At 47.4% G+C, this 111,361-nt stretch overlaps 5 protein-coding genes and 1 long non-coding RNA gene across 15 annotated transcripts; 3 read left to right on the forward strand and 3 right to left on the reverse strand.

Moving 5' to 3' along the window:
* The first annotated feature begins 348 nt into the window (after positions 1 to 348).
* Positions 349 to 4,081, forward strand: FDXACB1 (ferredoxin-fold anticodon binding domain containing 1). The gene is made up of 5 exons (XM_068994857.1): positions 349 to 729; positions 1,244 to 1,400; positions 1,540 to 1,743; positions 2,143 to 2,301; positions 2,611 to 4,081. The coding sequence occupies exons 1-5, from the start codon at positions 471 to 473 to the stop codon at positions 3,767 to 3,769; spliced, it is 1,938 nt and encodes a 645-aa protein (XP_068850958.1). The 5' UTR covers positions 349 to 470; the 3' UTR covers positions 3,770 to 4,081.
* A 1,040-nt stretch (positions 4,082 to 5,121) lies between these two features.
* ALG9 (ALG9 alpha-1,2-mannosyltransferase) lies at positions 5,122 to 24,168 on the forward strand. The gene is given in 16 exon segments (XM_068994652.1): positions 5,122 to 5,171; positions 5,173 to 5,304; positions 5,637 to 5,775; positions 6,017 to 6,151; positions 6,383 to 6,453; positions 7,279 to 7,367; positions 7,799 to 7,934; positions 8,242 to 8,329; positions 8,443 to 8,548; positions 12,136 to 12,258; positions 13,736 to 13,890; positions 15,482 to 15,611; positions 16,268 to 16,415; positions 16,707 to 16,836; positions 19,312 to 19,442; positions 23,252 to 24,168. Coding segments are annotated over 16 exon segments (1,884 nt in total). The 3' UTR covers positions 23,373 to 24,168.
* A 5,402-nt stretch (positions 24,169 to 29,570) lies between these two features.
* On the reverse strand, positions 29,571 to 33,687 carry LOC138098399 (uncharacterized). The gene is made up of 3 exons (XR_011146615.1): positions 33,216 to 33,687; positions 31,782 to 32,011; positions 29,571 to 30,808 (listed from the first exon to the last, which is right to left on the reverse strand). It is a non-coding gene; the product is annotated as an uncharacterized lncRNA (long non-coding RNA).
* Positions 33,688 to 37,685: 3,998 nt separating this feature from the next.
* Positions 37,686 to 67,173, reverse strand: SIK2 (salt inducible kinase 2). Of its 4 annotated transcripts, none has more exons than XR_011146614.1 (16): positions 66,952 to 67,173; positions 61,310 to 61,426; positions 60,468 to 60,531; positions 57,407 to 57,568; positions 50,819 to 50,943; positions 48,892 to 49,015; positions 48,406 to 48,626; positions 47,467 to 47,619; positions 46,561 to 46,746; positions 44,234 to 44,462; positions 43,287 to 43,571; positions 42,915 to 43,078; positions 42,330 to 42,446; positions 41,633 to 41,724; positions 39,854 to 41,176; positions 37,686 to 39,758 (listed from the first exon to the last, which is right to left on the reverse strand). XR_011146614.1 is itself a non-coding variant. In XM_068994922.1 (16 exons), the coding sequence occupies exons 3-16, from the start codon at positions 61,349 to 61,351 to the stop codon at positions 40,591 to 40,593; spliced, it is 2,550 nt and encodes an 849-aa protein (XP_068851023.1). In that variant the 5' UTR covers positions 61,352 to 61,426; positions 62,979 to 63,138; positions 66,952 to 67,026; the 3' UTR covers positions 37,686 to 40,590. The 4 variants fall into 4 exon arrangements, 3 of the variants coding, with proteins under 3 accessions (XP_068851023.1, XP_068851022.1, XP_068851021.1); XM_068994922.1 differs by adding an exon at positions 62,979 to 63,138 and having other exon boundaries at positions 37,686 to 41,176; positions 66,952 to 67,026; XM_068994921.1 differs by having other exon boundaries at positions 37,686 to 41,176; positions 46,561 to 46,725.
* Positions 67,174 to 70,167: 2,994 nt separating this feature from the next.
* On the reverse strand, positions 70,168 to 77,159 carry LAYN (layilin). Of its 6 annotated transcripts, XM_068994880.1 has the most exons (9): positions 76,906 to 76,964; positions 76,292 to 76,315; positions 75,667 to 75,904; positions 74,664 to 74,961; positions 72,972 to 73,129; positions 72,614 to 72,652; positions 72,205 to 72,288; positions 71,791 to 71,893; positions 70,168 to 71,123 (listed from the first exon to the last, which is right to left on the reverse strand). In XM_068994880.1, the coding sequence occupies exons 3-9, from the start codon at positions 75,851 to 75,853 to the stop codon at positions 70,778 to 70,780; spliced, it is 1,215 nt and encodes a 404-aa protein (XP_068850981.1). In that variant the 5' UTR covers positions 75,854 to 75,904; positions 76,292 to 76,315; positions 76,906 to 76,964; the 3' UTR covers positions 70,168 to 70,777. The 6 variants fall into 6 exon arrangements, with proteins under 6 accessions (XP_068850981.1, XP_068850980.1, XP_068850982.1 ...); XM_068994879.1 differs by lacking the exon at positions 76,292 to 76,315 and having other exon boundaries at positions 76,906 to 77,159; XM_068994881.1 differs by lacking the exon at positions 75,667 to 75,904 and having other exon boundaries at positions 76,906 to 77,159.
* Positions 77,160 to 86,872: 9,713 nt separating this feature from the next.
* BTG4 (BTG anti-proliferation factor 4) lies at positions 86,873 to 89,642 on the forward strand. 2 transcript variants are annotated; one of them, XM_068994710.1, is made up of 5 exons: positions 86,873 to 87,016; positions 87,344 to 87,548; positions 88,083 to 88,220; positions 88,379 to 88,574; positions 89,062 to 89,642. In XM_068994710.1, the coding sequence occupies exons 2-5, from the start codon at positions 87,376 to 87,378 to the stop codon at positions 89,245 to 89,247; spliced, it is 693 nt and encodes a 230-aa protein (XP_068850811.1). In that variant the 5' UTR covers positions 86,873 to 87,016; positions 87,344 to 87,375; the 3' UTR covers positions 89,248 to 89,642. The 2 variants fall into 2 exon arrangements, with proteins under 2 accessions (XP_068850811.1, XP_068850810.1); XM_068994709.1 differs by having other exon boundaries at positions 87,347 to 87,548.
* The last annotated feature ends 21,719 nt before the right edge of the window (positions 89,643 to 111,361 follow it).

Here is a 111,361-nt window from a genome sequence, read left to right on the forward strand (position 1 = left end):
AGGAAAGATGGAGAGGGACTATTTACAAAGGCCTGGGTGACAGGCCAAGGGGGGATGACAGAGAGCAGGGTTAGATTGGATAATAATAAGAAACTTTACCCTGTGAGGGTGGTGAGGCTCGGGCACAGGCTGCCCAGAGAAGCTGCGAAGTGGCTGGAAGTGTTTGAAGATGGGGCTTGGAGGAACCTGGGGTAGTGAAAGGTGTCCCTGCACAAGGAGATGAGCTTTAAGGTCCCTTCTAACCCAAACCATTCCGCGATTCTGTGATCCTACGATCCCTCGGCTTTTTAACAACTGCTTTTTTTTTTTTTTTTTTTCCCTTCTTGTTTTCCTCCCGCAACACCCATTTCCTGCCGCACGCCGGCCGGGAGAGCTCCCCCGGTCCCCGCTCCCGAACCGCTCCCACTCCCGGGGATGCCGCAGCTCCTCCTTCTCCGGGACACCGCCCGGCTGCCGAGGAGTCCCCGGGGATGCCCGCGGGGGCCCGACGCCACCAGCAGTGGCCACTGACCGCGCCGCACGTCATGAGCGAGCGCCGGGGGCTGCGAGCCGGGGCCATGGGGCCGCCGCTCCGCCGCGTCCTGCTGCTCGGAGAGGGCAACTTCTCCTTCGCCGCGGCCCTGTGCGGGGCTCGGGGCACGCACGTCGTGGCCACTTGCTACGAGAGCGAGGAGGAGGCGGCCGGGCGCGGCGGAGCGGCGCGGAGCATCCGCCGGCTGCGGGACAGCGGTGCGTGCGCGCCGGGGACAACCGGGGACAGCCGGGCTGGGAATGGGCATGGGCATGGGCATGGGCACGGGCATGGGCACGGGCATGGGCACGGGCATGGGCATGGGCATGGAGCGGGGGCTGCTGCTGAGCCATTCGCTGGCACCCTCCTGGCACCCAGAGTGGCATCGCTGCCCCGCGGGACCCCCCTGCCGTGTCCCTTGGGAGCCCCCCGTCACTCCAGGGAGGGACTGGAACGGCCCAGCTGGCTAAAGGAAACACCTCAAAATGCGATCGGGATGAAATAGTACGGAAATAGTACTGAAACGACTGTTTTCAACTGTCTGCGGGAGTTTCTGCTGCCTTGAAGGAGGGCAAAGGGCAAAGGGAACCCCACAGGGCTTCCTGGTGTTCCCCGTGCTCGAGGCAGCTCTCACCTACCTAAAAATGCCCTGGAGGACTCGAATTCCCACCTTTCTTTAAAATTTGCCTCCTTGTTAATCATCAGAGCCTTGTTTTGTGTTTGCTGTTGCAGGAGCCGAGGTTGTGTTCTCTGTGGACTGCACCAAGCTGAAGGAGTACTTTTTACCAGGAAAACGGGAATTTGATCGTATCTATTTCAACTTCCCTCACTGTGGGAGGAAGGCTGGGGTGGTGAAGAACAGGGAGCTCCTTGCCCGCTTTTTCCATAGGCGAGTAAACCAGAAATAATTCTGTGTTAATTAACTGCCGTGGCACAGCTGTCCAGCTGCATTCCAGGTGTTTTTCCGGCACTGGGGGATCTGTGGGTGTGCTAACAGGACTTTTCTTGTTGCCTGGCTTCCCTTCCAGCTGCGCAGAAGTGCTGGCAGAGCAGGGAGAGGTCCACGTGGCCCTCTGCAATGGCCAGGGTGGCACTCCTGCGGACCAGCCCAGGAGGGAGTGGCACAACAGCTGGCAAATCGTGGCTGTGGCAGCGGGAGCTGGGTTTATCTTGAGCGACGTTCACCCTTTCAAAGCAGAGACTATCCACGGATACAAATGCACAGGTTACAGGTAACCATCACATGGCAAAACTGAAATTCTGATGTTTGTGCTCTTAAAGCCAGCACTAGAATATTCTTTCAATGTCTTGTTGGCTGGAGAGGAACTCCTTTTCATTTTCCTTAAAATTTTCCTTAAAATAGCTGCAGTTCTTGTTCATCTCTAAGCAGAATAGGCAAGATTAAAATGCAAGCTTCCTGCCAAAGCACCCTCTAAAAATAAGACTATCTGAGGATTTTAAAGGTCAAAAGCATCTGTTTCAGAACATGTATCAATCTCAGCCTAAAGACAGGAGGACTGTGGGGGTTGCTGCTGGCAGGGACCTCTGGCCATCATCTGGTCTTGCCTACTTGTGGCACATTAAATGTCAGAAATTATCAGCGACTTTGCTCTGGTTTTGTCTATTTTCAGGAGTCAGGATAAATCCTTCTGTGTAGAGGGTGCTTTGAACCACATTCTCACACGGAGCACACCACCCCTGTGTTTAACACCCATGAGCTGCAAGACACAACTGGGAAGCCAAAAAGTTTCTTTTCAAGTGCCACAAGTCCTCGCTGATAAAATTAATAGGTGAGTTTCATAATTAGTTTCTGATTGGCAGTAGCAGCTCTCTTGCTCTCAGTGGGAATGACCAGCAGAGGAGTCACATAAAGGCACGTGGTGACTGCTGAGTCCTTTTTTGCAGTTAATTCCTGATTGTAACCTGCAGACAAACGTCACTGCCCTGAAAACGTGCATCACCTTTGGTGAAAGACTTGGCTTGGTCAGGTAGTTCCTGGCTTAAGAATGTTTTGGGTGAATTGCTGGGCTCTATAATTATGGCCACAGGAAGGAAATCTGTGTAGTGGTGTCTGTAATTTGCACTTTTATTTTTCGCAGGGGTTTCCTCAAAGTGAATTCAAGTCATCCAGTAAGGACAATAAAGGAGAAGCTCAGTGCAGGGCTCAGCCAGGCTTTACCACTGCAGAACATCAGCTCCTGCCTTCCTCTGCTCCACCAGGGTCACCTCCAGGGTGTTTGCCACTCCAACATCTTCTGGATCGCTCTGAGCCCAGGGGAGGCTCCAAGCACTGAGGAAACATCTCAGGGACTGGAAAACGCAGTTTGGTTTTCCCATTTTGGCCAGGACACAGATAGGAATGTCCAAGAAGGATGCCCCATTCCAAAGCAGTTTTATCTTAGGCCTTCCCTCCTGCCTCATGCTCAGGCAATAATACAAAAAGGAGCCTTTTCCCCAGGGACACTTCATGTTCTTTCTGGGCCAGTTTTCAGGCAGTGTCGGATCACTCCCCGCTCCATGCCTGTTTTCCATGAGATGCTCGTTGTGCTTGCAGTTAGGAGGGGCACAGAGAACAGCTGTATCCAGATGTTGGTGGATAACATTAAAACCACCACGAGTTCTCTTCACCAGGCCGTTTCTGGCGTCAAACCCAGCATCAGCCTGCAGGAAGCAACAAGTTTTGGAACTGAGGTAAATGACTTTGCTGCTTTTGAATGTCAGCTGGGTGAAATTCAGCACTTCATCTGCATGGGGACAGACCCAGACCCCTCAGGCTCCTGCGTGGGGGTTATCAGGACAGCTCCTGATGAATTAAAAAGCAGTGAGCTGGTTGTTGTCTCGGTCTCGCTGAACCTGGACCTCCTGGCCATGCTGCTCTGTGGAATATCCGACTGGAGAATGCTCTGGACAGCGGACAGGCGCTTTCTGCAGCAGTTTCCTGAGGGAGAGTTGAGGCTTTTCAAGAGTTTTTCCCTCTATCCACCTTCCTACGTGCACGATGTCAGCTTCTGGGTTCCTGACGGGGAGGAGTTTGATGAAGTGGCTTTTCACACCCTTGCCAGGAGGGTGTCAGGTGAAATGGTCATTTCCATCCAGTTAAGGGACAGTTTCCAGCAGCCAGGGACAGGACGGAGGAGCCTGTGCTACAGGGTGACTTTCCAGTCCTGTGACAGGGCCCTGGGCTGCCGGGAGGCAGCGGAGATGCAGCTGCGTTTTCGGGAGGAAATGCAGCAACACCTGGGTGTGACCCTGAGGTAGAACATCTCCCATGGTTTCCAGGGGCTCTGGCAGCTCCTGTGCCGGTTTCTGACCTGGAGAATGTCACCTGCATCTCGTTGGAACTAACACTGTGTTATTATTGCAGTGCCTCCCACAAAGGCAGGGTGGACTTTGAGCACCTGCACGCGTTTAAATGTGGGATTCCTGTTAATGAGGACCAAGCGCTTTCCTGTTCTCTGTGTGTGTGTAATGAAACCTCGTTTTATAAAGTGGAGCCTTTCTTTTCTGGGGTCCTGTTAGACTGGGTTTGATCTCTTTACTAATACAAATTCCTGCTGCTGCCCACCCTGAGCCTCCTCTGGCCCAGCCTGAGGCCGTTCCCTCTCCTCCTGTCCCTGTTCCCTGGGAGCAGAGCCCGACCCCCCCCGGCTGCCCCCTCCTGTCAGGGACTTGTGCAGAGCCACAAGGTCCCCCCTGAGCCTCCTTTGCTCCAGGCTGAGCCCCTTTCCCAGCTCCCTCAGCCGCTCCTGGGGCTCCAGCCCCTTCCCCAGCTCCGTTCCCTGCCCTGGACACGCTCCAGCACCTCCATGTCCTTCCTGTGCTGCCCTTTCCCCGTCTCCTGAGCACAGGGGTACCAAATAAAGAACATTCTCCACCGGTGCGTTCCCCATTTCCTCACTTTTTCTGCCAAACGCTGCCAGGGTAGGGGCAGGGCGGGGATGGAGCCTGGCTCGGACATGGGCGCGCAGGACAGGGACCGGGTGGGTGATGGACCCGGCTCTGCGGGGCAGCGCTCTCCCTGTGGCTGTCCCTCTGTCGGTCCCTGTCCCTCTGTCAGTCCCTGTCCCCGTGTCTTTCCCTGTCCCTCTGTCAGTCCCTGTCCCTGTGTCTGTCCCTGTCCCTCTGTCGGTCCCCGTGTCTGTCCCTGTCCCTCTGTCAGTCCCTGTCCCCGTGTCTTTCCCTGTCCCTGTGTCTGTCCCTGTCGCTGTCCCCGTGTCTGTCCCTATCCCTCTGTCGGTCCCTGTCCCCTTGTCTTTCCCTGTCCCCGTGTCTGTCCCTGTCCCCGTGTCTTTCCCTGTCCCTGTGTCTGTCCCTGTGTCAGTCCCTGTCCCCGTGTCTTTCCCTGTCCCTCTGTCTGTCCCTCTGTCTGTCCCTGTCCCTGTGTCAGTCCCTGTCCCCGTGTCTTTCCCTGTCCCTCTGTCTGTCCCTGTCCCTGTGTCAGTCCCTGTCCCCGTGTCTTTCCCTGTCCCTGTCCCTCTGTCGGTCCCCGTGTCTGTCCCTGTCCCTGTCCCCGTGTCTTTCCCTGTCCCTGTCCCTCTGTCTGTCCCCGTGTCTGTCCCTGTCCCAGTCGCGCTCCCGCCGCCGCCCGGCGCGCGCTGCCCTCACCCGTGATGGCGGCGGCGGCTTCGGCCGCGCTCCCGCAGCCGCTCCCTGCCGGCCGCGGCTGCCGCGGGCCCCGCGCTGCCCGTACCCGGCATGGCCGCCAAGGGGGCCCGGCAGCGGCCGCGGGCGGGCGGAGGGGACGCGGCGGGGCGGCGGCCCGAGCCCGCGGGCGGCGAGGAGGCGCGGAACGAGTGGGTGCCGCCGGGCACGGAGCGGGCACGGAGCGGGGCCGCGGCTGAGGGGCCGAGGGGCCGCGGGGCCGCCGGGGCCGGTGTTTACACGGGCGGTCCGTGCGGTGGGGACGGTGCTGGAGCTCGGCGCTGTTTTGGGGGCTGGTGTGGGGCGGGGGGCCAGCCCTGAGCCGGGCTGATGGTGCTTCCATGTGAGGGGGCTGGCGTCCCCCCACTGCCCAAATGCCACACTCAGCCCTGTGCTCGCTGTCACCTTGGTAGCCTTGATCTCGTTGCTGACGCTTCCTGCTGCGTTTTTGTAATTTTTTTTTTTTTCCCCCCTTTTGGATTAGATCATCTGGAAGCAAAGCCGGGCAAGTTTGGGCCCCTGAAGGATCAACAGCTTTCAAGTGTCTCATCTCGGCCAGGTTCTGTGCAGCTCTGCTGAGCAACATCTCGGACTGTGATGAGACCTTTAACTACTGGGAGCCGGTGAGTCCCTTCTTGCCCTTGGGATTGGGAATTTGTACTTGGCCTGTGCAAATACCCATTTATTTAGGACCTTGTGCTCTCCGTTTCAGTCTGTAGTTGGCTTGTGCAAATGCAGATTTATTTAGAACCTTGTGCTGATCCCTCTGTTTCAATGAGAGTTTTTTTTGCTCTGGAATTCAGGGTGGAAAACCGTCTGCTCTGTGTGCTGCATGTTAATTTATTTATTTGCTCTCTGTTGTAGACGCACTACCTCATTTATGGGAAGGGGTTTCAGACATGGGAATACTCTCCAGCCTATGCCATCCGCTCCTATGCTTACCTGTGGCTCCATGCCTTGCCAGCCTGGTTCCATGCCAGGGTTCTGCAAACCAACAAGGTAAATCAGATGTGTGGAAGCTGCTTTTGTGAGGAAAAAATGTGCTTTGAGAGTGTGTGAGGCAGCTCTTCTGTTTGTTGTTGGAACTGACTTCATGTTTATAAAATGCTGTCTTGTTGACAAACATTGACCTCCCTGTAAGGATTTCCAAGGGTTTGTGGGTTTCCCCTGATGCTTTACAAGCCCATTTTGTGTCCTGTGCCTCATTCCAACTCCGGCTGTGTCTCCTAGGTTCTCATCTTCTATTTCCTGCGATGCTTCCTGGCCTTCCTGAGCTGCGTTTGTGAACTCTACTTCTACAAGTGAGTGCCAGTCTGTCTGCAGGGGATGTCTGGGAGCAGTGTGAGTGACGTACGCAGTTACTGCCACAGGAAATAGGCTTTGAAGCTCGTGTGTAGATGAGAAAATATGTGTTCTCGTGATAACTTAATGAGATGTTGGTCAGAATGCCACAATTAGGACAAAATTGTACTCCCAGATCTGCCACCCACACCTCTACTCCAGCATTTTGTTGACTCCGCTCGTTTTCTCACTGCTGGCAGCAAGCAGGGTGGGAGTGTTGTAGATTGAGGAGAGTCTGGTGCTGTGTTTGCTTATCACAGTGAATTTGACTGGAACACATTGATTGTTGCTGTCTGTAATCTCTCTGCCAATGCTGTTTACAGCCACTAAAAGCAGTAGCCCTAACATGCAATTATCTTGTCTAAACTGGATTTTTATTTTTACCTGCTGCCTCTTGATTCCTGGTTTTCAAACCACTACCTTGCATGACTTTTCTGTTGCCAGTAGTCTGGGTTGGAGGAGGTGAGCAGTGGCTTTTTTGCATGATGGGGTTTTGTGAGGGGTGAGACTCATAAACAGATTGATGTGTGCAGCAGTGCAGCCACCAGTTCCTGAGGCTGGCACAAGCACAAGTGGGAGAAGCCAAGTCCCATCCAGAGTTTTGCACTGGTGTAACTCAGGATCTGAAATCCCAGGCCAGAGGCAGCAGCTGAGCGTTGGGAATCCCCCACCTCAGAGCTCTCAGGCTGCTCCATGGATTATTTGTGGTCCTGCATGCCTTGGGTGCTGCTCTGTTTTTGCCCTGAGGCTATTTTGTGGCACCTGTTTCTCTGCTGCTTCCCCAGGGCTGTGTGCAAGAAGTTTGGGCTGCACGTGAGCAGGCTGATGTTGGCCTTCCTAGTGCTCAGCACGGGGATGTTCTGTGCTTCTGCAGGTGAGTTGGCTTGACAGTGGCACTAACAGTGACCAAAGATGGCTCCAGAGAGAAGAAAATCCACAGCTCTAACACATCTCTGGAGTGCTCTTTGTTGTGTTCAGCTGGGGGTGTCTTTCATGACAGAATAAGCGTTGATTCAGATTTTGTTCTCTGTGTTGCAGTTTCCAGGCCTGTTTCTGTTGCTGCCTCTTGTTTTTTTTCTATTGCTGGGCCTTTCAAACGGGCTCTTGGCCTGCCTTCCTTGGACATCTTGGGTTCTAAGGAAGGAGGCTGATATTTTGGCAATGCCATTTGCCTTTGTGTCCTGTCCCCTCTGGCTGGTTGTACCTGTTTTCCCAGCCACTGTAAGACTTCTGTAAAACACTTGCTGCTGGTGTTGGGTAGAGTGTGGGGAAGCTGTGCTAACCCTCTCTCCACTTGCCCTACAGCTTTCCTCCCCAGCAGTTTCTGCATGTACACCACGGTGGTTGCCATGACAGGCTGGTACATGGACAAGACCTCAGTGGCAGTGCTGGGGGTGGCTGCTGGAGCCCTGCTGGGCTGGCCCTTCAGTGCAGCTCTGGGGTAAGGAGGGGTTTCTTGCCCTTTGTTACGTGGGTTTCACCTGGCTGGGGAGAATGGAGGGGTGGAGGAGAAAAGCAGCAGGGACTGAGCTGCCAGCCTAGCCCAGGATCATTGCTACAGGCTTCTTGGCTCTTGAAGAGCTCAGGTTGGGAAGATTTCCTGGCACTAATATGAGTAAAACCTGAGCTGGATGACTGGACTGTGGAGTAGAAGCAGAGGCCAGTGACGTGGTGGTTCTTTCTCTTACTTTGAAGGGGTGGCAGTGGGGTTCTCAAAGCCTCCAGCTGACAGCTGGTCTCTCTTTCAGGCTTCCTATTGCCTTTGACTTGTTGATCCTGAAGAAGAGGTGGAAAAGTTTCCTGAACTGGTGTGTGGTGTCCTTGATCCTGTTTTTGGTGAGTGCCTGCAGCAACACGAGGAGGGAATGGACTGCAGTAGAAGGGATGAGTTCCTTTAGGAAAATCAGCTGGAGCTGCTGGCACTTCAACCAACAGCTGCTTTCTTCCAGGTGCCCTTGGTGGTGGTGGACAGCTATTACTATGGGAAGCTGGTGGTGGCACCTCTCAACATCGTTCTGTACAATGTCTTCACCCCCCACGGCCCTGATCTCTACGGTGAGTTTGGGATAACAGGGCGGGGAGGGAGCCCGAGCGTGTCCGGCTGCCGTGGCCCGTGATTGGCAGTGCTTTTTCTGACGTGCCCTGAAGCCAAAGCAGCCTGCCAGCTCCAAAGGCTGCAGCTGCTGCCTCTGGACACGGGATGTCTCTGTCGAGCTGGGAATGCACTGCCCAGGTTCTCCACGCTGCGAGTTGTGCTGCTTTGGTTCACTTTCCGCTTCTGTAAGGCTGCCAGGAGATGTCTCAGTGTCTGTGCACAAGCGGCCCGTGTGTGTTTGTCAGCTTGAATCTTGTTCCTGGCTGTTGTTCCTCACAGTCAGGCTGCAGAACCTTGGGAAAGAGGATTGGTGCAGAATCCGTGCTTCTCTCTGTTCATATCCTGCACTTCTAGAGCTGAACAGCAGGAGAATATTACATTTCTAGCAGGGCTTCAGAAGGGCTGGCAGAGACCACAGGATCCCTGCAGCATCTCTGTGCTCTGTTTGAGCCCAGAGGAGCTGTTCCAGGAGGGACTCAGCAGTGCTGAGCAGCAGCAAGGCTTTCTCTGGCTTTCTCTGGCTTTCTCTGGCTTTCTCTGGCTGCTGCCGTTGTTGCTTCAGTTGAGGGGCTGTTTTGGGTGGTGCTGAGTGGTGATTTGTCACTTGTGCTGTGGCACAGCAGGACAGCAGCTGCTCTGCCATGGCTCGTGGCCTCTGCAGGAAGGCTCTAAAGTGTGGAGCTGTGAGTTTTCTATAAGTAAGCTCCAGGCTCTGATAGGTTTTGGCAGGGGCTTGTGCCTGACCTTTTCCACACTGGTGCACGAGTTGTTTCCAGAAGCCTCCAGGGACCAATCTGTCCTGAAGAGTTTTATTCACAGTGACATTCATACACCGTCCTTGGGCTAGTAAAACAGCCTGCCTGGAACTGCTCTTTAATGCAGTGTGGCCAGGACAGCGCTGTGTGTTTAGAGAGCTTCAAAACACTGGGGAGAAATAACACTACCAGAGGAGATGAAAGGCTGGCCAATCCCTCTTGGCTCTGGAAGCTGGGATTTCCCAACGTTCACATGATGGGAGCAGAGTCACCAACCCAGATCATCCTCCAGTGTAAGCACCACAGTATTTTGGAGACAAGGTCCAATTTATTTTTTTTTTCTTCTGACTTCAGCAATACACTCCTTCTACATAAATATTGTCTGTGCAATTAATATTTCCCTGGAGTGATTAGGTTTCTACAGCCAAGGGAGAAGAGCTGCTAAGTGTATATATCCCTGATTTTGAGGCTTTGGGATTCTAAGAAGTCATAATTTGTGACCAAGGTTTTGTCCCACTTTGGGCAGCTTTATGCAGCTTGGGTGGAACGTGCTGGAGCTGTTCATGTGGCGCTTTGCTCTGTGGAGTCCTGGTTCTTGAGCAGAGTGAGAATAAATGAAATGCAGCGAGCAGACTGTTCATTGTAGCAGCTCTGAATCAGACTTGCTCAGAACGAGGGCTGTGACTCATGACCAAGTGATTGCAGCTCAGTTACTGCTTGCCAGCTGCAGTTCCTGTGCTCAGGCTTCAGCCCAGGGTGGGGCTCCTTATCTTAAACCTCTTCTACAACTCCTCTGCTCTGGCCTGAGCTGCCCTCACCATTCCTGTGGACAGGGTGCAGCGTGGGTGAATTTGATTCACTCCTGAGTCTGAGTTCTAGAATTGCTCCCAGGGCCATTCACAGACTCAGAGCTCAAAGCATTTTCTCGCTCTGTGTCTGACAGTGCTTCCAGCTGGTTTTCCTCATGGAACCACCGTGCCAGGAGCTGCCTGGGTGTTCTTTTCCCACTGCTTTCACCAGTCTGTCTCATCTATCCCACACCTGCCAGCTCTAGGATGTGGGGTCCTTGCAGGAAGCTCCATCTCCTCCCCTGGTCTGTGTGGAAGCATATTCCCATTAATCCTGAGCATGGAGAGTTCTCCAGTGTCCCTCCCTGCTTCAAAGACGATGTTCTGGGCCAGGACTTCTTGCATGCAGTGGGGTCATTCCTTTTTGATGCTGCAGTTCTGTCTTGGTTCACCTTGAGCCTTGTGGATAACAGGAATAAAAAGCCTTTTGCCCTGGGAGGCTTTGAGCCTGAGTGCCTCTGAATGGGTGACCCAGCCTGGTGCTTTTTGCCTGCTGTGCACTGTTCTCTTCTCTTTTTTTCCCACTTTTTATTTTTTTTTATCCTCTCACAGAGAAGAAAATCCCTCATTGGAGAAGGAGGGGAGGCTCCAGTGCTTATTTTTTATGGGCAATTCAGTCACACTGCGAAAAGATGTAAGCGAGCAGCCTTTTTTTGGTTAAAGCTGTGCTTCAGAGCAGCTGATCTGTCTATTGGCAGCATTAGCTGGGCTGTATTTGGATTGTGGAGGAGTTGTTTCATAAAGCGTCCTTCACTCCTGACCCCCAGCTGCCAAATCAGAGACAAGAGCAGAGAGTGGTGAATTCAGGGTGAATTTCCTTTGCTTTCCATAGCAGCCAGAACGGTGACAGGATGGTCCCTGGAATTATCTCTTAAAGATTTAGGACTTCTTTTTATAATTGCTGTTTGCTTGCAGTGCGAGTAACTCAGGGTTTCCTCTGTGAACCCGAGTTGCTTGGCCAAGCAGTGACTCCAGTGCCATGTTTGTGACATTCCCAGGGCAACTTCTCCCCTTGTTGAGCTGCAGAGGTTTCAGGTTTTCCTTGCTGCTTTTCAGTTGTCTGATTAATTTCAACACGGACCCAATTTAAGTGGCTCTGATTGCAGGAAATTGCTGTGGCATGTGACACATGTCACAACAGTGCCGTGATTAAAGCCCCCGCGTGTCATTTACTGGCTGATTGAGCTAATCACACGGAGAGAGTGGGAAATGTGTGGAGAGGAACTGGCATTCCTTATTGTTAAGGGCTTTAAGCATCCTGAATTAAGAGTCTAAATAAATGACAGTTGGACTGGAGTTTCTTTCAGTTTACATTCTCCAGAGCTTGCAGCCAGTTCCCAAGTGTGGAGGCAGAGCTGCCTGGCTCCTGTTTGTGTCAGAACAGGCTGAATTTGGGACATTGAAATAGTGCTGAGCCTAAGGAGGGACCAAAACCAGCATTTAGTAGCAGAGTCTTTGTTGGGGTGAAGTGGGAATGCAAACCACTTTCCTTCTTAATCCTTTTTGCTACATCTTCTGTTCCTGCCAACCCAGAGTGAACGTCCTCACTCCAGAATTACTTGACATTGTGTGGTTTTGTGTTACTCCTCTGCAGTTAGAAAGGAAGAATGAAGCTGGGGTCAAGTTTCTCAGTTTTGCAAGTTTCCACCTCTGCTTCCTTGCTGGGCTTTCTGAATGCAGGGCTGAGCTCTGTGTCACAGAATTCTGCTGGCTGTGGGAGCGGCCTGGGATTCATGAACAGCAGATGTGATACTATTTTGCACTCCCAATGGAAAAATAAGGAGAAAAATAATTTCTGAGAAGGAAGACAATGAAGTTTCTTGGGCAGGAGTGAGTGTGAGATACTCTGGTGGACTATGTCAGGCAAAGAAGGTCCAAAGCTGCTGTGCCATCCGTTCATGCTTGTGTTTCAAACCTCTCTTTGCCTTTTTTCTCACCCTTTAGGTACAGAACCCTGGTCCTTCTATTTCATCAATGGCTTTCTGAATTTCAACGTGGTGTTTGTCCTGGCCCTGCTTGTGCTGCCTCTGACTTGTCTGATGGAGTGTCTGCTGCAGAAATTCCGTGGTGAGTGCAGGGCAGCTGGCAGAGCCAGACTCAGGAGAGTTTGCCTGCCAAAGAGCAGCTTTTCTTTATTGGAAGTGAAACTGGGAGCAGTGAAAACTTTTGGAACACCAGGAAAGTTGCTAGAGCTCATTAGAGTTCAGGATTGTTCCTTGCCTCCACCTCAAGAGGAAAAATGTGTTAGCAAAAGCAGGCCTGACAAGGTGTGTGGTTCCTAACCTTCATTCTGACATTTTATGCATCAGGAATGGGCCAGGCAATGATCCTAAAGGGGAAAGAAGCTGTCCCTGGTGTTGTTCCCATCTTGTCTGCAGCTGGACATGGGTAGGAACCTTTTGGGATTGAAGCTGGACTGTCCCATGCACTGTGGGTTTTTCAGCTGCCAGGCTCCCCGTGCCCTGGGAAATGTCCCTTTGGGGGTGGATATAGTGAGAGTTAAAACAAAGGAGGAACCAGAATATTCCCTACTCCACACTGGGCCTTTTCTTGAATAAAATGACATCAGTTTAAACACGTGACACTTGGTAAGTGACTCCAGAGGGGAAGTGTAAATTCTTCTCTGCTGCTTTCCTACGGAAAATTCATCAAGTGTCAGCAGCAGCCTCCAGATTCATCAGCCCCGTCAGTGCTTTGCTCTCTCTCTGTTTTTTTTTTTTACTGAATACAACAAACAGTAACACAATCGTCGATGAAAATGTACGTTAAGGGGTGTTTGCTTATATCTGTTCCTTGGCTGTGAGTGCCAACCTCTCAGAAAGCAGTAAAAGCTCAGTAGGAGCTCCTGTAAATGCAAGATTTCCTGCTGTTCGCCTGGTGTTCTTGTGCTTAACAGCAGGAGCAATTCTGCCAAGTGCTTTGTTCTTATTGTCTGTGAAATGCCGTTGGCTTAATTGCTTAACTCTGCTGTTGGGAGTAGTAAGGGGGTAGGAAAGGGACTGAAAATCGTCAGGCAGTGCAGAACCCTCCTCAGTGTGACTGAAATTCAGGGTAATTGTTGTTATTTTTGAATCTGTTATTTCCTCTGTTAAGCAGAAGGCACCTGGGAGACCTCTCCTGCCGTTATTTTTGTAATGAGGCAATGAAGGCTGGGGACACTTCAGGCACTAAACAACCATTTGGAAGGGGAAGGGGAGATCCTGAGGAGGCCCTTTCTGATCTTTGTGTGTACAATGCCCAGCAGGAAACCCAATACCTCTGTCTGCCTGTTCAGACCTGGCAGTTCTTGATGAGTTTTGTGTCTTGCTTGGATCCAGTAACACTTATTTTCTGCTTTTGGTCTTCCCAAGGCTGTGGGAATTGTCAGGATTGTAGGAATCTGCAAAAATCCTCTGAGGAAGATGCCCTGCTGGCTGTTTGGGTGTGTTACCTGGATTTTAGCAACGGGGGTGCTCAGAACAGGGTGGGCTTTGGGTGTGAGATAGGATTGTGCAAGAGAAGCAATTCTTGCATTACTCCTTTGCTGAGTTTTTGTTTCTTCCAGTTCAGAATCTGGGCCGTCCCTACTGGCTGACCCTGGCTCCCATGTACCTCTGGATCCTGATTTTCTTCAGCCAGCCCCACAAAGAAGAGAGGTTCCTCTTCCCCATCTATCCCCTCATCTGTCTCTCTGGTGCTGTGGCTCTCTCTGCTCTTCAGGTAAATGTTAGTGGTTTTTAATGGATAGCTGAGAATATTTCCCAGCCATTATTTCATGATGACTTTGAGTCGTTCTCCAATCCCAAGTGGGAGTTCCTAGAGCTGTGATGTTGTAGTGCCAACACCACACAAAATCCAAGAGGTTCCAAGAGGGTTCAGTAACCTGCTGATGGAATTGTGCCTCCTTGGCTGTCCAGCTCTAGGGGCAGGAGTGTAGGAAATGCATTTTGTGTTGTGTTTTAGTAGGAATCCCTCACTGGGTTGAAGAAAGGAAAAGGGATCTCGTTTAAATGTTGGGAAATTGCGTTGAACATTTGGAAGAGCCAGAAACTGGATGTTTAGTAAACATCACTTGAAACACTTCACAGAGCAAAGCACTAATACAGATTGATATAAACCTTCCCAAAGCTCAGAGTTATTCATCTCCTGCTGTTAAAAAGGCTCAGGAATGCAGCCAGGAGTCCCTGCTGGAGCCTGTTCCAGCTGTTTGGCCTCATCCTGCTGGTCCTTCTCTGTCCTGCTGTGCAGCACTGCTGGAATTCCTGCCCACCCCTCAAATCACTCACCCTTCCCTTGCTCAGATCTCACTCTGGATCTCCACTTATTCCCCAGATGAGTTCCAGTCCTTGCATCCCCACAGCATCCAGCTCTGTGATGTCACCAGTTTTATGGCTCTGACAGAGAATTCCTCTGTGCTCTCAGAACATCACAGGGCAATGTTTATTTATTTTTAGTTTTGCCAAATACGGCTTTAGGAAATTTTCATGTACATTTCCTGCATATTTCACCACTGTTCAATGACGTTTTGCCCAGTATGGAGCATCCAGCTGAGAATCTGGAACTGATTGCCCACCAGCAGGACAAGCTTGTCACTCTTCCCCTCCAAACCACGTGGATTTGGCTGTTATGAGAAAAATGCAAACAGGACAAGAGAAAGAGAAACCAGCTGAGGGTAGGAAGTGAATAAGCACTCCTGCAGAACAGGAGGAAGGGACCAAGCCAAGGACTGGATGTGTTTGCTCCTGGGTATTCCCAGAAAGGCTTTTAAAGTAGAAAAACCTAAAGAGCTTTTCTTTTATTAATTTTTCTTTTATCAATTTTCCTTTTATCAGTTTCAGAGTGACTTAAAGCTGGATGCAGAATGTGCTCTGTGTTCTTTTATCCACTTCAAAGCTGTGGTTTGAGCAGGGTAAACAACCATAGGTCACTCTGGAAATCTGGGTCATGGAGCTTAGACAGGAATTCAGTCCAGCATGGAAACTCAGGTGTGTCTGTGCAGGGAACTCCTGCAGAAGTGTCCCTGGTTCACCTGGGAACAGCCAAGCTGGAGCCCTTGAGAGAGCACTTTAGGTCCAGAGGCTTTCCTAGGGAAAAGAGCTGAAAACTTCTTGAAATACCCCAAATTATCCCTTAAATATGACTGAACCCTATGAGTCCCTGTGCATTTTTATGGCTCTGAATTAAAAAAGCCCAGAGATCTGGTGGGAGATGCACTGTTGTAAAGTCTTGATGAAAAATAAGAATTTTGCTGAGCAGACCAGAGTTGGAATAACTTTATATTGTCTCTTTTTTTTTTTTACTCTTCCCTGAGAAATGTTACCACTTCATCTTCCAGCGCTACCGCCTGGAACACTACACAGTGTCCTCCAACTGGCTGGCCCTGGGGACTGTCTTCCTCTTTGGCCTTTTGTCACTGTCACGCTCTGTTGCCTTATTCAGAGGTTGGTATTTCAGATTTGCTCTCTGCTCTCCTGGCCTTTGGGCTCAAGGGCTGCAAAAGTTGTGCTGCTTTGCCTGTAGAAATCAGGAACCTCGAGAAGTTTGGATGTCACTGCTGCAGGGGAAGGAATTAGTTCTGATGGTCGCCGTTAATTAATTATTAATGATACATTCATCCATATATGTGTGAGTGGATCACCAGAATGACATCACTTAAAAATCCTCTGCTCTTCACCTGCCACCAGCACAACTCCACTGATCTAAAACCTGACTGGTATTAAAGCAGATATTTCAACTTGCAGATAGATAATCCCACTTGGAAAAGCATTTTCCCGTGTCAAACTTGAATTAGGTGCACGAGTCCTTAGTGGAGATGGTTTGGACATTTCTGGAATCAGAGCCTTCCCACCTCACCAGTATTTTTTGGGGTTTTGGTGGCCATTGACAGCCAGGACAGGGGAATGAGAATTAAATTGGTAGGGCACAAGCACTGCTAGAGGAGAGGGAGTTTTGGAATCCGGCCACTCTTTAGCATAGACCAGTTCATTTATTCAGCTGAGTTATCAGTTAAAAATGTATGTACGAAACAATTTTTTGAAAGCTTTCATTAAATGCCCCTCTTACTTTAACCTTATTTATGACTTTCTGCCTTCCACAGGCTACCACGGGCCCCTGGACCTGTACCCAGAGTTCCACAGGATTGCCACTGACCCCAGCATTCACACGGTGCCCGAGGGGAGACCAGTCAATGTCTGTGTGGGCAAGGAGTGGCACAGGTTCCCCAGCAGCTTCCTGCTGCCAGACAAGTGAGTGCTGCAATGGAAAAGGTGCAGGTTGGTGAGAGGGATAACGAGGGACATCATAGTGAGGGGGGTGATAATGCATGTGGGTAACCCTCAGGACCTTGGATCTCTGTGTCACAAACAGTGGTAAAGTACCCAAACCAAAGGATTCTGAGGGGGCTTTGTCAGCACATTGGCCACAAGCTCCTGGGAATCTGTGGTGTGCCTGCTTCTTTAGCTGCCCACCCTTGGAATGATGTCCTTGGTTCTGCTTTTGGTGCTCTCCACACAAAATGCTTTCCCTGTTCTCTGCAGTTGGCAGCTCCAGTTCATCCTGTCGGAGTTCCGGGGCCAGCTGCCCAAACCCTTTGCCAGGGGACCCATGGCCACACGGATCATTCCCACGGACATGAATGACCAGAACAAGGAGGAGCCATCTCGATATGTGAGGATTTATTGCCGGTTCCTTTCCCTTCCCTCGCTGTGTAATTTAAATTAATGTAATGCCTCTGAGTGGATCTCCCCATTTCTGTTTCCTGGGGAGTTCCAAACCAAAGATGGTCCCTCTGCAGCACTTGGAAATCTCCCCATTCTTGTGAGTGGTTTCTGTTTGCCTTCCATCTGCCAATTTTAAGACATAATGATAATAAAAGAAGCAGCAGAAGTAATAACTCCTAATTACTGCAGTTTTGGGTTTAGTGTGGTGTGTTAATGTGATCACAGGAATGAGTAGTTCGAAGTCCCCCACAGAAAATATTTGTCACTGAGCAGGAATTGAAATTTCCCTCTTCTATTTGTTTTTAAATATAAAACTATTCATCATATTTGCAACTGAGGAGGAGGAACTTAATTTGGAACTTAATTGCATTAGTGATTTCAGTGGGAATCTGCTAAAATAACATATATTGGTATTATTGATTTATTTCCTGGTTGGACTAAACTAAACCAGTGCACAAATAGGAATATTTTAGAATGATTGCTAGCTAGCATGTTTAAAATTACTAACAGGTTAAGTCTTGGCAACCTTCTGGGTTAAAACTCTTATTTTGAGGCTCATTATGTGGTTACTGGAAAGGGGATGGAGGCGTGTTCCCACCTGAGAGGAGCTGTCTGCTGCAGTGCATTTAATTTATGAAATCTTTAACTGGGGCTTATTTTTAGCACAGACAGCTGGCTGCTGCACAGCCTGTGACTAATGGAGCAAAACACACTTTTGTTTCATGCTTGTTCCTTAATGTCACCCTACAACTTTGTTATTTCTCGTGCAAGCTTAAGGGCCTAGGACTTCAGAAATCAGAAATTAAACGGGGTTAAAACTCTTACTTATGACCTGCTAATTACACCAAGAGATTAAGATCTTTCCCCAAATTTAGTGAGTACAAGCACACTCAGATTTAAAAAAAAGATAGAAGAATAATTAGCAAGAACTGGACAGGACTGTGAGAGTGAATAAATCCAAATAGCACGAGGCTCTTGGTCAGTTAAAGGGGAGAAAACAAAGGGTTCAGAAGGATTATCTGAGCCAGGGATAAAAGCAATTAATGGCTACAGATCTCACTGTTTCAGGTGTGAGTATCTATTACTGCTCTGCTTGGAAATGGAAGAGTGAACCTCAGTGTTTCTGTTGCTATGAGACACTGGGGAAAGAGTGATTTGATCTTGTTTTGCAATCTCTCCTTCCTTAATCACATTGAGCAGCACTTACCTTGCACTTGCCCGGCTGGGGAGGTGCATTTGTCTCTGAAACTGCTAAGAAAGAGATAAGGAGTGTTATTTCTTACCGAGATACATCCAAGCAGGACCAGCAGATTAGGCCTAAAAGCTGTTAACAACAGCTGACTTCAGACAAAGGGGTTTTCGAGCACTTTATTTTCACTTCTTACACCATCCAGACCCCATGGCAGCAGCAGATGTGCCTTTAGCTCCAGCTCTGTGCCGTTCCCACTCCTGTCAGTCAGGATGGGATCCAATTTAGCTCTCCTCCACTTGGCAGAGCAGTTGCATCAAATAAAGAAAGAGTGGGAGGAGGAAAAGGAAAGGGGAACAGAAGAGGAGAGGATGTAATTTAGAAATCCCTCGCAGCTTTGTTCACTAAGACTCATTCCTTTCTTTCGTTTCAAGGTCTGTGCATTCCCTGAGTCTTGTGTAAATCCCCAGCTCAGTGCAGAGGTGCCGTGTTGGCCCTCTGAGCAGGAGGAATATCATGCTTGGCTTCACTGTAACTTGTGAAAATACAAGGGAAGCCTGTCTTGCACCTGGAATTTGAAGTCCCAGCTCTTTTAGGGCAGCATTTAGGATGAGACAAGTGAGATCCTTGAGGCAGCAACTTGTCTTTCTCTGAATGATTCTACATCACTTCCAGAAAAACTTGGTTAGTGGTTTGGGAGTCCTTCTGCTAATGAGCCAGAACCTCTCCCAGGGCCTGGAATGTTCCTCTCACACAGAGGAAGAAGTGGATTCAGCATCCTCAGCTGTGTTTCCTGTGGTGTAATTTCATTTGCCACTCAGTTGTGATGCCACGGAGCCATCTGCTATCCACCTAATTAAATTGTTTTCAGCCTAAATTGTTACATGAAACCCCAAAGATGCTTCAGAAAAGGGATCTCAAGCATGGCCAAGGAAGTTGGCAATAAAATGTTGTGGGAGAGAGCACTGAACCTCCCTGAAGGAAGAGTTTGAGGGGGTAAGGCAGGATAAGACAAAGGATTCCCAGCACAAAGGGGGAGGTTTCATAACGTGAGTCTCCTGGTGGATTGCCCCACAAAGGCTTTGCTTGAAAACATTCAAATTCTGTTACCTGTGTCCTGCAGGAAGCATTTCACCTGTTGCTAGAAATGTAACCCTCTTTTCATGGCTGTCAATGAACACAGACAACCAGAGCTGCAGGAAATGAACCACAGGAATGTCTGTCTTCCTGCAGATTGACATTTCCAAGTGCCACTACCTGGTGGACTTGGACACAGCAACGGAGAGCCCACGGGAACCCAGGTACTCCTCCAACAAAGAAGAGTGGGTGACCATTGCCTACAAGCCATTCCTTGATGCTTCCAGGTAGGATTTGCACTTTGGAGAGGGAGGGATGAGGGCTGGCAGTCTGTGATTTCTGTTTGCCAAAGTGGACAGGGAGGAGAGATCCGTTGGCAAATCCAATTTCCAGCAGAGTGGAACCTTTGTCAAACTCCTGCTTGTAAAATTTATGAGCTGAGTTGCTTTAGAGGGTGAAACCCTGTGAGGAGGGTGGTGAGATGGAGTACTGTTATAAAGAAATAAACAATTTCTTTATAAAGCCTCCTGCTGAAGCAATGTTTTTTGGGTTTGAGGTGGATGTTGCCTCCTCCCAGGAGACTTTTCACTCTTTCTTGTCCCAGCCAAATTCAAGACAGGTATAAATCAGTCTCAGAGGGGATGAGCTCTTCAAAATTTTATGAAAGCTGGCAAGCAGAGAGAGGAGGCAGTCAGCAGGGCCACACCTCTACTGGGCACCAGAAAATCCATGGAAGAGATCACTGCTGGAATCTATTCTGCAGTAGTTGTGCTGCTCACTGAACAACTTGCTGGTGTGTCTGTGAGAAGCAGAGGTGGGATTTGTTCTCCTCCAGGCTGACAGGGGAGGGGATCAGGGTTATCAAACTGGGAATGTTGTTCATACATGCCTGCAGGTAGAGGAACTCTCTGCTGTACGAGGATCTTACTTAGTCCTTTAGAGCTCTGGCCGTGAAGGTGTCACACCAGGACAGAGGGGCTGGCTGGAAAAACCTCTGTAAAATCCAACCCAGAGTTCAGTGCCCTCCTGTTTTCCATGAGAGACCTTGTGACTTCCTGGTACTTGGGCCCTCCAGGGAGTGGGGCTGGGACAAGCAGTGGGAAGGAGTGAAAATGTTCGAGAGCTCCCAGGAGAGCTCTGGTGTTCCCAGCTTGCTGACACAAACAACTTCTCTTGGCAAGGTCTCCCCATGAACTGTATTTTCCAAGAGAACCTGCTGCTACATTTGGGCAGCACTTTGGGAAGTTTGGCCAATGAGTTTTATTAATGAGGCTGTTGAAGCATCAGAGGCACTCCTTGTGCAGAGGATTTGCCCTTAAATGTGCATTTCTGCTTTAAAGCCACATTTGTGTGTTCCTGGCTGGCATCTCAAACCCAGCACCTGCTTCCAGTGCCTTGGAAATGCCCCTTGCTCCCTCTGAAGTGTAAAACCACTATGAAAATACAGCTTTTTGGGGTTTTATCATAGCTAGTGAGGAACAGAAGTGTCACTTGGGAGCTGAGTGAAGAGTTCAGGTTTGCAGCTCAGTGGTTGCAGAGCAAGGGGTAAAAAAACCCAAACCCTATCAAGCACCTCCCCAGCTCAGCCCAAAGTGCAGCTCTTGTTGTGTGGAAATAAATGAAATAAATGAAATAAATGACCCCAGCAGCCCAGCTCAGTCCTGCTGCACTGGAGGCTTCTGGGGCTCGCTGCGAGTCTCCCATTGACGTCAGCAAGTGCAAATGTAAATCTCAGCTGGCTCTGATAAATGCTGCTGCTAATTGAATTAGAGAGCACTCCGAGCCACCAGCTAATTATGCTCCTCAGGAAGCTGCTTTGCCAAGGTCCATTTAATTCTATATTGGCTGAGCGCTCCGAATCTGGCACACAAAAGGGGAAATATATCACAGCTCCCCTCTGAGGAGCACATATTTTCCAGCTCTTTAGGCTGAGCCGTCTGCTTGCTCCACACACTTGGGTTTTCCATCAAAAAAAAAAAAATTCTTAGTGCAAAATTAATGATTGGGTCACCTTGTTCGAGCATAGCATTACCCTGGTTTGATGAGAGCCTGTCTCATTCCCTTTAATGGTGTTTTCCTCTAGCTGTTTTCCCTGGTTTTATTTTAAAAGTAGCTGAATTACTTCTGAAACGTGTGTGTTGGTACAGAATTTAACCCCTAGAGGAGGTGCAAATGTTAAAGGGTTTTCAGAGAGCTTTGATGCTGAGCTTCTTGTGGCTGGGAGGCGCTGGGACCTGCCCCTGTGGCACTGGGACCTGCCCCTGTGGCACTGGGACCTGCCCCTGTGGCAGAGGTTCAGCTCCCTCCTGCCATTCCCTGCTCTTCTCCCTCCTCCTGCCTCTCTCTGAACGCTGCTGGCACCAAACTCAGGTTACCCAATGCAGTTTGGGAGGAATCTCTCACACCGCAGGTATCCACATGCTGCCGTTCCATGGAAGTCTGTGAATTTGGGAAGGGGGACTGGAACATCTTCACTTGGGATTTCCTTCCATCCCACAGCAGCCTCCTCTGGCACTGCTGGAACAGAATTGAGTTGCTCTTCCTGAAATTCAGGCAGAAGAGGCTCAGCTCCAAGGGTCGCTGTGGTTCCAGCTCTGGTAACGGAGCATCTCTGCAGAGATGCATCTCTGGCTCCTGTCACGTCTCTGCCTTAGCTGGGAGCTGCTCTGTCCTGCAGCAGTGCCTCCTTCAGAACCCAGAAAACCTGGAAAAACAGACCCTGCTCACCCAGCTTGGAGTGATCATGGCCCTGCTCCTGCAGCCTGGGAGCTGAGTGCTGATTAAGGCTCCACACACTCAAGTCTCTGGGGGACAAATTTAGCAGCAAATGCAAATAGAACATTAAATATATTCCTGTCATCTGTCACCCAGCCCCTTCCCTGTGCCATCTGCTGTCTGAGGTGGCTGAGCCCAACACAGAGAGGTGACAGGAGGTGAAGGTTCCCCGTCCCTGAGCAGGGAGGGGACCGTGAGGATGCAGGAGCTGCCTGATCCCAGCTGAGCCCAGCCAGGCTGTGCAGGAGCCCCAGGAGCCCCTGGGGAGATGCAGCTCCAGTGGCAGTTCCTGCCATTGTTTTCCAGCTATATTTTGAAAGATCTCCAGTGCTGCCTTACAACAAGCAAATGAAACACAACTCATCTTTCTGCTGAAAAAAATACTGGAATGGGATGTCCAGAACAGCAGAGCTGGGGGTTGAAGTGACCAGCAAGTGTGAGCCATCCCTGACCACTCAACAATCCAAACTGGAGTGCTGCTGCTGCTTTTCTGAGCTCTGTGTGCCTGGGGTTACACTTGTGGCTGGCAAACGTTGGTATTTCCCATCCAGTTGACCTTAAAGACATAAAGAGAGAAGCTGCAGTGCTGAGGAAGCAAAACTCTGCCTCAGCCCCAATTTCAGTGAGTTGCTCAAATTTTTGAAGCTTCACAAAGCTCGGAGCTGCTGCTGAAGGACGTTTTATTTGTCCACTTCACGCTGAAACCTGGACTTTATCATTAGTGAGAGAATACATCCATTCAGCATGCTCTCAGCCAGCACAGCTCCAGCAATTAGCAACCCAATCAGAGGTGCTAATTTCACCCAGCCATCATTAAGCCCTCTGTGCTCCACTGGTCCAGTTTTTGAAAGGCTGTGAAATGCCAGCTCCCAGCACTGGCAGGGCATGGAGTGAGTGTGGGCTGCAGAGCTGCCCAGCCCTCTGTAATTCAGTATTTCCACAGATCAGCTCAAGAGCTGAACTTCAAAACGCCAGTGCCCATCAAAGCTGCTTTTTGCTCCTCAGAGGGGCGTGGGGAAAAGGCAGCCAGAAAGATGGGATGGAAAGGAGATTCCAGGAGGGAAATGCAGCCTTTCACCTTCCCAGTGCCCTGAGGGACAGTGCTGTGGTATCCAAGGTCCCCTGGGTACCGATATTTGGGATTTTAAATTTCTTCCAATAACTACAGCACCTTCCTGCCCTCTGTCCCCCTCAATCCTGCAGGGAATGGATGGTGGGCATGAGGCTGCTGCTCTTAGTGACAGAAACCAGCTCTGGTCGCGCCAACAAGGAGAGAATTGGGCACTTAAAAGCGATTTGCTTTTCCTTTCTGGTTTTTCAGGTCCTCGCGGCTGCTGCGGGCGTTCTACATCCCCCTGCTGTCGGAGCAGTACACGTGGTACGCCAACTACACCATCCTGAAACCCCGCAGGAAGCAAGCCAGGAAAAAAATGGGAGGCTAGGAACACACCTGGGCCAGCAAAAAAAAAAAAAACCCCAAAGCATCTGCTGGCACTCTTGGACAGCTCCCTGTGTGAAGGATGGTGCTGGGAGGATTCCCCGATGAGCTCTGGCAGCCTCTGCTCCTCTGTCAGGGCTCTGCTCTGCCTCAAGCCATTGGAAAATCCAGCAGCCACCTATGGATGCATTATTCCTGCTGCTCCCTGTGTCGTTCTCTCTTACACCAGAGAAGAGAAAAATGGAAAATAAAAAGGGGTGGCACCGCCAGGCTGCAAATCTGGGAAAATCCAGCTCAAATTCTCTGTGTCTCTCCCCCACCCACCCCCCCACTGTCCTCACCTGCTCAAGCAGTGCTTTTTTTCACCCAGGGAGTTTTTTTTCAGGTAACAAAGCTTCGGAATTTTCCTTTTCCAAGGGGAAAAGAGGAAAAACACCTGACTGACAATGAACTGGAATGCACTGAATCTCAAGGAATGAAGCATCGTGCACCACAGAGGAACAGCCTAAAGCTGCTCTGTCCAGGAGAAATTTCCAAGGATAAACCTGTGCTTTTGGGAACAAAAAACCCAAACTGAGACAATTATGTGTTTAATGGGATCAGAGTGTTTGTGTTATCTGTGAAGCCAAGTGTTTGTTTGCTATTTATAATGATTTTTTCAAGATCCTTTGAACTCTAGATGTCAGCATCTTAAAAATTCTGGAATCATCCAGAGAGGAGAAGGATAAATCCTTTTTTTTTTTTTTTTTTGCAGTTCTGTTTCCCAGAATAGCCAAGATGTGTTACGTGGGTCCAACATGCCTCAGAGCAGTGCTGTGCTTATTCCATCTCCATTTTCAAACGTGCAGCATCACCAGCTGGATGGAAGGAGCTCTTCTTGCTCCCACCCCTGGGATTCTGTGGGGATGGGATGGAGCAGAGGAGGAGTTCTGCCCCCACTCCATGGTGTGACTGTGGTTGGGCTGGTGTGAGCAGGGGGATCAGGGAGCAGATTTGGGATCCAGAAAAGCTCTGGGGATCCATGTGTTGGTCCAGGTGCTGGATGCAGGGCTCAGCAGGGTGGGAAGGCTGTGATCCCACCTGATCCTGCTGGGACAGAGCAGGAGGAGCTGCATGAGCAGCAAGGCTGGGCTGTGTTATAGGATCAACTTCACAGACACAGGGAGAGGTTCTGAATCCCTGCATGGCACGAAGGAGGAGGTTTTTAATGTTTGTGCTACAAACAGTGCCCAGCCTGGAGTCTGGATGGTCACACCATGGAGAATCCCACTGCACCCCACTCCCTGGAGCAGCAGCTGGAAGCTGAGGCACTAAATTCAGGTTTAGAGTGGTGTTTCAGTTGTGCCATCCTTGGGGAAGTGGATTTCATCCCATGCAAGTCTCCCCCTCCCTGAGTGTCAGCTGTGGAGCTCTGAGGTGTCCCAGGAATGTGGCTGGGATGAGCTGTTCTGGGAGGGCAGAGCTGCCACCAGGGTTTTGTGTCCGTGTCCATCATCTCCCCTCTCCCTCCAGCCAGCTCTGCCCTCGCTGAAGTTTACCCAGGGCTCTCCAGTGCCAGTGAATCCAGACCAGAACTCCTGCCCTGCTTGTTGCCCCTTCCCTTGCTGCCCCCGACCTGAACTCAAATATCAATACCATCAAGCAGTGATGGCAGCAGCTCTTGTGGTCCCGTGTCCCAGCCCACCACCACGTGTTTGGTGTGAACACAGCGCAGTAAACACCCCTTGGAAACCACTGTGGCTGCTCCACCTCTCTTTCCAGCTGGATTCCTGTTCTGGAGTGATGGTTGGGAACTGATAAGTTCACAAAAATGGGGAATTAGCAATGTTTTCCAGAGCAAACACAGGTGCAGTGTTGTCCCTCACTGTCCTGCAATCCATGAATTCTGCTGGGGAGGTGGATTACTGGGTGAGTGTTAAACATGACAGATAAAACAGGCTTCAACCTCCTTTTCACAGAAAGGGTGAAGCTTCCCTGATGTCTGATAGTCCTTGTGGCATTGGTGTAACCCTTGTCCAGCCCAGAGTGAGCAAAGAGGAGTTCTGTGTTGAAATGAGCTGGTTGGAAAGGCTCTGAGGGTGGGGAGCTGATCCCTGAAATTACCCAGCCTCAGAACACCCTGTGCAGGTGCTGCCCAGCCCAGCCCTGTTCTCTCTCTTGCACAAAGACGAGGCTGTTTTGACCTTTCCTGTTTTCTGTCCTCCCCTCGGAGCTGCCTGGGGAAGCTCCAACACTTTGAGTCAGCAAGAAACAGCTCCAGGGCCTCTGGATGTGGGGTTGGTGATGGATTCACACTGCCAGGTCTGGTTTGGGACCTGCCCAGTGGTCCAGGCATGGCAGAGTTGTGGTTTCACCTTGATTTTGGGGACAGGTGGCTTTTCCACACCCCTGGCATCCTCTCCAGCAGCTGCAGCCCTTCCCTGCCTCTCCCAGAGCATTGTCCCAGGGGCTCCTGGTGCTCCACGTGCTGCAGCTGTGAGAATCCAAAGGGTCAAAGCAAGGAGTGCAATTCCCAGGCTCTTTGGCTCCTCACCTTCCCAGCTTCCCGGGAATCTGCTCCCGGGACAGGAGCTTTCCAGCAGCTCTGTGCAGTTCTGGCTGGATCACGCCATAAACAAGCCCAAACCCTATTATTAGACCCTGGAAACTGCTGCCTTAGAGACAGGTTTGCTTATAAATATCCATCATTTTCTCCCTGGCTCTTCAAAGCTGGCAAGGAGAAGGGATCTCTGCTTGCCCAGAACCTGCCTGCCCTTGCTCTTGGAGCTTCTCCCCACCTGAGCTCATCCTTCCAGCCCCCCAGGTTCCAGCTGTGGGGATGAGACATCCACCCCAAGTGGGTGGCGAATCCCAGCTGTTTCTGTGATTCTTCAGCTCTCCTTGCTCCCTGCCCAGCCTCTGCAGGCTGCTGGTCGGTGGCGGCAGGGTTTTGATCCCTTGTCCCTCCTTTTCAGCCTCAAGGGTCCCTGGTGGGGACCTTGCCGGGTTTAACCCCGCTCCTGGCCGGGAAGGGCTGCTCCAGCTCTTCCTCGGGCTCCCGGGAGAGGGCATCGTGCTCCAGGAGAACCGGGAAGAGCCCGGTGCTGAGGGCTGAAATCCTGGGCATGGGGTGGGGAATCGGGGCTTTTGCTGCAGGTAAAACTTCGGATTTCAGGGTGGAAGCTGCAGCCTCCTCTGTGCTGCCCTGAAGGAGCTGGTGCTGAATTTTTCTCCTCCCCACTGCCACAGTGACCTGTCCCTGTTGCTGTGACAGCACTGGGGGTTCAGTTTTAGGTGTTTTGGGTGTTTTGTGGCAGCCAGACCTGAGTGAGGAGGCTGCAGCAGCTCCCCCATGGCTGGAGAGGGGGAACATCCCTCCCTTTGTGTCCCTGGGGAGTCTCCACCGCTGCGATGGACCAACACTTCCCTGCCTAATTGGGATAATTCCTGGATCTCATTTTCTGCAGAGAGCTGACACTTATTGACAGATAATCCATGTCTGTATGGAAAACTTGTGATTAATTGCTTCCTCTCAGTTGGGCTCCCTGGCCTCTGTCTCTCTCTTTGTTTGCTGACAAACATTTCATCTCCCTGGCAGTCCAAAAGAAAAAGTTGTGGGAGCTGCTGGGGAATCCAGGGCTGTGCTTGTCCTTCCCAGCAATGGCAGGCCTGGAGAGGGGAATCATTGAGAAGGATTAGGTGTGATCCTTATTCACCTTTTTGGGCCCAAATAGGTGAGAGGGAACAGTAATTTATGAGAAAAATGGGTGGTCTGACTTCTCCATGCTGTGAAAATCAGGAGAACGAGGCAGAACAAACCATAGGAGCTTTTTATTTTCCTTTTTTACTTCACAAAAACTCGCTGGGATTTTGGCTGCAGCGTGTATCCCATGGTTTTCAGGCAGGGAGGTATTTTAAATGTTAAATACAGGGGAAGAAAAGATTTCTGGGAGCTCACCAACAGTGTCAGGGTTAATGGGGCTGCCTCTGAAATGTCACCTGGGCTCTGACGTGCCTCTGGTGCATGAATGATTTACAGGAACAGCAGCACTGAGCTGGGCCTGTCAGATGATCCAGAGCTGTGTTCCCACCCCCAAAATCTGCTTTTCCCCTCAGCTGTCTGGCAGTCCCCACGCAGGGCCCTGCAGTTACACCAGGAAAGGGCTGTGCATGGGAAGGGGGGTGGATTTGGGCATTTTTTGCACCTCTGTGTGACCAGGGACAGGCTGGAGCTGTGTCAGGGGAGGTTTAGGTTGGATATCAGGACAACCAGAGGGTGCTGGGCACAGGGAGTGGTCCCGGCCCCGAGGCTGCCAGAGCTCCAGGAGCGTTTGGACACGGCTCCCAGGGATGCCCAGGGTGGAATTTTGGGGTGTCTGGACAGGGCCAGGAGCTGGATTTGATGGTCCTTGTGTGTCCCTTCCGTTCAGGATATTCTATGGATCTATTATTTTTGCTGGTGAGTTCACAGATGCGTTCCTGTGGACTCTGCCCCTCCCAGAGGGCTGATGAAAACTGTTGATGTGTTTTTGTGCTGGGTTCTTCACGCCCTAAATAGCTCTGGCCAGTTCTGCCTCAGCTGACTGAAGTGCTGATGGTGCTTGGACAGCAAATTCTGCTGAGGGAAACTGGTGCAGGCAAAAGCTGATTCGTGCAACCTCTTGAGAGGACTCCTTGATAAAAGAGGGCAGGGAGGGTCCAGCATCTCCCCGGGAGGAGCTGGGCTTGGTTTCCTGCTCTGCTGGAGCACTCCGTGTTCCTGGTGCTCCGTTCTGACTCCAGGGGTGTGGAGAACCCATTCCCTGCCATGGGAATTCCCTGGATGTTTTCAGCTCCCCTCTGGGATCCCTTTGGCCGTGAACAGAGCCATTGTGCAGATCAATCACCCAGTGCCACCTTCCAGAAATATTTGCTGAGAGACTTCTTTGTGTTTTGTGTTCTGCTGGCTTGGGAGGGCTCCTCCTCTGCGCCAGAGCTGCCCTCACCAAAAAGGAGGATGAGCTGGCTTTTCCCCTTAACCAGTCAATATTTACTCTCCCAGGCAAGCTGTTAAAATGCTGCTGCTCTCTTGTTTTTGGTGTTTGTTTCTCCTGCCTTGCTGGAATCTTGCCCCAGAGTCTCCCACACTGGCAGCTTTTGTTTGTGCAGCAGGGACACGTGGGTGTTCCTAAAGACGGGGTTGGGGGAGCCTTCCAGGGACTGCCAGGTCATGTTTGCATCTTCTCCTCTGCCTGTGGGGTGTGTTCCAGCCCATCTGCCCCAAGGAAGTCTGGGGCTGGGGAAGGGAAAGCCATGGCATCATTTGTCCGATCCCAAGGTGAAATCTCGAGAGGAAGCCACATTTGTTCAAACCCAAAATGGAATCCTGCTTCCACGAAAATCCAGGAGGAAAGGTGACAAGGTTGGTCTCCAGCAGCAGGTTTTTTAGGAGTCCTGATAAACAAACTTTGCAGAGCCCCATCAAAAAGGCTTTTTGGTGTGTTCACCCCTCGTGTGTAACATCAGCTGGAGCTTTGTCACTGCAAGTCCTTAGTCTCTTCATTTTTAATTATTGAAACACTTAATTTCCCTATTTCTTCAATTCCAATGATCCCCAAGAATATTTTTTCCCAGCGAGGAATGACATTTGCTGCCCTGCCTTTCAGTGCAGCGTTGCCTTTCTGCTTCACTAACGAGAGGCTTGAAGATCCTCCCTGGCAAAGATCCTCCCTGGCAAACTGTTGGATTTGTTAAAGTTGTTTGGCTCCAGCAGGAAACTTTTCTCCTGCACTGGTAGGGGAAGGCAGCCTGGTCCTTAATTGCCTTCTGCAGCTTGGCCAAGTGAAATCCATCTCTGTGCCCTCGGAGCTGAAGCCAAAAAAAATATCCCCAATGGTCCCTTGTGCTGTGTAACTCCTCTCTGGGTGAGCCTGCTTCCAAGGGCCCGTCTCTCCCGGGATTTATAACCTCTGGAGGAGGAAGATTTCAAGCTCTTGTGTGCAGGAGGGCTCCACATTAGTTTTGAAGGATGCTTTGCACCAGTTTATCCTCGTTTAGGTCTGCCTCAGAAAGGAGAAATCATTGGGAAAAAAAGGTGTTTGTTTTACCTTTTGGCACCAGCTGGATTCATCTCTCCTGTTGGGAATTATTTGCCCAATTCATCAGTTTTAGTCTGGTTGGTTTCTGCTCTGCCCTTTGCACTTTTAACTATTTTGAGGGGTTTATTTAAAATCCCAGTTCTGTAATTTCTTACCCCTCACTGGTGGAGTCAGAAGTACGAGGCACACAGGGTAGGGAGTGGGGGAGAATAAATCCAGGAAGCCTTGACAAGAGTCCTGGAATCTGTGTGGAAAACCATGGAGCCTTTTCAGTTGCTGTTTGTACCCCTGCAGGGGAGGGAGGGGAGTAAAGCCCCAAAGCCAGGGGGTTGTGGTTCTGCCTCTTCAGTGGGAATGGTTCCCTAAACCTCTCAGGTCAAAGCCCAGGCTGGACTGAGTTTGAATAACGTGATGAGGACCTTTCAAACTCAAAGAGGGAAAATTCCGATTGGATATTGGAAATAAATTCCTCTGTGTGAGGGTGGGGAGGCCCTGGAATGGATTTCCCAGAGAAGCTGTGGCTGCCCCATTCCTGGAAGTGTCCAAGGCCAGGCTAGAGCCACTGGAAGGTGTCCCTGCCCAAGGTGGGGGGTGGAATGGGATGGGATTTAAGGTCCCTTCCCCGCCCCAAACCATTCCAGGATGCCAGGAGCACTGGGGCAGAGTGAAAACAGGGCACTGCTGGTGCAGCTGTGCAGCACACAGCTCTCCTCTTGCACAACTCCCGGGGCTCTGTCCCAGAGAATTTGTGTGCCCCAGCCCCTCTGGGAGCTGTTTGGCAAGGAGGGAAATCAGCTTCCAGTCCCTGCTTCCCTCCAGCTCCCCTGGGCACGGGAGTTGGGATGGAGGGAAAAGGATCTTCCAGCCCATACAATGTTGGATAATCCCTCCAGAAACGCTGTGGCCCAGCTTTTCTGAAGGCAAACTTTGGGCTCTTTCCATCCCTTTGACCCATGGTCATTTTCAAAGCTTAAGCGGAATTTTTCAGGTGGTTCCAGCTTGACTTGGTGTGTGATTAATGAGCAATTATGAGCAGATATAAATAATAGTGGATTTAAGCGTGTATGGATACTATAATTAAAAGCTCTATTACAATATTTATTAATATTTAATTATAGATGTCAAAGGTTGCTCTGTAATTCTGTAGCACTTGACTGATCTTCCTGGGGAGGGAGCAGCTCCTCTGTGTAATTCCAGCAGTGTTTAGGGGATAAAACCCTGCTGTGGGTCTCCACGTGGGATCTGAGCAGCTGGAGCTGTCACCTTGCTGGAAGGGCCTGCTTTTCATGGTGCTTTCCTTCTGTAGGGACACTTGGTGTCTTCCCAGAAGATTTGTCCCATAGCAGGGCAGAACAGAGCTTGGCTGAAGCCTCATCCTCACAATCTGGTGAGAAAAATCAGGTTTTTCCCAGTTGTATTTTAACCCCGCTGGCTGTGAAGGGTTTGGATTTTTTAAAAATTTTTTTTGGTTATAAAATAAGGACTTCTACATCCTGTTTAAAGGAAAAAAAAAAAAAAAAAAAACACTTCATGGAGGGTTTGTGCCCTGCAGACTCGGCTGTGCTGTGTCCAGCATCACCCCTGACACAGCAAATCCTCCAGCAAACCTTTGGCCTCGCCCGCCTTGTGACCGAAACCCAGGGGAGAGGGCACCACTGGCACCAAACTCAGCAGCTGGTCCTGGCTCCAGAGCCCGGGTGCTGCAGCTCAGAGGCTCGGGGCTGTCAGCTGCCTCTGCTCTTAGGAAATGTTTTGGCTGTTTCTGTGTCGATACAGCCCAAAATAACCCCTCACACGCTGCCTTCAGCTCCAAAACCACTGTGTGTTCCGTGAAACCCATCCTGCCCCAGATCCCTGGTGGGTTTGGGAAGGCCTTTGCACAGGATCAGTCCCTGGGAGGGAAATATCCTGACTCTTTTTTTTCCTATTTTCTGGACCAGGCATCGCTCGGAGGGATTGTCCCCAAAAACCTGGGGCAGGTGGTGATAAAAAAGAGCTTTTAAGTGTCACTTTGTTCCCAGAGCTCTCCCTTGTGCTTAGGTCACCCCAGCCCCATCCCATCCCCGGGTTTTCTGCCCCCAAACCACAATCTGGACATTTAATCTGCTGCAGGTGTGGAGGAGCCAAAGGTGGGCAGGGGGATGGAGCAGCCCCGGGCGTGGCTGCTGGGGACAAACGGCTCCAAATGACCCAAATTGGCATCACCTGCGTGCGCTGAGGGCTCCGAGGGTGCCCCGGGGCCCGGCTGGGTTTGCTGCTCCCGTGGAGGCGAGGCTGCAGGAGCTTTAGGATTGTCAGGTGGAGGTGTGTTCCTTTTTGTGTTCCTTTTTGTGTTCCCTTTTGTGTTCCTTTCTTACCTTGATTTCAGAGGGGAGGGTCGCTCCTAGTGGGTCCTTTTGGTTACCAGCCGAAATGTGTGGCTGTTTCCCTTTCCCCCTTTATTTCTGACTCTTTCTGAGCTTCTTCAGGAGGTCTCTGGGTCTGGAAAGGTTCCCCCCATGCTCCAGTGACCCAGCCGGGAGCAATGCAGAGCTGCCTTCCCCTGCGGGTCTCTCCAGCCTTGTTTTTAGGCAATTTACAATTAATTCTTTTGGAGAGAAAAAAAAAAAAAAAAAAAAAACAATTAAAATTGCCATTGTGGCTTCTAAGAACTGTTGATTGAAAAATCAGCCCTTTTAAAGGCTGGTATTCTGGGACAAATCCCCCAGGGAAAGGGAAAAATGTGACTGTGTCGTGCCAGGGCTCCAGGCAACGTGTTCCAAATAAACCAGAAATGCCGGGGTTTTGCTTCCACTTTGCTCTTCTTACTCAGCCTCCAGTTCTGAGTCAGGGGTGAGGCAGGGATGAGCTGCTAATGAATCCTTGTTTTCCTGCTGGTGCTCCGTGTGTTTATCTTGATTAAATCGTGGCATCCGAGCAGGTCAGGATGGAATTACTGGGGCAGCTTGGAGCTCAAGGAGCTCAGGGAGCAGAGGGACTTTCCTGATGGGGATTTTGGAAAGCCTTCCCTCAAAATTCTTGTTGTTTTAACTGATGAAACGAAGCGAATCACTCAGAGTATTTGCTTTTCAAGTCCGTCTTGCCCCATGGAATATTAAATGCCCCAGTTCTTATCATTATTGTCAATATTTGGGATGAATTTGGTCAAAGAACTGAGAAATGGCTGATCTTTGCAGAGCTCTGGCCTTTCTTCAAAAATGTGATTATTGAAAATAAACATTAATAAAAAGGTGGAATGTTTGGGGGCCACAGGAATGTCTTTGGAGCCAGAGGTGAAGGGTTAAACTGGGAAGGGTAAAGTTTGAAGCCCCGTGTTCCCAGAAGGAGGTCAGAGTTTCGCTTGTTTTTAACGGGAGCTTGGCACGGTTGGGATCGGTCTCTGTTGGCCGAGGGTGATTTGGGGCTGGAAGTGCAGAATTGCGGTGGCTGTGGTGTGAGGCAGTGAGGGGGAGAGGTCTGCGGCCCCTTTTTGTGGGGTTTGGAGGGGGACATGCCCCTCTCAGTGGCTGCTGGGCTCTCGGCTGCCTGGTTTGCGCCTCAGGCTTTAGGCAATTCCTGCTGGAGTAGCGCTGTTGGATTTTGAGGGGTTCGTGTGCGTTCTTGTGGTTATGTGGGAGTTTTTTGGGGGGTTCTTTTTTTTTTTTTTTTTGACCTTACTGCACCCGGAGCTGGCGGATGGCGGGGGAAATTTGGCAGCTGCTGCCTTTTCCAGCAGGAAAAGTTCTGTGCTTTGCTGCCGGGGAAGGGTTAAAGCCCTCCAGAGCCTCCCCTGGCTCTCCGTGCTGAATTACCTGAAACTTGTGACGAGCGGGATGGCCCAGACAGATGTGTTGGCATGGCAACAGCTCCAAGGAAACGCTGCTGGGAAAGGGGAGCCGCAGCCCTGCCCGTGCCCCGGCTCCTGCTGGCAGCCCCTGATTAGTGGGAATAATTAATTCATCATCCCCCCGGCAGCCCCTCGGTGCAGCTGCGTGACGCGAGCAGCGCTAACGAGGCTCGGCTGCTAATTTGCTGTGTTAATAATGATGTTCTCCTGCTTCTTGGCTCGCAGGGAGGGGTTAAAGCCACGTTTCATGTGGGGTTGTCACCCAGACAGGGCTGGGAGCCTCGGGGAAAGGGCATCCTGAGCTCTGCCCCTGGATTCAGCCCCTGCTCCGAGGGCAGCGCACCAGTCTGATGGGGAAGCTGTGAACTGGGGGATGCTGGGCTCTCGTTTTGCAGCTTCAGGAATTTTTCTGAGTGGAGGATTGCGCCTTTATAGGTGTTTAGAGTCACTCACCTGCCGTTTTCTGGGCGCTGTGCAGGCCCTGGGGTTGCTGCGGGACTGGTGCAAACCAGGCTGGGAGTTCTGGTTTGCTGAAGGAGAGGACTCGGCTCCTGCAGGGTCCTTTGCCATAACAAGGAGCTCTCTGGTGAAGTTTAGCCCCCTGATTCCTCAGATCAGGAGCTTCTCTGAGTGCCCAAGATGTAAATTGTTAATTGTGAACAGAACAGCCTGCCCTGGAATAGGGGAAGGAACAGGAAAATGTTGCCTTTGCTCCCTTCTGAGAGGTTTTGCTCTCTGAGATCGGGTATGGCAGCACCTGAGCGGAGGAACGATGCCTTCCAAGACAGAGAGAAGCTCAAGCTGTTTATTTTTGTATATATATATATATATATATATATATAATATATCCTAATTTTGGGGGGGCTGGTGGCCCTGGCGAACACTGCCTTGCTCTGATGAAGCATTTTCCACGGAAACAGCCACCTGAGCCTCCCAGGCTGCTCCCCAGGCTCTGTGCAAAGGCAGACCCAGGTGATTCAGGGTACAATTTCCCCCACTGACGTCAGCCCTGCTCCCTCCCAGCTCTCTGCTCCCCAGCAGGGAGTTCTGAACTCCCAAAATGTGCCTAACCTTGGCAGGGCGCTCTCAGCTCGGTAAATGGCCATTTGTGGGTATTTTGGGAACACGCCTCCCATCAGCTCCCCGTGTGCGAGTGGTTTTGCTGCTGCTCTGCAAACCAACCCCACATGGATCCTTATCAAAACACTGTCGCCTTTATTTGCTGATAAGTCGCTCCAGCAGGGGCTGTTACATAAAACCACATTATGGCATTTCCCTGGCAGGAAATCACCAGGTTTAGGGACCTTTTTGAGCAGAGAGATCTCTCCTGAAAGCCCCATATTTAAACTCTTTCCCAACAGAGTGGCAGCTCTGGGGAAAATGGAGCCTTCCTGGGAGGGATGTTGGATGGGAAACCCTGGGGAAACGGGCTGATAGAACTTCAACTCCTTCTCCTTTGTAAGAGTTGTGGGGTTTCTAATAGCAGGCAGAGTTTTGCCGTGGTTATTAAATTATTGGTGCTGGGTGGAGTTCTCTGCTGCTGGAGCTGCAGGTATGATTTTTCATCAGGGGCCATTTCTTTTAAATTAGAGGATGTTGTTTCCTCGGTTTCAGTTTCTACTCAATCTTGTGGTTTTACACTCAGATTAACCTTGAATTTCTTCGTTTGCCTGCGTGTCCGTGCTTTCCTACAATTTACTTTTTGTTCTGCTGGTTTTTAACCACTCAGAATCAGGCTAACCCATCCAAAATCAGATGAATATCAGGTTTAGTCTGCACAGAGCCTGTTCCTTTAGCCTTGCAGAACTCAGTGGCACTGAGTTATTCTCTGTACCTTGAGGTGCAAGCAACGGAATCCTCAAAGCACCGGGGGCAGAAGCATTTCCCTTATTTCTCCCTTCATTTCCCTGATTCTTATCCCTTTGAGGGCTTGCCTCAAATTCACAGCTGATTTCCTGTGAGAGTCCCCCAATTAGGAGTTTCTTTTCATCCTATTTCAAACGAGCTCTCTGCCATCTGACCTCCCCTCCAGTGCAATATTCCCATCAGAAAACCACCTGAATCAGCAAAACCCTCTCGTGTCTGAACTTGCAATTTTTCCCCCACAGTGACCTGCTTGGCCGTGTTCCCATCAGGGTCAGGGTTGCAGAATTTTTGCCTCATTTTTCAGTCTTGCACTTTGTCCAGCAGTGGAGGGAGAAAGGGAGGAGAGGAGAATTAATTCCTGCTGTAATTTTATACTCAGTCTGACAGATTCCTCAATTTCAGGTACAGGGTGATTAATTGCAAAATCCACCCACAATTATATTTCTTTTATAAGCAGCTCCATTCTTACTTGGAAATAGCAACAGTTAGGATGAGACTGGTTGCTTTGTTTTTATTAAATATCCTAAAATGAAATATCCCCCATATGTTTCCCCTTTTTTTTTGTTGCCCCACAGTTACACCCAGAAACTTTCCACTCATATTTGGTGTTCTTCAGGTAACTTCAGAAAACAGTGTTGCAACAAGGCAAGGTCTTAGAAGAGGGGGGGAAATGTGATTTCAATTTAAAATAAATGTGATTTTGCTTGTACTCTCATGCCCACAAGCACCAAGGGGTGTGATCCAGTCAGGATTCCTCACAGAGAGGGAGGACAGGACTCTGAAACACACATGGACTGCTGAGAGAGGGATAATTCAGCAGCAGAGAAAGCCTCTGAACTCCCTCATGGCCTGAGAGTGCTTTGCATCTGGGGCTGTCTCCTCCTAGAGCTCCCCTTTCCCACTTCCCAGTGGGCCTTTCCCTCCACTTTTCCTTCAACTCATCTTGCCCCATCCCCTTTCCTTTGCCCTGCACCAAAAGGACTCGGGGATGAAGCTTTTCCAGGCTAATCCTGCCTGTGTTCGGGACACGGGGCCAGGAGGTGACCAAGGGCTGAAGCCCACGCCCACAGGGCTGATGTGCCCCGAATTCAGAGTTTCAAGGTTTCCCTTGGATTTTCCAATCCTGCTCAGCAGCGAAGCTGTGTGCAGGGAATTCAGACATGGTTTTAAGGCTTCCCTTGGATTTTCCAATCCTGCTCAGCAGCAGAGCTGTGTGCAGGGAATTCAGGCACTTTTGAGACTCCTCTTGGATTTTCCAAGCCTGCTCAGCAGCAGAGCTGTGTGTATTGAATTCAGACATGGTTTTAAGGCTTCCCTTGGATTTTCCAAACCAGCTCAGCATCAGGGCTGCGTGCACTGATTTCAGCCCCGGTTTTAAAGCTGCTGTCGGATTTTCCAGGGCTGCTGTTCCCTCTGCTGTCACCCCGGTGTGACCTGTGCTGGTGCCAGGGACTGACAGCAGCCCCGTCAGCCAGGGCTCAGTGCAGGGAAATGCTGGGCTCTGCTGCTCTGTGAGGATTTACAGGCTCTGAGCGGGCTGAGAGCAGGGCTGAGCCCAGCCAGGGGGAGGGAGGCTCTCTCCTGTCTCACTGGGATAAGGATGGCTGAGCCTGTGCGTTTTGGGGGTGGCAGGGGAAGGAGGGAGTGTCCTCCAGCCAGCTTGGAAGGTTAGCTGAGGTCTCCTGAACGTGTGACATCCTCTGCTCGGCTGTGCCCGTGAGCAGTGACACACTGGGAGGGTGGGAGGGGGTTTGTGGTGCTTTCCCTGTCCCTGTGTCCTGGCTGTGGGGACAGAGGACTGACAGTGTGCAGCTCCATCACCCTGTGGCCCTGCTGACGTCCTGGCACTTCGCCCTCTGTGCCAGGATCGCTGCCCTGGGTTCTGTGGGGAGTTTAGGACCAGCAGAGCATCAGCAGCAGTGGGAAGCAGCCACAGCAGGGGTGTCAAGGCCCAGCACCGCTGGCACCTGGCCCTGTGCAGAGGCTGGAGGCTCCCTGGGGACACGGGAGGTGAGCAGGCAGGTGCTCAGAGCTGTCACACACCTTCTGCTTAAAGCGTTTTGTGCCCCTGTGTGTCACAAAAACCCCTCAGGGGCGGCTGCTTGGGGCTGAATCACCACCTAAAAGCAGTTTTGGGGCAAGGGACCAGGTGAATCCACTGGTTGTCCACTAACTTTTGCACTTTTATCTCCAAGCATCGCACTTTGATGTCAGCAAGAACATTGAGGGTCACAGGAATGTCACTAGAGATGTTTAAAAAAAGAGCTGCTGAGGTTTTTTCCACTGGTTTTTGGTCTCATCTTAAGTAATTTTGAATGAGCCTTCTGTTAATGAAAGTGGAAAGTGCTGTGACAATCCTGTGGCACCAAGTTTTCCAGTCTCCAAATTTGTATTTGGCAAAAGTCAGTGGTACCAACAACCCCAAGTGTGTCAGAGCCGTGGGAAGCAAACCTCAGTCTAGAAAATGCAGTGTTTGCAGCAGACAGGAATTTTCTTGGTGCCTCAGAGGGAGAATAACCTGACCCTAATGAAGACAAGAGTGGCAGGTGCTGCTTTAGCTCACTAGAAATTTAAAAAATGAAATGCACGTATTCTTTATTTTGTATTAATACACTGTAACTGCTTTACAGAGTCCAGCAGATCAGTTGCATGTAAATACTACAGATGAACTTGCCAAACTGGAGCTCACAAAACTAGTGCATTTATCCCAAAGCAGAGACTAAACCCTCTAAATCCTTAAAAAAATACATTAAAGAACATACCACACACACACATATTGCACTTTTCTCCGTATGAAATTTGTACCCCATATACATCACACCAAAGTCTCTTCAAAGGAGGCTGTAGTACAAGATAATAAAGCTAATAATTACTCTAACAGTAGTGTACACAGTTCTCTAATGTTAGAACAGAACAGATTGGAACAAAAAAGCCACTTCAAAGGAGTAGGAAGTGGTGCCCAATGGATCCTCTCTGTATGAGAAGGCTTCAGAAGCCTTTTAGTCCTAATTGGCTTAAAGGAAATTACATGAAATGTTAAATATGCTTTTGGCTGAGGGGAAAGAGTCAGGCTAAACTACATTAAAAAATACTGCAGCTTCCCCCTGCCCAGCACTGCAAAGCTCTAAGGAGCTCAGACTGGTTGGCACATCCTGATAAATGAATTGCAGAACTCCAGAACGGAATTATTTTTCTCTTTCGAATCCTGAAACGTGCAGGATCCTGGAGCTGGATGGGGAAGGAAGTGGTTATGGTTCTGGCAGTCACCCAGCTCCTGGAGCAGGACTGGGGCTGTCCCCAGAGTGCTGGGTGTCCTGGAGCAGCTCTCACTGCACAGATACTCCCAGTCCAGAACACGTGGGTTATGCTGCGGGGTAGGGAAGGAGGAGTGAAAGGACAGGACTCTGTCTCCTCTTTGTTCCTGCTCTGTTCTGCTGCAGTTTTTGTCAGGCTGTCTCCCCTCCCTCTGTCAGTCCCTGCAGGTGTCACTGGGTTGGTGTGTTCCACTGTGCCACGGATTTCCTTCTGAAGGGAAACCACACAACAAAAACCTTTTCTTTCAGCTGTTGAAAGCAGAGCTGTCTGGCCATCTTTATCCTGTGATCCCTGTTCCTTAAACTCTCCTTGGCTGCTGCTGCCTTGAGAATCCCTGTGATAGCAGAAGTAGAAGCTGAGCAATTTGGACTGAGCCAGACCTGGGCCAGTGTCAGAGCAGGCTCCAGAGAACAGGAGCTGTGTCTACCTGAGCACACAGGGACCAGGTGCCTTCTGTCCCCTGTTAAACCCTTCCCCCTTCACACACAGTGGCCAAACTCCTCCTATTCCATGTTTTGATGTGGTCTTATTGCTGTAAATGCTGATTATCCACCTCCCTGCACCCTCGGGATTTGCAGTATCAAAGACCAAACCTTCCAGCAAACTCTGGCGTGATCAGCACAGTTCCTCTCGCTCTTTGTGCTTTAATGAAGCTGCAATTGTGCTTAATGTTTGCTCAGAAAGGGCTGGCCTGGCCACTGGCCACTGGCCTGGCCTGTCCCACCATCCTTCAAGGTTAGAGACAAACCCCAAACTGGAGATCTCAGCTTCCTGCAGCTCCCTGAGCCATCCCCCTCCTGTGACTTGGATTTCATGACTGGAAAGTTCTGGAGACACAACTCCTGATGGAGCTGGAGCATCCCTTGAAATGGTTGACACATCAACAGTTTGATGCTAAAATATTGCTGTAATACTTTCAGTGTCCTATATACACGAGCCACTCAAACACTGAGAGAGTTAAACATGTCCCACATGGTGGGACGTGTGCTCTGAAGGGACTTTGGCCACAGCAAGGACATAAATAGGGTATTGTCTACTTTCTTCAGAAAAAAGCATAGAGGCTGATAAAGAACTGAAAAAGGCACAGCACTATCACTTCACAGGGGTGTTTTTTTTTCTTTTTATAAGCTCATTGTTTTTTTTTTTATCCTTAAAGTTCTAAAACCCTAAATAATTGTCCAAATATACAAAGCTCAATAAACCACCAGCAACACATACTGCAAATTCAAAACACAGTTTTGTTTGCTTGTTTGTTTCTTTTTAAAATGCAACCCAGGGACAGGTGGATCCTTTCCAGCGAGCAGAACTTCTCCAGGACAGAGCCCTCCTGCAAAAGGGGGTGATTTTAAAAGCCACCCAGGAGGATTTTATTATTTTTAATATCATTTCCTGCAGCTCTTGCTCTCCCATGGTTCTCCTTACCTTCTGTGTCTGTTGGCTCATCCTTGATCCTCCAGAATTCCGATCCCCACCCAGAGGTCTCTCCAAACAGTCCCAGGTTTCTTTTGACAAAGTCCAGCTGTCCCTTGCTCCAGATTCCTTCAGCAGACAGTGAAGAGCTCCTTGGCAGGCTTGGGAAATCCTGTTTGGGTGCCAGCAGGAGGAAGTGGAGGCTGCCTGAGATGCTCAGGGCTGGCCATGGAGTAGTTCCTGACCAGGAGCTCAATGGAAGTGCAACTTCCCTCGAATTCGACCTCGTGCTCCTGTTCTCCAGAGGATTTCAGTTGCCCTCAGCGCAGACCCAAATCTACCCTGAATTTCAATGAAAACTATTGCTTTTATTGCCAAGAAGTATGATAAGTGTGCACTCACTCTCCTCTCTTCAAGTGGATGTTGGATGAATGCTGACAAACTCCCCAGATTTTTTTAGAAGGGGCTATTTCCTTCCTCTGAAATTCACCTTTTTTGCCTCCTTTCATGCAGACTTTGTGGGATGGAGCTGCACTCCCTGTTCTCCAGCCCCTGCCACTGGGACCAAACACCTCCTGCTTATTTTTTCTTTTTTTTTTTTTTTTTTTTTTCCTTCCAGCCAGGTGGATTTTTAGTTCCCCTGTCCATTCAAGGGTCGAAGAACTACCATGAATTCCGGGGGTAGGAACGAAAAGAACAACCAGAAATTCACATGCTTCTCCCTTTGTCCTCGCACTCGGCCCTGGCTGCTAATTCACCAGGACGTAGCCGCCGTGCTGGGGATCCACAGCCTCCATCATCTCACAGTCGAAGAGTCCGGGCAGTTCTGAGAGGGCCAGGGGGTCGTAGCTGGGCTGAGCCTCCGCGGAGGCCGAGCTGCTCTGGCTCTCGGGCCCTGCCCCGCTGCTCTGGGGGAGGTGGCACTGCTCAGGTGAGGGGACAGCAGGCACCTCACAAGTCTGATAGGGGAACTGGAGGGGCTGTGCTGGCTGGGGCTGCCCCGGGGGCGAGAGCCGTGAGGGGCTGGGGGGCAGCGGCTCCAGCTGCACCTTCGGGTACTGCCTGAGGAAGGGCTCGAAGTGCATCTGCCCCGAGGAGGGCTCCAGCACGGGGCTCAGGGGCTGCTGCAGGCTGAACTGGGCTGGCTGCTGCTGCTGCTGCTGCTGCTGCTGGGGCTGGGGCTGGGGCTGGGGCTGCTGCTGGGGCTGCGGCTCCTCCGGGCAGGGTAGGGGCAGCGGGCTGGCCCGGGGGTACGAGCTCTCGGCTATCTGCATCTGGTTAAAGTAGGCCTGCAGCTGGGACTGCTTCTGCAGGAACAGCCTCTTCTGGTGCAGCCTGCATGCAGGACAGAAAAACAGTCATTTCTGGCCATTTGGACTCTAAAAGGGTCACTCACACCGCTCCCAGTACACTGGGAAATCCCTGGGCAATCCTGCTCATTAACTGGTGCAGCACATCAAAGTTATCACCTTCCAGTGTCATCACAGATCTCCTTTGATAACCTTTTTTATCAATTTTTTTAAGCTAACCTCATGCACTGTTTAATTCAGTTTGTTAAGAATGAGATACATTTTGTTTGTATTTTAAAGCCTCATGTTCGCTGCTCTGGGGAATTTGGGAGCTGAAGATCAGGCAGAGAAATTTGTAAACACGTGGCAGGACTTGTTCTTGCTTTTAAAAGAAGTTTTGAAGTGAAGCTTTCCTTTTTCAGATCATTTCTTAATGGATAAAGAGAATTCCAGTTCTTTACTCTTGAGAGTAATTTTTCTGCATAGTTTGGAAGATTCTCACCTGTGCTCCTGGAGCTGCTGTTCCAGACTCCGGGGCAGTTCTTTGCAGTAGAGCTGGCAAGTGTTCTGAGCTTTTGAGAGCAGACTGGGCTTCTGCAAGGAAAGCAGAGCTGGTTTAAATGGTTTTTGATTTAATGCATTAGTCCAGAAAGCAAGAGAAAGATTTTCTACCCCTGTAACTGCTCTGCTGTCCACAAACCCACTCTCCAAACCCATAAAAACTGCTGCCCACTGGCTTCTAACCCTTAGAAAATACTTTTGCAGGAGAGATTGTACCATAAAAAAATCCATGGAAAGCTTTCTTCCCAAGTGGAAGAAGCTGCAAGCTGGAAAAGTGGGGGGAAAAAAAGTTTTCTATAAACTAAAGCTGTGGGAAAATGGGTTTGAAATAAAGGGGGTGTGGAAGAGGAAGACCCAGGGGGTTAAGAAGTGGCTGCTCAGATGCTGATGCAAACCTTTATGGGGTGTTACAGCAATAGTCTGTATCCAGCAGCAATTATTAAACACTGCCAGAGGAGGGAACAGCAAGAATGCACTTTTTGCATCATCAGGGCCAGTGCCTGACACCAGAAAAACATGGTGCAACTCCCAGTTGAGCTGTCCTCTGCTCCTTTATCCTCTGAGTGCTTTTCCCGGGCCCCAGGATCCCAAAGCTGCTGTGCTGTGCTGTTCAGGGCAGGGAGGCAGGGCAGGGGTACCTGCAGCCTGTGTTTCAGGTACTGCGTCTCCAGGCTCGGCCTTCGGGATAACAACGGGGGGTGGGCACCATTGGGGAAAGCAGGTGGAGCTTCCTGCTGCTGCTGAGAGCCTTCCTCCTGCAGAGGGAAGAGGAACAAGCTGCATGTCCACAAGAGGCTTTCTTACCCCTTTCTTTAAGGATTTTCCCTGCCAGAGGTTCTGTGGTTGCTGTGTTCCTGTTCTGCTTGAAACAACTCACTGGGAGCTATTTAACATTTCACTCTGCAAATCTGGCTGTTATCCCTTCTTGCAGTTATACCAGGCCACCTCCACCAAGGAGAGCAAAGGTGTTATTGGCCTCTGCTAAATCCAAAACATCCTTCAGATTGAAAGCAATAACTTTGTTGGGTTTGGAAGGATGACAGAGCCACTCACTGACAGCACGAGGATGGGCAAAGGCTGCAAATTCTCCAGTCTGGGGAAGGCAGAAAGGAGAATAGGGAATTTAATCAGTCAATTAGCTCTTCTCAGACCTCCACACCACCTCATCCTCTCCTGATCTGCCCCGAAGTATTAAGGTGGAGCTTGATTTCTGCTTTAAGTACCTGTGCAGGGCTGTTAATGAGGTCCTGCAGCTGGGTGGCAGCTGATGTCAGGGAAGGTTCTTCCTCTGATCCCATCTGTTCGTACAGCAGCTGGACTTTGTTCAGCTCCAGGATTCCTTTGGTTCGTGCCAGGTTCTGGAGGTGCTGCCTAAATGCTACAATTCCTGGAGAGGAGTGGAGCAAAAACCCCTCGTCAGAAAAAAAAATCAGTTTTCTGGCTGGCGCGGGCAGTGTGAGATAAGCTGGGTGATAACCGAGCCACAGCGGGGCTGCTGTGCAGGGAGGGCATTTCCTGCTGTGTCTGGGGATTCTGGGGATCATGATTATTAAAACAGGTAATGAACACAGCAATTATCCATGCAGAGGGGTTACCTTGGGTGAGGGAGGTGTCGGAGGCTCTGCGTCCCTCGCGGAAGCTGACGGGGGAGCGGTTGTGGGCCTCTCGTTTTTGGGAGCTCAGGGCCTGCATGGCCGGGTTGGCAGGCCTGAGCCCGATGAAAGGGGGGGTCACCCGGGGGGCCTGGTGGCTGTTCAGCACCATTTCCTTCAAGGAAGGGGTCTCTCCCAGGAATTTGAGATCCCTCTGGATGGATCCCATGTCGTACTCGGAGTCGATGCTGCCCAGGGAGGAGTTCTCATCCAATGAATAGACTTTGCCTGTGACAAAAAAAACCCAAAAGCCAGGATAAAAGGGAAGTGCAGTGGGAATCAGTGCCACTGACTCGAGCTACTCCTGCCAACAGTGGCCATCTCAGAGTGAACAGCCAAAAAAATCAAGTTTGATAAAGGAATTGTCAAGTAAAACTTGCAGTACAATAATGGGGATCTGCTACTGGTTTTTGCAGGATTTTGCAGCAATCAGACACTTTCCAGGTGTTCACTGGCTTGTCTGGAAAGTGTTTAGGGTTTTTTTAGCTCACAGATAATCCTGACAAAACTGTAGCCTGAAAGGTTTAGGCACCTCACTGCTTTTGGAGCCCAGAGGGTTTTATTTCCCCACCGTTCTCCACCAGCTCATCTTTAGGGGGTGAATGATTTGGGGACATTTAGTTGAAAAAGCAGCCAGTTTGCCAGATCTCCCAGTTGCTGCTGGGGTTGTACATGAGTTTAGCCAGCTGAACATTTGCTGCTTTGATTTTACACTGTCTCTACAGCAGCTTTTTGGGGTGTTTTGTGTTTTTTTTCCCTTTGGCTTTTCCAGCAAATACAAACTGTCTCGAACCCATCACTGTAAAACCTCCTGTTTTCCATCACTAGCTAATTAGAGTGAGTGCTGAGGGAGAAAATGAGCTGTGAGATGTCCTTGCTGAGCTCTGTACCTGTGCCTGGCACCATCACCAGCTGGTTGGTGACCTCTGCCAGGGTGTGACGCCGCTTCCCCCCTCGAGCTGCCTGCAGGGCAGCAAAGGCCTGGGCTGGGTCCTCCTCTGCCTCTCCTTCTGTCTCTATTCCTTCATCAATTGAGGTTTCCATCATGCTGGAGGGCAGGGATTGGCATCCTTTCCTCATCACCACGGGGGGCACGGGGTCCAGCAGGCAGCCGTTCACCTGGGAGGCACAGGGACAGGGGACAGCTTTGTTTTGGGCCCAGCTTTGTTCTGTGCCCAAAGAATCACCCCCAAAAGCAGGAAATCCCTGGTCTGAAGGCATTTGAGATCTTTACTGAGTTTAAGGCTTGTTTGTCATGTACAATTCTTAATATCCCCCTTGCATTCCCTTAACATTCAATTCCCTAAACCTAAATATTCTTATTCCCACAGTTCTGTGTTCTCCAAGGCTCCAAGGTTTTGTTTTGATTTTTTTTTTGAGTTATTAAAAACTTTGCCAGCTTAGTCACAAGTATAAAATATTTCTGGAATGTCCAATACTGCTGTTCCCCCCTTCCCATACCTGCTGTGCTCATTTATCATGCTCAGATAAACACCACAAAAAAACCCCCAGCCTTGTATTTCAGCCTTGCAGGGCTGTGCTCAGGAGTAACTCCATAAATGCACCCTTTTCCCAGCACAAGTCCACTTGATTGATGTTGTTCCCCTGCAAACATAGGTTGCCTGGAGAAGCTGTGGAATCTCCCTCCTTGGATTTACCCAGCTTGATAAAGCCCTGAGCAGCCTCCCACAGCTTTAAGTCAGACCTTTCGAGGCAACCTAAAACTGCTCCTAGGATTTTCATTCTGGTTTTATTCTCCAGCCCAGTTTGCCATGGATCCTCCTGCACCATAACTGATTCTTTGCCATATAAAATTATTTATTTTAGGCAAAAAAAAACCCCTAAATATTCCCATGTCCTGCAGCTTTTGGAGGCTCTGTAGTGTAATTACTGTCCTGCTGCACGAATAGGACCACACTGGGTAAAATATGGATGAAACAACACAATCCTTCAGCACAAAACCTGGCACTGCTGCAGCTGATTCTGTGTAAAGCCGTTTTATGTGAGCCATTCCTGAATTTTCCTCCAAGTTCTTTGGTATTTTGAAAAGAAAGGGTGTGGAAAAGAGGCTTCACTGCATTGACAGCAGCTCTTAACAAACGGTCCTGAGGCAGACTAGAAGGTAGGAAAGTATTTAAAGCAGCATTGAGAAACAGCTATAAATAGTTTAAACACCAGGCAAATGATGATTCCTGCACGGGGAAACTCTGGGTCTGCTGCCTCTGTTTTGATTTCGTGGATTTTACCTCTAAATTGAATTTCTTGCACATCTTCCTTTCCATTTGTGACTTTTCCACTCAAATGCCTCACCCTGATCTGGCAGAAAAGGAGAACCAATCCCACATTGGCTCCTTGCAGCTCCTTCAGAGCCTGGAAGTCTTTAGTGGACATGTCCTACAAAAATTAAGGCCCTGAATATTCCCAAGTGAGCTCAGACTTGACACCTCACTGCTGTCACCAGCTGTTGACCTACCCTGGCCAAACTGCACCTATAAAGCAAAAGGGGGATGCAAAATAAAGCTTGAAATGTTAATTTTTAAGTGCCTTTGAACTGCTTTGTGCTTTGCAGCTGCCAGAGACCACACAAGGAGCTGGTGCTGAGAACCAGGGCCACACTCTTGGTGTTGGGAACAAACCAGGGAGCAATAAACCCTTCACACTGGCAGGCAGGAAATCAAACCCCAGCTGGCAGCAGGCAGGATAAATATGCTGAAATTCAAGTTATAACGTGGTGCAATGTGAGAGAGAGAACAACAGAAGTTTTATGAGAGTAACATACTTCTAAATGTAATTATTTTAGGCTATTTCCCCTTCTAATTGCTGACTCCAGATCAGGCTGGAGCTCCCTTTGGACACTTCAGCTGCATCCATGACCCCTCTTGTGTAAGAAGGAGGAGTCTTCAGGGCTCTTGAAAATAAGTTTGAGAAGAACAAGGACAAGAAACCCACTTTTCTGGGGGTCTTGTCCCTTTCCAAAAGCAGGGTGGTGAGAATGGAATGTAAGCAAAGAACAGGAGGCAGAGGAACGATGAAAAAAGACCCAGTTGTGGAGAGTTACAGGGAAAAAGAATGTGGAATACCTACAACTCTTGATGCTTAAATACTTGAATTTCAGGAAGCAGTGCTGTGCTTTTAAAAGACAAATGGATTTTTTAGCTGTAGTGACTTCTGGAAAAAAAAAACCCCAACAAATAATAGTGTGATTAAAAAGCTGTACCTTTGGTGTCTCAACCCTTTCCTCCTCCATAAATGCTGCCTCTCCCTGGCAGCTGGAAGGAGGGAAGGAAAAGGCTTCTGCTCCTGAGGCTGAGGGGAGACCTGGAGACTGCAGCAGCCTTGGATTTTGGGAATGCAGGTTCACCGAGGGGACCACAGCTTGTGCCTGAAAAACAGAATTTAACAACTCCAAAACTGGAGTGATTTTAGGTAGGGAGCAACATCCAAAGTCACAAATGGAACAATGTGTAGCCCCCCACTGCCAGAGCAGAAGTGCAAGATTTATTTCTTGGTTCAGGATGAGTAACATTCTTAGCCTTTAAACTATTAAAAAAACAACATTACCAGCCCCAAAACACACAGGCAAACCCCAAATGTCATTAAACTCAGTAGTTACTGAAGCTGACTTATCCCCAGCAGCACAGACAGAGTTTACAGCTTTTTGATGCTCTAAAATTCCTTTTTCTATTCAGTGCAAACCCCCTGAATGTTACCAGGGGGCTCAGGACTGGTTTCAATGACTTTTTTAGGAAATTAGGAAAACAGGGCTATTTAAAGGTTTTTAACCTTTATTTCTGGGAGATCTTTAACCTTTATTTCTGGATCCACAGCACTGGCCCAAAGGGAACAATCAGCCTCAATCCAGGAGCTGTGGGTGCCACCAGGTGTGAAAACAAAACTATCCTTGGGACAACTGCGAGGTTGTACCTGAGGGAGAAGTGGCAGCTTCAGCTGGGAGAAGAGCTGAGGTTAAAACCAGAGCTCCCCACCAGAGCCAAACCCACTCTTTGCATTTTGTGCTTCAGGATGAAACTACACCAGACAGCGAGGGACTGCAGGTGGAATGGAGAGATTTTGGGAGGAGGAGGAGGCCGAGCAAGGCCGGGAGGGCAGCAGGGAGCCTCACCTTGGCCACGGTCTGCTCGGCGATGGTGCTGGGCCGGCGCTGCCGCGCGTCCACGCGCTGCTCCACGGGAAAGCTGCTCCGGTGCGACTTCAGCCTCTCCACCAGCAGGTAATAGATGGCAGCAAAGTGGTTGTAGCTCTTGTTCTGCAGGGACTGAGAAAGAGAAGCACAGCAAGTGTTGGCAGCAGCCAGGTGGGTGTTGGTTTTTTGTGTTCTGCCACCAAAATGAGGGAATATTGGGGGGGGGGGGGGGGTTTAGGAGGAGGTGGGGAAGGTAAACGCTGTTCTGGGCTGAGAAGGGTTCAAAGCAGAGTGGCAGGGACAGGAGAACATCAATCCTAGAACTGCAGCGAGCTCCCAGATAGATGGGACACTCATAGATACCATTCTGAACCTGCAGAAGGCACTGAGCTCCCATCCTAAAGGCAATTATCCTGTTAATTCCACAGGGAATCCTGGCATTTATGTCTGCCAAGAATGGCTTAGGATAGGGCAGACACATCAGCTGCTCTCTGCTTTCATGCTCCTGGCTTGAATTTTCTTTGACCACCCTCTTAAAAACTCAAAATGAATTTACTTTCTAATTTGCCCTCATCTCTCTCCAGCTGCCAAGTTAATGATTTATCCAACCCCACTCAGGAGTGTGTTTCACCCCCATTTGGGTGTGTTTTACCCCCATTTGAGGTGTTTTACCCCCATCTGAGTGTTTCACCCCCATTTGAGGTGTTTGACCCCCATCTGAGTGTGTTTCACCCCCATTTGGGTGTGTTTTACCCCCATCTGAGTGTGTTTCACCCCCATTTGGGTGTGTTTTACCCCCATTTGGGTGTATTTCACCTCCATTTGAGGTGTTTCACCCCCATTTGAGTGTATTTCACCTCCATTTGAGGTGTTTCACCCCCATTTGAGGTGTTTTACCCCCATTTGAGGTGTTTTTACCTCCACAGTTTTCTGCTGGTCTATGCCCAGGCTGTGCATCAGCCTCAGGACCTGCTCGTTGTACTCGCCGAGGGAGGGCTCGTTCTCCTCTCCTGGTGGGTAGAGGATTGGCCTCTGGGCAGGAACCTCCACCAGCATCCACTTGTGCTCCTTGATCTGAGCAATGGTCAAACGTTTGGATGGGTCCAGGACCAACATTCTTCTGATCAGGTGCTCACACTCTGGTGGGAGGAAAAAAAAATAAAAAATAAGAGAATTATAAACTTGCCCAGTGCTACCTGAGACCCACCAGCCCAGAACTGCCTCACTGCAGCTAAAAATCCCTCAAAACAAGATTAAAAATCACATATAGAAGGAGAAAAGCCTAAATTCTTCAAATACAAGGCATGGCCAACAGTGCTGTTCCCCCTGCACACCTCCTGCCCCCCAGATTATCCCAGATTTTACTCAAACCACACCAAGAGAGTAAAACCACAGCACTGTTACCTTCTGACATGAAATAAGGGATCCTGAACCTCCCCTCCAGGACTCGCTGCCTCAGGATGGGCAGGGTGGGTCCATCAAAGGGCAACGCTCCACACACCAGGACATAGAGCACCACCCCCATGCTCTGTGGGGAGAAAAAGGGAATTTTCAGTTCCGTTCCCAAGCTCCCAGCAGTGTCTCTAGAGGGTGGCAAGCCAAGCCCTGCCACAGAAATAACTCTGTTCTGCAGAAAAAGGGAATTTAGATGAAAAGGAGGCAGCTGCACACGGGTAACCGAGTGGTACCTGAGAAGTGAACCCCAACTTCAGCTGAGAATTCAGGGTATTTTTATAAATCTTAGCGTTGCCCAAACAAAAGCAAACCTCAAGCAGCAGCCACTCAAAGTGAAAAACTGGAATATTTTATATTTAAAGCCTGTGGGGAAGAGTTTCTGTGACCAGCCAGCTTGAGGGGATCATTTAACGTGAGCAAAAGGGGACAAAATGGGCAAGAGCTCTGCTCCAATTGCTTATCCCTGGAAGGATGGAAGTCAATTGGCACTGGAATATTCTTGTCAAAAAAGTAACAGTGCCACAGCACATGAGAGAACCACATCAGCCTGGCACAGCACTGGGTTTCCAAAGGGGAAAAAAAGCAGGTGTTGACCTCAAAAATTCATAAAAACACAAGAGACTTTACAATTAAATACACATTTTTAAAAGAAACCCCTGCCAAAAACAGAACTGCAGATTGCTGCAAGCTCAGCACCTTCACAGAACCCTTAACTCAGAAGTGAAGACGATTTTATTTTAAATATGAACACCTTCTCTGTGGGCAGACAGATCCTGTTAATGATTTAGGACCTTATATATTTAAGGAATATTTACCAAAGTTCAGGGATTCCCTTCTGACGTCCACAGAGTCACCTGGCTGACGTCTGCTCTGTGTTTATCAGTCCCCAAAGGTCCAGGAAGGCTGGAGCCTCTTTAAAGCCAGTATTTATTGTGTGCTTATGTACACACAATCAGCCCACGGCAGAATAAATGTGTGTAAAAGCACGGTTTTTATTTGTTTTATTATAAACTTCACCAAGTTGTTATTTGGGAAGGCAATTTGGATGAATTTAAATTAACTGAGCAGCCCCATGGTGGCTTTCCATGATCTGCCCTGGCTAAAAAGTCAGTGCCTGGGTGATGCTGTGTGCAGTGTTCTCCAGGCTGCCAAATCATCCTGTCCCTGGTTGCTTTAAGATGTGAATCAAAAAGTTAACATAAAATCAGAAAATTAAAGTAAACCCCCCCAAACCCCAATAAAGGCAAAGCAGGAATGAAAAGCAGGCTCTGAAGGGTGCACAGAATTTCTGCAGTTCCTTTTAGTCCCTTTCCCACTACATCAGAGCAGGGAGTGCCCTCTCTCCCCTCCTCAATTGGAATAATACACACGGAGACACCAACTCCACCTCATGCAGCTGCTCCTGGAGGGTTTTGGGGCCCAAATGAGCTCATTTCCAGCTCCAAGATCAAAGCAGAGCAGTCCCCTCTCTCCTGGATATCTGGGCTTCAGAACCCCTTTAACCTCGTCAAGGTTCAATTCCCACTTAGCCCAGAAAACACTAAAAGGCACTGAAAAAAAGCCAATTTCACTCATCCAGCCAGGGAGCTTCTGGAGGAGTTTTTTCCCCTCTGACATCCACCTGCAGTGCACATTTAGCAGCCACCTGGACAGGCAACCCCAATTCCATTCAGAGTTAAGCAGCATTTTAGGACACTCAAGAAATAAACCTGAAGAGGAACAACTTGTCTGCAGCTTAAAAAGAAAATCCAATATTCCAGACCAGCAGCTTAAGAAAAATCGAAGATTCCGAATCTGCAGCTCAAGAACAACCAAAGATTCATCCCAGCTTCCCAAAAGTTGACTGGAATGCAGTTAAAAGCAAGGAAAATGGTACCCAAATGTCCAGCTGGGGTCCCTCGTACTGCTGGCCTTCAAAGACTTCTGGGGCTGCGTAGGGGGGGCTCCCACACCACGTTGTCAGAGGCTCCCCGCTCTTATAGAAATTCCCAAAGCCAAAATCTGTGGGAAAAAAAATCAATGGAAAAGTCACTCCAAGCTTCCACTGCACCACAAAGAATAATTACATGCATTGCCTAAGCCTGAAAGCCCACTTTGATTCCATCCCAAATCCTTTTGTGGGGACTCCCACTGAAAATATTGGGATGCTGGATGCCCTCTCTTGCCATTTTCCTATTGTGGAATTATTAAAACACAGCAAAACCTTCACAACCTGGAGGAGTTTTGAGTAAACTTGTACCAGTTTATAAACAGCCATCACTAAAATTCAACAAACTGACAGTCACAGCAGATAAATGAGATTGTTGACTTGCCAAGAGATCATCTGAGATTTCAGGTGCTCTCTAGCCTTGAATACACAATAAATTTTGACAAGCTTTGGAGCTGGGAGGAAGGAGCTGTGCCAAGAGCAACAGGCATGGGAAAACGAGGGGACTTTTGCTGGGAAGGCCACTGCTACTGGGATTGTCTGCAGCCCTTGGAATTACCAGTCCATAAATAAAAAACCCATGCTTTTAAATACTTCTTTTTATGGTTTAATACATGACCAGCTGTGGTCTGATATTAATCAGAATTTTTATAACCCAGTGGTGAAAAGCAAAAGCAGCGTGCTTGGAGTGAGCCAGAGCCTGGTGCTGCTGTGACAAACAGGACTCAGGCTGTTGATTCAGCTCCCAATGCCTCCCAGGGATGCTGTGAATGCTGATCAGCAGATAGCAAAGCTGATAAGCGCCCTGGTTATCACAGGCTCTGCTGAACCACCGGTTGTGTCGCCTGTGCTGCTCAGAGGAGCCAGAAAACCATGAGAGAACCCTCAGAATCAAAGCAACGAAGAGAGATTCAACAAAGACTCCAAAAAAAGTCACCCTGGAGTTGGTTTAGAGCAGCAGCCTGGGACTGAAGCCGCCTGCTGCCACCGAGCTCAGTGGGAAAGGAGTGGGGGTTGCTTTCCTAGCAGGAGCTCCAGCAGCCCTTTAATGGAATTCTACCTGCAAGACCACTCAGAAATGAAGCAGTTTTGGGAACACCAGGAGTGCAGAGGGTTTTGGAGCAGAGAACGAACATATTTTGCTATAAGAAAACATCTTACACTCCCCTAATTCCCTGATACGTGTGGAACCCTCAATCTCCGAGAGCCCTGTTTGGGATCAGGGTCAGCAAACCCGATACCCAGCCCCGCAGGGTGAACTTTTGGGACCTGGCCACCATCAAAGGGACCCCGCTGGCTGTGAGCAGCCAGGCTGGGTGCCAGGGCTCCGGGTGAAGGTCAGGTGCCACCAGAGCCCAGAGTGTCACAGCAGAGCCCTGACGGGCAGGGATGGTTACGCCACGGGGACGTCACCGAGCCCCAGGGCTGCCAAGGCCAAGGCCGGCTCAGATTCCAAACTTATCCAGGAGCCACGGGACAGAACATCCCTGCTGCCCTTCCTCCCTCATCCTCCTGCAGCTCTGAAACAGCTTCAGCTGTTTAGTAACACAGGGGGGACAACAAAATCCACCCCAGAACTCTGTAACCCCCCCACCACTCTGTGTCACCTTCTTCCCCTTTTTTCTTTTTTTTCCTATCACAGCCAGACTGCTGTTGTGAATTTTTAAATTATTATTATTATTATTATTACTATTATTATTATTCTCTTTAAGAAGACTTTTCTTCACACAGAATTGGCTTGGCAACCGTGACAATGCTTCAGGAGACACGGAGCGATCCCTCCTCTCCAGAAGCATTTTGCCACTCCGTGTAGGTGTCGTTCAATCTGATTTCTCCCCTCATTTATCTCGGATTTGTCAGGTTTTCAACATCCTCGTAGTGCTGCAGATAAACATCAGGTTTTTATCTCTGAATTGCAGCTCTTACTCGGGTGCCACCCTCATAAATCTTCCTATCAGATTCACAAGTACAAGAACATTTATTTGTAAGCACAGCTAAAGAAAGCGTGACCTGCTTGGGAACACAAAGATTTCCAAATCCTAAAAAAGTGAAATTCTCTGCCCCTCCAGACCGGGATTTCAAGTTACCTCTTTGGTGATTTCTTCAAAAAGAAACATGAAGAAATCTGAGCAGCAAAAGGAACAGAGCCAATATAAAAGAAGCCTCAGGTTTATGTTATCATTACCTTCACAGGATTCATCTCACAACGCATAATGGTTTTATTTATGGTCACCAAAAGGACCTCAAGAGCAAGGACATCCTGGAGCTGATCCTGGCCTCTGCTCCCTCTCTGAGCTAGAGAACTGCAGAACTTGCAGTGCTTAACTGGGTGGAAGAGCAGCTCTTGGCTGGCATCTGATGGTCTTGTGACAGCACAGACGATTGAGCTTTATTAGGGAAATTCATGAATGAAAGGGCTGTGAATTGCTACCAGAAGGAGCAGCCAAGGAGGCACAGACACAGCAAGTGGGAATTCCTCACCAGTCCCTGTGCCTGGGGTACCAGCATTTACACCTGGAAAATGACTTCCCCATTCTGCCTTTGACCTGCACTTCTAAAACTCCAATTTCTTCCTTTTTTAATGACTGATGAAACACGAGAACCCTTCAGCTCTGGATTTCAGCAGGCATTGACAACACAAAACGCTGCCAGATACCTCCTGACTGGCACTGGGCTTTTTCATGTAATACAGGAATTAAAACCAGTGTTCTGTATGTCAGTAACTGGCTCTCACCTTTAAAAATCCAGTTCTGTTCTGTTTTGGATAAAATCATTCCCTGGCTGGGGAGATCAGCATTATTTGTTGGGGTACACAACTTCTTGTGGTCACCCCTTTTTGTTTCCATTATGCTCCCCACACAAATGGCTGTTGTAAACAATTTCTAAGCACTCCAGCATGGATAACATCCATGAAAACCCTTTCAAAGAAAAAATTCAGGATTTAGACATGATCCTGGATGCTTGGCCCATGGGGCTTCCTCAATTTTTAACTACTGCACTGTCAGTTGAGTTGTCCCACTCTTTGGAGTGGCCAGGATTCAGTTAAGCACAAAACAATCATGAGCCTCTCATTCTCTCTCTTCCCCCTTCCACCTTGTTCCTACTTTGCCATTGCTGATGTGCCACAGCCATTCTGGATCCAAAGTGGTCATTTTTAACCCAAAAACATCTCGTTCCAGAGGAAACATCACTGATGTTCAAGGGAAAAATGTGCCAGCTCTCTAAAAAAAACAAACCAAACAACAAACATATGCCAGCCACAGAATTCTAAAAGGACTGAAATTGGGCTCATTACCAGAGGACTGAGATTATATAATGGAGTGATCTTCTTAACATTTGCCTGAATCTGCACGTTTAAAAAAAAAAGAAAGAAACAAAAAAAGCGCCATCATTTGCAGCATTGTGTTCAGTTGAATAAACTCGGTGTTTGTGCAATCTGCAAATATTGGCTCTCCACAGTTGTGGTATTTGGTTTCTCAATCTCATTACCCCCTTTAGAATAATCTCGAATGTCGAAGGTGTCATTTTTTTGCAGGGCAATGGAATCTGTTTTCCCGGTAAAAATGGAAACAGGCTGAGATTTCAGCCCCGTTTGCAATCTGAGAAACGGGAGCTCCCTGCCAGAGCCGCTGCAACTTCTGCTGAGCATCCAGCAGGACGGCAGAGCCTCTCATTGGTACCTCCAGAACCCTTCAAGAAGGAGCTCCAGAGCTATAATTAATCCATTCTCCTAAAATTACCAGCAGAACTCAATCTTGCCTGGCTTGCAGAGAGCCACAGGGAGCTTTTGTCAGAGGAGAAATGTGAGCCTGGGAGATAATGGGGAGAGAGGTGCTGATAAAGGCAAGGTATGAGCGTGGCAGCAGCAAACCTGACCCACTTCAGGGGCTGAATGCTGAGCAGCCACTCCTGACGTCAATGCATATTTCCCTGTCCACAGCAGCACTCCAGCCTTCTTCAAAATAACAGTCTCTGCCTACCTGGGCTGCTGCAAACACGGCACTGCCAGGATTTCCAGACTGGGGCTGGAAGTTCTCAGCGAGGAGCTGGGCCCCGATCCCAAGCTGGGTTTGGGTTTCACTGCGCGGATTTCTCGCTGCAGGGGCAGCCAGCAAAGGTTGTGTTCAGTGAGAGCTGAAATGCCCTCGAGTGATGCCCTCAAAAAGCAGCAAATCTAAAGGGGACACGACCAATCCAGCTGCTTAAGTTTGGGAAGAACCAGGAAGGTTTGCCGTGCTGAGCACAAATTCCATGTCAAACCTGGCGTGGCATTCCTCACCTTCCCCCTTCTGAATGGACATTTTATCTCATTAATATCTTCAGTTTTGCTACTTAGACTAAAACTGGAGGGCTTTGCTCCCAGCCACCTCACACCTTCTCGAAAATAAACCTATCAAAGCTCTCACCTCAAATTCTTTACTCATCCTGTTTCTTGTCCAATTACTGAGAGCGAAAAGATCCTTTGAATTCTACCTGTCCCCTTCCTTTTAGAGCAATATTAACACAAAACTATTGGATTTCAGTCCAGCCTCAAGCATCAAAGGTGGCAATCCTATGAACTCACAGATTTAGGAACATTTTTGAATGTTAGTTTATCCTCCTGGTGGCTGAAACACAGAGGTAACTTTGTGCACGTTTCAGTATTTGACTAAAAACTGTTGTATTCTTGAAGAGTAAAAGCTTCAATAAAACCTTGGAAGCAGCAGACTGAACCAAGAGGCCCACTGGAAGTTAAGAAAAGCTTTATTAAAATAATTCATTGGTTACTGTGCTGCTTTTTTCAATTCTTCCATTAATTGAAATCAGGAAAATCCCAGCTATCAGAGCTGGGATCCTGGCTGCCCTCTGTCCTTCCCCAGCCTGATAAATGAGCCATGACAAAGATGAACGACTGGAAGAGGCTGTTCCCAGGGATCTGCACAGCACCAGATAACTCCAAAAATCCCAGATAAACACTGTGGAATTCGTCATCCCTCTCCTTTCCAGAGAAAAATACAACAACTGACTCAGCACAAATCCCTACAAAGTTTCCAGCAGCCTGAACCTTCCTCCAGCTCCTTTATCAGCCAGGCTGGACACGGGGAGTTGCTATCAACCTGATAAAGCCTGACAGAGATCCACGGAAGAAGCAGCTAATGGGCTCATTAGCATCCAGCCCACCTGTAATTAACTTTCTGCAATGGAGAAGTGGAGCAGGAGAGCAGCGAGGCAGGGCAGAGGCAGCAGCAGCCGATGGAATCTCCTCACTCCCATTATCCACACATTTACAGAGTCCCTGGAGAGCTCCAGCACTGAAATTCCGGGTGACAGAACAGCTCCAGCCTTGCTGTGGTTAATGGCTCTCCTGAGATGCCTCTGAGGGAGGGGTTTGTGACCCTCTGCCACTGCTTCCCTGCAGGGCTCAGGACATCCAGGGCAGGAAAACCTCTGGATGCAGGAGCTGAGACCCCTGAGGAGCCCTGGAAAACCCTGCCAGGCTGAAGAGCACAAGCTGCAGAGCTGCACGCTGATGTGGAGAGGGATCAGAGGGCAAAAGTGGGCAGGTGAAAAGGAGGAGAAGGCAGGAAAGAAAGCACAGATGAACAATGGCACAGAAATTCCCTTCTTTCAGCTCAATTCCTCAGAGCAAGGGGGTGGCTGGCAACCCTCAGACTGTATTTAGGATTTATTCAGTATTTACCAAAGCCAGAAACTGGCCTGGTGAATAAATTCTCTGTCAGCCACAATTCTCCAGGTGCTCTGATTGCCAGGAGCTGCTGGAGGTGAATCCCAGTACGAAATCAGAAATGAGAACAGAAAACCACCCCACGAATGGCGGTGCTGATGAACCCACCTGGTGAAAGCTCCACAAGGCACCAAAACCCTTTCCCCATTCCAGAAATGCCAAGAGGGAAATGAAAGGGTAAAATAATCCAGCAATGATCAGAAATGTTTTATCACTTTGCTTCTTGCAGCCTGAGGAAGGTAAATTCCTTCTCCTTCCAGCACTCCCCCTTCCCACTCCCCTATTATTGAAGTTCAACAGTCCCCCAAATCAAGATATTCTCTATTTTTCCCATTTCCAGCCTCTCTGGGCTAAAGTCAGCATGGAAGGATCCGTGGAATTGTAATGAAAACGATTTCTATTGCTAGCAACATCTGCTGTGTCTAAATTTATAATTAAAGTGAAATCATGCATGCAAAAAGGAAAAAAAAAAATCAATAAGCTTCCATTTTGAGGTTTGTTTTTTTTTTTAACGTTGAAAGAAGTTATTTGATTAACTCTGTTTTAACCTGAACATCTGGCAGCATTAAAGACATGACATGACACCCACCAAAAAAATGTCAATAACTCTAATTTTTTTTTTTTCTGGAAGTTAACACTGGAAATATTTCAGCTGCACGGACTTTGACATCCACCACGGAAAAATATTCACCTGGAAAACCACGGAGGAATCTCGGGCAGCACGAGTGAATTACTGGAGGGGGTGGTTTTGTATAAAAAAAAATAGATTAAAAAAAATAGATAAAAAAAGAAGGCATTCCTGCATGGAGTACCTGCTATTTTGATGTTCATGTTGTTGTCAAGCAGGAGGTTCTCAGCCTTGAGGTCCCTGTGCACGATTTTCCTGCCGTGGCAATATTCCACCGCCGACAGGATCTGCCAGAACTTGCGCCGTGCCTCGGGCTCGCTCAGGCGGCCGTGGCTGGCCAGGTAATCTGGGGGGAGAAAACCAGCAGAAATTCAACCAAATCTGGTTTAAATCAGGCTGGACAGCAAACAACATCCCTGAAACTCAGCGGTTTCCCACCAAAAGTTAGCACAAAGGAACTCAGAGCCGTTTCCGACTTGTTGTTCTCCAACTCAACCCTCTGAAAAAACGGGGGAAAAAAAAGAGGAAATTTTCTTTGCTCCTTCTTTTATAGCTTTCTGGTCAGTGTTTTCACAACAGAACTCATGGTAATCTGGGAAATAAAATCAGCAGAAATCAAGCAAATCAGGTTTAAATGGACTCAGGCAACAAGCCTGAAACTCAGTGATTTCTCCTCAATAATTAGCACAAAGGAACTCCAACCAGTTTCCAGCTTGTTGTTCTCCCATCCTGCCCTGTGAAAGGATGGGGCGAAAAAAAGAGGAAATTCTTTGCTCCTTCTTTTACATCTACCCAGTCAATATTTTCACAACAGAACTCACGGTAATCTGGGAAATAAAATCAGCAAAAATCAAGCAAATCAGGTTTAAATGGGCTGGACAGCAGGCAAAAATCATGAAACTCAGCGATTTCCCTCAAAAAATTAGCACAAAGGAACTCAAAGCAGTTTCCAACTTGTTCTCCAACTCAACCTTCTGAAAAATGGAAAAAAAAGAGGAAATTCATCTCTGCTCCTTCTTTTATAACTGCCTGGTCAATGTTCTCACAACACAGCTCATGGGCAATACTTGGAATAATTTGCTTCCCCATCAGGGATACATCCAGCTTTAATTCCTCTAAGCTTCACACCACACTTCTCCCTCTGAAGCCTCAGCAGAGGCTGTAGTGGATAGAAATATATTTTTTTTTCTTTCTGGAAATAAAAGAAGTACCCCAAAGGTGCCCATCCTGACCTCTCTCTCATCCTCACTGCGTCACAGGCAGAGAGAACATTTTGTTTTCATATTTGATTACATTGTAAAAACGAATGTTAGCCCTGAAACCAAAAACTTCACTTGTCCTCAGGAACAAAAACAAGGGGAGCAGCAGCTGTGTGAGTCTTGACAGAGCGGCTTCTACAGCCAATTCCAGTCCTTCTCTTAGGAGCACAAAATCAGAGAATCAGCTTTTAGGATGGGCTCAGAATTGCCTTCAGCATCCCACAAAGAATGCAGTTAGTGGCTAAGGAGCAGCAAATGCATATAGAGTTTAGAGCCAGTGATTAATCTTATTTTCTAAACCAGCTGTGTAACATCAGTGAACCCCAGCAGCATCATCTTGCCCACCACAGCTCCAAACCTGGCTTTATTAGCCTGTGTTTTAGGGGGATTTTTAATTAAAACATCATTTAGGGGGCTTTATAACCTTGGCACTACTTTCATTTAAACTTTTCTCTGTGGTCAAAGCAGATCTCTGGGACCTGCAGCTCTGGAAACTCCTGAGAGCTCCCACCCCACCTCACACACTCTCAGCTGGTTTCACTTGGCAAAGCACAAGAACAAACAAAGGCCTGGCAGTAAGGGGAGATCATAATATTTGCAAGCTAAATATCATTCAGTCACAGAGTGACTGACAAATCATATGATATCAAGGTGAAGTCAGATATCAAAGGCACAAACTAAATTACCCCTGAGCACCAGCCAGCTCTCTAAGCTGTTAATCCATCAGTTGTTAGCAATGCAGCAAACAAGTTAATGAAGCCAAGCTGTCATTTGCTTTTATGGCTCTGGCCTGTCAGGACTCCTTGAGAGATTCCAAACCACCCTGGCCCTTCAGAGTGCCCAGAACAGGTCATTTATTCTGGGATCACCTCTCTCCCTCCTGGAGCAGCACCAGGGGATTGTGCATTAACCAGAGTGCAAACAGGGAAGGCTGGGATTGGGATGGGGGCACTGTGCCAGCCCCTGGGCACAGGAACCACTCTCCAAGGCAGCTGGAACTCGCTGAGGACATTCAGGATCTGCTGGAATATGTAGCCAGAGCTCTGGAGCAAAGAGCCACAGCTTGATTTCACTGCAGACACCCCTGAGCAGAGCTCCCTGTGCATCCTGCAAAGGCTGAAAGTGCAAAGCCACCTCTGCTAGGAAATCTCCAAGTTTTGTAAATTTATCTCAGCCTTTTGTCACCCTCTGGCTGCACCTTTCTACAGTAGGGTTTGGGGTTTATTTCATTTTACTACAATAAAATAGAAACCAGAAGTGATTTTAGATTCACAGCCCAAAGCAGCAGGATTTTTGTCCTAAGACAGAGCCAGGCTCTTCCCAGCTGAAGCACCCAGCAGAAGGACAAAAGGCAGTGGAAACCAACTGAAACAGAGGAAATCCAATTTAAAATAAAGGGTTTTTAACTCTCCAGGTGGCCAAATGTTGGCTGCAGCCTGGAGTCTCCATCCATGGTCCTGAGCAGAGCTGGACTGGCCATTCCCTACAAACCCCTCCCAACCCTTCTGGGAGCTGGCATCAGTGCAAGGCACTCAGGACATCTTCATCCAGTTCCAGCTCAGTAAGGAATAAATAATCCCTTTATCAGAAGATATTTTGTATTTCCAATCTTATCAATGCCTAGGAACAGCTGCAGCCATCAGTGGCTGGAATTTCAGCTAAGGAAATCTACATTAAATATTAGAAAGAATATTTATAATTAAAAAAAACCCCTGCAGATCCTGATGAGCTTTGTCCAGCAAGGTGTTTATACTGAAATGATCTAGAAAATGTGTAAGACTGTTTTCTGTATCAGCTGAATATCCCATCCTCAATTACAAAAGCCACTCTGAGAAATCATTGTAATAAATCAGAAAACAATGATGAACCTAAGAAAAAAACTGCACAGAAATATTAAATTGCTCATAACAGACCCAAAAGATCCTTATTTACACAGAGACCAGGGCTGCATTAAAATGTTGAACATGGACATATTCTCCTCCTTACCGAAAATCTCCCCATTTTTGGCAAATTCTGTCACAAGGTACAGCATGCTTTTGGTCTCCATCACCTGTTGATGATAAATCACACATGAGGGCTTGTGGGAAGAGCAAAAAAAGCCACTAAACACCCAAAAGGATGCTCATTTTTATGGTTCTCTCCTAAAGCTGTGAAAGCTCTGCCTTGCACGTGGAGTTGTCACAATCTTCCAATGTGTGCAAACAAAATTATCAAGAGCTTCACTGAGAGTGAAAAATCCTCCACTTCAAGAAGCCATTTCAGACTTCAACACAACAATTTCAACGTATTTTTGGGTTGATTTCAGTAACCTCAGAGAAACAGCTCAGCACGAGCTGAACTTGTCCGTGGGCAAGACCTTTGTGAATTTGATTTTGCATTTTATTTATTAACAGGCCTGAAAGTACCAGGAGACTGCTCAGAAATCAAAGCAAACTGGTGAGACAATCTGAAAGCTATTTTAAAAATAAACTCATCTGTGAAACGCATTTTTAACCAGTCACTGCAGGAGTGAGCACTGCACAACCATCACCCTCCCTTCAAGTGATCTTGCTGATCTTCAGACTCAATTTAAATATTCTCAGCCTCTCCTCTGCCACTTTTGTGTGTTTTCATTCATTCAGAAAGGAACTGGGGGAGATATTATCAAGGCAGTTGAAAATTTAACTCCTTAAGCTCCATCTCTGCTTTGCAGATCAGTATTTTCAAGACCACGTGCCAGCTTCTTTTGCATAAAATGAAATTAAAGCTGAACTGGTCCTAAGTGGGATCTTCATCTTTATTTAGCAGAAAAAGGAGGAAAAATAGGGAAAAGCCCCCTCTAAGCCTACCTGGTAGAGCTTTATGATGTGTGGGTGGTCGAGCATCTTCATTATCTGCACCTCCCTGTAGATCTTCTCCAGATTCACAGCATCCAGCTGAGATTTGTCAATGATTTTTATTGCCACCTGCAGAAAAACAGCAAAAGGGAGGTTTAAAAACTCCCCCAACGTGCTCCTCATGAGTTTACCCTCATTAGAAAGGGAATAATGCAGCCCCAGGTAACTGGAAGCTTTCTGGGGAGTTCTGGAATACAAATCCCAGACTGAAAAATACAGCAGGACAGCATTAAACACGTCAGGGGTCCCTCTGAGGGGCTGCAGGGCTCTCACCCACATCAGCATGTGAGAAAAAGCAGGTTTTCCATGAGAAAAAGCAGGTTTTCTACACGAAAAAGCAGGTTTTCCATGGAATGGAAGGCACAGAACATGTGAGGGAGGCCAGTGCTCCAGGTGCTCTTCTATCAACAACTAAGGACCCTGCAGTGACCCAAATCTTCTTAAAAAGCTCAATGGTGCCCATTCCTGCAGTCAAGGTGGCAAATCTGAGTCCTACAAAATGGTATTTTAAGAGAAAAACTGTTGGTTCCACACAAATAATCCAAACCTAGGGGATCCACATAGTTTCAGCTGTGACCTGTTTAATTAATTAATTAATGTGCTGTTATAAAAGGGTATCTGCAGTTCATCCCTTCAGAGAAAGGCTCTGCTGATAAATTTATCAGTCAAACCTTGGAAACACATCTCAGTTAGTTCACAAAGCACATCTTGGGCCTGCTGACCTTGTTTTTAGCCAATAAATGCAAAGGGAAGGTAACTATAGATGCTTAGGGGACTAAGAAGCTCCAACAGAAGACATTTAAAATTTAAACCAAGAAGAAAGTGAAAATACAGCCACTGCACAAGCAAAGGGTGAAAATGCTAAAGAGTGCTGAATGTATAACTGGTGTTTATTCACCCTGAATATCACATTATTAATGCTGAAGCAGGAGCAAACAATGTAAGTCCCACAAATGCTTCCAATTATAACAGCATTTCACAAACTATTGAACATGGGAGACAGCTGCTGCACAGGAGACAGGAATCCACGGGAGGTGAACCTCATTATCTGCACTAACACTGATTATGGGCCCACCTGAATTCACAATTAACTATTTATCGACTGCATTTCCCTCTGCTTTTCCCTCTTTAGAAGTGCCTTGTCTTTCCCCAAGCCCCAGGAAAATGAGATTTCTGCCAGGATCTGCTCAAAAGCCCCAGATGAGATTCCTTGGGCTGCCCCATTCCATGGATCACCAACACGTTCACATTGTGTAGCCACAGGGACCTGAAACAGTTCTGAGCACAGCTCCACTGCTAATTAAGAGTATCCTGAGCTACAAACTAATGGAGAACGAGCTGGATTTCCAGTTTAAATGGGTTTTTAGCTTAAAAACCTCACCCCATTACATCAAACCATGTCTTGTCTCATGATGTGGAGTTATTTGGGGCTATGAAAAGCTGCTGTTGAGCATGGAAAATAAAAACCTACTTGAAGGAACGAAAAAAACCCTTGCTCTTTGGAAGCCTTGCACAACTGAAAGTGTGTATTAAATATGTCCACAAAATGTACATTCTATAGGAGAAGCAGCACAGCAGCAGCTGCCACCTCTGCTCCTCCACTCAAATGCAGATTTAATACCTCAGTTCATTCTGCATCTTCATCTTGCCAGGACCAGGGAAGGTTTTAGAGAAGAACCACTTGAAAATACTTAAAATCCAGCAAAGTCTTGACGAGGATGTGAGAAGGAACAGGGAATTCAGCAGCAGCAGCTCCTTTTTGTCCATGATCTCAGCTGTGTCTTGATGACAGGAAAAGGGATGTAATTCTTAGAGGTGGAGAAGCAGTTTCCTATCTGAAAAGTGTGCTTTGTTCCTAAACACGCAGCTTGCCAACAACTACTAGCAACAGCTAGAAACAAACAACAAAAAAGATCCCCAATTTCAATATATAATGTTAGCACATCCTTCATCTGACAAGGAAAACCAAAAGGGAATCCTCTGCCTTCCCTGATCTTCCCCTGTCACCAGATTTTGCTGCTGAAGGAGTTACACTCCAAGAGATCTTTGCAGCTTTCATGGTTTCTTCTCATTTAAAAATACAAGGAATTGCACATATTTCTTTTCCTCTTTCACTTAAGGCCCAGAGAACTGGAGTTTGCTCAATCCTCCCCTGACCACTGGGAATTGATACTGCCAAGGAGTGAGGATGAAATGCTTGTCAAGAGAAGATGAAAGTTCTTCTACTCCTCAGCTACTCCAGCTTCCAGTTTTCATTGTTTTTATTTGATTCATTTAATTCTTGAAAGGAAAAAACAAAAGCAAAAAGCAAACACCCAAACGAAAAACCCAAAACCACAACACAACCTCCCCCTACAAGTTCACATTCAAACAGAGCTCTGTCCCTGAGGGTTACAGAAATTCAGATTTGTTAACCCGGTACATTCTTAAAATAGATAAAATGCATTAAAGTTAACAAACACAACTTCCTGCAGACTGGAAAAACTCCAGGTTGTGCAGAGTAGCACAGGGAGCTGCTTTCTCTGCTGGAGTTATTCACTGCAGGTACCTGAGCACACCTGAACTGGTGCCACAGATCAAATCAGGGGCTGGGGGGTTATTTTTAATAATTTTTTCCAGAGAAAAATACAAATTCCCTGTAACAGCAGCCAGGTGAAAGCAGACCAGGGATCCACAGGGACATCCAGGGTTATTTTAACCTGAGGAGCAGCGAGCAGAGTTCCTCTGCAGGTGATTAATCCTTAGGGGGAATTAATTAAGGGGTTTGGGGGTGGTTCACAAGTTCCCTGCTTTTTCCAGGCAGCACCTTCACCTATTCCAGACCTTCTCCTCATTTCACACCTATTCCAAACCTTTCCCTTATTTCATTCCCATCCTATTTCCCTGGAAGCAAATCTCCATCTTCTCCAACTTTATGCTTCCAATTATTTCTGTTCTCTCCTCTCCTCCTCCCCAGGAAAACTTCTGCTCATTTCCACGCCTCATTAGCAGGAGCTGCCCTGGGATCACAGGATTTCTGGGCAGCAGGATAAAGGAGCGTGGCAGGGAAGCCACGTGGCCTCCACTCAAATGGCACCAAACACCCAAACAAGCCAAGCAAAGGTCGGGTTCAGCCCCCCCCGGGTGGACTGGCACTAAAAAAGGGTCAGGCAGCACCTCTATTCCTACAAATCCTTATCAATCCCCCCATTTTCCCAACTTTCACACCTCGATTTGGCCATTTGGAATTTTAGGGTTGCATGAAATCAAGTTATGATTTCTGATTTTGTTTGCACACGCCCTTATTCTCCTGCTTCGTGTTTGTTTTCATTTTATTCTCACCTCTGCTAACGACTTATGGCAGCAATTTTATCTTCTCATCTGTATTCTTTCCATAAAAAGGATGGATTGCACACAATCTGTAGGTGCTGCATTCAAGGCAATAAGAGCCCATCTTTTTTAATTTGATCATTATTGGCTAGGCAGAGTTGTGTAAAAAAAAAAAAAAAAAAAGCCAAAAAGCAAATATTTAAAAGGTCAAAACCATATAAAACACAATTTCAAAACACCAGTGCTAGAAAAGCCCAACAACAAACAGGTTCTGAATGTAAAGGGTTCAAATCAGGAGATTCAGGGGAAACTTTGATGAGGAGTCCTTTTAAAACAGCTTTTTTGAGCAAGTCTCAGCAGCACCACAGCATCTTCCTGCAGCACAGACCTGAGGGTGCACCAGCACAGCCCTTCCAGGACCGAAAAACTGAATATTCTTCTACTGGAACTTAAGCAACAGTTTAGAACAAGCTTGAAATACGAAAACCCTTCTATATGGAGTCACTAACAAGCAGGATTTCCACTTTGTGTGCTCAGGGATCCAACAATCAGGTGAGGTGCTCCAAACTGGAAGTGCTTCTTCCAAAGAGTATTTGGCTGGAATTTATTTCCTCTGACATCACCAGAAGTGATCTTAACAGGGTTCCCCTTCCTCAAAGACTGTGTAAATACTTCCAGCAACCAACTCAGCAATTCAATTCCAGAAAAACACTCACTGCAGAAGTCAGAGCTGACTCAAAAAATCAAAGACCTTGACAAAAAACCCCCAGCACAGGCAAATCTGCTGTAAAAATCACCCAGAAGATAAAAAGCTGGTTAAAAAAAAATTTCAAGACTAAGAGAATTCAGCAGTTCCTTAGGACACAGATGAAAAAAAATCACACAGGAATCAGGGAGCTTTTAAGCTCTGTGTTTTCTGTAACCTCTGTTATTTCAAACAATGCTAAACAAACATACTTTCTAAAATGACAACAAAAATGAAGATTAAAGTTTTCATCTCTGTCACAAAGCCTGCCAAAGAAACGAGGACTAAAGAGTGAATGACAACCGAGTATCTTCAAGTGAAGCATTTGCAATTCTGGCACATGGCACCAAACTTGGAAAAGGAACACCAACACTGCTTGGCTCTTCAGCAAGAGCAAGGAAGGACTCAAAAAGAATCGAGTTTATTATGAACTTGAGAAATAAAGCGATAGGAGAAGTTTCTTTCAATCTCTGGGATGCAAAGCTCATCAACCACAGCGTGGCCAGAGCCCTGTTAGCACCGGGGCTTTGCTTTCCTTAACTGAGCTGCAGTTGGGGGCATTTTCCATGCCGGTAAGGAATGGTTGTCCCAGAGGAGCCCACAGTGGTGAGTGACTGCAGGCCCTTCCAGGCTGCACTTGGGACAACATCTCAGCGACTTCTGTCAGCTACAGAGCAGCACGGGAACCTCTTCCTCAGTCAACAATGAGAGCAACCAGAAGAGAGGCTTACAAAAAGCTCACCTCTAGGTGTAGCAACTAAAACTACCTAAAACAACACAGAAGAGGAAGCTGATCCTTCAGAGCCATTACTCTCATCAGATACCTCCTTGCTTTTTTTTTTTTTTTCTTTTTTTTTTTAAAGTGAACACGACTACATTTTTAGCCAGGCAGACTGACAATCATTTTTGTTTTAGGTAAAGCACCAGGTATTACCAATAATCACCGGGTAATACACGGGGGCGGTTAAACAAAGAGGCTAAAAATGGTTGGGTTTGGTGAACTTGCAGGATGCTGTACTGAAGAATTCAGCACACACGCAAGTTCCTGTGCTGAAACAGATAACACAGCATTGCCCAGGTCAGGAAACCCTAAAATATCCAGGGCATGACGGCAGGCACTGCACGAGGTTTGAACCTTCCCTGGGAGCAGAAAGTGCTGCCCGAGCAAGCACCGGCTGCCCGCCCGGAGCATCCTTGGGGTGACATCCCGGGAGCGATGCCACCATGCTGGGGGTGACATCCCAGGGGTGACATCCTAGGGGTGGCATCCTTGGGGTGACATCCTCGGGCACCCGCCCGCGGCCTGGCAGGCGTTATCCTGCCCTTGCCAGGAGGATGCGAGCAGGAAAACCTCCCCACCGCAGCGGCCGGGGCTGCCGCCGCTCCGAGCCTCCGGTCAACAGCACACCCGTGTCCCCGCGGGAGGTGCCGGAAGGGACAAAAGCGGCGCGGAGCGCGCACGGGAACCCCGGCCCCGCGCGGCCCCCGCGGCCCCGCCGCCCCCCGAGCCCCCCGGGCGCGCCCCCCGCGCCGTGCCCACCTCGCTGCGGGTGATGCGGTGCCGCGCCAGCTTCACCACGGCGAAGTTGCCCTTGCCCAGCGTGCCCTCGATGTCGTAGAAGCCGACGCGGACGGGCCCGAGCCCGCGGGGCAGCAGCGCCGGGGGCCGCCGGGGCTCGGCCATCACCATGCTGGGCTCGGGGGGCGGCGGCGGCGGCTCCGGGTCTCGGCTCCGCGCGGCGCCCCCGGGGCCGCGCCGCCCCCTCCGCCACCGACCGGCGTCACCGCGCGCGTCACCGCGGGCGGGGCCTCGCCATGGCAACGGGGCTGCGCCCGCCCCTCGCCGCCGCCAGCGCCAGCGGCCCGCGGGACCCCCGCGGCACCCGCGCTGGGCCACCGCCACCGCCACCAGCCCCGGGGCACCCGCGCTGGGCCACCGCCACCAGCCCCGGGGCACCCGCGCTGGGCCACCGCCACCACCAGCCCCGGGGGCACCCGCGGCACCCGCGCTGGGCCACCGCCACCACCAGCCCCGCGGCACCCGCGCTGGGCCACCGCCACCACCAGCCCCGCGGCACCCGCGCTGGGCCACCGCCACCACCGCCACCACCAGCCCCGCGGCACCCGCGCTGGGCCACCGCCACCACCGCCACCACCAGCCCCGGGGCACCCGCGCTGGGCCACCGCCACCACCGCCACCAGCCCCGGGGCACCCGCGCTGGGCCACCACCACCGCCACCAGCCCCGCGGCACCCGCGCTGGGCCACCACCACCGCCACCAGCCCCGGGGCACCCGCGCTGGGCCACCGCCACCGCCACCAGCCCCGGGGCACCCGCGGCACCCGCGCTGGGCCACCGCCACCAGCCCCGGGGCACCCGCGCTTGGCCACCGCCACCACCGCCACCACCAGCCCCGGGGCACCCGCGCTGGGCCACCGCCACCACCGCCACCACCGCCACCACCAGCCCCGGGGCACCCGCGCTGGGCCACCGCCACCGCCACCAGCCCCGGGGGCACCCGCGCTGTCCCCCCACGGTGCGGCTGGAAAGTCACGGGAGCGGCCCCTCGGCGCTGGCATCCCCCAGTTCAGAGCCCTTGCAGAGGGAAGGTCACCCGGGGCAGGGGGCACAGGAGCGCGTCCAGGTGGTTTGGGCAGATTTGGAAGCTCTGTTGGGCCCTTTGAGGTGGAATGGTCTGAGGACCATCAGAGTTGAAAATGTGAAAAAATTTAAGGCCCTTTATGCTGAATTTCCTTTCCAGGACTAAGTCCACTGAGTCTGCTTTAGGTGTGCACTTAACATTTTAAAATTCCATACTCGTTTCAGCTATCTTTGCTCTCCCAGTTCATGCCTGTCCTTCCCTCTCCCCTGCCCCATCTCCGGCTGGAGGACTGGTACCTTTCTGACTGATTTGTGAACCAGGAATCACCCCTGGAATCTTTGCTCAGTTCCCCTGACTAAACAAGGCACATCCCAAAGCTGATGGTACAACACGTGCCTGTTGAATCAGCAACAGCCACAGAGCTTTTATGGACACCCAGCGTGGACACAAACAGCTCAAAACAGAGCCTGGCCATGGGAAAAAAAAAAAAAAAAAAAGTGGAAGAACGCAAGGAACAAAGTTGTGTCTTTCTTTCCCTTTTTAGACAGGTTTTACACATGAAGCTGCCTCATCCTTGTGAAGAGTTACTTTTGTTCTGTGTCAAACAGCGATGAGTGTTCTGCAAAGGGAATTGAAGATCTCTGTGCAGAAATTAATGCTTGTCCTTCACTGCTGATGAGATTCCTCCAAGGAGTGACATTTTGGGATGACGCTGCTGGCTCGGGCTGCCATGGAGAATAACGGAGCTGTTGCTGCTCTATTTATCCCCTTCGGAAGTTCTGGCAGTGAGTAACTGATGGCTTGGGTTAGTCAGACATCCACCCTTTGCAGTGATTGATAGGGACGTGAGCAAGCCTTCCAGAATCCTACTTGAATAGCACATGGTGTCATCCTGAGCTGCCATTTGCCAGATTTCACTCCTCTTTCACCTTTTCTTCGCATCCAAACTCAGTGTGTCAAAAGTTCCTTTTTTCACAGAATATTACCTAATACTCACTCTCAGTCACTTCATTCTAAATGAAGTTTTTAACCTTTAAACATTTATTTGCTTCCTGCCCACTTTCGAGTCTCATCCTGGTGTAAAATCAATTATTAATCAGGTTTTTGTGCTTGGAAGAGAAAACTTCTGCAGAAACCCCACCACGAAGCCATCCATGGCCGGAAAGTTCAGGTCACTAAAACATGGCTTAAAAACGCTGCGAGAAGAACTGCACCCCCAAAACCCATCCTTTGTAGGGCAGCTTTCAGCCGCCGGTGATGGCTTTTGCTCTGCTCCAAGGAGAGGGATTCAAACTCCTCCCAAAGCCCGGGACTGAGCCGCTTTTTCCAGGATGCGAACGTGGAGCGCACATGCCCTCGTGTGGTCACTGCTCCTGCACATCCTCCCGCAGCTGCGGTGCCCTAAAGGAGCTGTCAAACAGCGGGATTTGTAAAATTTCCTCCTATTAATAACTCCCAGCACGCTCCGATCGCTGCCTGAGTCCAACGGGCAGCTCAAGAGGCCGGACGACACACTTGGCTGCCAAAATCCGGCTTTACACACCTAAACTCTGACACCTGACAAGTTTTTCCCTCTCATTTCCCTATTTTTCAGGGCCTAAAAGATGCTTAATAGGTGCCAAAAAGAAAAAAATAAGGAGACCAAGAATACAAGACTGAAAGTGGACAGATTTTTGCTTGATTTGCACTAAATACTGCATTAGAAGCTCCAGATATTGTGAGTGCCCAGCCCTGACCACTCTCCTCTATCAGAGAAATTGTTGCCAACTCGATGCCATTTTCAAAACAATTATAAGACCTTTTTATTTTCTAAAGGGATTTTTTCTTTCGGGGCTTTATCTTGCAAAGGAAGTGAGAAGCAGCTGTGACAACTGAAATATTTCAGTGTTTGCAGCAGACGGCAACAGCTCAGAGATCTCAAAACTTCTCCTGCCTGTTCTGGCAGAACAGATTCATGGCGATGCCTGCACTCAGTTGTTGTTTCAGCCACATATAAAACATCTTTTTGCCAAACCTTTGTTTCCTGGCAACTTAGGAAAATCGATTTTTTTTCATTTTCCTTTTTATTTCATGCAATGGCGAAGAGCAAACCTTTAGGCAACTAAAGCACATTTTAGGTGCTTCATAGACTTGTTCTGCAGGGAAATGTACTCCTGGAGCCAGAAAATCATCTGCAGAACAAAAGGTGTGAAATATTTTGGTCCTGTTGCTTGGTCATTCCCCCTCCACTGCTTGGTGCCAGTCCCTCCCAGCAGGATGAGGGGGAGAATTGGATGAGTAAAGATGAGAAAACTCATGGGTTGAGATAAAGGAATTTAATAGGCACGGTAGAAGTTGCACACGCAAGCAAGGCAAACCAAGGGGTTCACTCCCCACTTCCCACTGTCCAGCACCTCCAGGAAAGCAGGGCTTCATCACACATTACAGGTAACTTTTAGCACCTTTGAAGAGGAGGAGGAGGTCTATAAATAAATAAGGATTTTGGATTGTCCTGCAGTTTCAAGGCATATCTTTGGTACAAAAAAAGAATCGAGGGTATTAACGAGCCATTCCTGGGCCTTGGTGCAAAGCAAAATCTGTACATTCTTTTCAGTTTGGATCTTTAAAAACCCCTATTCTTTCAGAAAATAGAAGAATATGGGGACAACACAAAACCAGGACAAACACCACCGATACCATTATTAAACAAGTGCATAGAGAGGGCAGGTAAACTCGTGCTGATATTCAAAATCCAAACCCCACCGGGTTTTTTGGGTCCATTTCCTCAATATCCATAAATCTCGTTGTCCACCCAGGTGGACTCCTGGCTCCTGCCCACACGGTCCCCGCAGAGCTCGTAGATGTCGTTGGTGACAAAGCCACTCTCGGTGCTGGCCAGGGTCACAAAGCCACTGCTGGAGGTGTTCAGGTCCTCGGGGTCCCTGCAGGGGCTCCCCAGCCCCTCCTGGGCACGGAAGGAGGAATTCTTGGTGGCAGGCCTGGCCCCAGCCAGGTCAGCGTCGGATTGCTTATTGATCACTCTGTAAATGTCCAGCCTGGGGCTGTCCCTCCTGGGCGGTGGCAGCCAGGCACTGTCACCCTTCGGGGCCGCGTCCACGCGCTCCCGTCTCCTTGGGAGGGCAGGGAAAAGGGAAAAGCCATAAATGCTTTGGCACAGAGGAAAGCACAGAACGACACCAGAACTCTGACAGTGATTTGGTGATGAGCCTTGGGTAAAGCTGGGCTCAGGAAATTCCTTATTTGTGCCATTCCAGGCTGCACTCCTGGAAAATCCCACGGCAGGACCTGCTGAGGGACACTCTGGGCTGCCAGCTCAGATGCTGGGGCAGCAAAACTCCTGACACTCCCAAAATCACAGCCAGCATCCCCCCCCCAGAGCTGCTGTGTACACAGGGGAAGCAAGGAGAGGACATTGGTAAACATCATATGCTCCAAATTGTTTTCCTTTTATTTCTATTGCTGCCTTTTTCACTTTGGAAGGGGAACTTCTGATAATTCAAAGCTTTAATAAGCAAAGTAGAAGGGTTAACACAACAAAATCCTAATCTTGGTGACATTATTTCCTGCCTGCAATGTCTGTGAACACAATAAAAAGGTATAATGTGATTTACTTAGAATTTTACTTCAAAATTAACTCAGCCTGGAGCATCCACACCACTTCTGCAGCGTTTCTTTGGCTGCAAACACTCCTGTCCAGAGCATTTTACAGGATGGTGAAATCAGCTGTAAGCAGGACAAGGTGTCACTGTTCACTTGGAGCACAAAAATGCCACTCACCTCTTCACAAGGAGCCAAAAGCACGAGATGCCTGTGATGGCCATCAGGAGAAGCAGCACGGGAACGCTGGAAATAAGGATGTAGGCAAGGTTCTGCACAGGTTCTGGGGGTAAAAATGAATCAGGGTCATAAGAAGAAATTGCAGGTTTTTCCTAGTTAACCACAGACTTACAAACAAAACATTCACAACTGAGCCACTCAGAAGGGATTTAATAAAAAGTGGCTTTTTCACACCCAAACCACTTTGCACAGCTTTGGATTTGGAACATTTTTACAGCCACAGCAACCTCTTTAGGTTTGTCCTGGGAAATACTTGAGGGAAGGTTTTTTTTCAGAGGCTGTAGTTTATATTCGGCCTTCCACATTTTGGGTCAAACACTCGAAATGAGGCCAGGTTTTGAGAGCACAACTTACCTTTGGCTCCCACGGCTGTTCCATTGGCACCTTTCCTCCGGCGTTCCTCTGGGAATTCTGGCTTCCAGGGCTCTGTTGCCATAGCTGGAAAGAAGCAGCTTCATTAATACTGCAGATGGGTTTTTTTAAAATAATAAAAAGTGAGGCTGAGAGAGGATTGAAGAGGCTGCAAAGGTGTGTAAGGCACATTGAGATTTCTCTGCTTTCAATTCCTGCCAGGTTCTGCACCAGCAAGATTTGCCATGCAGGATGGAGCATGGAATAGCACAGGGAAAGTGCAAACTGCAGGGAAGCTTCTTGCTCAGGATATTTTCTGGGTGTCCTTGACAATGAATGTCAGAGTATTTGCACTGCAAGTTAGCATTCATTAAAAAAAAAAAACAATCCCAAACAAACACGTCCAACTCACCTCTTCGGGAATTCTCTATTGGAGCTTTTGTTGGCTTCTCTGAAAGAGAAGAGAACGATTTCCTCATGAGTGGGGAGAACGCAGTGTCCTGAAGAGAGTCTGACAACCTGAGCACTGTTCTTCAGTGCTCTCCCCCGATCTGAGACCTCAAACACTTCATAAAAATCCCCAGAGAATTTAAGTAAGCCACAAGCAGTTAAAGATATGAGACACTGCGATTGTTTTCTCCATTTGTTGCATAAATTTAAAGATCTCCCTCTCCCACCAGTGAGGCTGAGGAAGGGTTTCCCTATCAGTCACTGCACTCCTCATTCCTTCTCCTGGAGACTGGGTTTAAAATCCCACAGAGACTCATTACCCAGGGAATATTTGCAGATGAAGTTGTTTTTCATGTTGCATCTGTCGTCGTTCCACTGGAACATGTAGGGGCCCCCAAGTCCTGGCGGGGCGGAGGGTTGGTGGTACAGCACCACACACACCTCGCCCCCGCACGACGGCTCGTCCACGTACCAGTTCCTGGGGAAACACAACAAACACAGCTTGAGGGCACCTTCCAGAAGCTTGGATGGGAAGAAAACAGAATTAAAGGGGATTGCAGCACGCCCCACACATCCACTGGGGAAAATGGGAGTGATACAATGCAATGATTTCTTCTTTTAATTCAGATTTTTCACAGAGAGCTCAGCAAGGAGGGTGTTCAAAGATCAGAGAGCAAAGGGCTGAGCTCCTCACTGAAATCCCTCTGCAAGGCTCAGGAGAAGCTCAGGGGAACTCAGACTTTTCTCCACACAATTTTGTGCAAAATCATCTATCACTATTTTTGGCCTCATTGCCTGCAAAATTTAATGAAAAGATGAAAAAGCTGAAGCCGAATCTGGTTTCCTCTGTCTAGAAATGCACCAACACAGACTTGCAGATAGGTTTTTTTCCCTGTTTTCTAAGAATAAGCTTCACCACCAGACACCTGTGCAGCTTTTCCAAGCAGGGCACAGGAAGGAGGCAGCACTGTAATATCACTGGTAGTGAAAAGATGTTTTATGCAATGCAGAAAACACCTCCAAATTGTGTCCTGATTTTGCCAATTGTTCAATCCCCACTGATTCCGGAACAAGCAATGTTCTGCATGCCAAGAATTTGCTGCAAGCTGATCCATAGGACATAAATAATTCCAGCTATCCCAAGGTATTCAGCATGGGAGAACACCCATTTCAAGCAGTGTTTTTCCAACCATTCCAATGCTTTATTCCTCCCTCACTTCCTTCCTCCCCTGGTGTTTTCCTTGGCTTTGTCATTCAGCATAAATAAGCTGTGTCTCACCAATGGAAGGCAGCAAAGCTGTGCCTGTTTCTTAGCAGCAGATTCGGGTTCCAGCTTCCCATTATCCACCCCCAATATCTGAACCATGGGAGAGACTCCAAGATGTCAAATGGCACTAAAACCAGTTTTTATCTGTTCATTTCTGAGTGACTGAAATGTCTGGTGGGCTCCCAGAGCAAAAAGGTCACGATCCCAAGGTGTTTTTACACGTCTGATACAAGGATGCAAATGAGTGTAAATGTTGTTGCTTTTATAATTTAATTATGACAAATCCTGTGGTTCCCTAAGACAAGGAGGCAGAAATCTAACAAGTGCTGTGAAAACTTTCGTTTTCCGTGTCTGCAATAAATCCTGCAGCATTTTGCTGTCTCACAGGAAAAAAAATGTTATTCCCTCAGCAAGAAGAAGAACCCAGAACATCAGGGACAAACTTCAGGGCATCTGCAGGGCAGGAATCTTCAAGTCAAAGAACATCATTTGTAGCTGCCTAATCAGAGATTTTTAAGGCCAGACCCCTTGTTCTTTCCCCTCCTTTTAGCCACCAAAAGTTATCAATTTAGGCTAAAGCAGATACCCTGGGCACCTCCAGAGGAGGGTGATTTGTCCCCCTGGATGGGATGAATGCAGAAGGAACACAAATGACAGCTGGGACAGCACTGCTTGGATTCATTGGACAAAATCCTTGATTCCTAAAGGCACTGGCAGTGTCACAGCACCACTCCCAGGTACCCACCGAAATTTGGATGAGCTGCCATCTGACCAGGAGTAGAAGTTGTGACACTCTGTGCTGTTGTCCTCCTCCTCCTTTCTCCTCCTAAGCCCTATCCAGAAGTCTCCATCAGAAGCCAGGAGGCTCCTGATAAATGATTCAATCAGTCTCTGCTCTGCTGGGGTCTCGATGCTGACGAGGTGTCCCCCGTCAGCTCTGCAGGCCAGGTGAGCTTCTTCATAGCTGGTCCTGCGGGAGGCATCGTGGAAATAAACGATTTTGTAGCAGGGTTTCTGCGTCCCACGCCTGCAAACGGTCTGTCCTGCAGAGAGGGAGAGAAAACTGTTACAGGAGCTGTGCCAAACAGGACCAAAATTAACACTAAAGCATCGATTTGGATGAGTTTTGCACTGTTTATATGGAAAACACAACACGTGAAAGCCTCTTGTGTTACGGGACTGGCAAATGGCATCTCCAAACTTTTCTCATTGCATTTCAGTTTTGGTTGGTCCTTTCATGTCCTGCTCTTCTCAGCTCCCTCGTGATTTTTCTGGGATTTGCAGATCCTGGGAGTTCCTCCCGAAGGAGAAACCCTGTGCCAGAGCAAGCTGATATAAGCAACCTTTTAAAAAGCAAAGGTCCCCTGCAAGGGTTCAAAGAGGCTTTAAAAAGTGATTATTAGTTGTAAGGAATTAAATGGCAAAAATTAGAGATTTCCTTATACCAGCAGAGACAGCAAGAATTTATCTTTGGGACATATGCAATAGTGTAATGGATATTGCAGTGTCATAGAATCCCGGAATATTTTGGGTTGGAAGAGACCTTAAAACCATCTCATTCCACCCCCTGCCATGGGGACACCTCCCACCAGCCCAGGTTGTTGCAAATCCTGTCCAACCTGGCCTTGGACACTTCCAGAGATGGGGCAGCCACAGCTTCTCTGGCCAAGCGGGGCCTCACCACCCTCACAGGGATAATTCCTTAAGAACACCCAACCTCAAACTCTCCCAGTTTCCAGTGTCCGTACTGAGGATCACAAGATGAGTTCCCACAGCCCAGTTTCCAGCTCTGCTCTGTGCTCTGCAATGTTTCTGCCTGCCCAGGGAGTAAACAATGTCTGTTTTCAGGCTGCCACAAGCCAAGGGCTCTGTCATGCAGAAGCAGCACAGCTCGTTTTGGTTCCGAGGGAAGATCAAAGTGAAAAGACACATCATCCAAAATGATGCACTCGTGTGTTTGTCAGCAGAGCAGTCCCAATATTTAGTCTGTGGAAACAAACAGTTTTGTTTTGCTCAGTAAATATTTCTTTCCAGGCACAATCTGCTAACCTATGTGTTTTTACAGAAGGAAAACATTCAGCAACATTTGTAGTGTGCTTGGAACAAAAGGGATAATGCAGGGACAGGTCATTCTAAACCCTTCCAAGGGAGATTTATGTTGGTCACTGTAAGAGTGGGAGTTTAAACACCTTTCACACTGGAATTTTTGAGCAGTTAAATAGCCAGAATTGGAGTTTGCTAATACTTTACACAGAAATTACAATAGGAGCAGGATTTTTTTTCTATGATAGCACTGTTAAAAAATACATTTCTAGCATAGTCTGTGTTTCTCTTGGGAATTTGACACTCAGAGAAAAAGGCAAAGCCCCTTACCTCTTCTGAGGGAAATGTCCACTGCTGTTGGGAGAGGCAAAAGGAAAACACAGACAGCACTTCATTAAAAATCTGCAACTCTCTAGAAACAGTGTCACGAAAACTGCACCCGGGCTCTTTTCTGATACACAAACACATTCTTTCCTCATTAAAAAAGAGCAAGAAAGTCTCTGCCTTATCGGCCAAACTTGCCATTACTTTCAGCTAAGGAAAAACTGATCAGAGTTGATTTCTGGCTGGACTTCACTGCTCGTTCGTGTCCCGAACTCAGTTCAGGACATGGAATGTGCAGCTCTGAGCGAGGCTGAAAGGATTCCTTGTATTTCCCCCTTATCTCCTCAGCTCGGGATCTGCCCCAGCGCTCGCCGACTCCAGCGAGCTTCCCAGGGCTGGCGGAGGGGAAAATCAGCTGGAAAAGTTGGAAAACACCCCCAGAAGCATCAAACCCAACCTTCCCCCGAGCACCACGGCGGGACACGCGCATCCCTGCCCCAAGTCGCGACAGGTGCCCGCGCATCCCGACCCTCGCAGCAGGGGTCTCTCTGGGGCAGGGAAGATCCCCAGCGATCCCCAGCGATCCCCGGCGATCCCCAGCGATCCGGAGCCCCTCTTACCGCTGAGCAGCCGCGCCCCCGCCGCGCAGCCCAGCGCGGCCGCGCACAGCGCTGCTGCCGCCAGCATGGCTCCAGCGGGGACCGGGGGCAGCCGGCAGCTCCTCCTTCCTTCCTTCCTTCCCTGCCTCCTTCCCTCCTTCTCCTCCTCCTCCTCGGGCTGCGGGCCAGCGGGCTCGGCTCAGCCCCGACACCGCGGAACCGGCAGCGCCCCGGGGCTGAGCCCTCTCCTCTCGCTGCGGCTCCCCGGGTCCCGCTCCAAGCCCTTCATCCCTCTGCCTGGATGCCCCTGATCCCGTTTTATAGCCCCCATCCCACCGCCCGCCCACCGCAGCCAGCGCCAGGAGCCACCCACGGGCGGATCCATCCCCGCGCTGGGCATTTGGGATTTTTATAAAAGGTTCTTGCTTCGCTTTTCCCACGTCTGGATTTGCTCTGGAGAAGCGGGATGAGCTTTGTTGTCTCCTGCCGGTCCAGTTAAACACTGATCTATCCGATCCATCCCAATCCCAGTTTTCTAAAGCTAGATATTCTGAGTTGGAAGGGAGCCACAAGGATCACCAAATGCACGTTTAAGTGAAAAATCCCGGGATTGACTCCACAATCTCGGCGCTTTGAGCGCATGATGCGCACGGTGCCCTGAGGGAGCAGCCTGCGAAGGGAAAACAGCCCTGGAGCCGCTTCCCACGGGGATAAACGCCGAGCCCTTTCCTGGTGGCCGGGAAGCTGCTCCGCACCTGTTTCCTGCAGCTCGGGCTCTCCATCCCAGCCCAGCGTTTTATGGCTCAGGCTCCAAGAGGTTTTCCCAGGTCGCGGAAAAGGGCAGAGCAGCAAAGCGAATCTGCTCAGGCAGAGAATAACCGGGATCGACGCTTTAAAATAGGAGATCAATGATTTTATAGAAGAGTTAAAACCTTGAGCCGCCATTGGGAGTTTGGTTGAAGAAGCTGTGTCTGAAATTTATATTTTAAGGGGAGGAGAGTCGTTTAAAATGCCATGAAAACAGCCCACTCCAGGTGGGCAGAAGTCAGGAATTCCAGAGGGAAGTGTTGGAAAGCTGCTGGCTCTGCAGCGTGTGTCGTGTCTGAGAAACAGGAACAGGCTCTGATATTTCCTGGCTCTGTCAGAAATACAGAAACTCTTCAACACCCACTCTTTTTTTCCTGACTTTCTGAATCCCAGCCAGGATTAAAGCAAAGTTAAAACCTCCATAACTTCTGAAAAATGGCGAAGCTTCCATTCCCTTCTCTTGACCACTATTGAGAAATAAAGGGAAAATATACAGAAAATACAGGAGAAAAGTATAGAAAAATAGCAGCAGACTTACAGCCTTTTAATTTCTAAATCTTGTAATAATATGTATTAGTACAGGATAAAACAGTCGTTCTTGTAGTAGTCATAGTAGTAGTAATGATAATAACAATGACAACAATGATAATGATAATGATGATGATGATGATAATAATGATAATGATAATAATAATAATAATAATAATAATAATAATAATAATAATAATAATATCCAGGACATCTTTTCCCCCCAAATAGAATATGAGTATTTAGACAAAGGGAAATAAAAACCAGGCCCAGCTTTAATGCACAGAATTTGGGCCAAGCAGGCAGACTTGGTTCAGCATTTTAATAAACTTTGAGAAGAGGAAGTGCTTAATAGGAACCAACTTAAAAGCTTAAATAAGGAGGAAGGAAAAAAGGAGGCTTTTATGTCCAAAAAGAAGACGTCATTCCTGAAAGTCTCTTTTGAAATCTTGTTTTCCAGGTTATTTCTCGAATCACTGCACTTATCAGCTTTAATATTTCAGTGCTACTCTGTACAATTGAGGAATTAAATTGTATTAATTCAGATATCTTGTTCTTAACCTTCAACTCATTTATCTCTGCTTTGTATCTTGGGAATTACAGCAGAAGGAAAGAAAAGCCTTAATGGAACACAGACCTCTTACTCCTGGATTTTATTCTCCTGATAAACATCCGGCCAGGCCAAACCGTTATAAATCAGTAAATCTACAGTTCACCACTGATAATAATAAAAATCCCCAAATGGAATTCTTCCTTTCTTGCTCAAATCCAATTTCTGAGAGCTTTTTAGGGAGCAGAGCAGCAGGTTTGATAACTTTGTTTTTGTGCTTCAGTGGATAAAAACTTGGAGACAGCAATGGAAAAAAACCCCAAAAAACAAAAACAAAAAAACCCCAATGGCCAGGCTGTAAAGATTCCTTTGGCAAATTGAACTGAGAAATTTAGACACATTGTCTTATTCCTCATGGTTTTGAGCTAGAAAATTGTCCTTAATAACCTCTTTTAGCTTGCTCAACTTCATTTACCTCCCGTGCCTGGCCTGGACTTTCCGAGCCTCACAGGCTGCCGGATCCTCCTTGCTTAGGGAATCTGTTGGATAAACCCACATTCACTTCCCAGATTCATACAATTCCCAAGGTTTGCTCCTTCGAATTTGTTCATGTCTGAATCAAACCTGAAATCTGGATTGGAACACTAAGAGACACCTATGACTGATAATAACCTGAACATTATTCTTATTCCATCCAGTGCATTCATTTTAATTTTCTTGGACTTCTGGGATGTCTTTAGAGTGTCTTATATTTGTATAAAGCCATTTGCTCCTTGAAATGAATCTTTATGGCTGCTGGCTGCCCAAAGCTGCAAACCCTGGCTTTCATCTCTGCTTGGAAAACACCTCCAAACCCATCAAATCCAACCTTCCACTGAATTAAAAAAATTAAAACATGAAAAGAATGTGAGCCTTGGTGCACTGTTGCTGGCTGCAGCCAGAATTCAGAGCAGACTAATGGATGGTAATGGATGAGATGCCTTTTGGGATTATTAATGGGGAAAGGGGGATTGCTGACTCGCAGGAAATGCTTGCAGAGCTCAGCACCTCCCTGCACCTCCTCAGATTGCTCTGTCTGGCCTGGCTCCCAAACCCAGGCTGCAGCTTCCCACTAAAAATGGGGAACACTTTACTAAAATTAGAAAAAAATTGCAGAGTCAGGCTGAAAATGCAGTTGTAAGGTTGGATGGTTTGCCTGAGTTTGCTTTATTTGTGTCAGCTCCGTTGCTGGTGTGGCACACGAATGAACCAGTGACATAACTGGGGCTCCAGCAGAAGTTTCCATCTTCTTTCAGGCCATTTTCACTCCAGTCCAGCTTCTCCAAGGATGGGACAGAGCTGCCACCACAGGCCTCAATTTCATTTATTCAACAGGAACTGCATGGAGGGAAATGTGAGAACAGAGACCGAAGGCTGAGACGAGCCCAGTCGGAAGGGGAGCTGAAGCCTGCAAATTGGAGAAGAAAAAACTCAAAAATCCATTTTATCCTCATGGTTTTTAGTGGAAATGAGTTGTAAATGAGGTGGATCACCAGGAAAATTGGCTTGACAGGAATCCAGCAGCTGTTTTATTTCACTGTCCTGTCCATTGGTGCTTCTGTCTCGTGTCCTCAGAATTCCCATGGGCCTGATTCCTGCTCCCACATTCCTGATCCCACATTCCTGATCCCATTCTTCCAGACCTTTTTACCTGGCTGTGTGGCTAGTGATTGTTGCTTTGGGCAATCAGCTAACTACACTGCCTGGCAACCAGGCTGATGGCAGAGCCTTTCACCCTTAACTTTTCTTTAAAAAAGCCCCGGCAAGTTCTGGCATTATTAATTATTTTCTCCAATTAAAATCCTTAGTTAAGCTAAGCGGTCAGAGGAAAAAAACCTTATACCTACAGTGAGTTTAATATTTAATCACTGCTCAGAACTCCCTTCAATTACCAGCTTGCTTAATAAAACGTGAAAAACAAATGAAAATTATTTCTATCTGGCAGATAAACTGAAGGATGCAACCTAAAAAATTGCTAGTCCAGTCTGGGTGTATAAACAATTAAATATGCAGTAAATGAATCATTTAAATACCAGGATTCTTGGTGCAGGAAAATTCCTGAGGATTTTAGCAGCAACTTCAAGACATCAAAGATTTCACTTTGTATTTACCAACACACTGCTGTGGGAAAGTAAAATTCTGGAAACAAAGCTGCAAATAAATCACATTATTGAGGATTTTGCAGTAGGAATAAGGAAGTTTGGAGTTTCCAGGCCGAGGCTGGAGCAGGGAATCCTGTGCCTTGTTTTGATGGCAGTGAAGTTAGTGATTGTGGGATGAGGGATACAATCAGCTAACTACACTGCCTGCAAACCAAGAACTTCTCCTGGAGTCATGGATTCAAGCCTGGAACGAAAGAATGCACTTCCAATAATTATATTCATATTCTCCATCTCCTCAAATGCTCTTAAAATTATAAGAAACTGGCAATAATGGAAAATATTGGTCATATCACCCTTATTCTACTAAATTCCAAGTATTTCTATTTCTATTTCTATTTCTATTTACACTTATATTTACACTTATATTTAGATATATTTGTATTTCTATCTATATCTATATCTATAATCTATATCTATATTTAATATTTATATCTATATTTAGTATTTACACCACATATTAAGAGTTCTCAAGAATAAAAACTGCAGCAAACACAACACAAAGATCTTTTCAAGAGTGCAAAGGCAAAACAATCAAACACTGAAATAGAAATAATTAGGCAGCCCAACAAAGGGAAAGGGAGATGAGGAATGGAGTTCTTGCTGTATCCAGAGGTGGGAATGCAAATCCAGCTGCAGAATTGGGGCAAGACAAAATATTCCACGGGAATATCCTCGTGCCTGGTTTGCAGCATCTCAGGTTCGTGCTCACCCCACCTGCCCCTGGTCCCTGCTTGGCTCTGTGTCCTGGGCCACGGATTTTGTGCCCTTTCCACGTGGAGTTTTCCAGCATGAAGTGCATGGACAGCAGCAGCAGCAGGGATGGTGGAATTGCACCATTTCCCTGAATTTCAGAAAGCTTCCCCCAGCCCCCTAAAATACAGGAACACAGATCATGCTGTCAGACAGGTGTCAGAATGCTCCAATCTTTTACACTCATTTGAGGCAGATAAAGAAATTAACAGATCTGTTCCGAGAGTGTGTCAGGAGTTATCATCAATTATGTCTCGTGTCTGATAGATGTGCATGCAATTAATAATGTGATAAAGCTGCTTTATATAGATTTATCAAGCTAAAACAGGAATGAGACACAATCTGTGAGCTTGCAAGGAGAAGTTTGTCTGCACAAGAAACAATTTTGCCAACTTCCCTCCATAAATGCCTTAAAGAATTCAGGACTTACCCTCGAGGACTTACCTTGGAATAATCCTGATAAGGACAGCATTGAGACTAAAACGATTTCATGGGAAGGGAAAAATGGATTGGATTCTTCGCTCTTCCCTTTCCCAGGCACAGCACCCTGTCCGTGGAGCCTTTCCCGGGCAGAATTCCTCTGGGGATGCTCCCATCTTTTCCCCTGGGGCTCCTGGGCTGGAGTGTCCCAGCGGGGCCGTGGGTCAGCCCCATGCCTGGGAGCTTTGTGTACTCCCTGTCACCATGGCCACCCGGCCAGGGGACTTGGGGACGTGCAGGTGGCCCTGGCCATGGGAGCTTTGTTGCAGGAGAGGTTTCCATGGGCAAAGTCAACATGGAAAACACACCCGGAGTTTCCATCCTGAGCCCACGGACGAGCGGCTGCAGGGGAGGGTGAGCCCGGCTGGGGTGGCACCGGTGGCAGTCCCAGCTCACATCCCTGGACCCTGGGGCTCCAGCCTGGTTTAATTCCCACCGGGAATTCCCAAAAGGCAGAGAAGCAGCTCAGAGGGATGAGTGTCCTGTGCTGCTGGCGCAGCGGGAGGCACAGGCTGCTCATCTTCGCCTTCTGCCCCTCTCCCCCTGGTTTTTGGGGTCTGCCCAGCCATTTCTCCCTGCTTGGCCTTGTTCAGCTCTGCAAATCATGGCATGCAAACAGAGGGAGAACACCCAGCAAATTTAAAGAGGTATGGCAACAGCACTTGGACTCCATAAAATAAGCCCAGGTAGCTTTGCAGTCTTTCCTTTGTTATTTAATTTTAGGACATCCTGGACCAACACCACTGGGGTTTTTAGGTTTATTTTATGAAATAAATCATGAAATCTTAAATTAAATTCTAGCAATATGTAATACTCAAACCCTTAGCATTTTTGTGGTGTTGATTGGAATCACCTTCTGGTTTGCTCCAGTCCAAAATAATTCTTTTTACAGAAACTGCCTGGTTTTAAGTAAAGGTGTGAGTTTGTAACCTCCGGGTATGAGGTTTCTTCTGCCCTCGGACTTAATGGTCCCTGGAATTGGTGCTGTGTTCACACCTGCAGCTTCTGAGTGCCACCGGGACAGTGACCAAACGAATTCAAGCTGCTTTTCCCTCAGGAGATTGTCACTGAGGATGCTTTTCCATATGGAAATCACTCAGGCTTTCCAATTTTTGTATCAGTATCTACGAACTTCAGCTGCTTACCTGGAGGAATTGCCTGTCATCCATCACCCACAAAAATCAAATGGCTTGCAGAGGGAAGGTTGCCACTGGCACTTGGTTTCTTTATTTCCATGTACTCAATCCTTTAAAGCAGGAAAACTGCAAAAAGTCCTGCAGGGGTGGCTCCTGCCAGAGTGTGTTTAGGGGAGCTGTGTTTGCTCTTGGTTTGGGCTGCAGTTACTACAGAAACTGTGCCTGAGTCTGTCCCTTCGTGGCTCAAGCCTGGGCTTGCCTGGTGACCCAGGGGACACCTCATTTAATCTGACTAAGAATGCTTGTGCCGATCTGGGGGCCTGATCTGAGTCCCACTGAAGGCTCTGGACACGTTTCCCCTGCTTTCAGTGAGCTCTGGATCAGTCCCATGGATGTCCAGGCACTGATTTTGAGTGGTTTGGCTTTTTTCTGTTCCTAGTAAGGATTAAAACAGCATCATTTAACAAAAGGCACAAATATCTCCTCATTTTTCCCCTGCCTCCTCTCAGTCAGAACACTTGGCTGTCCATCCTGGGTTTTGCTAAATCTGCTGGGATGAAAACAGTTTCTGTTTGGATGCAGCTGGGAATGAGTGGGAGCACAATTTGTTGGCTGTTGTTTAATGGAGCTCTCTCTCCTTGGCACAGGCAGTGCCAGTTTTGGTTCAGACATTTTCTTCCTCAGCAGTTATTGCCCAAATAGGGCACCCAGGGCTGTGTTTTGTTCCAGGCAGTGACAACTGACAGCACTGGGGAGGATTGGAGCCCAGTGAATCTCCCTAATCAAACCAGCCAGTTTTTCTTGTCAATGGGGTGCCAGAACCACTCTCTGCTCTTCTGCTCTCTGTGACATTAACAGGAAATACTGCTTGAACTCCTGCATGACACTAAAAATACCAAGTTAAAAAGTTCTCAGAACTTCTGTTCTGAGACAATTTTAACGATCAGAGCCAACTGGGTGAACTGCCGAGAACTTTGCTTAAATTTTCCCGTGTTTGTTGTTGTAAATGTGTAGAATTTGACCTGACTTTTGCCTCCCGTCATCCAAGAAATATCACCTCATTGCAGGACTGGTTTCTCAGGTGAGGGGTTTGTTTGCTGCTCACCTGCAGTTTCTGTGTAAGCCATTGGAACAAGGAACCCAGCAGAGGAGGTGGAGGAGGGATCCAGATTTCCCTCTGCGTGTCCTTTGTGGATTCCAGTCCTTCACTCCTTTGCCACCGAATTTCCTCACTCACAGGGCCTGCCTGGACTTGCTGCAATAAGCAGGAGATGCCTCAAAATCCCATCCTGTGTCTCTCTCTCTGATCCAAACCACCTCGGCATTTGGGAAAGGACAGTCCAGGGAGAATTCCTGAGGCTGAAACGTGGCAGGATCAGAAATTGGGATCAAAATATTCACCCCAGAGCAAGGGGTGGACTCCCCACGATGCCCGCTGCTGTTTTGCAGTGGGAATTCTGCTTTAGCTTGGATAGATCGAGAATAAAAGGGAATCAAAGTTTAGAGGGAGAGGTCATGTCTTTTGTTAGGTTATTATCTGATATTGAGGAAAAACGACATGAAATCAAAGAAATCAGACTTAATATCAACACTTTGGCCAGAAAGACAACATCATCCCTAGAGGAATCCCAATCTTTGGGTCTGGGGTTGTCTAGGAAACCCTGAGTGGACTGAACTTATCGAGAAGAACTTAAAAACTTATAATTATGTGCATTGCCCATCATTTTTAGGTGGCAAATCTTGCTCTTTGGTATTTCCTTGGACACCAGTTTTTTCAGATCAGTTAAAACCCCACAGATTTGTGGTGGTTGCCTCCAGTTTTTTGGTAACACCCACTTTTCCTGCAGTTCAGCCACGCTGCAGTAAAATCGGTGTGATCAAAACTTTAAAGTCACTTGCAAACTTTTACTTTGGGGTTTTTTTGACATGTCACCATGCAACAGATTTTTAAAAGCAGAGAAAAACTGATGTGGCTGCAGTGTTTGCAAGGGAATCCACTCAGCTCAGAAAATGACATTTTTAAAGCAAGTTTAATCTCCAGAATAACACTCAGGCCTCAGGCATGAAGAGCCAGTTTGGCTGTCCAGGAATGCTCCTGTGTTGCCCAGAGCTAATTCTGGATGCAGACAGAGTCAAAATCTTCACAGACTGCACAGACAGAAAATGTTGTGTGGAAATTCTTCCCAGCAGTGCACAGCAGCAGTTTCCTGTTGTCCAACAGCATTCCCCAAAAATCTCAGAGCAGGCTGCCCTTGGCCTCTTTATCTCCATGAAAAAGGAAGGAATGACTCAGGGTTTTGCAGGGAACAAAATCCTTGTGTGTCATCCCGGGAGCACATGATGAGGGAACCCTTGTGGTCACAACACTGGGGGTTCTATGTCAGAGCTTTTTCTGAGGATCCTTTATCTGTCTCAGACTCTGATTTCTGTTTCTTTGGAGTGGTCATGGAAAGGGAAAGGTCCCCACTCGCTGAGGAAGTGTTTTGATATGTGAGACAAAGGAAGAGAAGGAACATGGGGCTGTTTTGTGGTTTATTACTCATTCCTTAAAAGCAGAATTTCTACTGAAAGCCTTGGGGGGGTTTTTACTTTTAACTTTTTTTTTTGTGCTGTAGAAAGAAACTGAAGCGCAAGGAGGGAACTGTGTGAGTGGAACTGTGTGAGTGGAGAGAAATGAAACACAGAAATAGCCAGAAATTTGTGGTTCAGGGCACACAGTTTGTGCCTTCAGGCTCTGTATTTCTGTATTTCTGTATTTCTGTATTTCTTATCCTCTTGTGTCACCATCAACTCCCCAGGCTGAGATGTGAGCCTGGAACTGCCTGGCTGCTCCATCCCCAGCCCCATTAAGAGCCAGTTTTAAACACTCAGCTCTTTTTGCCTCCATTTGTTCTTTTGTCTCGGCAGTTCCTGGGATCTGACACTGGAGACACAACTTCCTGAGGCAGCAAAAGGGGAAAAAAAGGAACAATCAGCTCTTCTCTGGCTGTGCCCAGAGAATTATGGCTTGGGGTTTTGAACAACGAGCACAACTCTCAAATTTTGAGGAAGCGAGACATTCCCTCTGTTTTAAACACCTGAAAACCGAAATAAATCTATGCTGATAATGTGAACTAGGAAGATCAGTGATGTGATAAATCCAGAATCAAGCAGTTTTCTAAATAGAGAACGCCAAATGTGAAGGTTTCACGTGGAAAATAATTGTGTTAAGTCTGCTAGGAGCAGTCAAGCACAGTTCTAATCATTAATTAATTAGCTTGGTGCTGTTTTCCTCATGGTGAACATTAAATATTCCACAGGGATTTATGGGGTAGACTGATGGACACAACAGAATAAAGAATGGAATCAATTAAATCCCCCTAAAAGAAGGAACTGATGTTGGAATAAAGCCAAGAAGATTGGAAATACCTTTGAACCAGCTTGTTAATTAATCTAACACACACCTGCAGCTCCTGCACACCTGAATGTTGCTGCATTCCTCAGCTCCCCATGATTCCACTTCCATATAAAGCCTGACCAAACGCTGCCAGGGAATGGAGGGAGGGAAGCTTTTGGGTGTTGGGGTTCCTTCTCTGTCTAAATGGTCCAGGGCCTTGTGGTATTTTCTCTGTTTTCTTAGTGCCTCTTTGAGGCTGTTTGTGAAGTTTATCTCAAGTTTTCCCTGTCTCTGCTGTCAGAAGGTGATGCTTTTGGTTTTCTTTTTACAGAAAAAAGCCTATATATTTGTAAGATTTGCTGCTTGTAATATATGTGACATATAAGAACTGTTACATTTTAAACTCTTTTTGAATATTCTCTCTTAACCTGCTTAGTGTAAGGACCTTCTAGTAACGCATTAAGCTGGTTTTAATATCCAAAATGAAATTTAATCTGCTGTTTGGCAGTCAGGCTTATCCAGGCTCTGTCTATCTTGGCTCGTGCAGGTTTTGCAGCATCTATTCTTGGGAACCTGATAGTGCCTTAATGTTATTAAATCTCTCTGGTGTGGTGTTTCATCTCTACTCCAGCAGCTCAGGCACCCCCTGTGCTGCAATTCAAGATGAAAGATGAAATTGCTGCTGCAGTCTTCTTCATCACAAAGCTGGTGAAGAGGGAAGGCAAGCTGAGCAAGGATGAAGTGGAGAAGTTTGCAGCTAGGCTGACCACGGTCCTGTTTGAAAAGTACAAAAATCACTGGTACCTGGCCAGTCCCTGCCAAGGACAAGCCTTCAGGTGAGAGGGCTGTTAGGAGATGGACAGGGCAGGTGGAGCCTTGGGTTGGCATTCAAGAAGCAGTTCCTGGAGGCCTTAAAGTGAAATAAAGGATGCAAAGGGAACCACCAGGATGCTCCTTAAGCTTGAAGGAAGGATTATTAATTGGTGAAAATTACATTTATTTTTCACCTGTAAAGGTGAAACTAGAGAGCTGAGGGGGAAATCTTAAGACAAGTGTCTTAATTAGCCTCTGACTCCTGGGATGCAGAATTCAAGTGGTCTTAAAGTGACTTTTGGAATGTTTCTGTTTTAAACACTTAAAACAGCAAATTGCCTAATTAGTAATTGATGAGAATCAAAAGCCAAGCCTTGTCTGAGTTGATGAATCAGCTTGTTGGGCTGAATTGCTGGTTGGGGCTCTAAGTGAGAACTTGCATCAACAGGTTAAAAGTGCTGAGGCAATAAACAGAGATTTTGGGTGTGCTCTGCACGAGCAGAACCTGCAAAGCTGCAGTGAGATCTGAACTCCAGCTGCACTCTGCTGTTCCCCAGGTGTGTAAGGATCAATAAACAGCAGCCACGGGATCCCCTGCTGGACCAGGCTTGTGCAGAGAGCAGCGTGGACTTCAACCAGCTGGGCTTGCCCGAGGAGTTGACGGTGTGGGTGGATCCCTTCGAGGTGTCCTGCAGGTGAGCTCAGAGCCTGGGGGCTGATAAACACCAGGTGCTGTGTATTTAATCAACCTAAACCTGCTCCCAGCCTTAATTAACACCTGAGGGTTGGCCCACTTTTGGTGTGAGCTGGCTCCTCCCAGAGCAGCAGCAGCACTCACCTGTGGCCGCTGCAGGTACGGGGAGAGGAACGAGCCCTTCACCGTGGTGCGCTTCAACGGGGAGGAGAACCCCGAGCTGCCCCAGCAGATCAACCTTGCCGTGGGGAGGGCAGCCCTGGACAATCACTCTGGCAGCTCCTCGGATGAGGAGAGCTTCAGCACGGAGCCCAAAGCCATCCCCACTGTCAGCAACCCCAACAGTGTGTACCAGGTGAGCCGGGGCAGTGGGGCTCAGGGGGGACCTTCTCACTCCAAAATTCCCTCAGCAGATGTGCTGGAAGGTGGGGGTCAGGCTCTTCTCCCAGGGAAGCAGTGACAGGATGAGAGGAAAAAGGCTCGAGTTGCTCCAGGGGAGGTTTAGGTTTGATTTCTCCCCTGAAAGGGTTTTCCAGCCCTGGCATGGGGTGTTGCCATCCCTGGATGGGGACCACCCTCCCTGGTGGAGTCACCAGCCCTGGAGGGATTTCAGGTATGTGTAGATGTGGCATTTGGGGACATGGGTTAGGCGACAGCTGGACTTGACCTTAGAGGGTTTTTTCCAACCTCAGGGATGCTGTGAGTGGGATGGAGCTTTGGTAGGAGGCACCACTTGCTCCCTAAGCTTCCTCAGGAAGGAATGTGGTAGAATTTTGATGGCCTCACTGCTCTCCTCTCTTTCCCCAGCACATTTTAACATTATTTCCCCTCTTACTGGTCAGTTCAGTGACTTCTGGAAGACATCCCTCCAGCCCTGGTGCCCGTACCTGCAAAGGACGCCCTACGAAGCCCACAGCTCCCACTTTGGCCAGCCCAGAGCCTACAGGGGCTACAGAGGCTACAGGCCCATGAGCACCTTCCCAGGCCCACGGATGGACAGGTACCACTGGGTCAACACCAAGAGGTAGATCCGTGGCTGCTTTCAGACTCTGGAGCCCTGCTTTTGTTATGGGGTGAAGGCTGGCCCTGCAAAACCTCATAAGAATAGCACTTGCTGCCTAATCTGTCTGTGACTCCGTATTTATGAACATTTTGGGGGGGTTTTATACAGGTTTTTCAGTGTTTTAAATTGATGTTAACATAAGAATAAAGATGTAGTGTGAGACTCTTCTCGTGAGTTAAAAAGGAGATGCATAAATCAATAAATTTATTCTTCTTGTGAATTAAAAAGGAAATGAATAAATAAATGTGCATCTCGTTTTTAACTCACAAGAAGAATAAATTTAAATAAATAAATTTACTCTCCTTGTGAATTAAAAAGGAAATAAGTCAATAAATCTACTTATTTATTTTGTCAAAGCCATCTGCTGGTGGTGCCTTGAAGGGTGTTCAGGAGCTTTTTGGTGGAAACACCAGCATGTGAAGGAAGATAAAAACATCCCCCAAGCTGCTTTGAAGGATGCTTTGCTTCCTTCTGGCAAAGGTGGTGTGAGCCAAGACCTAAATATCACCAGCAGGGATATTGGGGGTATTTAATGAATCACAAAAATATTTAAATTGTGCTGTGCCCCCATGAGGTTTGTACTGATGGGGGGGGAAAAAAGAGTTTTGGGTGGCTTTGCTCTTCTTCACTTGCTTCTTATCTACACTGGAGGTGGGGCTGATGTTTCAGTGATTGGAAAATACTGAATATTTTGTGTTTTGATGTTTGGCTCTTGAATTTGGGAGGAGGAGGAGAGACTGATTCCCCAGGTTTAGGAGCAGGGATGGTCTGGGCCAGTGCAGGAGTTGCACTGCTGGGTGGGTGGTAGAACAGAGCTGAAGCGTGGTGGAGAATAATGTTTCTTGCACTTTAAGTGTAACTGTGCAGATATAATTAACCCCAGTAACTGCATCTGCAGTTTTTGCTGTGTCATAAAATCATAAAACTGCAACTCTCAGCTGCAGAGGCCTCGGAACACCTCCAGGAGGGATGCATTGGTTTAAAGAATAATTTATTTAACACCAGGAATTGAGTGAGTCTATATTTTGCTCCTGTTCCTGGAAACTCTGAGTCTGGGCTTTTGCAGCAATATTTCTTCTCACCACTTGGCTGTGGCCAGAAATGTCAATTCCTCTGGCCAAAGTCTTGTCACTTAAATTACTGCACTGCTTTCACTCCTGCTTTAATGAGCCTGTAGGATGGAGAGGAAAAATACACTGTAATTAAGGCAAAAATAGGGGATTTTCTTTGGATTGAAGCCTAATGCCAAATGCAGAGTAGCAGGAACCAAACCACCAAGTTTTGAGCACCATCACAACTTTCTGCCCCGGGCTATTTCCTCTTCCAATGCATTTATTTGTTTTACCAAACTCTCCTTCTCCACACTGGTTATTTCAAGGTAATAAGAAAGCAGATCTTCGTTGCCTTTACTACTTAAAAACTGCTGTTCATCCTCTATGATGTGCACCAGCTCCTCAGTTAATGCATCCACTTTATCCTCCAGTTCTGAAGGGGATGAGGAATTGACAGTTTCTTCTTCAAAGCTAAAAAAACAGGGGAAATGTTTCAATTGAGAGGGAAGAAATGCCAGTATTAAAATTTTATCCATAGGCTCTTCACAGCAGCAAACCAGAAAGACAAATTTCACTGTACAGGGTGGTGGGATAATAAATAGTAAATTTAAATAGTAAATAATAGCTCCTGGTTAATTGTTCTCACCGTGCCCTCCTTCTACTGCTGCTCAGGGGATGAAGGAAATCCTCTTTTTTCTTCCCCAGCCTCTTGTCACTGAATGTTTCCTCAGGTTTCACACGGAGCAAGAGGTTCTTCAGGAACACAGAAGTGGAGAGAGCAGATAAATGTTAATTTTAAAAGCCTTTTTATAGACTCTTTAAATATCTTTTCATGGTATTGCTGTTTATGCTGACCTAATGATTTACATGAAGTTAAATAATTTATTTTAACCTTCCTGCTTAGGAAGGGGGTTTTCTTAGCTGGGTTTTTGAAACCATTTAATTGCTACTCCAACAAAGTAAAAAATGAGGGGGGGTGAATTTTTTTTCAACCAGATCTTGTGATTTTTCTTGTTACCTTCTCAAGGAGTTCTGTGGCTGTGGGGCTTTTCACTCTCACTTCAAAAAGTTGGGAGATCAGGTTTATTTCCTCTGTGGAGAATGGTTCCTCCTTGAGCAGCATCTGATTTATCCTGTGGGATTTATCCCTCTGGGGAGCTGCTGAGAGCTGCAGTCTGAGGGAGAACATCTCACCCAGACAGGCCTTTAGAGCCTAGAGAAATTAGAAAAAAAAACACCAAAAAAAAGACTTTTGGAAAGGTTTTGAGAACCTGCATCACACCAAGTTGTTGGGAAGGAAAATTCCGGTTCCCTCTTTATTTTCCCATTAATTTATCTGTGTTCTGAGCTAGGACTGTGATGATAAAGAGCTTTTCCTGCTGGATTCTCCCATTTACTGCCCAGGCAAGGGTTAGAATGGAGTTGTCTGGCTTTTATCTCCTCAGTTCTGGCAGCATTAACCCTTCTCTTTTAAAGTAAGAGTTTTTCACAGGAATTAGTTTAATGTGGTTACATTGAGGAAACACTGATGTACCTGGTGGAACAGCCTCAGGAAGAGGGGGTTGGTGTCGTGGCTGAGGTCCCCAGCAGTGACACGAACCAAGCAGTGCACCAGGAGCAGCAGGAAACTTCCCACAGAGCCCAGGCAATCCCTCAGGATGAAGAGTTTCTTCTTGGAATTCTGGGGGAAAAAAAAAAGGAATATCCCCAGGTGGGACAAGGGCACAGCAGGAATTGGCTCAGCCCTCCCAGCGGTTTATCTCAGTTTTAGGTGAGTGCAAGGATTGGAAGCAGTGCTGGGGAATATCCATGTGCACAGGACTGCATGAAATGATCCATGCTGTGAATTTAAAGCATTCCTGCACTCTCTGCTCTAGGCAGGTTTAGATTTATATTTTATGAACTTTAGAAAACTTTAAAAAAAATAAGACTAAATAGTCACATTTTGTAATTTGTTTACAGTGGCCTGTAATTTAATTATAACACATAAAATGCTGATACACTGACTCCTATAAAGCTGACCTAGAGAGAATTTGGCAGAAATGAAAAGTGGTAGAACTTGGTCAGGAGAAAGTGGAAAATCAGAGCTGATTTAATGGATTTAAACATGGCTGTGTTAGGTTTGTGCTCAGAGATATCTGGAGATTATTAACATTTGATGATTTCTTACATAAATATATTGCTTTCTAGGAAAGCATCAAGCATCCTACGACTTACAGAAAATATTCAGTGTTTTTCCTTTTGCTTCCCAGTCTCCTGGAACTTGGTGGAGATAAAAATATTGCAGGGATGTGGGATGGACAAACCTGATAAAAGAAAGAATTCCTGAAGGCATCGCCTGGGGCATGGCTCTGGGGGAGGCTGGAGGCAACGCACAGGGTGATTTCTGGAGCCTGCAAAGAGAAGGGAAAAGGTTCCTGTAAGTACTGGAGGCACCTCAGAGATTAATGGGATCTAAGTTCAATTAAATGTCAGCTCTGATTTGCAGTGGCCAAAAAAATCCATGTGGAAATGGAGACTGAAAATCCTTAGGATTTCCTCTTGCCAGCTTTTTAATTAAGTAAATGAAAGTGTGCTCCAGGCCTGGAGCTCTGGGTGGAGCCACTACAAGTTTATTATTGTTATTTATTTAATGCTGTTACAAAACACCCTGGAGAGTTTAGCCAGAGGTGTGCAGAGAAAATGAGAGAATCCTTGTTCTGAGGTTTAAAGGGAATATGTTTTATTACAAAATTATGCAGCAGGCAGGGATTAATTCCTCATTTCCTAAGTGGTGTGCTCAAGAAACAACAAATACAAGAACTGACTGTGGATCTTTGGACTTGAAAACAATTCCATGCTGTTGTGGAGAAAACAGAAGTGGAATTTATTTCCCAATATTTGCACATTTCTCGTTGTCTAATTGATTTTACTTGGTAAACACTCTGCAGCCTGTCGGCTGAGGGGTATTTTTGGGTAAGTTTTGTTGATGATCAGATTTTAAACACTCACTTTAATGTGAAATGTGAGGAATTGTAGGATGGAGAGGCCATACTGGAACACCACAAACTCCCTGGGAGAAAGGGCTGCAGGATCCACTGCTGTTAATTCTCTTTCCTGACTCCTCGAGGACTCCTGCATGCCCTGAGCAGTAATTTCTGCTGCAAGAACAGTAGAGTTTCATTAGATTAATTGATTTCTATTTGCATTTTGTTTGTCCAAGAGCTAACACTGCAATACAGCTGGGTAAAAAACTGCATTTCTCATCTTTGTTATAATATTGTTCAAAGCAAAATGAATCCCTGTTGATGCATTGTGAATTTTTATAAGGATGATCAAGGAAATGCCCCAAACTTTACTTTTCTTAGAGAAAATTCTCACAATTAAGGTCTGGAAAAGTGGCATTAATGACATGTGGCTTAGAGCTGGTCAGCAGCAAATTCAGGTGAGTCTTTGTCCTTCACTGGCAGAGCCCTCCCTCTAAAGCAGAGAAAAACTGAGGTGTCTGTGCAGCAAAATCTGATCCTAGCCAACAGCTCCCTAAAGGATGAAGCAGAAATCTTCCAATTACACCAAATTCTGGCTGTTTTATGAGAGGGAAAAGTGCTAAAATTTACTTTTCTCCAGCCTTTGGCTCTGTCCCAGCCCAGCTGCCACTGCGTGACTTCGGAGCTCATCGTTCACCTCCTTCAGGAGGCCCAGGAGAAAAGAGGTTTTTTTACACTTCATTTCATCCCCTGTATAAAGAAATGTAGAAATGTTGTTTCCCCAAACAATCCATTTCTTACCATGTTTGTCTGAGCAAACATTTCACTCCTGGGGAATTCTGGGGACAAGGTGAAACAGTGGCAGGAAAAAGACCAAAAGTCATCAAAATGACTTTGATTTTTTTTTTTACCTTGCAGAGGAGGTGCTGTGAGCTGAGGCTTCAGCAGGGTGATCCTGGATGCCATCAGGTGCTCTGCCTGCTTCAGCACCTTGATATCTGTGAGGACAGGATATCTGCAGGTGTTATCCGGCATAATTCCAGAGGGATTTACATCCATTTCTTTTTCCATAAACTAATTTTGACTTTCCTACACAGTATTCAGGCCTCAGTTTAAAAATGAACTGGGTAGGATTAAAAGCTGTACTTTTTTTTATTAAATATCAATTTTTTGGAAGAGGTTCAAAAATGTAAAGTGTTTTGGAATCTCTCCCCTGTTCATTTCCATCAGGGACCCCCAGGTAATGCATCAATATCAAAAAATAATCAGAGATCACTTAAATTCTCTGACTTACTCTTAGTCAGGAACAAGAGGAGCTGATCCTCTGCTTTTGTCCCTGGAATCTGGGAATCCTGGGTGATGTGTGATGGGGAATGGCTGTTCTGCTGCATTTTCCCTTTTTTATCTCCTTCTAATCTCATTCTCAGCTTCTGGAAATCCTTTCCTAAGGAAGATTTTCTCTCAGTGCATTCCTTCATGAAACTCTACAAGGAAAACAAAGAGATGAAACAGTGCCTGCAAAAAGCTGTTCAATTTCTCAGACTCTCTAAGGGTGAGCTCTCTGTGGTGGGTAAGGCAGGTCTAGTCCTCACAATCAGTTAAAAAAACAACTCCAAAACCCCTAAACTCACCATTTTGGGCATAACCTATTTTAAGCAGCTGTTCTTCTCCTATCCCTTTCCAGTTTCCTAAAGTATTACATTTCTGTTCTCTACTTTCAGCCATTTTCTTCATATGTATTAATATAGATAACATTTATATTATATTTGTATATATATTTGCATATGAAATGTGAATTTCATAATTCAGCACAGCTACAGGCATGGTCTCATCAACATTATACCATTAATTTTATGTCCTGTCCATATTCAATTAAAAAACATTTGGGATTTGCTCTTTTCTAACCTGAAATGGATCAAAATTACTTGAAATATTCTCAGTTCTTTTCTTTTCCAGGAAGTGCTTCAGCTGTTCCTTCAGCCTTCTTGTTTTCTGCTCTCTGAATTTTCTCACTTCATTGGTTGTGGCCTTTGCTTCATCCACAAACTGTAAATGGGGAAAAAAAAGATCCAAACCCAAAGATCCTGGTATTGTTTTGGGAACTGTGATATTTGGAGAACAAAGTCCTCTGCACAGTAAGAACAACAATTATTTATTATTTTCTGAATCAGAGTGCAAAGAAATCTATTTTGAGTTTTACCTTCTCCTGGGTGCAGCCTTTTAAGCTTCTGACCATTTCCCTGAAGTGGGTTTCTCTCAGCTGCAATAATCTTACAGCTTGTATAAATTCCAGCACTAAAAAGAAATACTCTGTGTTGTCCTTCAGGAGCTGCAAAATGTCCCTGCTGTCATCATCCATTGGTAAATCCTGGAAGGTAGATTGGTCATGTGAAATATAACCTGGAATATCTGAACCTCCTTTTGTTAATTCAGTTTCTACACAATGCATTGAGCTAGAGCTAGAGTTGTGAAAATACAAAGTTTTTGGGGAAAAAAAAGGCAGTGGAAATTGGGTAAAAGCATCTGGCAGTCCTTTATTTTTGTTATTAATAAACACCCAAATAACAAACCTATATCTACTGAAAATAGATACATGATTCTCTAAGGACCATTAAGTAAATCTATGTTAAAACTGGATCTGAAGTAGAAAATCCCAGGATGGTTTCAATCCTTTTGGCATTAAAAAGTAGTACAATATATTTTAATCTGGAGTTAGCTTCATTTCTAGAAACATTTCTCTAAACAGACACAGTTCCTGAGAGTTTGTAAAGTTTTGCAGCAACACACTGCAGGCTCCAAACGAAACTAGAGCATTTTAAATCAAAAAAAGAGAATTTTACTTCTACCACGAGGTGTTCCATGCCTGTGCCCTCCTTTTGGGATTTCAGGGCCACGTTCCTGAGCCTGTGGCAATCCTGGAGCAAAGTCACTGTTTGCCTCAGGTGCCTCTGGGAGAGGATGGAATAGGCCACAAGATTCCCAAATTTCTCTCCTTTGGTCTCCTGGATCACTTGTGCTTCTTTGGCTTTTAGCTGGGGAGAAAAAACAAAGTTTTACAGACTTGAGGGAAGTGTGGAAATGTTGCAACTTTGAAATTAGAAATCCAGAGGGGAGGAAAATTAACCAGCCTAAAAATAATGGAATCCATCAGCTTCCCAAAAGACTTTTTAAGTTTCCCTTGACAGCACAAGTTAAATAATTGTGAATCCCATAAAACATTGCTGAAATACCTAGGCCAGGGATTTTACTGAGCTCTCCACCCTCTGTGTGGCTGTTCATAAATGACAATCCCAATGTTTCAGCTGAGGTACCTTTTCCTCTGTCCATGTTTGAAGCTCCAGCCTAAACTGTGCCTGCATTTTCCTCAGCTCAGCCTCTGACTGTGCATTCAAACCCTTCAGCAGATCCCCCTCCTGATGGTGCTCCTGGAGAAAAGCCACTGCTCTGGCTGCTTGCTGCTCCTCTCTGCTCTCAGCAGCCTCTCGGGCGGCTTCTTCACCTCGATTTCTGCAGCTGAGCCTGCTCAGGGTCCTGGTCACATCTTCTGGGCAAGCCCCAGTCTGAAGCAGGTAAGCAGAGGGAGAATTTTTTTTTCTTTTTTAATAGAATGAAGCTATTTTTTCTAGCATTGAGCATAATTACAGGGATTTGAAGAGTGGGGTTCTGCATGGGAGGTTTCTGTCCTTGCACCTCTGTAGATTTTTGGCCAGGGTGGGCGTTTGTGCACTTGGAATTTAGTGAGATGCCTTGAGGCTCATGCAGGGAGGGATGAGGCATGAAAATCACAAAATGCCTCTACCTGGAGGTCACTGTAGAGATCCAGGACTCTGTACAGACACACTTGTCTCAGAGCTTCCAGCTTTACAATCTTCATCCCTGAAACCTGGAGCATCCGAGTTACAGGGTCTGGGGAGTGCTCAATTTCCTGGGAATGTTTCTGTTAAAAAGATCAAAAAAGGGTGGGGATTTTCCACTCCAGCAAAGAGCTCTGTGGTCAGCAGGACCAGAGAAGCCCAGATCCCAGGGAGACCTGGAACACTTGAATTTCTGTGAATATTGAAGCTGCTCTGATAACTGTGGAATGGCCAAAGCCAGCTGTGAGTTTGTGCCACCCAGAGTTGGTGACATCCATCCCTGCATGGCAGTGAGGTGACAAAACACAGAGAAAGTGCCTCAAACTCACTTGCTGCTCGCTGAGGTCACACCCTGGGCTTTGCAAGCCAAGCAGACAAAAGGACAACTGGTGTGGAAGTTCTTCCAGGAAGTGTTGGGGCTGTTTGGGCACTGTCAGCTCTGGGCTGAGGCCGGAATTTTTGATTTCTTCCAGGTGTCCCTGGAGCAGAGCTTGGCCAGCCTGGCTGTGGTGTTCTGAGAGCTCTTCCAGGAGCGAATCCAGGGTGCCAGTCTGGCTCTTCATCCCCTGAAATGATGGACATCCCAGCTGAACCATCTGCACAATCCAGGAGCACCAGGTGAATGGGAATTGGGCCATCCTGAGCCTGAGGTGTCAAATACTCAGCCAGAAATTAGAAATTCATGTTCATTTAAGTGCCATCAGTGGGATTAAGTACCCAAGAGTTACTGAAAATGAAGCCTCTTGTGCCTTAACATTGAGAGAGGAAAACTAAATCAGGTTCTGTTTTGCTTTGCCATAATCAGAAGATTTCTTTTTTTCCTTCTCTAATTTTGCTTCAATTTTTGGAAGCAATGTGGGAAAACTGAAAGGAATTTGGATAGGAAGGGGGAAAACTTTCTTCTCCTGTGTGTCAGCTGAGAAATCTGAGATGACCCAATGCCAACCTTACCCAATTTCCTTCGTGGCATTCCTTGGATGATTGGTAGAAGGAGCAGACAGTGCCCATCTCTTGTGTCAGCAAGGACATTTCCAGCTGTGCCCGCTCCCAGCTGTGCTTCTCCCAGAGGAACCTGCAGCCAGATGTGCAGACAGCCTGAAAACATCTCTGCTTTTCCAGAATTACTGCCAGCAGCACTTCCCTTATTCACACACACCTGGAGATCAGGGATCTCCTTTTGAACCACGTGCCACCCCCAAAGAGAAACTTCCTGAGGAGAAAACTTGCAAATAAGGTCTTTTTATGACCAAAAATTAGGGAATAATGAGGGTTTCTCGCCTTGTGTGCATTTCTTGCTGCATGTGGGTGATCCTTGCTGCAGGTGAGAGAAGCAGAGCAGGGGATGTTAGGGAAGCTGGGATGGTTTCCTGATTTTCTTCACTTTTTGACACCTCTGTGTGAGCAGCAGAGGCTTTTAAGGTGCTCCTCGAGGAGTAGCCTGTACAAGAAACAGGAGGGAAGTATATTTACTGCAAGAAATTAATTATTTTGCAAATTTATTGTAACTTTGGTGAGGGCTGACAAAGGAAACTGAGAATTACAGGTGATTTCAGGGCTCATCCCACTCAGGGGCAAATTTATACAAATTTAATTTGCTTGTTAAGCCCAAGGACATCTTTAACAAAATGGGACCAAAGTGATTTTCAGCTGTTGGATGGAGAATCCTCTGGATTTAAAGTTGAAATTTTATAAGAATAAAATAAGGGCAGTGGCAGTGCCTTTCTCTTCTCTCTTACCTGGAGTCTCAGGTGAAAAACCATTTTTTCTGTTTTCCTCCAGCATCTGAATCACAGACTGGAGCAGTGGGATCAGTTTTTGTGGGATCACCTCCCGTGAATTACTGGAGACCCCACTGAGGCCACAAAACCTGGTGGTCTGAGAGTGTTCAAAGCTCTGTGGTGACCCAGAGAAAGGCACCTGGAACAGCACAGAGCAGACAGAGCTGTTTGATGCCTGTCAAAAATAGAAGCTGCACCACACACTCAAGCAGATGAATTTATGCTGTTTTCAAAGATGAAACCTCTGAGAAAATAATAATAATAATAATTAATCTTTCAGCAATGTCTCTGCAATAGCAGCAGCTTTAAATGAAGTAAAGACCCAGTGTCACCTCCTGTTTATGGACATTGCAATTAATTCTTTTGCAGCCTATAAAATATTAAATGTCTGCCACACTAAAAGTAACATCTCACATGGCCACGCCTAAAATTTCTAGAAGAGAATTCAATTTGTTACTCCATGTATAAATTCAATTTGTTTTATTTATAAATATTGCTGAGCTCTACCTGCTGTTTTGCCCCTGTGCTCTCATCATCCTGCCCAGTTCCTGGGATGCTCAGAGCCTTTATCCAAAGGTTTTTCAGCGAGGATATTTCATTCATTACCCTGTGATACAGAATTTTTACCTGAGGTGCAAAATGAAAATAAAAAGATGATATTAGGAGTGAAGGGATAATTTGGAGCTGGTGAAGTTTTCCTTTTTTATGTAATAAACCCCAAACTGGGGTCACTTTTTGGTACAAACACATCAATTCCAGCTTGGCTCAGATTGGGGAATGATGATTTCGCCCCATTATTTATCTGTTGCTGTGATCCAGCTCCCTCTGCTGTCCTTAAAGCCTCACTTGGAGTTACAGGAGTGCCACAGATGGATTCATTTTTGGGCTATGAAATGCTCTCCTATTAATTTCAGCAGCAAAATTTAGATATTTACTATAAAATTCGAATAACATACTCATGTATTCATTTATTAATCTCTCCTCAGTTTAACCTGCAGCTTTCCAGTGTAGAAAATCCACTTTTTTTTTTCCTTTTACAGATAAAAAATTGAAGCTGGAAGCTGAAGTCACTTTCCAAAAATTTTATCATTTCAGTACCAAGAAAAAAAATTCTACGAGAACCAAAATATTTTGCCTTAAGGTCACTCCTCTTCCCACTTGTGCAGGGTATAAAGAAAATGCTTAATAAAATGAGGACAGATTCATTTCTCATCTTCTAAACAGCTGAAAGCTGAAATAAAGCATCTACCTCATAGTCAGGGGTTGATAAAACAATGGGGACAGACAAAATTGCTTGGTTTTAGGCTTTTCTACATAAAAAGCAACCCCAAATAATGCTTTACCTCTTCTTTGAAGTGGCCCAGCGTGGTGGTCACAGACTGGGACTGCCTCAGCAGGAGTTCAAAGAAAACATTGGTGTTAAAGGCCTCGAGGTCTATTTGTCCTTCAGGCTCCCAAGCATCCCCTCTCCTCAGGAAACAGGCTGCAAGAGGAATTTTCACTTCTTAATTGGGGGGTTTTATTTCATTGGAGGCTGGTTCTGAGCACAAATGCCTTGTCAGTCCCTGAACGCAGCAGCCTTTGCAGAGTGCTGGACACAGAGTTTTGGTTCCATTCTGTGCAGAACCCCTGGGTTTTTGGGGGTTTTTGTTGCCTGACCTGGGCCAGCAGCGCTGCAGGAGTTCCCAGCCTTGTGCTGCAGCGAGGGGTGATGTTTTTTTATGGCAAAAACAGCTGGAGTTTGGGAGGAATATCTGTCCAGGCTGTACTTGAGCTGCTGCCTTCGGAAGGCAGGGCAGGGGCTGCCCCTCTGTGCCCAGCCCAGTCCCTGGCACAGGAGCTGCAAGACACCACAAAATTAAACCAATCAATTCCTTTCTTTATTTTTACATCTCCCATTAATGGGATTCACTCAACAGCCAGGATCCATCATCACTTGTGGGGCAAAGACCTTGAGAGTCTGGTTTCTAATTATTAATAATCATTCATTTGTTCTAAACCAGAAGAATTAGTGATCCCAGCTGAAACCAAGGGGAAGGAAGTGTAATTATCTGTTCTTTGCATCTGCTGGGTGAATAAATCACATTTTCTACCATTACCTCAGGAGTCTGGTTGCAGGGAAAAAAAGTCCTGCTGAATTCTGAATTGCTAAAGCTGAAAATGAATGACTTTTTTGGGTTTTACAGTCTGAAGGACCAGCTGTGTTGTGGTCACTTTTGTGTGAATTAGGAGAGCAAACCTGAATGTCACGTGAATAAAAATGGAAGAAATTTATTCATTTATGACAGGTTTTTTTATTTTTTAGTAAAAATACTTATTTATGTCCTCTTTATTTTGAGGCAGTTCTGGTGAGACATTTGAAAAAGTAAATTGTTCTCTCGTTGATGAATCAGAAAATAAGAATGAAATTCATCCATACCTTGACTGTCTTTGAGAGGTTTATGAACCAGGTTTTGCTGGGATGTAGATTGGGGTTATAGATATGATCTGTAGGGGCTTTGATGGGATCAGTTCACAGGGATGAATTTTACCCCATTAGAAAACATGGGGCTGGGGTTACAATTTATTCTGCTTTTCAGCTTTAAGGGAACACATAAACTGTGAGTTGATCACAAATCTTATCACATTCTCTAAAAGCTTCTGTGTAACCTGTACTTACTGCCAGTGCCAGGGAGGCTGCCAGCACCAGGACAAGTCCAGTGGTCACCCCAGCGATCGCTGCCCAGTCAGGGCTGAGGAGCAGCTCCCTTTTCCTTGCAATTCCCACCTGGACAGCAAACCTGGGAATGCTGGGGAAGAAGGGCCCCTCCTCATAGCACTGTCCCCCCGCTGGCATCACCCTGAGGTACTGCAGGACACGACAGAGAGGCCAGGCACGTGTCAGTGCGTCTAATTTCATATTCATGATGATTTAAATACATTTTTTTTCTTTTACAGAATTCAAACTTGGCAGGAATTGTGCCATTTTCCCCTCACAGAAACAAACTCGTATTTATTTCTGCACTCTAAAAAGATGCTCACTGTTATTTTTACAGCTCCCTGTGCTTCCAAACTTACACCTGGAGCACGAAATGCTTTGCCAAGTAAGTAAAAATGAAGGATTTCTGGGTGCAAACCATTCTCTTGTGCCGGTTGCTGCTCAGCTGGAGCACGTAAGTGCCGGGGGCCTGGAACTGGAAAAGGAACAAGAGGAATTTCTGTGAGGTTTCTCTGATTTCTTCCCTGAGGCTTCGGAAATCTCCCCAGTCAAATGCAGCATTTGTGTTGTACAGGTTGTTTCTAGGAGGGAAAAATACAAAATTTCTTGTTATTGCCTTTTAAATTTTAATTATTTTTTCCTACAGGCTCATGATTAGGGTGGACATTTATAAATTCAGAGCTGTTGCTCATCACACCAGTAAATGAAGGAGCAGCAGTGGGAGTTCAGGCAATGAAATGTCACCACAGCTCCAGTATTTCCTCACCCAGCTTTGTTTTGGGCTGCTTCAACCACTTCTCCCCAAAAAAACACAGCACTTAACCCTAAGGAGTGGGAATTTTTATTTACCAGGGCAAAAATAGTTACTGAGAGCCCTTCTAGGTCAGAAACAGCATTGCCAAGACATCAGGAACAGTAAGTACAGGTTTAATTTTGCCTATTTTGATAAGTAAATGTGACTTTCTTAATGACTTAAATGCTGTTTCCTACTGTGCACAGTCCTCTCTGTGAAAAATACATTGAATTATGTTTAACAATGAGAATTTTACTGTTCCTCGTCGTGTTTCCTTTCAATTCCACGTTGGAAAAAGGTGAAGAATTTCTCTCTGTTGAACTAAAAACGCATTAGCTGAGTTCTTTTTTGTTCTTAAATGTACTTACACATCATAAACTGGGAAATGCTCCCTGGAGACAACGAACACGAGGGTCACATTGCCACTGATGCAGGTGGTGGGATTGAGGATGCCAAGAAATGGGGGCTGGGATGTGGAGTTGGGGGGGCTCAGGCTTTGTTGCTGGGGATCCCTGCACTCCTCGTGGCCAGAGTGATCTGTGAGAGCACACAACACCCTCAGGAGATAGAAATTCCTGTTTGTATTTATAAATGTAAATGCACACACACACACATTATATATATATATATTTTTTTTTTCATATATATATATGTAAATTTAATGTCCAGAGTTGGGTTTGCTGTCCAGACAGCGTGAAAAGAGAGAAACAGAGAATTCCAGAATAATCCCAGGGCTGCCCAAAACAAGGAATGTGAGCAGAAAAAGCCCCAGCAGGCCCTCAGGAGCAGGATGGATGTATTTAATTCTGTTTATTTTAATCAGTGGTTGTTATTTGCTGAGGGTGCTCCCTGCAGGTGCCCTCCAGGGCGGTGGTGGGGGCTGTGTGCACATCACAGAGCACAATTAATTATTAGAATCTCTCTCTATTGAATACAAATTTAGGGGCTTTGCAGGAGAACTCACCTGGAGCTGCTGCTGAAGGAGGACTCTTTTTATGAAGAGATGAAGCCTCATTCAGCATGATGAGGTCATGAAATAGTTGAGGGTCAGGATTATACACCCCTAAAAATCCTTTCTCTGGAGGGGTATAAAAAATTTTGGTCATTTCTGGTTTTGAGCATGAATTTTGCTTTGAGTTTTGCTTTTCCTTGTACAGTATCTGCTCCCCAAAGCCCCCAAGCACGACTTGCAAGCTCTAAACTTAAATGGGATCATTTTTTAGCACATTCTTCTCATTCTAGGGCAGTTTTAAAAATGTTTGGGCCTTGCTCAAAGCCTTTAGGGTTTGTTTGGTGCAGCAACTTGTTTAACCTGGCTCGAGTCAATGAACCTGTGCAAAGAGCACGGGGGCAAAGGAGTCTTTCCAATGCTGGTATTAAATTTCCTGGCTGTGCAAATTGTGCTTTTTGGCCCAAATCTGGAATTCTGAGGGAAAATTGTTTAACTACTTCGAATTTTACTTGGTAAAAGCACATTAAATTCTAAATCCCAAGAAAAAATATCTGTGTAGATGAAGGACTCGAGAAGGGATTCCTTTGCCAGGCAAAGGGATTCTCCAGCTCTTTTTATTGTAATTTAGGAAGGAAATCCCTGAATATCTGCCCTTTCCTGTGCTGCTGGAAATACACAAATTTCAAATGGATGTTCTGGGATTGAGCAGAATAAATTTTGTGTGGAGTGCTGAAGTCCTATTGCTGTTCTCAGGATATGAACATGGAGATCTCTCATTATTTGTGTTTTAAACATCGTGGAAAGGCTTTTTGTGTGCAAACCCCATTTAACACCCCAAGAATGCCCCAGCTGCTGCTGTTCTTTCCCTCACCACTCATCTCCACGATGTGTGCTGGATGGGTTTGTTGGCCTTGTCCTGCAGCACAGACATCTTCCAAAGAGAAATTTGGTCTTGGTAGAACTGTCCTCAAACCTTCTAAGAAAACAGCAGTCTAAGAGAAAAATAATTCAGATTTTTTCACCTGAATTCTTTTAATGGATGAAGTATAATTAAAAAGTGCTTTATGGGTGTAATAGAATAACGTTTGGGGGTTTTGTTTGTTGCATTCTATAATTTTCTGAGCAAGAGGGAATGAGGGTTAGAGCCTGACAAAAGTAGGGAGATGGTGGAAATAGCCACAGGTTTTTTCACCTTGCTCCCATTGCTGTGAGTGATGAAAAGCTGAGCTTTTCTCTCTGCACAGGTGAGCTGCAGGGTGGTTTTTTGCTGCCTTCTGCACTGAGAGTTGCACACCCTCTCCAGGCTGTCAGAGTGACAAATGCAGAGGCCAAGAACTTTGTCATAGCCTTGGAAATCGCTGGGGACAGCACAGACCTGCGGGAGGAGAGGAAGGAATAACAGGGCACTACAGGAATGTCCTCAAGCTGAAGAAGAGGCAAAACCTCCTGTACAAACACGAATAACTCTTGATTTCCATGCTGGCTGCGCCCTGTGAGTAAAGAGCTTGGAAATTTTGCTTTTTCTGGGTGTTTTCTGCCCGGTTTGGGGATTTAACAAACGCAAAAATGGAAATACCTTCTCGGAGCAGTAGCGGGCCCATCCCCTCTTGGTCAAGCACTGCCCCTCCTGGTTGCGGGAGGCTGAGTCCCGGCACACGGGGTAGGATTGTCGGACACAGAGGCTTCCATCCCTCCCAGACCTCCTGAACCCCGGGGGACAGGTGCACAGGGCGTCACGAGGCTGGAAATTAAAACAAGGATTTGTTTAGGAACCTGCAGCTTTGATGTCCACACAGCACCCCAAACCTTCCAGTGAAGGGAGAGGATTGATAAAACCCTGAGAAACTCAGAATATTTGCGAATCTGCTGTCGCCATCCCTCTCCCTGTGGCTTTTTTGTGGTCGGAAATGAGATAAAGAGAGAGACAGCGAAGGCAAGAATGACCAAAATGTGAATTTCTCCTGGTGGCTCAATGTGAATTTCTCCTTGAGAAAAACGAGGTTCCCTCTCCTGTGAGAATTTAAAGGGTTTAATATAAAGACAATAAGAGACACATCAAATAAAGCAAAGGGGTGATGGCCGTGTGCCTTGGCGCTCTGCCAAGAGCACACCTGATGCCAGAGGTGAGTCCTTTTTATACCATTTTTACTGGCTGTTCTTTATTCATATTCAAACTTTTCCTGGAGCTGTTCTGCATGGCCACTCCTTGGCTCCACCTTTTTAGAGCATGCGTAGTCTTCTGCCTTGTGGTTTTATTTCTCTTGATTCTTGGGGTTGGGCCCGCTAGGCAAGAGTCGATGGTAGGGGTGGATTTCTTAATTCTCCAGACAGACAGGGCTGATTGCAGCTTTGGGCCTCTTCGTCTCTCCGGGCAGAGTGGTGATAAAATCTCCCGGACTCTCCTGGCCGCCCGTTCTCCGGGCAGAGCAGCCCTTGGGCCCTGTTGTTCCCTGGACAGTGGAGCAGCCTTTGGGCCCTTTTGTTCCCTGGACAGTGGAGCAGCCCTTGGGCCCTGTTGTTCCCTGGACAGTGGAGCAGCCTTTGGGCCCTTTTGCTCCCTAGACAAAGTGTTGATCAGCAGCTCCTTGGGCCTCATCCTCTGTTCCCTTGGAGGTTATCTTACTTGTCACACTTGCTAACATTCTTGCTAAAAAGAGAGAAAACTACATCCACACAGCAAAAAGCATTTCTAACATTATACAATATCTACCTTTATACTTTGCAAGAAGCCAATATAATACATGTTTATAACATCCTGTTACCTGGAACAGCTGCCCTTTCCCGAGGCACACGCAGGTCTGCTGCCCTTCTGCAGGCTGCGCTGCCTCGGAGCCACAGGGGAGACAGGAATTTTGGCCAGGCCTGGGGTTGAAGAAGTCCACGGGGCAGGGCAGGCAGCGGTGGGAGGGCAGCGCTGCCCCTTCCGAGCGGAACGTCCCCGGCGGACACGGCACCGCGCTGTGGTTCCCTCCGGGGCAGAAAAAGCCTTTGAACAGCAAAAAAGTTCCTGTCGGTTTTTCTTACGCAAAGCAGTTTGCTGTGGAGATGAACGGCTGTGTTTCCAGTTTAAATAGTGCAGTGTCTTTATCTCATAAATCAGTTAAATGCATCCTGCTTCAAAATATTCCCCAATTTCAATATTGTTTAATTACACAGCGCACAAAGGAACTCTGACAATAAAATCCAGTGCTCTACGTTTGTTTTTTGAGCTCTCTTACCTGTTACAATATGAATTTCAGCAAGCCCAGTTGATTATCTAAGAATTATTATAGCAAAATTCAAGCCTGATTTCATTTTTATTGAGGAATATGTGACTGAGAAGCAAATAATCTCTGGTAAATGATCCATAAATACCTGCTGGACAAATTGGCAGCTTCTGTTCTCTTCTTTTGCAGTGAATCCCACCCTGGCATTCCTCATGATTTTGAAGGTGTGTTTCCCCGCTGATGCCTGGCAAGGTTGGAAAAAGAGAGAAAAAGAAGAGGAAAAGGGCCATGGATTTATTGCACTGAGCAGCTTGAACGACCAAAGGTGGGTAAGTAACAGAGAGGCACGAGGAGAGCTTTCCTTTCCTGCTGAATATTTCATGGCCAGGGAGAGTTAAAAGATTGGTGTGAAATATTTATGGGAGCTATTTGAGCCCCACAGGTCACAGAGCAAGACTGTTCTCTGCCCAATCCAGGCAATATTCTTATGGAATAAGGCCAGGGGGGCGCTGATTTGTGATTACAAACAGTTTGCTCCTGTGTGAGCTGAAGTTTCAGGGTCCCTGCAGCAACCCTGGGTTTGGAAAGTCCACAAATCCTCATTTACCACAAGGGATCATCAGCTAATGTGGGATCAGCTGGGTTGTGGATTGGGGATAGGCTCATCATAAACTGTGCAGCCCAAAGCCAAAAGCTCTTGAGAAGTTGGTGTCTTTTTGGAATTTACCATAAAAAATTTAATTATCCACGGCTGGATTACCCCCTCTGGTTTTCAATATCTAGAATGCAATTCAGGGACCTGCTTTTGAAGATCTCGGGGGGTTTTGGAGGTGACAAACGTGGGCAGGGCTGCTGCAGCCCAGCGTTATTCCCACAGCAGAGGGCAGCCTGGCTCCTGCAGGATGGAGGAGGAGGGATTGATGCCACATTTCACATGGATGGCACTGCCGGGACCTTGCCCTCGTAACCCAGAGCAGATATCGCAGCCCCTGCCCACCTGTGCCATGGTGGAGATGTTCCACATCCAGCACAGGCTTCTGTTTTCTCGTGGAGAAATTTATAATCAAATATTCCAGAGCATTTCTGGATGGCTTTTCCCATCTGCTCGTACCTTCTGTGGCACGAATAAATGCACATTTTTCTTAAAGTTCCTTCACACAATTGCTTATTCAAGGACCTGCAGCTGGGTGGATTTTCTAGGGACACAAGAAATGAGTGGTTTGCGTATTTTGATTTATTTTGAGGGGCAATCTGGGAGAAAAACAGAAGAGAGGGGTTTTCAGAGAGAGGAGATGTTTATTTATCTGTTTGCAAAAGTTAGGATTGTGATTTAACTGGCATTGTGCAGAAATTGCCAGAAACTGTTGTTCCTTAGACAAATCTCTGTAAGATACAAAAATGCTGCTAGCAAGGATTTTCTTGCTGTTTTCTAAGTCCATGAGAGACTTTTCTCTCACACAGAAGAGGTGGCAGGGAATGTAAACAACCAAACACCTGCAGCCTTGAAAAGTCTTGTTTATGGTCTAGTAGAAAAATATTTTGACAATGGATGTTTTAGGATTTTAGCCAATCACCCCCAAGGGGTGGCTGATCCTTTGTCCAATTAGACTATGAAGAAAAAAGTCTATAAAAGAGTTGGTAAAATAATTAAAGAAATCAATCTTGCTGCACAATTCCTGCCTGCTGGATCTTCTCTCCTCCTCCTCCCTATGGCTGTGGGACACGGTGATGATTTTTACCCTAGGGCCCAGGCCTGCGGTAATAAACCTCTGATGTTCCAGCGAAGGGATCAGTTGCTTTTTCCACACAGAAAAGCCTGGAGTCCCCAGCCAAAGGCCGTGCAACAGAACATCCACTAAAATTCGGCTTTCAGAGCAGGATTTGCTTCCATCCGCACTGCCTGCGCTCTCCATCGCAGCCCGAACCATCCCCGCTGCGTGGCTGCCGCGCCTGGAAGCGCCCAAACCCCTTCCTTGTCCGGGTTCGCATTCCCTGAGCGTGCCTGGAGCTGCCCCCTTGGGAGAAATCCTGCGCAGAGGTCCTGCCTGGACCAGCCGGGAATGCGGGAGCTGCCTGTGCTCCTGCCCATCCCCTGTCCCCTGCAGGGCTCAGCCTCAGAGCGCAGCCAGCAGCAGCGATTCTGCTCCTGTAGGGGAGGAATCCGCAGCAGGGCCGGGGCTTCTGGTGCGCGGAATTTTTTAATCTTTTATTATTTATTTTTATCCGCTGAGGATTAGCTTGGGCGAACCTCCCAGCCCTGGGTCTGGCAGAGTTCAGCTTTTGGGAATGCAATGTGGAAATGACCCCAGAGAGTCCCTGAGGGATTAAGTTTTGTAGGCAGGGAACAACAAAGGCAATTAGCAGCTTTCCTTCATCTAGGAAGTGTTTCAGAGTCATTTATCTGCTGTTTGCCGCGCAAATCAGTGTCCAGCGGTGATGGGCCTAGAATAAATAAATAAAAAAATAAATAAACAAATGCCTTGTGATAAAATCTGAGCCCCAGGCTGGTGATTCCTGGCTGATAAGCAGATGCAGGACTTCCAGTTTCCACAGAACCGATCGCCAACGCTGGCCCGTGTGCCAGGCTGGGCTTTCCTGGCAGGGAGGGGAATTTAACAGCCCCATAAAGCATTTGGTGACTAATCAAGCCCAAGAATTTATGCCTGAGTCACTCTCCCAGGCTTAGCTGACTTCAGTCATTGCCTGCCTTTGCTTTTCAGTCCAGGCAAAGGGACAAGAGAAAGAGGGGAAGACTTAAAAAAGTCAAGTTTTCTATTCGGTTTTCAAAGAAAATGAGCAGGCTCTTGAGTAAATAGCATCTAAATTTACATTATTATTATTAAGCACAGAAATTTTGTACCATCTCAAGCAGCTCCTGAAAAGAGCAAAGCAAAAACAGCCTCTTGCTGCTCTGGAGTGTGTGAAATCATCCCTGATGTTTTTAACAGGAGTTTTTAAAGTCATGTAATTATTTTGGTTTGGAGTTCTCTTGTTTCTCCCCTTGCTGGACTTAATCACTGCTGTTTTCAGTCTGTGCCACAGCAGATTTGTGCTATTTTTTAGCTCTTTTAAGCTATTTTTAACTATTTTTCTTCCTGGGCATCAGGGTTTGAGATTATTTCTTTTAATTACATGATATCTGAATAAGTAGGTACTGACCCATGGTTAGCAAGTCAGTCAAGGCAAATTTTGATCTTATTTCTCTGTAAAATTTCATAGAAGTTTCTCAGCTAAAGGCACCACAAGTGGATTATGTTGATGTACAAGTATTTGATGAACCTATTTTTATAAAGTATTAATTGTTTTCCCACATAAACTTTACTCTCCAGCTGTTATTTACAGCAGGTTTTGGCTCTGCTGAAGGAGAGCTGTATTTAGATAACCCTTGATTTACAATCACATGAAGAGAAGTTGTATAAATGCTGAAATAATATGTAAAGCTTCCAGGGAAAGGCTGGGCTGTTACTTTTGGGACAAAGCCAAGGGACTTGGGGTGACTTTTGCAGGAATTGCCCACAATGAACTCTCAGAGGACTCAGGGCTCTAAAATGTGCAGCTTATCTTGAACTGCACCACATAAAATCCAAGCACGTGCCAGCACAGCCTGTGGCTGTGCAGGGTCATTTGTCACCTCCAGAGCAACAACCACCCACGAACTGGGGCTGGGAAAGTGGCAGATTCTCTTTTTATTTTCCTTCCTCTTCCCATATTTTTCTATTGTCTAGTTCTCCTTTTTCTCCTACTGTTTATTGCTTTTCTTGTTTATCCTTTCTGGGGCATCATGGGAATAATGTTGGTTTTTGGGGGATCAGATGGGCACAGGACTTCTGGCAGTTGGGACTGGATTTCTGTGTTGAAGAACAAAAAAACAACCCCAAAGGCTGGTTATTCTGAGATAATCCTGAAAAGCTAGCTGAATCACAATTTAAATTTAAACAAATGGGGATAGAGGCCAAAGAGAGCTCAGAATTTATTCAAATCCCACAGACAACACAGCAACTGGAAGTTGTTTATTTTCACTTGGGCTTTGTAGTTGTATTTTTGCAATGGGATTGATTGATGGGTTAAAATATAAATTTTGTCTGCAGCTTTGATTCTAGGGGAGGAGGCAACGTGGGGAAGTGAAACCCCAAAATTTATTTAACCAGCGAGGGTATGGAGCTGAGGTTTCTGGGTTTTAACAGACAAGTGGAAATAAATAACCTGCTGTGAGCAAAGAAAATAAACAGCCCTGTTGGAATAACCTCTATGACAAGGTAAATGTCACCAGGATGGAGTTGCACGGTGCGTGCTTCACCTCAGCAAACAGCAGCTTGGCTGTGAACTCCAAGAACCGCCGGGTTCTGCAGAAGCTTATCAGTTTTAAATATCAGAGCAGGGATTGCCGTAGTGTGTGAGTAATGATTCCAGCGAAAGGAAAGGTCACGGTAGCTGGGAGTCAAAACATGCACACCTGGGAGCACGGGGAGATGAAAGCAGGACCTGGCCAGCCTAAAGCCCTGGCAGATGAATTTGTGCTCGCTGGTGTTTCCTAGAGCCTCTCTAGCAGGCGGCTCTTTCTTGCTTAATTAAAATGTGATTTCATCGCAGCCTCAGCAGAGCTGCAAAAAAACACCTTTGAGTCCTACTGAGCCTTTGGGGAGGGAGCAGAAAGAGCCGCTGAAGGAAATTAAACCTGGAGTTTTAAGGGGGCTGTGCTTCTAAAATGCTTCAAGTCTCAGGGAGTGTGAGGGTGAAAATCCTTTTGGCCTCCGTGTGGAGCTTTGAAGGCAGGCTGGTG

The sequence above is a fragment of the Aphelocoma coerulescens genome, chromosome 24 (genome assembly GCF_041296385.1).
Source record: "Aphelocoma coerulescens isolate FSJ_1873_10779 chromosome 24, UR_Acoe_1.0, whole genome shotgun sequence".
NCBI classification, from domain to species: Eukaryota; Metazoa; Chordata; class Aves; order Passeriformes; family Corvidae; genus Aphelocoma; species Aphelocoma coerulescens.

Coding starts and splice junctions, on each gene's coding strand:
- FDXACB1 (XM_068994857.1), top strand. CDS start 471: ATGCCCGCGGGGGCCCGACGCCACCAGCAGTGGCCACTGACCGCGCCG. Junction 730..1,243: donor CCGCCGGCTGCGGGACAGCG/GTGCGTGCGCGC, acceptor TTGCTGTTGCAG/GAGCCGAGGTTGTGTTCTCT. Junction 1,744..2,142: donor TACAAATGCACAGGTTACAG/GTAACCATCACA, acceptor GTCTATTTTCAG/GAGTCAGGATAAATCCTTCT.
- SIK2 (XM_068994920.1), bottom strand. CDS start 67,101: ATGGTGATGGCCGAGCCCCGGCGGCCCCCGGCGCTGCTGCCCCGCGGG. Junction 42,447..42,914: donor TCATTAACAGCCCTGCACAG/GTACTTAAAGCA, acceptor TTCCCTCTGCAG/GAGGAAGGCTCTCAGCAGCA. Junction 41,177..41,632: donor CAGCAGCTCCAGGAGCACAG/GTGAGAATCTTC, acceptor TCCTGCATGCAG/GCTGCACCAGAAGAGGCTGT.
- LAYN (XM_068994877.1), bottom strand. CDS start 76,486: ATGGCAAGTTTGGCCGATAAGGCAGAGACTTTCTTGCTCTTTTTTAAT. Junction 74,962..75,666: donor AACTCATCTTGTGATCCTCA/GTACGGACACTG, acceptor CCCTCTCTGCAG/GACAGACCGTTTGCAGGCGT. Junction 73,130..74,663: donor GGCAGCTCATCCAAATTTCG/GTGGGTACCTGG, acceptor GTGTTTCCCCAG/GAACTGGTACGTGGACGAGC.
- BTG4 (XM_068994710.1), top strand. CDS start 87,376: ATGAAAGATGAAATTGCTGCTGCAGTCTTCTTCATCACAAAGCTGGTG. Junction 87,549..88,082: donor TGCCAAGGACAAGCCTTCAG/GTGAGAGGGCTG, acceptor GCTGTTCCCCAG/GTGTGTAAGGATCAATAAAC. Junction 88,221..88,378: donor CCCTTCGAGGTGTCCTGCAG/GTGAGCTCAGAG, acceptor TGGCCGCTGCAG/GTACGGGGAGAGGAACGAGC.